The sequence below is a fragment of the Neolamprologus brichardi genome, chromosome 7, assembly GCF_056152115.1.
Source record: "Neolamprologus brichardi isolate AB-2024 chromosome 7, ASM5615211v1, whole genome shotgun sequence".
Lineage (NCBI taxonomy): Eukaryota > Metazoa > Chordata > Actinopteri > Cichliformes > Cichlidae > Neolamprologus > Neolamprologus brichardi.
Genome location: NC_142110.1, coordinates 64,710,657 through 64,850,549, shown reverse-complemented (window position 1 = coordinate 64,850,549; position 139,893 = coordinate 64,710,657). Strand labels below are relative to the sequence as shown.

The window sequence follows — 139,893 nt, the reverse complement described above, 5'->3', positions numbered from 1 at the left end:
ACTTGCAAGACATCATTTTGTTTCTTCATGTTGTGAAGTTTGCATTCCATGTCTTTGTCCTTTATGTCCTGCTGTTTCTTCTGTTGAAGAAGCTCTTGGTTTTCCTCCAGGGCTTCATCAAGCTGTACTTGCAGCTGCTGTTTCAAGTTGACAGCGTGTTGGAGATTCCCATAGATTTCCAGATTAACAGTTTGTGCTTGTTGAAGCTGGCAGGACATTGTTCTTAACTCATGCTTGTTCTGCTTCTTTTCTGTCATCAGACTTGCAATGCGCTGCTTTGCTTGATTAAACATTATTCCCCAGCCCTCATTTATGTTATCCACATTGGGCTGCTTCTGTTGGTTCACCAGCATTTCCTTGTGCCTTTCTTCCAAGTCTTTATTTCGGCCTTCCAGTTCTCTGTACTTAGTGTCCAGTTGTTTCTTCTCATGAAGCACTTGTGCATTTCTGTGCAGTGCTTCATTAATCTTTACTTGCAAGACATCATTTTGTTTCTTCATGTTGTGAAGTTTGCATTCCATGTCTTTGTCCTTTATGTCCTGCTGTTTCTTCTCTTGAAGAAGCTCTTGGTTTTCCTCCAGGGCTTCATCAAGCTGTACTTGCAGCTGCTGTTTCAAGTTGACAGCATCTTGGAGTTTCCCATAGATCTCCAGATTAACAGCTTGTGCTTGTTGAAGCTGGCAGGACATTGTTCTTAACTCATGCCTGTTCTGCTTCTTTTCTGTCATCAGACTTGCAATGCGCTGCTTTGCTTGATTAAACATTATTCCCCAGCCCTCATTTATGTTATCCACGTTGGGCTGCTTCTGTTGGTTCATGAGAATTTCCTTGTGCCTTTCTTCCAAGTCTTTATTTCGGGCCTCCAGTTCTCTGTACTTAGTGTCCAGTTGTTTGTTCTCATGAACCATTTCTACATTTCTGTGCAGTGCTTCATTAATCTTTACTTGCAAGACTTGTTGGTTCTTGACAAACCCATTGTGCCTTTCTTCCAAGTCTTTATTTCGGCCCTCCAGTTCTCTGTATTTAGTGTCCAGTTGTTTCTTCTCATGAACCATTTCTACATTTCTATGCAGTGCTTCATTAAGCTTTACTTGCAAGACTTGTTGGTTCTTGACAAACCCATTGTGCCTTTCTTCCAGCTGTTTATTATGGGTCTCCATTTGTCTGCACTGCTCTTCAAGTTGAATCTTCTCTGCTTGGATTTGTTTAATCCTGTCCTCTAGATTTTGGTTTACCTGCCTACTTTCAGCTGATGGGGAATTTGGCTGTGCACTCTCGAGAGGACAGCCAGCGTAAGCTTGTTGTTTTTTGCTGTGTTTTCTTTCAGACATGTTGTAGTCTTGATAAAATGACTGTGTAAAACTGTTTCAAAATGTTTCTAAGGCGTATGTTTGAATGCTGCAAACACGAGTGCTGCGAATAAACTGACTGAATGTTTAGGATTGCACCCCTATTTAAGGCTTTCAGATCAAAGGCATAGAACCATCGTAGTATGATGTCATAGGAGTTAGGCTGTCACATGACATAATTGAATGAGGATTCTTTTTTTTTTAGGTGAATCAAGTTTTATTCTGTTATTTTTAGCTTTTAGCTTCTATTTTTCTCATTTTTAACATTTATATTTTTAAAATTATTCAACTTTATTCAACAAAAATTTCCCATGTATTTCAGTGGAAAGACCCTTCAAATTCTCATTCAACTTACTCCTCTTTAAACTCTTACCACTTCCACATACGTTGACATAGAGCCACCATTCAAACTTTAAAACGAAGCCAAAACATTCAACTATTCAACTTGCATTTATATTTTCAATATCTATTATACTTTTTCTTCAGTTCCAGTTTAAGTTTCATCCTTTTTTTTCAGCCGTTTCAGAGTTTATAATGGGTGTGTATGGGACGGAATGTTGGCGCTAGAGTGAGACAGCTCAACTGCCAGAGTGAGAGGAGGGGGGGAATTAATCTTAAAATCTTTTCTTAAAACTGCTGCTGTGTCCACAATGTTCGCTCTACAGCCATCATTTTACCCTCAAACCGTAGCCATCGCTGTCCTCTTTCATCCAATGGGTGTATTATTGTAATAGGTGTTATGGTTCTTTCATAAATGTCACCAATGCACAGCCTCCTCCCTCCAACTCTTCCATAGACTCCAATGTTAAAATGGCTCAGAAAGTTTGTTTGAAAATCAGAAGTACAGGCTGTCTTTACACTGTCACCATGTCCATATAATAAACTCCACAGGCATGAAAACTGAGAAATCAGTAGACTAGACATTGCTGGTGCTCACGGTGAAAGAATTTTGTCAATACGACTTGTACTTTTCATTTGGGAACGATTTGTTTTGGGCTGACTTTTCTGTTCATTTTAAGCAGCAGAAGTGAGGCGCATGTCTGTGTGCGTGCCATTAGGTGCAGTCACTATAGCAACCAGGCTCACACCTGCCTGCTTAACCAGCTCTCTCTCACTCTGCCAAGGTTAAACCTAAAAATGTCTGCTGCATCTAACCAGTTGTAGTAAGATTAACTTTTTCAATAGGTACAATAAGACAGATTTGACAGGGTTTTGCCACAGATTAATAGTTTGTCAGTAGTTAGTATATGCCAACTAAGTAGAGCATTGTGATTGGCACACAGGTTTTTCTGTTCTGGGCAGTTGGAGTCAGTTGATGACTTTAAAATCATCCTTTCTGACTGGATAATTAAAGCTCACAGCATCTACCTGTCTGTAGTTGATTTTCCCACATTTTAATTAACGTTTAACTAATCTAATCTCATTTAATGTCTCTGTTTATAGTCTGTATAGTTTATCTCCCCACTAACACACTTAAAGTAGTCTTAAAATGAAACCCACAAAACAGTTCAAGATGAAATACTTTTTATTTGCTCATGTAATGCCAGTTGCCGTGTTTTTCTGTATGTCACTCATTCGCTTATACTCGGGCAAAAAGTACCAATTTGTACACTAGTCTATTGTATTTTTCCCTCTATCTCTCTATGGTCGTGTCCAAATTCATGGGCTGCATCCTCCTGAGGCTGCATTTGTAGACCGATTACGTCACAGCGACGCGCCGAAGGCTGTCCAAATTGGTAGACTCCTCCGAATGCAGCCGACAAATGCGTCCCCCTTTTCGTCCCCCGAATTTGAAGGATGGGTCGGGTGTGTCCTTCGTGGCCTACCATATCCCAGAATTCACAGCCAAACTCCAGTTTCCAATAATGGCGGCCGCTACTAAGTTTTAAAATTACTCTTACTAATCTTTCTGGGTCACAAAATAAACTTTTAACATATTTTCAAGCGAGAAAGTAGCTGTGTAAACATCAAATATCTGCTCGGTTTATCAAGATATCGCATATTTGCAAAAGTGCTTCGACGTTTTCGGAGCATCTGCTACCCACCAGCTCGATAACAAGCTGGGAGCTCGAGGGTCACTGAAGCTGCTGAGAACGGCACAACTCCCGGCACATCATTTTCAGATCACCGCGGAGTTTCGCTACTCAGGTTAAACGTAATATATAAGTCACTTAGACAACCTAAAAATGATATTGTTGGGCTTTTTTCAGTGTTTTATTTGTTCGTGAGTAAATCAGTTTGGCCGAGATTAAAGTTATTAGATTAGATAAAATAAAACTTTATTAATCCCCCGGGTGGGTTCCTCTGGGATTTTCACACAGCTGAATAAACGTCAAACAGAAAACTGATTAAACAGAAGTGTGAGACAGTCGAGAATTTACGCCAGTGTCCTGTTATATTTTAGATAGCAAGGAGCAGACGGCCGAGTTTATTAAACTCCACCGAGACAGCGGTGACGCTAATCAGAAGGCTAGACCGTCCAATTTCCCCAGCCGTTTACTTCCGGCCTACCCGACCTTCTGAGGACCCGGCCCACGTAGGCTGCGAAGGCCTGCGTTCTTCGTACCTCGCTTACTACATCCAAGATCAAATCATCGCGCCAACTTTGAGCTCGCTATTCCGGTTCTCCGAACACACCTGTTGTTGACGATTAGTACAGCTGGATGAAGTAATGTGATATCACTGGGTGGCTTAAAAGGGGCTACGCATCGATAGTAGAAACATTGATCGGCAACCCTTTGATTGGTCAGCGAAAATGTTGAAGGAGCGCGCTCAGTATTTTTCAGCAGCAGAGCAAGAACTCTTGATTGAGGGATTTCAGGAGTTTCAGAGTTTCATTAAAACGCAAGGGAACACTGCAAAGGCTGCAAAAGCAAGGAGAGAGGGCTGGCAGAAAGTTGCTGACAAATTAAACTCGTAAGTAATTTATTATATTATATTACATTATATCCTCTTTTACATTAGAGCCACAACAGGACCCACTAGAACATGGGAACAAGTAAAAGTGAAATATAAGAATATTCTACAGAATGGTAATATTTATCACTTATATTGCTTTTAGTCTCTTGAAAAGAGACCCTGAAATAATCTGTTTGTTTGTTTATAACAGCAACCAAGAAAAGGGCAGAGCAAAAAAAGACAGGTGGTGGTCCTGCATCCCCTCGTCACACCCCGGCAGAGGAGCTGGCCCTAGGGTTGACTGCCACCAGACCGATTGTTGAGGGCATCCCTGGGGGCCAGCAGCCGGGGTTCAGTAGCAGCAGCACCTTCATAACTGGTAAATGAGCTCATAATTCTATTTGTACAATGTAAAATATTTGGTTGTTGCCTTAATTAAAATGCTTTTTGTACTTTGACATTTATTGACATTGTGGGTTTTTTTGTGTGTAGTTTTACATAACACTCCATCACTTTTACCTGTTCCCATGCAAGGGGTGACTGAAGCATGCACAGTAAGTTGGGAGATATATATATATATATATATATATATGTGTATATATATATATATATATATATATATAATCTTTTTTTTTATTATTATTTAGACCAATAGGCTGTACCACATCCCTTTGTAACACCATTTTGTTTCCATTGCACAGGACAGTGAAGCAACCCTGTCAGATGACTTTGGTTTGGAGGAAGTCCCTGTAAGTGCATGCATAATTTGGCCTGAATTTGTATCTACTTGTGTACTTCTATGTGTTTCTGACTGCAGTATGATTTGCAGGCAGAGAGGCCTGATACAGAGGTGGGCAGTCTTGTAATTAATTTTACTTCCTATATGACATGTATTAACCGTTAAATGTTGTCTCTACAATTGAAACAGGGTGACATTCGTTTGCTCTATAAGAGAAGTCTCCAGCAAAAAATGGAGTATACTGAGCTAAAGAAACAAAAGCTTCTAGGTGAAATCGAACTTCAAGCTCTAATGAGGCAAAAAGTTCAACTAGAAATCGAGTTGCTTCAAAAGGAACTTCAGAGTAAGTAAAAATACACTTTCATACAGAGCACTATTGATGACCTTGCGTGATACAGTATATATGATTTTTTTCCTGGCAAATGATGACTGGCTTTTTTTTGATGAGACAGAAAAAGATGCTCAAATAAATTTCAATGAAAAATATCTTTTGTCATGTTTTTAATATTCGAAATTGTGTTGCACAATTCTGTCCCGTGCAGCTCTGCCACTAGGTTGGTCCAAGTGCACTGGCTGGAGGTCATCATCAGGCTGCACCTCCACCACAGGAGTCCTCTCCTTTCTGATGGTGGCAATGTTGTGCAGTACGGCACATGCAACAATAATGTCACATGCCCTGTCAGGTGCAACCCTCAGACTTTTCAGACACTGAAATCTTCCCTTTATTTGCCCAAAGGTCATTTCAATGCGTGCCCTTGTCCTGGCTAGAGCTGCATTGTAGCGGGTTTGTGGCCCAGGGTTGGGGTCAGGGAACGGTGTCATGAAGTACTGCCTGCATGCATAACCCCTGTCTCCAAGGAGAATCCCATCGTAGGCCCCTGTGTAATGGAGAAATGCTGTTATGTTAGGCCCAAAATAAGTATGAAATATCAAAATAAGTCTCTTTTTCTTACCACGCTCAAATAATGTGCATAACCCTGACTCTCTGAAAATTCTTGAGTCATGCACTGATCCGGGCCATTTAGCTTCCACATTTGTGATATGGCGCATAGAGTCACACACCATCTAAGAGATTTCATTATATGTGAACACACTCCTTTTCTTTATATTTACCATCTAAAATATTAGTATTACTCACCTGCACATTTATAATGTGAACCCCCTTTCGATTGACAAAATCCCCTTCATTGGGGCCTGGGGGGGCCTTGATCGCAATGTGTGTGCAGTCTATGGTACCAATCACATTAGGGAAGCCTGCGGACAATCGAGCTATAGTTACAGACATAGGTCATGATTGCATCACATTCATTATCGAATTTAATGTACCTGCAATAGAAAAAAAGCCCTGTTTGACAACCTGTGGTCTTAAGTGGCTTGGAAAAACCACAAACACACCCAGGAAATGCTTGAGTGCCAGGTATACTTTGCGAATGGAACGGCAGACAGCACTTTTGCCAATGTTCTCTGCGTCTCCAACAGCGTACAGAAACGTGCCACTCGCAAAGAAACGCAAGGCAATGCACACAGTTTGTGCAGTTGTTAATGCCCGACTACGGTGAGTGGAACTCTTAACATAGGGATCCAACAAGTTGGTTAAGTAAATAATACCCTCACCGGAAAATTGATCTCTCTCTATGAGCACACTGTCGCGCTGAGCTAAAGGATCCTGTCTATCCCGCAATATACGCTGAATTCTGAAAACTCTCCTTATCAATCTTGCACCTTCCGCAATGGGATGCTCGCGTACAAACGGACAGGACATGGCTGCGACAGACTTCCCAAATCCACCTTCGCTTTTATAGCCATGGTCTCTCATCTTGATTACACGAAGTAATTTACTATTACTACTCTAAAATATGAATTACATCTGAAATAATCAAATACATGAAATAGAATGATTAATAGTACATTTCCCTTTTTTTAAGGAAATGACCTGTATGTATCTGTATGAAATCAATAAAAGAATCAAATACTGCATTATCTTTAGTTACATTGATAATATTTATTTATGGAAAAACAGTGGAAAAATATCGCTGTTGCTTTCGTATAAATGAAGCGGACATACCTGAGTGGCCGCAATCTAATCTACGAAGCCCCGCAGGGGACATGGGAGAAAAAAAAATTAAGACGGACTTTTGCGAGATCTCGCAAAACTAACTCGGGATCTCGCAAAACTTTTGCGAGATCTCGCAAAACAAACTCGGGATCTCGCAAAACTTTTGCGAGATCTCGCAAAACAAACTCGGGATCTCGCAAAACAAACTCGGGATCTCGCAAAACTTTTGCGAGATCTCGCAAAACTTTTGCGAGATCTCGCAAAAGTTTTAGCCGCATTCTTCCCATTAGCTCGAAGCTAACGGGAGGTCTTGACCTCCCGTTAGCTTCGAGCTAATGGGAGGTCGAGACCTACTACAGCCGGAAGGAACACCGCTTTCCCGGCACATCGTGCCTCGACCGCCCGGTTGGCTTCGAGCCAGCGTCCGAAGAATGCGGCTAAAACGTTTGCGAGATCTCGCAAAAGTTTTGCGAGATCCCGAGTTTGTTTTGCGAGATCTCGCAAAACTTTTGCGAGATCTCGCAAAAGTCCGTCTTAATTTTTTTTTTCTCCCATGTCCCCTGCGGGGCTCCGTACTAATCCTGTTTACATAAAGTAAGCCTGCTCCCAAGCAGGTTTACGCTTACGGATCTGTTGCTATGACAGCAAGTCCCGGATGAGCTTCGGAGAACCGAACGATCCAAGATCACGCGAAATCGTCAACAATCAAATCCAGCTAACTTACTTAGCGAGGTACGAAGAACGGACCCCTGTTCTGTAATTTCATAATTTTCCTCAATATTCCTTAATCATCACTTTCTGCGCAACTTTCCTTTATTCAGGCTGCAGAAGAATCACAGACATTTGCTTATGTCTGATGTGCATCAGTTCACGTTACACAAATCATTTTCTGCAGACAAAATGTTAAAAATGCATTTGTGTATTGATACTCACTTTTCCACACAAAAACATGTATTATGGATGTTTTATGTTTACATGTTGCATATTTGTCTGAATGCTTGCTGCACCATATTTCAAGCTGCATTGGAGGCACAGTTATAACTGATCCCACCTCATAGTTTTAAGCAACTACAAGTACTGTAGTTAAAGTTAGAGAAAGACTGTGGCTTTGATTAAATGTAAACACATTCATCATTGTTCATGCTGACCTTTAACCAGGGAACTGCAATAGAAGATTTCAAATGCTGAGATTGTGACCCGCTCAGTGTGATTCTTCTTGTTAAAAATGTCATGTGTCCTTTGTTTTGAATTTCTCTTTCTCTCCTCCAAGTCTATTATTGTGCAGAGTTTTGGAATATTTTTCTTTTTTGTATGTTAATTTAAACATATCCAAATTCAAAAGTGAAGGCCCCACAGCCACGTGATCTGAGGTTTCCTAAGACATTTCAAGGCTGCACCAGAACGCCACAAAACTTGGTTGGGATGTCCCCAGAGCAGAGACTCTTGTTACTGTGTATTTACTTCAGCTGTGGGGTATCGTCATTGGAAGAAAGCAATGTTTAAAGTCAGTGGGTTCTGTGAAAACTCCTCCACTTGGGCTAGTGCCCACTCCAGGTCAGGGTCGAGTTCCTGCCCCAAGTAGAGGAGTTTAAGTATCTCGGGGTCTTGTTCACGAGTGATGGGAGAAGGGAGCAGGAGATAGACAGACGGATTGGTGCAGCGGCTGCAGTGATGCGGACCCTGTACCGGCCTGTTGTGGTGAAGAGAGAGCTGAATGTAAAAGCGAAGCTGTCAATTTACCGGTCAATCCACGCCCCTACCCTCACCTATGGTCACGAGCTGTGGGTAGGGACCAAAATACATTGCAAATACAAGCAGCGGAAATGAGCTTCCTCCGAAGGGTGGCTGGCCTCTCCCTTAGAGATAGGATAGGGTGAGAGGTTCGGCCATTCGGGAGGGGCTCAGAGTAGAGCCACTGCTGCTAGAGTAGAGCCAGTTGAGGTGGTTCGGGCATCTGACAAGGGAGATGTTTTCCAGGCTTGTCCCACGGGGAGGAGGCCCCGGGGCAGACCCGGAACAGGCTGGAGAGATGATATCTCTTGGCTGGTCTGGGAACGCCTTGGTGTTCCCCCGGATAAGCTGGAGGAGGTGGCTGGGGAGAGGGAGGTCTGGGCTTCTCTGCTTGGGCTGCTGCCCCCACGACCCGGCCCCGGATAAGAGAAAGAAAATGGATGGAAATGGATGGGTTCTGTAAAACTCAGATGACTGTAATGTATGACAATGTATCGCCAGAAACAGGTGCTTAAAAACTAGACATACATTAAGACAAAAACAGAAATTCTAATATTCTCTGCTACTAAAAACATACCAAGAGTATGACGGAGCATCTGTGAAGAGTGGGTCATATTCTGGTGTACCAGGATGGATAAAGGACAGTTCCCAATGCAGGAAATGTATTTTCTTTACTAGAACGATTATACACATTCATACCTGCATCTTTCATCCACAGGACTGACAGTGCAGCAGGAAGTGTTTCATGGGGCACCAAGAGAACTGCAGTGCTTTTGTAATATGTACGGATCTTCTTGACATATAGTGTGCTGCAATATCATGGACAGATTGCTGGTTATTTTGTGCGTACTAAAAGAGATCTCATCAGAGACCAATGCACAGAGAGCTGTTGAAGCAGATGGGGACTCTGGTTCAGATGGATGTGATATTTTGTTGGAAGCCTTACACTCTTAGGGAATCTAACGTGTTATCAGAAATGCTTCAGTCCAAAACTGTTGACCTGTCTAAGGCTATAAATCTAGTTGAATCGCATAAGGAGACAGTGGTTCATTACTCTACTGAATCCTTCTTTGATGACCTGTCGACTGATATTGTGGGAAAAAGAAAGCAAGAAAACTTAATGATTCTCTTGTTACTTCTTGCCTTGGACCGCATGTAGACCCACACAGCAAACAAATGTTCAGAATCAAAATATTCTACCCAGTTATAGATTGTATGATGGAAGAAATTGAAAAACGCTTTCCTATCCTGAGCTGTAATATTAAGGTGTTCAAGCTTGCTGCATTTTTTTTAAAGACGGGTGAAAGAAAGAGGACTCCCTTACTACCATTTATATGATAATTTGTATAGCAGTTTAGGGGCACACTTTTCACTTTATTAAAAGCACCTTATGTTGCACTTTACGCATAGATTTGCACACAAGTTTAATTATTTATTGAATATTTATTGTGCATTTTAAAATTAGTTGGTAGCCTTTGTTCCAGGTCCTGCACAGCTGCTCCTCCTCAAGAAATGTGGTGGTTGTCTGTGAAAAGGAAAGGTTGTGATTGAGAGCAAATAAGGTTTACCAGTAAGGAGAACTAACGCAAATGTGTGGCTGTATCCCAATTCAGGGTCTGCAGCCTTAAAGGCCGCATTTTAAGGCCGATTACGTCACAGCGACGTGACGAAGGCTGTCCCAATTCGAAGGCTGCTCGAAATGCGGCCCTCAAATGTGTCCTTCATTTCCCTGAATTTTAAGGACGTGGCGGTGTAGACTTCGTGGCCCAACATATCCCAGAATGCATAGCGCGGCGGTGGGTGTGGATAATTTTGCCGAAAAAAAACGGCGGATGAGGGGCGCCTGAAGAGTAAACTTAAAGTAAGTACTGAATATTATGTCACTTATTTATGTGCAAATGTTTAATAACGAAGAACATTAAAACATTCCTGTTGGCCACATGTCGGCAAAGTTATGTGACATTAGTGACGTTTGTACTAACTTGGTTTTAAAGCCTTTACTTTAAAATATACGCCGTTCAATAGCTGAGCTTAATCTTACAGAGAATGATCAAAGCTCATGTAGAAACAAACAAACAAATGAACAAAAGATTTTCTCCTTCATTTCTGTCAAACAAAGCTGTATGAAACGTTTCCAGCTGTTAGTATCATGGTTGCTAGGCAACCTGGGCAGCGCAACGGAGGCTAGACCGCCCCATTTCACAAGCCTCGCACTTCCGGCCTTTGAGTACGCGGCCCTTGAGGACCGTTAAGGCTGCGTACTTTAAGGCTGCAGACCCTGAATTGGGATACAGCCTGTGTGTGACAAGTCTAGAAATAAAGGTGGTGCAAAGAAGTGACCGAGACGTGATTACCAGTGTTGGGGAGTAACGGAATACATGTACCGCGGTTACGTATTTAAAATACAAAATATGAGTAACTGTATTCCGTTACAGTTACCGTTTAAAAAGGTGGTATTTAGAATACAGTTACTTTGTTGAAATAAATGGATTACATGGCGGTACTTCCCTGTTTCATATTGTGGCGGGTCAGGACTGTTTGGGTTTTGTTTGACAGCTACGTCCTGTTGTTCCAGGCGGCAGCGTTATGGTTGCCATGGTTACAGGTTGACGGTCTCTCTCTGCGTGTTTCCTGGCTGAGAGAGGCCTTTTTGTTGTTGTTGTGCTAAGCTAATAGGCAGAATGCTACAGGTATAGCTCTAAAGAATGTAGCATCATGGGCAGTGTAGTCCGTGCTGCAGGGAGAATGGACTGCCATACCCGTTATGTGTCTGTGAGCGAGGGAGGGAGAAAAAGGAAAAGTACGAGCTGTCATCGAGCAAAAACGGGAGCTGGAAGCATGTAAATATAATAATAACCACTGCAGCCAAGAAGAGTGCCTGACGAGCCCAGTTGTAAGTAAGCTATTAAGACTCGACTGTACACCGTGTTCGTGTTTTCCTCCAAAAACAATAAGTTCTGTTGGAGCAGCCTTTCATCGCCTCTCTCTGTCTCTGCTAGCAAAGTTGACCCAGACAACAAAGTAAAGCTAGTTTTCGGCTACGAGCCGACACAGAACCCACCGTATTAGCCAGAGGTCCCTTTACTACGGTTCGGAGCCGCGGACCTTCAGTAACAGTAATAAATCACAGCAATAGTACATTCATGTAGTTGTAAACAGCATGATAATATATTAAGTAATCCAAAGTATTCAGAATACATTACTCTCATTGAGTAACGTAACGGAATACGTTACAGAATACATTTTGGGGCATGTATTCTGTATTCTGTAATGGAATACATTTTAAAAGTAACCTTCCCAACACTGGTGATTACTCACCTTTCTTTCCTGTATCTTCTTCAGGGTTTAGGGGCAAACGTTTCTGGGACTTCAGACACCATTAATTGGTTCTGGGAGAGGCCATGAGTTAATAGAGTGTGGAGAATCGTTTGTCTTGGGGGTTTTGGTGTTTTTATAATAATGGATATGGTGTCAGAAGTGTAAAATATTTATTAATATGAAAATATAAAATGTATGTATATATTTATTCATTGAAATGTATGTATTGTATAACGTGGTGGAGGGGTGGGATTTTAGAACTCACCTGTTAGTGGAATAATGGTTTAGCCTGACAGCTGAGAGTATTTAAGGATGCCAGCTTCAATTAGTCAGGGTGATGGTTGTTGCTTTGTGAAGAGAGAAGGCTTGAAAAATCACTCATTGTCATGTCCTGAGCTATATGGTGAATAAATGCCTCTTGTTCCACTATACTTGTCATGGTTTGCCTCACTGTTAAAAAGAAGCACGATCTGATATCCTCGTGTCGGTGTTGTTCCCGCATCATCATAATAAATGTTGTTCCAGGTTCAGTCGCTCAGTTTTGTGAAATGAAACTTTAATGCAGAATGAAGCAAAAACAATGCAGCGTTTAAATGGCATAGTGAAAGCAAATGATTCAATACATGTTTTTTATATATTGTTGCATTATAAACTTTCCTCATTAGATGAAGCTCTTTGAGATATTGTCACATCAAGCTGGGTCAACATAACACAACTCAGTCGTTCACAAGTGTTTGTACAGACTAAATGGCATTTTGGTGGATTTTATACACCTGCGGCAATAAAACAGAAAAGACCTGAATTCAAAGATTCAGATGTGCTCCAATAGCTTTGTTCATTAACTAAATACTGAAATTTATTTGCCAGAGGTTTGACATAATCCACTAATTATTAGGCTGATATTGTGATAATGCAAAAAATAAAAAGTTTCTGAAGCAACTTCATGGAGTGACTGATGCATTTCGGCTTGTAGCATTCATCGGAGTCATGAAAGATGTTTGAGCTGTTGACTATGGCGTTGGTTTAGTTGTTCCTCTCTCTTGTTTGACAAATTGTTCCATTGCCCAAGTCTCATTGTGTCTCACGCAGAAATCTCTTCTGGGTGTCTTGATCCTGTAGAAAAGTCAGTATCATTATTTTGCTCTCATATTCACATATTTTGCAGTTAATAGCAGAGTTACGGCTTCAATGTGGACGATCATACATTGCTTATACGCGACTTCTTGGCAAACATTAGTGATCGAATCAAAGAGACAGTGAAAGACAAACTTACACAAATGCTGGTGTGAGGCATTTTCTGTGAGTTTTCACGATGGAGACGATGTTCGCCTTTGGGATCCGTTTGTCAAAGAAGTGAAAACAACAAAAGTCGGGTCCATTCATTGCCTTAGCTGTAACAGAAAAACAGGGATTACTCAGTGCTGTGGCTGCTTCTCCAACATACCAGATATAATGAAGTTTAATGCTTCATTAAGTAACAAAATACAATTTGTTTTATCTTAATGAAAGGTACCATTTGAAGGCTCTTATTTTATGTCTTGGAGCAAGATTATTAAGCAAAGACATAAAAGACAGAGATACATAGAAAATAGAAAAAATAATTTAAGTTTTCAAAAAATCTGTCTCAGTGAAGGACATGTGACCACACTTGTTTACTCAGAGGATTCAATCTGACTTTAAAGAGTGAGAGTGAAAATCTTAAGATCAACACTGGTCTTCATGACCATGAACTCGCTCAGTCTCACTCTCGTCTGATCTAACACAAGTACAAGAAGCAGACTTACAGGCATCGCTGTGGTAAACGGTGAGCAGCACGAGCAGCAGTCCCACTGTCAGGCTGAGCGTCTTCATGCTGACTTCACTGTAGACCTGATGATCCTGATGTTTCAGAAGATGTCTGAATGATCGGTCCGATCACCCTGCTTTAAGTCTCGTTCTCATCTGCATATTCAAACCATTTCTTAGAAACTGGGAAAATGATCAACAACGAGGTGGTTAATAGATTGGGGTTTTTTTCTGTACCATGAGACAACAGGAAGTTTCAGGGACTCAATATATCTGATAAAACGCTCAAACAAACCACTCAGTGCTCTACCAATAAATACATGCACTGATAATGCATGCATCACTTTCTGCACAACTTTCCTTTACTCAGGCTGCAGTGAAGATCAGCAGTAGAATCGCGAGACAATGTATGAGATATTTGCTGATATCTGATGCATTTGTATATTGATACTCAGTTTTTCCACACTATATTATGTAGTATGCATGTATTATGTTTACATGTTGTATATTTGCTGAATGCTAGGTGCACCATATTTCCAGGCTATAGCCATTCGCCAATATCCATTGACAGCAATCAGCGAGGCAGCACTTCTATTTGATGTATTCGCCACCAGTTCAAAGTCATTACAGTGCATGCATTATCTTTATGGATGGACTGGATGGCGAACAACACTAGAGGCCAACTTAAAGCCAGTAGCACAACCTATCATAAAGTGTGGGATGTACCAATGAGAGACCCTGTCATCACTACTGTCCTGCATAGGCCTGAACCCCCCTGAGTGCGAGCATTAACAAGACTGGCTATGGAGACTGGCCAGTTCGTCAGCTACCTAACTGTGGTAAGCAGAACCTTACGCTTCTAACCTGCAAAGTAAGCTTCAAATTCAGAAACCATCTTCTCGCTGCCACATTTCCACGCTGTGTCATTGCTTATCTCTCTGTTTATAATAAAGCTTGCGAAAAACCCTCCGCCTGTCTCTTGATTCGGGTCCCCACCCACATACTGGCCTCCGGGCCCCATCGACAATAATGAGTGTTGGTTTGTTTTCAGTTTCTCTCTCTCTCCCCCAGCTTGATCATTGAGTGGAGACTGGATTTCTCGTTCTTCAGCCGAACACATCTTTTTATCATCTACTTCATCAACGGCAGTGTGGTAAGACCTGCCGTGCACGTCTCTGCATAATTAGCTGCAACAAAAAAAACAGGGATTACTCAATATTGTGTCTGTTTCTAATGACTTACAGCATATCAGAAATGATTTAGGCTAATGCTCATCAGGCAACAAACATCAACAAAAACACAATTTGTTATTAAAGGATACAGATTAAAGGCTCCTGTTTTATGTCTTCATTCTGTCTCACTCTCCATTTGAATGAAGAGAAAGACAGATTTACAGGCATCGTTGTGGTAAACAATAAATCTCCCCAACTTTACTTTCTTTTTTAGATACATTCAGTTCTCAGACTTCAAAACCCCCCAAAAAACTACTTTCAATATTAAAAGCAGGATATCAGCAGTTACTTCTCCCAGCCAAGAAAGCCATATCTCATCTTTACAGTGCGTTGAATCAAACGGGTGTGTTGGATGTAATGAGCATCCATGCTGTAGCACAGGTGTGGAAAAATAAACTTGCTGTAGACATCACTGAAGAAGAGTAGGATGTGATTTGGGATCCTACAAAAAAATATCAGTGTGTAACTGTACTGCGTAACCCTGCTGAAATGTAAAATTCTGCACCGTGTGAAACTCTCACCACATAAAACACAAATGAATCATCAGCTTCCACCTCTGTTTGAACTGCAAGGCCTCAGCAGGAACTTCTACGCACCGTGTTTGGTCATGTCTGAAAAATTCAGTCCTGCTGGACATTTTGCAGGATAAAGATACTGAGACTGTATTTGAAAACTGAGCCTTTATTGCTGCTTTTTTGACTTCCAAGTTGGCACAATGTTCCTGACACCAACCTAAATACACTTTATGAGCGTTTTAAAAATGCTGCACAAACACAACACGTCTTAGATAAATAACAAACCTCCCAGTAAAACAACCTGGCAGCAAATTCTTATGGAATGTTTTCCTCTGGCATGTTTCGGCTGCTTTCTTCGCTCCTCAAGGGAACAGTTTGTGAGAATTTGGCCTCCGTCTGTTTGTTTCACTACCTCTTCAGTCACTTCGGCGACTGGGTTTCAGGTCTCATTGATGAGTGAAAATATTTGGTGTCTGTTTACAACATCTGTCACCGCTTGATTGTTTCATCTTTGTCTTGCCTCTGTTGCAGGCCTGATAGCCTGATGATGGAATTGAACTCAAGATTTTCTTGCTGAGCAGCAACAGTGCTAACCACCATGCCACCGTGCTGCCACTTAAAAAACCCAAGTGAGAAAAAAGCTGTTTTTCTTTCACCGCTGTTCCGCACTGACTATGGGAATATTAATATCAATAAATATTGAGAAAGAAATGTGAGTTTTTATCACTTAAATTGGAATCTGCAAGAAAGGTTTTGCATTGATTCAGATCAACCTTTAGGAGGAGAGTAGAGCTCATGTTAACAATCCATTAAAATTTGGCTTATTTCCACTGAGCTCTTCAAGGTCAACTTAACGCTTGATTTTGTCAGAAAATTGACAACAAGCTTCATAACTTAAAAACTACAATCATTACAAATGTGCTGTGTATTGTGAACATTTAGAAAGTACCATATTAAGATTTAGAATATCACGTCACATTTCACATCTGCCTTTCTTTCAAGTTGACCCCAAAATGTGATATAGCTTTAAAGTAGTAGAACAACATTATTTATTGATCTCAAACTATTCATGTCCGGTTATTTATAAAGCAATACCCATTATCATTACGTACTCCTACGTAATGCTTGTGTAAACAAAGTAAACATCTTACTGCACTATAAACTTATAGTCAGTGTTGGGGAGTAACGGAATACATGTACCGCCGTTACGTATTTAAAATACAAAATATGAGTAACTGTATTCCGTTACAGTTACCGTTTAAAAAGGTGGTATTTAGAATACAGTTACTTTGTTGAAATAAATGGATTACACGGTGGTACTTCCCTGTTTCATATTGTGGCGGGTCAGGACTGTTTGGGTTTTGTTTGACAGCTACGTTCTGTTGTTCCAGGTGGCAGCGTTACGGTTGCCATGGTTACAGGGTGACGCTCTCTCTCTGTGTGTTTCCTGGGTGAGAGAGGCCTTTTTGTTGTTGTTGTGCTAAGCTAATAGGCAGAATGCTACAGGTATAGCTCTAAAGAATGTAGCATCATAGGCAGTGTAGTCTGTGCTGCAGGGAGAATGGACTGCCATACCCGTTATGTGTCTGTGAGCGAGGGAGGGAGAAAAAGGAAAAGTACGAGCTGTCATCGAGCAAAAACGGGAGCTGGAAGCATGTAAATATAATAATAACCACTGCAGCCAAGAAGAGTGCCTGACGAGCCCAGTTGTAAGTAAGCTATTAAGACTCGACTGTACACTGTGTTCGTGTTTTCCTCCAAAAACAATAAGTTCCTTTGGAGCAGCCTTTCAACACCTCTCTCTGTCTCTAGCAAGCAAAGTTGACCCAGACAACAAAGTAAAGCTAGTTTTCAGCTACGAGCCCGACACGAACCCGACATATTAGCCAGAGGTCCCTTTACTACGGTTCGGAGCCGCGGACCTTCAGTAACAGTAATAAATCACAGCAATAGTACATTCATGTAGTTGTAAACAGCATGATAATATATTAAGTAATCCAAAGTATTCAGAATACGTTACTCTCATTGAGTAACGTATTCTGAATACGTTACAAAATACATTTTGGGACATGTATTCTGTATTCTGTAATGGAATACATTTTAAAAGTAACCTTCCCAACACTGTTTATAGTACGTTTCTAAAGAACAGCTGCCTCAGTGAAGGTTTGTGCTCCAGAGTGCTTCACACTGTAGTTCATTTAAGAAAAATAAGCACAGTGACAAAATAAAACTGCTCTGACTGTCTTCAACAAGATTATATCAACAACTGTGGCAGACAAAACCTTTCCTGTACAAAGTGTGAAGAGCATTTTGAGGTCGTTCACACTGAAAAAATACAGCTTAACACAAATCAAGAAGACAGAAATGACTCATCGGAAGCAGTGAATTCATCTGAAGGCATCTGAGGATGCTGGGTTCTTTCAGTTAAACTAGTGAAGATCAAAGCTTAGAAAGGTGATAAGGCTATTTCGGTGTATGCCACACATGTTAAACCCAAGGCCCACAGGCTGGATGTAATGCTATAGCTTCATGTGTTAATCAGTCGTGGCCCATTATTATGTGGCAGTCCCACCACTCGTACTACAAATCATGTAATTCAGTGCAAACCAGCTTATGAAATGCAATGACCCTGCTGTGCAGCATCGTTACACGTTGGCAAACAGGAGTTGTGTTGTAATGAAACAGTGTGCCATGGTAAATGACATAAAACTACTTCTCTAAATGAATAATTTCTATGTTGCACTATAGTTACAAGTAGAACATGTAAGGATATATTACAGTGCAATATTAAAGACCAAGTTAAACACTATGCTTTATCAGGCTGTATGCAGTGTTATCAGCTGTAAAAATATCATCTGAAATGGAAACTTTAAAAAGACTAAATTTAGAGTTTAGTGATGAGCATTACATAATCATCTTTTCTCAGTAAACTATCTGACAACAGTATTATGACAAATAAAATAAATACCTTTTTTCTCACAGTCGTTATGACTGTATCAGTCAGGGTTCAGAACCAATTAAGCACAGAAACAACTCTTTGTAATGTCATCACTGACCTAAAGATCAACAGTGACTCACTAAGAGTTTAGATTTGAATCCTGCTTGATCTCACTGCTGTTTTCAGCACTGACATTCTGATTCAAGGGCTTCATGACACAGCTGGTTTGACAGGTCCGGTTTTTGATGATGCCTCTCTTTGTATCTAAGGGGTTTTTAAGTTTTTATGTCTCAACTTGCAGTTTCTGATCTGCACAAATGAAAATTCAACGAGGGGTTCCTCAGGGGTCTGTCCTGGGTCCATTACTATTTAACCTTTACATGTTTCCACTCAGTATGGCCATAAAGAATCGTAATATAGCCTACCATTCTTATGCAGATGATACACAGTTGTACTTATCACATTCCTCTGATGATCTAACCTCTGTTCACAAACTTATCAACTTATAAACACAACCTACAAAATTCTTCTGTTCATCTGGACGTAATGTTTTCAGTGGGAGAAACGTTTCGTCACTCATCCGAGTGACTTCTTCAGTCTCAGCTGACTGCAGGTTTCCCCAACCTTATAAACAGTGCATTTGCATAATGATTGAAACTACCACCACTGTAGGAACAATGGGCTGGGAGGTCAGTTCCTTGAACATTAATGTGCTAACTGATTACATGCTGGATGTATCAAAACTTATTAGAACTGATCAGAGAAAAGAAAATACTAGTTGCTGTTACAGGAAGTCAGAGGCAATTTTTTTCATATTTATCACCTCTGTCTCTAAGATACAGTCGGCAAGTCAGGAATTGGTATCATTCTTAGTTTTGATAATCACAGCAATAAGATTATGAGAATTGCTTTCTATCATTAAGAACTATTTCATAAGGAAAGATCACTTGGAAGAATTTAAACATGATTTATTGAGATAAATGACCCATCACGACAGAACAGTTTTATTGTATTTTGCCGTTTTCACTGCCTTTGGCGTTGTAAACCAACATGGGTTTTTATGTTTTTCTGCGTTAAGCACATTGAGTTGGCTTGTAATGAAATGTACTGGCTAAATAAAATTGCCATTGTCATAAAATAAACTATATACAAAGTGTCACTAAATACCAAGAGGTGCAGAAATCTCTGTATGTAGCACAGAGCCATGGCTCAGTGTCTGAGTGTCTCAATGATTCCCACGGGCCCGAATGTGCAGCGCTCACCACTAACAAGCACCTACATAAATACAACAAGCATACCTGAACTTGGGTGCACCCTTGTGATTGTTGCTATAAAGTTTTCCTAAAATGACGAACAATTTTTACTCAAATGTTTTCACCAGCATTTTTATAGTTTAAAATTTGTTGTATTTTAAAGGAAAGTGAGCATATTTTAAAGTTTATGTAGGATATTTTATTGATTTTATTCACTATTCTGATGAATTCAAAGAGAAGGCCACGGCATAAAATCACAGTCGAACATTCACTGTCAGACAGAGTCGATGAGTTTTGTGAAACGCAACTTTAATGAAGAATAAAGAAAAACAATATACAGGGATATATAAATGCTTTGGACACACTGTATCTGCATAACAATGGCACGGTGAAAGTAAATGGTTAAATCACTGGAGACATTAGATTTTGTGTGCACTATTTTTATCTGAATGTGGAAATCATGTAAATGTCTAAGGCATCAAAATAATTTTAAATAGTTTTTAATGATAATTACAGTTAGATATTAGCGGCAGGAAAATAAGGGCATATGTAAGGAGAGAAACAGGCGAGGGATGGATACCACAGTGGATCGAAGCTACAGTGAAACACGGTGGTGAGAAGACAGACTGATCTAAATCAGCTACACCCTGACTGAGGAGAAGCAGCCCTCCATTCTTCAGCGATGTCCTCCAGCAGTGATTTATATCTTTGTGGAGAACGATTCATAATGCAGCAGGATAACTGTTTGTGTTATTATGAAAGAACTTTCCTTCATTGTTCGTCGTCACATGAAGCTCTTGCAGGGATAATCTGGTTTAACAAGACTTGACATAGTCTCTGTTCTCAGGTCGGCAGGAATCAAAGTGACATAAATTAGCACATTTCTGTGCCTGCTACTTTTTTGTCCTGATTAGGACTCGTATCAGAAACACTGCACTACAAAAAAAAACAAGTATTCAAGGAGAATTCATTAACTAAACAGGTGTGTGATGTTTGCAGCTGTCTTTGTCCTCACCTGAGGGAAATCCCTTTAAATTTCATTCTTTAGATCTTTAAAGTCCTGCTGCCAAAGTGAGTGAGAGACAAACAAATACCAAATACTCAAATTCCCTTTTCAGAGATGCAACTTTTTACTAAACTTATGCTGATAATTAAGCTGATAAATGCAAAATAAAAGTATCCGCATTTTAATAATAGTAAGACTACTTAAGCAGGCAAAGTACAAAGAGCTAAAACGCCAGCGCTGGTTGCCGGTCATTGGGGTCATGGTAGATTCTTCATGTCTTAATTGCGGCGTTTGATGAACTCTTCCATTGCCCAGTCATCACTCTGTCTCACGCAGTAATCGCCTCTGGGCGTCTTGATCCTGCAAAAAAATCAGTGTCATTATTTTGTTCTCAGATCACAGATTTTATTCTTCATAGAAAAGAAGGATAATGCATTGCTTTGCAAATATTAGTGAGGGCAGCAAAGAGATGTTGAAGTACAAACTTACACAAAGGCTTCTGTTAAACATTTGCTGTGAGTTTTTCTGATGGAGAGGATGTGCACCTTTGGGATCCTTTTATCAAAGAATTTAAAACAGCAAAGATCAGGTGGCACTAAACCCATTCCAGAAGCTGTAAGAGAAAAACACAGGGTAGGTTTTAGTGCTACGACTCTATGTCGCAACTTGTTTTCAATTTATATCTAAACAAAACTTACAGTTGTAAGATATGTATGTGTAAGATTTTTTATTTTTTAAACTGGGTAAGGCTTTTTCTGTTGTGCAGATACTAGTGTGTAAGCATGTAAAGTAAAATTATATATATTTAATTTAAAATATTAAATGATAGTAGATGCTTAGAATGCAGAAGAGCAGAAAGTGCAAATGTTTGTCTGATGAATTTTTATTTCTCATGCTGTTAATCGCCTGGATTGATATGCGATAACACATTTTTCAGGTGCTACAGGGAAACTTGAGATCATTATTGGTCTTTATGAATATAAATGAGTTTGATGGCCCATATATAATAATAATAATTATTATTATTATTATTATTTTATATATATTTTTAAATTAGTCGTTGGCTAAAGATGTACAGCTACCCCAGGCAAGCTAAAGTTTTAGAAACAGTTTTCTGGGATTTTTTTACAATATAAAATATTATATTATTTGTTATATTATTATATTATATAATTTTTTTAATATAATTTAAAATGTAAATATTTTTTGTATTATTTTTATGTGAAAGCAGATTTTAAAAGAAAATGGTTAAATTTATTTTAGCTTATGCTAATGATACCTTTTTACACTTGGACAGTAAGGGCAAAGTTAGGTGCTGGATATTTAAATAATCTTTTGAAACTTCAACATCCAACAAAAAATGTAAAAATTGTATATATGATTATACATAGCTTCATATTTATAAATGTAATTGTATACACATGCACACACAAATATATGTAACACAGTCCTGGTAGAGGATCCGAGCTTAGACCGCCACGGCCGCAAGAGGGGAATTTTTAAAATATAAAAATCTTTCAATCATTTGTCATTTGACAAATAAGAGATAATAATTAGTTTCATTTTTGTTTTAATCACTTAAAATACAGAAAAATGAAGAATTTCATATTCACAGTTGAAATTCCCTCCAGTGTGATGCAGGAAGTAGACCAACAGACTTACGTGAGGCGTCGCAGTAGTAAATAGTGAACAGCACGAGCAGCAGTCCCACGGTCAGGCTGAGAGTCTTCATGTTCGCTGTAGACCTGATGATGCTGGTGATGATGTTATCTGAAGTGATTTGTCCTGCTTCCCTCGGCTTAAGTCTGACATGCTCACGTCCTCATCTGCATATTCAAAGCCGTTCTGAGAAAAGTGGAAAAAAAATCATAAAACAAATATAAGCCAACAGGAAGTTCGAGGGGCTCACCACCACTCTGATCGTGTGATAAAACAAGGTCAGCCAAACCACTCTTTCTGCAAAGCCTTTGCATTGTCTTTACATCATACATAGTCATAATGTTTCCACCATTAAACCTCTAATGTTGTTTCATAACTGTCACCAATAGTCCTTAATCTTTTTGAGCCTTGCAGTGTGCAGGTTCAGTAATGGTCTGGGCGAGAATCATCAGGCAACGCATACAAGCAAATGTATTTTAAAAATGTGTTTTTTATTACTAAGCATTTTTTTGTACAGTGACATAAGAACATTTCTGAGATGCATGGAGTTCCAGCAACAAAGGCATTCTAGGTCAAATTTGACGCAGACAGGTCTGAGTGTTTCAGAAACTGCTGATCTGCGTTTCCCCACACAACCATCTCTGTGGTTTACAGAGAATTCTCAGAAAAAATTAAATATTCAGTGAGCAGCAGTTTTGTGGGAGAATATGCTTTAATAGATCCCAAAGGTCAGAACAAAATGGTCAAACTGCTTCAACTAATAGCAAAGCAACAGTAACTCAAAGGACCACTTGTTACATTGTAGCCAATGTATGTAGAAGAGCATCTCTCAATGCACCATATGTCAAAATAGATGAGTGAAAATTTGTTACCTGGTCTGATGAGTCTCAGTCTCTGCTGTGACAATCAGATGGTAGGGTCAGAATTTAGTGTAAGCAGCATGTAAGCATGGCTCCATCCTGCCTGATATCGATGGTTCAGGCTGCTGCTGGTGTAACAGTGTGGGGCAGCGGTCCCCAACCCCCGGGCCTCGAACCAGTACCAGTCCGTGAGTCGTTTGGTACCGGGCTGCGAGAGTTGAGGCTCAGGTGTGAAATGTATAGTTTTCAGGGGTTTTATCGGTTTTCAGCGTTATTTTGTTATCGTTTTTATTGTTTACTCGGTTTTCCTGGGTCTTTTCACGTGTGTTATGAAGAATATTTTTTTCGATACCGATACTAGTTTTATTTTGTTGTATTTATCCGTGACACCTTAAAGGCGGTGGTCCCCATCTTTAAGAAGGGGGACCGGAGGGTGTGTTCCAACTACAGGGGGATCACACTCCTCAGCCTCCCTGGGAAAGTCTATGCCAGGGTGCTGGAAAGGAGAGTTCGTCCGCTAGTCGAACCTCGGATACAGGAGGAACAATGCGGTTTTCGTCCTGGTTGCGGAACACTGGACCAGCTCTTTATCCTCTCGAGGATACTTGAGGGTGCATGGGAGTTTGCCCAACCAGTCTACATGTGTTTTGTGGACTTGGAGAAGGCATTGGACCGTGTCCCTCGGGGTGTCCTGTGGGAGGTGTTGCGGGAGTATGGGGTGTCTGGCCCATTGCTACGGGCCATTCGATCCCTATACAACCGTTGCAAGAGCTTGGTTTGCATTGCCGGCAATAAGTCGGACTCGTTCCCGGTGGGTGATGGGCTCCGCCAGGGCTGCCCTTTGTCACCGGTTCTGTTCATAATTTTTATGGACAGGATTTCTAGGCGCAGCCAAGTGGCGGAGGGCTTTCGCTTTGGTGGCCTCAGAATTTCATCTCTGATTTTTGCGGATGATGTGGTTCTGTTGGCTTCATCAGGTGGGGGCCTCCAGCTCACACTGGAGCGGTTCGCAGCCGAGTGTGAAGCAGCGGGAATGAGGATCAGCACCTCCAAATCTGAGGCCATGGTTCTCAGCCGGAAAAGGGTGGAGTGCCCACTCCGGGTCGGGGATGAGTTCCTGCCCCAAGCGGAGGAGTTCAAGTATCTCGGGGTCTTGTTCGCGAGTGATGGGAGAAGGGAGCCGGAGATCGACAGACGGATTGGGGCTGCGGCTGCAGTAATGCGGACGCTGCACCGGTCCGTCGTGGTGAAGAGGGAGCTGAGTGTAAAAGCGAAGCTCTCAATTTACCGGTCGATCTACGTCCCTACCCTCACCTATGGCCACGAGCTGTGGGTAGTGACCGAAAGAACGAGATCGCGGATACAAGCGGCAGAAATGAGCTTCCTCTGAAGGGTGGCTGGCCTCTCCCTTAGAGATAGGGTGAGAAGTTCGGCCATCCAGGAGGGGCTCAGAGTAGAGCCGCTGCTGCTTCACATCGAAAGGAGCCAGCTGAGGTGGTTCGGGCATTTGACAAGGATGCCCCCTGGGCGCCTCCTGGGTGAGATGTTCCAGGCATGTCCCACCGGGAGGAGGCCCCGCGGCAGACCCAGGACACGCTGGAGAGATTATATCTCTCGGCTGGCCTGGGAACGCCTTGGTGTTCCCCCGGATAAGCTGGAGGAGGTGGCTGGGGAGAGGGAGGTCTGGGCCTCTTTGCTTAGGCTGCTGCCCCCGCGACCCAGCCTCGGATAAAGCGGATGAAGATGGATGGATGGATGGATGGATGGATGGATGGATGGATGGATGGACCTTAAAGGCCGGTCCATGAAAATATTGTCGGGCATAAACCGGTCCGTGGCGCAAAAAAGGTTGGGGACCGCTGGTGTGGGGGATATCTTCTTGGCACACTTTGGGCCCCACTTTGGCTACTAACTGACCATCTTTTAAACACCACAGAATATGGGATGTGGTGGAACAAATGAGTCACATCATGGATGTGCAGCTGATCGACTGTGTGATGCTCTGATGTCAACACGGACCAAATTGTCTGAGAATTGAGAAATCATAGAAACTGCTGGTTCACACTGAAAAAATACATCAAGAAGACAGAAATGACTCATCAGAAGCAGTGAATTCATCTGAAGGCATCTGAGGATGCTGGGTTCTTTCAGTTAAACTAGTGAACATCAAAGCTTAGAAAGGTGATAAGGCTATTTCGGTGTATGCCACACATGTTAAACCCAAGGCCCACAGGCTGGATGTAATGCTATAGCTTCATGTGTTAATCAGTCGTGGCCCATTATTATGTGGCAGTCCCACCACTTATACTACAAATCATGTAATTCAGTGCAAACCAGCTTATGAAATGGAATGACCCTGCTGTGCAGCATCGTTACACGTTGGCAAACAGGAGTTGTGTTATAATGAAACAATGTGCCATGGTAAATGACATAAAACTACTTCTCTAAATGAATAATTTCTATGTTGCACTATAGTTACAAGTAGAACATGTAAGGATATATTACAGTACAATATTAAAGACCAAGTTAAACACTATGCTTTATCAGGTTGTATGCAGTGTTATCAGCTGTAAAAATATCATCTGAAATGGAAACTTTAAAAAGACTAAATTTAGAGTTTAGTGATGAGCATTACATAATCATCTTTTCTCAGTAAACTATCTGACAACAGTATTATGACAAATAAAATAAATACCTTTTTTCTCACGGTCGTTATGACTGTAGCAGTCAGGGTTCAGAACCAATTAAGCACAGAAACAACTCTTTGTAATGTCATCACTGACCTAAAGATCAACAGTGACTCACTAAGAGTTTAGATTTGAATCCTGCTTGATCTCACTGCTGTTTTCAGCACTGACATTCTGATTCAAGGGCTTCATGACACAGCTGGTTTGACAGGTCTGACAGGTTTTGATGATGCCTCTCTTTGTATCTAGAATAGGTGTAAGGTTTGTATAGGTTTTAGTCCTCATCTGCATATTCAAAGCCGTTCTAAGAAAAGTGGAAAAAAAATCATAAAACAAATATAAGCCAACAGGAAGTTCGAGGGGCTCACTGCCACTCTGATTGTGTGATAAAACAAGGTCAGCCAAACCACTCTTTCTGCAAAGCCTTTGCATTGTCTTTACATCATGTTTCATAACTGTCACCAATAGTCCTTAATCTTTTTGAGCCTTGTAGTGTGCATGTTACAGTAATGGTCTGGGCGAATGTATTTTAAAAATGTGTTTTTTTATTACTAAGCAGTTTTTTGTACAGTGACATAAGAACATTTCTGAGATGCATGGAGTTCAGGCAACAAAGGCATTCTAGGTCAAATTTGACGCAGACAGGTCTGAGTGTTTCAGAAACTGCTGATCTGCTTTTCCCCACACAACCATCTCTGTGGTTTACAGAGAATTCTCAGAAAAAATTAAATATTCAGTGAGCAGCAGTTTTGTGGGAGAATATTCTTTAATTGATCCCGAAGGTCAGAACAAAATGGTCAAACTGCTTCAACTAATAGGAAAGCAACAGTTACTCAAAGGACCATTTGTTACACTGTAGCCAATGTATGTAGAAGAGCATCTCTCAGTGCACCATATGTCAAAATAGATGAGTGAAAATTTGTTACCTGGTCTGATGAGTCTCAGTCTCTGCTGTGACAATCAGATGGTAGGGTCAGAATTTAGTGTAAGCAGCATGTAAGCGTGGCTACATCCTGCCTGATATCAATGGTTCAGGCTGCTGCTGGTGTAATTGTGTGGGGCAGTGGTCTCCAACCCCCGGGCCTCGGACCAGTACCAGTCCGTGAGTCGTTTGGTACCGGGCTGCGAGAGTTGAGGCTCAGGTGTGAAATGTATAGTTTTCAGGGGTTTTATCGGTTTTCAGCGTTATTTTGTTATCGTTTTTATTGTTTACTCGGTTTTCCTGGGTCTTTTCACGTGTGTTATGAATAAATGTTATTTTTTTCGGTACCGGTACTAGTTTTATTTTGTTGTATTTATCCGCGACACCTTAAAGGCGGTGGTCCCCATCTTTAAGAAGGGGGACCGGAGGGTGTGTTCCAACTACAGGGGGATCACACTCCTCAGCCTCCCTGGGAAAGTCTATGCCAGGGTGCTGGAAAGGAGAGTTTGTCCGCTAGTTGAACCTCGGATACAGGAGGAACAATGCGGTTTTCGTCCTGGTCGCGGAACACTGGACCAGCTCTTCATCCTCTCGAGGATACTTGAGGGTGCATGGGAGTTTGCCCAACCAGTCTACATGTGTTTTGTGGACTTGGAGAAGGCATTGGACCGTGTCCCTCGGGGTGTCCTGTGGGAGGTGTTGCAGGAGTATGGGGTGTCTGGCCCATTGCTACGGGCCATTCGATCCCTATACAACCGTTGCAAGAGCTTGGTTCGCATTGCCGGCAATAAGTCGGACTCGTTCCCGGTGGGTGATGGGCTCCGCCAGGGCTGCCCTTTGTCACCAGTTCATAATTTTTATGGATAGGATTTCTAGGCGCAGCCAAGTGGCGGAGGGCTTTCGCTTTGGTGGCCTCAGAATCTCATCTCTGATTTTTGCAGATGATGTGGTTCTGTTGGCTTCATACATTTTTTTGTTTATTTTTAAGCCAGTTTTATAAGAATACAAATACAAAGCGAAGCCATAAGGCCTTAACAAGGCAGTCAATTATTAACTGAAGCCGATAGCTGACGATCTTGGTGGTGGCTAGCTGCTGCCTTCAGTGTTGTGGAGCCGATACATGTCCTGAGCCCACTGGAAGCTCTGAGTGTAGCAGATCTTTTTTCCTTTGACAGTGTGGACTCTGCAAAACATGCACACAAAAATCGTTTTATTCACACTGCTTTGATTGAGTTCTTGCAGACGGCCTGTCTAAACTTCACATATCAATTTTTATACTTTATTCATGACCAGTCCTGTTTGAAAATATCAAACTTACATGTATGCCTTCTTGGGACAGGAGCTGTGCGTCTGGGTGATGAAGGACACCAACTTCACCGGTATTGCATTTATTTTAAAGTTTAAGCAGCAGGTTCCAGGAGCTGTGCTAAACTTTACGCCTTTCGCTGAGAGCAAGGTAAAAGACTAAAGTCAGTATCAGCATGTCAGCTGTAAATTTTCAAACACATGCAAGGAGTCATAAAGGAATAAACACTCACGGATGGCATCACAGCAGCAGGCTGCAAGCAGCAGCAGTCCCAGAGAGAAGCAGAGAGTCTTCATGATGCTGAGAGAGGAGGGATGAGGAGGATAATAATAATAACCTTATGCTCCTGTACAGTTTAAAGGGGGCCATGCTCACATGTCCTCATCTGCATATTCAAAGTTGTTCTAAGAAAAAGTGGGAAAAATAATTTTAAAACAAATATAAGGCAACAGGAAGTTTGAGGGGCTCACCGCCACTCTGATCGTGTGATAAAACAAGGTCAGCCAAACCACTCATTCTTTGCAGAATGAGTGGTTTGGCTCAGCCAACTCAAAACTCAAAACCACCGCCTCTGTTCAACGACGAGCGACCATCTTTGAACAGAGGCGGTGGTTTACGACACCAACTGTCTGCCATCTATAATCCAGTTTTGAGTTCCCTCCCCAGACGCCTTAACGCCCACTCACATCCTGGGCCATCTGACCTCGGGAATTCGCATGATAAGGTGGGGCCAGGTTTCACAGTGAGCTCACCCGAAACTCTGGCTGATTGTGACCCACACCCAGTTTCACACCTTGGCTCAGGCGATTAGAGGATCATCAGGGGGTCCTTTTGTCCCTCTGTGGGGGGAAACTCCCACTAGGTTTAAATCTGGGACTCCCCACCATTTGACCTTAGAACTGAAGAAGCTTCTCGGATGAAGGTGAAACGTCTTCAAGCAACTTAAAGAAGTCCAGACGCTTTTCTTTGCAAGCTCCTTTGACTGCCCTTTGGATGGCTTCACTGTGTTGTGCATGGTGAACCAATACAGGAATTGAACCATATATTGGGTGTGGGGGAGATTACCATTTTATGACTAAGGATGTTGTTAGAAACAGTTGGAAGTCACGCACACAGAGACACACACATTCTCACACACTCACTCAAACACACACGTTCTTGCACATGCATACACGTGCACACACACATACACACACATAGTGCCTTGTCTTTGTCACAAGGGAGGTGCTTTTGCTGTGATGTGTGCTGTAACAGTTTGTCAATAAAAAGGCTACGAGGACAGCTGCTCTTTGAAGGATTTGGGTTTGGAGTCAGGTGAGGAGCGTGAGCTCCAAGAGCTGGTTCTGACCCAAACTTCCCTCGTTAGCGAGTTAAAAAGCCAGTTGAAGATGTTCTGTCTTGTTTTCCGCTCTTCATGAGGAATAAGTCTCTAAACTAGCGGGGCATGTGGAAACACAGACCCAACAATCATACATAGTCATAATGTTTCCACCATTAAACCTCTAATGTTGTTTCATAACTGTCACCAATAGTCCTTAATCATCATTTTCTGAGCCTTGCAGTGTGCAGGTTACAGTGATGGTCTGGGCGAGAATCATCAGGCAACGCATACAAGCATCTGCACACGAAATGTATTTTAAAAATATGTTTTTGTACAGTGACATAACACATTTCTGAGATGCATGGAGTTTCAGCAACAAAGGCATTCTAGGTCAAATTTGACACATACCGTCTTTTTAAAGACATGAAGTGTAAAGATTTTATTCTTTTCCTTTTTTTGAGACCACAGTGATCTCGACCCCTAACCAAGAAACCACATCAAAGGAGGGCCAGCCAGATGCCCACCCTGTGTGTGGTTGTCGGGGTTTATTCATGTTCACATAGCAGTATCACAATAAAATCCAACTGAAAATAATTTTTTTTCATCTTTAATTTATCTCTCTATTTGTTTAGAAGCAATTTATTTGCAATATGTAAAAATGTCTATTTTACGGAGCCCCGCAGGGGACATGGGAGAAAAAAAAATTAAGACGGACTTTTGCGAGATCTCGCAAAACAAACTCGGGATCTCGCAAAACTTTCGCGAGATCTCGCAAACGTTTTAGCCGCATTCTTCAGACGCTGGCTCGAAGCCGACCGGGAGGTCGAGGCACGATGTGCCGGGAAAGCGGTGTTCCTCCCAGCTGTAGTAGGTCTCGACCTCCCGTTAGCTCGAAGCTAACAGGAGGTCTCGACCTCCCGTTAGCTTCAAGCTAATGGGAAGAATGCAGCTAAAACTTTTGCGAGATCTCGCAAAAGTTTTGCGAGATCCCGAGTTTGTTTTGCGAGATCTCGCAAAAGTTTTGCGAGATCCCGAGTTTGTTTTGCGAGATCTCGCATTTTGCGAGATCCCGAGTTAGTTTTGCGAGATCTCGCAAAAGTCCGTCTTAATTTTTTTTTTCTCCCATGTCCCCTGCGGGGCTCCGTACTATTTAACTTATGTCTTCTTTCCTGCCCTTTTTGTGCAGCACCTTTTTCCCATTACTCATTAATCTCTTTAGTCTGTCTTGTTATAGTTGCACTCCAGCATGCCTGTGATTCTCATGTTTGCAGTTATTATTCTGTGTATGGACATTTTACCTGATTTTTTACCTTACTTTTTGTCAGGTCTTTGCTCTAACATTATCACCTGCTAATATCTTGACCTGTGTCTTGGGTTAAAGATTTGGATTTTACTCTTTCTTGGTGTTTTTTGTCCTGCATTTGGATTCTTTCTCTGTGGTTCATTATGCAAAGATGGTGGTTTTGATTCAAATAAACCCTTTGACAGTATTAACGTGTTAGAGGCTTCTTCTCCATTATCGGGGTCACTGGGGTGATGTGACCTGCTCCCCTGCTCTATATAATTTGATTTCCTGAAAGGAAGCAGCAGAAGAGCATAAAAGCCAGCTTCACCTGCTGGTTTAGGAAAATTTCAAGTCAATGCATTTAAGTAAGATGGCTTGCTGAAGTTCAAACTGAGCATTGGAAAGCTAAGTTTAACAACTTTGAAAGTAGCCTGGTTGTTGGTGTCAGACAGGTCTGAGTGTTTCAGAAACTGCTGATCTGCTTTTCCCCACACAACCATCTCTGTGGTTTACAGAGAATTCTCAGAAAACATAAAATATTCAGTAAGCAGCAGTTTTGTGGGAGAATATGCTTTAATTGATCCCGAAGGTCAGAACAAAATGGTCAAACTGCTTCAACTAATAGCAAAGCAACAGTTACTCAAAGGACCACTTGTTACATTGTAGCCAATGTATGTAGAAGAGCATCTCTCAGTGCACCATATGTCAAAATAGATGAGTGAACATTTGTTACCTGGTCTGATGAGTCTCTGCTGTGACAATCAGATGGTAGGGTCAGAATTTAGTGTAAGCAGCATGTAAGCATGGCTCCATCCTGCCTGATATCAATGGTTCAGGCTGCTGCTGGTGCAACAGTGTGGGGGATATCTTCTTGGCACACTTTGGCTACTAACTGCCCATCTTTTAAACACCACAGAATATGGGATGTGGTGGAACAAATGAGTCACATCATGGATGTACAGCTGATCAACTGTGTGATGCTCTGATGTCAACACGGACCAAATTGTCTGAGAAACGTTTATTGCAGTTTCCTAAATATATGACAGGAAAAATCACAGAAACTCTGAGAGCAAAAGTTGGTCCGAGTAGCATATAACTAATGAACCGTCTAGGGAGTGTATGTTGATTAAAAGGATTCACGCTAAACACTAAAAACCAATGTAACATCAGTGAGAATCCAGTTTAGTTGCATGAAAATATGGTTATGAAGAGACTTTTTCCTGTGTTTCTACTGCTGCAGAGAATATTCATATTCTGCTTTTGTCCATTTGTGCAATATCTAAAATTATCTTTAATATTAGAAATATCCTGTCTCAGAGTGACGCTGAAAAACTACTTAATGCATTTATTACTTCTAGGCTGGACGACTGCAATTCTTTATTATCAGGATGTCCTAAAAACTCCCTGAAAAGCCTTCAGCTAATCCAAAATGCTGCAGCAAGAGTCAGATTTCTCCTGTATTGGCTTCCCTTCACTCCCTGAGCCTGGTTCTGCTGTAGGTTTCTTCCTGTTAAAAGGGAATTTTTCCTTCCCACTGTTACACCTTGAGGAAACTCTGGTTGTGATTTGGTATTCTAAATAAAATGTAACTGATTTTTATCCATATTTTGTCTATAGAACACCTTCTATTCATTTCCAGATTGATATTCCTGAAATCTGCTAGAGGACTGTGATTGAATCACGGTACAAAATGTTGTTTAGGAAGCATCAGCTTTTAATTCACAGAGATTACTTTTACACACACCTCGTTATCTGAAACCCTCTTCTTAAAAAACGGTAAACACGGTCCCTTTATGTAGACTTTCAATATATATATATAACAAATAAACCTTGTCTCCCGTTACAAGTGTTATAAGCCGTTAACCGATTGAACTTTTTTAATTACGTAAGTGTAAAGTTTTCTTCATCTTATACGCGACCTAGATTGGGGTGGTGGGTGTTATTGTTGCCCAGCTGCTTGCAGTAAATTGTCTTTGAAGATTGAACCGATAACGCTGTGTGTTGCACTGCAGGTCTGCAGCCTGTGTTGATGCTATCAGTGAAGATTGAACTGTAGCCATCGCCGAGGGGTGGTCACACACACACACAGACAACGGATGACTTAAGATAGGTACACGTTTACACAGAAACAAGCGTAAGAGCTAAAACCTCACAGATGTTATCACAACGACAGATCGGCTTGTGGTTTAACTACGTTCCGATAAATGCAGACTGGCGCAGGTCGTCTTTGTTCGTTTCACATTAAATCCCCCTACATGCTTTCTAATGTGCTTACGAATGTCAGCGTACCCCAGAATTACACATGAGTCATGGCATACATGCCAGTAAAATGAGCTATTATAAATTTCCTAAAGGAGACTGCGAGGCCTGTGGCACACACCAGCAGTCACTGTTGGGTTCATGATCTTTGTATCTTTCTTCAGCCGTTTTTAGTCAACGTAAAGATTTTACTTGGTGTCAAAACAAAAAAAATCCTCACAGGTGTAAAAATTACAGTTTCACAAGCTGAAATGTACCAAAATAACTTTGAATGCAATGTTTACAGTTGTGCCTAAAACAATGGAGTGAACCTGATGAGGTTAGTAGATTTATACACTGTATATACATTATTAGACTAATGCAGAAGCATTAATTGATTGATTCAACTGAATTTTGCTCCTTCAGGTGGAGCACGTTTTGATCATTCCGTATACAATTAGGGAATTCAGTCGGTTTGTGGCCAAAAATTTGGTCCCCGGTTGAATCAGCACATGCAACCATCTTTTCGTAGAAGTTGCTCTCGCGTCTGCTGGTGAAACTACTCAAACCTGCTGAAACGTGGGCTTGTTTTAAAAATACACCAAGGCAGAAGCGGTGCTGCACCAACCTGTTTTAAAAGGTAATTCAGTTCTAGTTTTTGCTGTTTCTCTGGTTATTATCTCTGAATACCTTTTATCATTTTTACAGATTCAAAGAGTTGTTCAAATGAAAACAAGAGACTGAGAAACACTGGGTGACAGTTTTTTTAAGATCTGTATTTAATGAGTTTATAAAGATCTTTTTACAGCTTTGAGCTCGAGGCAGCAGAGTAAAAAGCACTATTGTGTTATTATTTCTTTACAGTTCTTGCCCTGCACAAAACATACCTAACGCACATCTGATCACTCACTTAACCTTCTAACAGTCTTTTCAGAGAACTTGCATACATTTTTTTATTTATTTTTAAGCCAGTTTTATAAAAATACAAATACAAAGCGAAGCCATAAGGCCTTAAAAAAGCAGTCAATTATTAACTGAAGCCGATAGCTGATAGCTGACGATCTTGGTGGTGGCTAGCTGCTGCCTTCAGTGTTGTGGAGCCGATACATGTCCTGAGCCCACTGGAAGCTCTGAGTGTAGCAGATCTTTTTTCCTTTGACAGTGTGGACTCTGCAAAACATGCACACAAAAATCGTTTTATTCACGCTGCTTTGATTGAGTTCTTGCAGACGGCCTGTCTAAACTTCACATATTTTATACTTTATTCATGACCAGTCCTGTTTGAAAATATCAAACTTACATGTATGCCTTCTTGGGACAGGAGCTGTGCGTCTGGGTGATGAAGGACACCAACTTCACCGGTATTGCATTTATTTTAAAGTTGAAGCAGCAGGTTCCAGGAGCTGTGCTGAACTTGACGCCTTTCGCTGAGAGCAAGGTAAAAGACTAAAGTCAGTATCAACATGTCAGCTGTAAATTTACAAACAAATGCAAGGAGTCATAAAGGAATAAACACTCACGGATGGCATCACAGCAGCAGGCTGCAAGCAGCAGCAGTCCCAGAGAGAAGCAGAGAGTCTTCATGATGCTGAGAGAGGAGGGATGAGGAGGATCTTCTTCGTCGTGTTTTTATCTGATGTTGACCAGACGTGCATCCAATATAAATCCTATGCCTTTTCTACCTCTGTGATGTCAACCTTTCCGCCCCAAACTCAGAAATCCCCGACACGAAAGCACACTCAAACCACCGCTCGTGCAACTGCGGAAGAAAGTTAGAGTAAGGGGACATTTGACAGATTAGAATCAGCGGAAGTGGGGGAGAGTGTAATCAGTGTTTATATCTGTACAGGTTACCTCTAGTTTTCAGGTTCTTTTACGGGGTTTTAGTAGACAAAGGAAACTGATTGCAATCATGCCTGACATTTTGTGTGTGGTTTTCACAAAATTAGTTGTGTTTCCCCAAGCAGATGGGGAATAGACTGACTCACAACCCAAATGCAGAATTGTAAGTCCTTGAGTACCCATCACTAGGCCCGGCTGGAGGTCAAAAAACTCCTGCTGCTTCTACCACAAAGCTTAAAGTTTGAGATGTATTATGCTTATCACAATTAGTCAGCATGTACTGATCTTACTCAACCTGATAAAAACTTACTTAACTGTAGTTGTACCAAATTTAGAGCTACACAAGTGCAAGTGGGGCAACTGATTGTTCCACTGAAATTCTGAGGAAAAAGAAAGAAAGAAAATGATTTGATTGCCGGCTAAATTTGTAGGTTTGCTCACTTGAAATGAAAAGTCTTTGATTTTTATGATAGTTTCAGACAATTAACTGAAAATAAAAAACACACACACATCACAAAAAAGTTCTGAACTGGTTTGCATGACACTGAGAGAAATTTGAGTATTTGATCCTTTACAGCTCAGCCACAATTCTGACTCCCACAGACTGGCTCTGTGCACACGTGGGAGAGGTCATGAGGTCAAGAGGTCTATATTAATGAATTTACTGGCTAATAGTGAGTGGCTATTATTCACCTCTGTACAGTTCAAAGGGGATAGTAATGTAAAAAATCCCTTCATGGACAGATTTTGTGAATTTTGCTACCAAGCTTTAAACTTTATAATTTCTGCTGTAAAGGTGGTTATTTCCATTTGCAAGTCTTTGGGGACTGAATCATAGAAACAAGCTCATGTAATTACTCAAGGCAGTGCAGTCTGATTGAAGCATTGGCTTCATTTCCAGCTCCGGTGATTGTGCTGCTAGATACTGTTAACATTGCTGACATAGGGAGGGAAATATACAGTGTTGGGGAGTAACGGAATACATGTACCGCCGTTACGTATTTAAAATACAAAATATGAGTAACTGTATTCCGTTACAGTTACCGTTTAAAAAGGTGGTATTTAGAATACAGTTACTTTGTTGAAATAAATGGATTACACGGCGGTACTTCCCTGTTTCATATTGTGGCGGGTCAGGACTGTTTGGGTTTTGTTTGACAGCTACGTTCTGTTGTTCCAGGCGGCAGCGTTATGGTTGCCATGGTTACAGGGTGACGCTCTCTCTGTGTGTGTTTCCTGGGTGAGAGAGCGCCTGTTGTTGTTGTTGTGCTAAGCTAATAGGCAGAATGCTACAGGTATAGCTCTAAAGAATGTAGCATCATAGGCAGTGTAGTCCGTGCTGCAGGGAGAATGGACTGCCATACCCGTTATGTGTCTGTGAGCGAGGGAGGGAGAAAAAGGAAAAGTACGAGCTGTCATCGAGCAGAAACGGGAGCTGGAAGCATGTAAATATAATAATAACCACTGCAGCCAAGAAGAGTGCCTGACGAGCCCAGTTGTAAGTAAGCTATTAAGACTCGACTGTACACCGTGTTCGTGTTTTCCTCCAAAAACAATAAGTTCCTTTGGAGCAGCCTTTCAACGCCTCTCTCTGTCTCTCGCTAGCAAAGTTGACCCAGACAACAAAGTAAAGCTATTTTTCGGCTACGAGCCCGACACAGAACCCACCGTATTAGCCAGAGGTCCCTTTACTACGGTTCGGAGCCGCGGACCTTCAGTAACAGTAATAAATCACAGCAATAGTACATTCATGTAGTTGTAAACTGCATGATAATATATTAAGTAATCCAAAGTATTCAGAATACGTTACTCTCATTGAGTAACGTAACGGAATACGTTACAGAATACATTTTGGGGCATGTAATCTGTATTCTGTAATGGAATACATTTTAAAAGTAACCTTCCCAACACTGGAAATATACGTTAAGGTCACAATATCGGCTAAAAAATAACTGCAGAACAAGAAACAGTAAATGAGGCTTCAGAGGTCAAATCTCTGTGTCCTGGGAGCTGAATTTATTGTAATTGTGGAAGGCAGGCGGAAATATTTGGTTTGTATTTCTACTTCAGTGATGTTGCCACAGAGAACTGGAAAAAACAACACTCGAGAGTTTTCTAAGAAACTGGGCTGTTTTTACTGTGCAGTTCCACCACATTTTCACTTTGTAGTCTGTAGGCAGAGAGCTTTGAAGGTTTCATAACATGACTATTTTCAGATATAGAACCTCTTTTCTGTTGGGTAAACTAGCCCTCAAACCGTTCTATCTCCTTGTGTAAAAAGTCAAACTTCAGGGTTTCTTAGCTAAAAAATTTCATCCAAGGGCTTACAAACAAAGAATAGCAGCTAAAGTTTCTGCCTCCTCCAGGGTAAACCACGCTACAAGCACAACGTGACTCAGTTCTCATCTCTATGCAAATGTTTCGTGGTGCAGACTGAAGTGATGGAGATTTCATGATGTTCCCAAGATCTTATCAGTGCTGCTTTTAGATGTGTACAAAACCCAGGTTACAGATGCACCCGTAACCTATTTAGATGCATTTCATGCACCTACTTTCAACCGTGCCAGTTTGCAGACCTCAATTTAAGAAACACGTGTTGCCATTAAACGCATGCATGTGACACAAAAAACGTACTGTGAAAAAGAAAATGTATAGTGTTTTAATGACGTGTAGGCAAAATACATACGCATCAACAGTTTGAAACCACTGTTTTCTATTTTCTTGTCCAGATATACAGCTAGCTGAAGAATTTTGTTTGTTTTTTGAGATGAAAGAGTGACTTAAATGTCATTGCTTTCTGATGCATCACTTGTACTTATTATAGAAAGGGCAAAGGATTCTCAGAGGGAACCCCACAACAGAAAAGCAGAGGATGGATGAGTAAAATTCATCCAGTGCAGTGACAGTAGAGACTTACAGAAATGGGTGTTCCCTGTTATGAAAGGTGTTTTTTGTATGTATGTATTGTATGTATGATTCCCTTATCAAATCTCATTGGCTCCACTTTGATAGTCGCCACCATCTCTTAGCAGCATATGAACCACATTACATTCATGCAGCCTTTTGTGCAGATCAAAGAAGTTTACCACATTCAGATAATGCCTTTGTAAACGTCCTAATATGTCACATTGTGCACATTCACCTTCAACTGCTTCTATTGACACATTTTCATAACCAGCATACTGATGAATTCCAAAACAAAGGCCACAGCATGAAAACACTTTTACATTCACTGTCTGCTGGAGTCGTTCAGCTTTGTGAAATGAAACTTTAATGAAGAATAAAGCAAAATAATACAAGGTGATACAAATGCTTATATAAATGGCATAGTGAAAGTAACTGATAAACCTGGATACATGTTTTCCAATAATCAAAACTATTTGAAATTGTTTTTAACAATCACTCTCAGAGATTAGAGCCAGGAAAACAAGGGCCTTTGTAAGGAGAGGGAGAGATACCACAGTGGATCAGACGGTGAGAGTTTAAGTCTGGTGGTGTTTCCAGACCCAGAGCTGAACACCTGATGTGAGTCAACTGCACCCTGACTGAGGGCAAGCAGTGATCCATTCTTCAGAGATGTGCTCCAACAGTGATGTAGATCTTTGTTGAGAAGAATTCACACTGCAGCAGGATATTGAAGCCAAACACACCTCAAAGCTTTGGAGATCTGAAAGAAAGACCAAGAGTGCTGACTAACATCAACTTTGCTCATCAGATGAGGCTCTTTGAGACACTGTCACATCAACCTGGGTCAACATGGCTTAAGGGGAGGTAGGCGGTGTAGAATACTATATGGACAAAAGTACGGGGTCACCTACACATTACACCTACAGGCCATGAAAACCCACACCACAGTTTTAGTTCCAGAAGAGGAACTCTGGAGTTTCTTAGTCACCAAAACATTGGAGACTTTTTCCTGCCATCTAACTTTATGTCATCTGGCACTTCATGTGGTTCTTCAATGCTCCCATCTTACAGTAAGACCACCTTCACATGATTATGGGATATTAATGAGGGAAGACACTTTATCAACTGAGTTTTACATACTGGATTAACATAATTCCCAAATTATGAAGTTGATATTGTGATAATGTAAAAAAAAATTGAAATCAGCATAAAATAAATGTTCTCTATATTCTGCAGCTGTAATTAAGCAGGTAAAGAATAAAGGGCTTAAAATTCCAGCAACAGTTTACAAAGTAACTTTAAATTGACACATTCCACAAAGTCACATTCCAATCTGCATATTGAAACCGGAACTTCACGGTCTCGATATATCTGATAGAACAAGCCCAAACAATCAACTGTCTGTGTCTGTATGTCATTCATATTCCAATGTGTGATATGGCTCCTGCACTGGGTCATGATAGAAAAAGCTACATTTCCTTTTCCCTCCCTCCAGGACGTCTACTGCACCCACCTCACCCAAAAAGCCCTCTGCATTACAGCTGACTCCACTCATACGTCCAACAACTTTTTCAGTTTGCTGCCATCAGGAAGGAGACTGAAGAGCCTGCAGGCTAGAACCAGCAGACTGAGAGACAGCTTCATACATATAGATTCATATTAATGTACAGAATTCACCTGCTTGTTGCTACTACTGCACATTCACCCAATGTATATACTATATATATAATGTTCTTCCTCTACTACCCCCCCCCATTTTTGCACATGTCGAGGAGCGTGTCAGGCTACATTTCACTGTGTGTTATACTTGTTATAATTGAACCTTGAACCTTGAACCTTGAACAAATGCTGCGTTTCCTCCCTTCAGGTGCTCAGCTAGGCCATTACTGCAGCCACCTCCAGTTTCTACCTTAACCTCTCCTGGGTGTCCTTGTTAGACTTTCTATCGCAAAGATTTAAATTGAAAAATAAAACCTTTGATAGAATGAAAATGAAAAATAAAATACCTCAGTAGAGCTTCAAATTCATGATATTTTGCTTCTGAGCCCATTTCTGCTCCCCCTGACCTCACTGACTTCACACTCAAATTCAGTTCCCTGGGTTTATGCTGCAGACATCGGGGACAAGGAAGTGATATTTATAACACTGCAGTGCATTCATCATGCAGCAAAAGACACAGAAATTCAATTTAAATAAATGTAAGTAGCTTAAAAGGGTTATTTATTTTTTAAAACAAAGTCTGTGTACAGTCATATAAATTACTGTTTATAACCACGTTCTGTATCAGATTCGTTTTTACAATAAAAAATAGCGAATTCCTTCATTATAATATGCTCGTGTATATTTCTCACTGTGTTTGAGATGGTCTGACTGGACCTACATGGAAAGGTCAACATTTGTCCGTCTGTGGTTTGGTTTTTCATTCCACAATCAGTTTCGAGGTGGGAGGAAATGAATGTAACTCACTGTTTGCGGTTGGAAACGTGCGCTGTGAGTGCGCAGGAACTGTCTACAAAGTGTAAGTGTGGAAAAACATACATTTGAAGCAGTGTCAGCAGAATCATTTCACACGTCACTGGTTTGCTATCGGCTCTTGGAGCAAGTTACGTTACAAGGAAAAAAAGAGCTTTTCACTATAGAGAAAAGCTTGAACTGACTATCGCCAAAATAACTTCACCCAAGTACAACAATTCCCTTTTAAATCCAGTCGTACTGAACTGCTGAGGAGAAATAATTTAGCAACTTCAACTAATTTACATTATTATCAACTTTATAAGATACATCTTCACCATTTGCTGATTCAACATATGGGTTAAAGTGGAAATTGGTAGTTAGAGTAGCAGAAATCCCAAGTTCTGGTGTAGCGGGGCAGGGTGGACCCGTTAGAAACAGGTCCCATGATTTCTATGGTCTGCTGCTCTGAGGTGTGCCGCGTTTTATGGATTTGAATCATCAAGGGTGGAGTTTAGCAAACAGCATCTGACTTTGAAGCTCGCTGACTTTGCACACAAATATGATTCTACGCGATTTCATCTTTGCAAGTTATACTTTTCAATTCAGAGTTCTTTGTCTTTGCCCATTTTAAATTTCACTACTGTCGCACTGAGGTGAGATGTAACGAAGTACAAATACTCTGTTACTGTGCTTGAGTTGAATTTTCAGGTATCAGTACTTTACTAGAGCATTTATTTTTCTGCCAACTTGTACTTTTTCTCCCTACATATATAAACAAAAATCTGCACTTTCTCCTCCTTACATTTTTAAAACAGGCTTCTTGCTTTTGGTTTAACACATTTAAGGGGAGTTATTGTTTCATGTTGCTGCAGGCCTTCAAATATCAGCAGATTTGGGCCTAAACAGTTTTATGTCAAAGGCAATCATGTTCCTGTATTAATCACCATGGTCTGGAGTTAACATGGACTGGTGTTTTTCAGATTTCTGGCACATCACCAGAACCAGTGCAGTTGCCCAAAAGTGGTGGATGCGGTACTAACTTTACGCAGAGATGGAAAAAGATACAAAAGACAGAACAGGAAAGGAGGAGGCGCTGGCGCCCACCTCTCAATTTTAAATCCATGCAGACGTTGAATGAACCGAGCCGCAGGCCCAGAGGCTGGAGGCTCGGTTCACTCTGGCACAGCTGGCTGCTGGCAGAGCCGGCGGGCACGCCAGTGCAGCCTCCTCTGGCTTCTGCTCCGTGGCTACTGGTTGACCCCTCATCTGGGGCTCTGCTCAGCTCTTCCCAGGAGGGTGGCACGGATGCCCCTCCAGTGGTCCTCCTTGGGCTCTCGCACTCTGGGGCCTCTGGATGTCTGGAGCCTGGATCTCCTCCATGCCTGCTTCATGCCCTGGGGGACAGGGCTATGGCTCTCTACACCCTCTAGCACCCTCCACATGGGGAAACCTTTTGAATACAAGCTCGCTGATCCACACGTGCACACGGGTGTTCACTGTTCATAGACATAAACTACACCTTTTTTGGCTGTTACCTCAAAGCACATTGTGCGCTGTCGGTCCTGCGTGCTGCACAACAACATTCAATATTTAGTATTCACTGCTGTTTACACTTAGCTAGATTAATGCGATGGTGTTGTGTTTAGTATGTTGCTCTGTTTCTTTGCGTGTTTTCTCTTCTTTTTCTCTCAACAGGTGATCCAGGAGATTTTTTCTTCTTCTTTCTCTTTTTAAGTGCCCTTTCTCTCTGTCCCTCTTCCCTTCTGTTTTTCTTTTCCTTCATCTTTCTTTCTCCCTTTCCTATCCCCCAGTCATGTCTGTCTCATCTGTAACAACTGAAAATAAAATAAAATGAATAATAACAACAAAGGTCAATCAAATGGACCAATACGGCAAGGCCGTGATGATCCATTTGGCAAAATAAATCCATTGGGTATCCTTGTTGGTCTTCAGACAACAATTCTGACGGCTAAAGAACCAAATGGGACAGGCAAAAAAAAAAAAAAGGAGGAGAGGCTACACTTAAAGGTAAGGACTGCTCAGTTGTATCTGATCAACTGAAATTTTACATATATGTCCTCATGTTTTTATATTTTCATGTTTTATTTGGTCTTTACATGTGACATTTTTGTATGTTGTGAATCATGCTGAAAAACAAAGTGGGCTATGCTAACTTTGTGTTATTTAAAGGTTGCACAAATATACTTTAGTGCAGGATAAACAGGTTGGTTTGCTGTGCTGTCATGGGTCAGGTTACATCAAGTGTAGCACAGATTCATTAGCTGATGATGCTGAGATTCATTCACTGAATTCCACCTTCATACCAGCTTTATACTGTCTAGTATGAAGATTGCTCACCAAGCCTTACCTTTGAAAGCAATCTGTCCTACACCTGCGACACCTACTGGTCATTTTTGTAACTACTCGTTGCATGTATGTCATAGAGCTTTATAATATTTAACAACAGACTTGGCTGTCTGCAGGACATCAAACAGAGAAATCACATAATAATTAAAGGCTGTTCATATATATATAGGTGTAGCTTAGATATTTTTAATGGAACCTCAACAATATCAATCAGACAACATACTAGAGACGAGCTCTGAGATAATTATTAAGCTAAACTTATACGACAGTTGTGTAACAGCAAAGATGTGGTACACTTCATAACTTCCAGGAAGGGAAAGCTTATTACAACCTTATTTACCAAAGTCAGCAACCGTCCGCGCGTTTACTCTGTTTTTACCGTAATATAAACACCTAATTTCCACAAAAGCCGCTTTTACATCAACTAGTAGGGAAACAAATATGTAAATAATCATCGGTGGGTATTTAACTAAAAGAGGTCATCTACTATTTCTGGAGAATGGACGCAGTATCCGATTTTAACATCCCACAGAAGCCGCACGGCAAATATCAGATCGGGGCTCTTTATGAATATTTACGGTACTGCAATCGCTCGTTCCTCTGACGTCAGAAGACCCGCTGAAATTCAAAGTTAGAAGAAGAGAGCAAACAACGAGAGGATTGTTTCGTGGTTTCTGTTAGTTAAGGTTGACCCGTGTACCACCTGTAGTTTCTTACGGATATCTTCTCAGGTAAAAAAGAAAAAAAGGGGGGGAGCAATTTAGAAACAAAACATATAGAGACAAACTCGAGCTATCAGTCTAGGTTTCTGTTGCTTAAGTTAGCTAATTCGAAGCTAAACTAGCATTAACTTTAGATAGGTTAGCTTGAAAAGAGCTAGCCAAGCTGACCCAGGGTGTGGATGCGTTCAGCGTGCTAATCTAGTAAGTTTTAGCGTGACAGGTTGTTCGGAGACGAGAAGAAAAACTTGGCGTAGATAACTAAATTGTCGCTGTGTTAAGTAAATGCTCCAGTTTTCGCTGAAGAGCTAGCCCAATCAGCCAGCAGTGTTTTTGTTTTTAAAAACGAGCCAAGCCAAAACCAAGCTGAAATGGGGCGTTTTCACGTTTAGTTTTAGCTGCGATAATCCGTGTCATTTTTAATTTTGCAAATTTATTTTACTTTGTTGTAGGCAGATAAATGTCACTGAGTTTACCGACCTGATTTTCGAAGTAGGCCTGGTCGGGAGTGAAGCTTTATGGCCATAGACAGGATAAAACTTCGTTATATGGCGGCTATTTGGAAAATCGGTAAAGGCATTAGTCACTGTTGAAATTACAAAGCTAAATTCAATCTGGCATGCAGTTATTTCTTTGGATTTTGATCAGGTTTTTTTCTGGTGTGGCTTGTTTCTATTGGGAAAGTAACTATTGCTAGCTGATACCGCTTTACTCTTTAGTAAATCTGTTCATGGACTTCGAGTTTTATCTTCAAATCAGTGAAACTGACCTCTTAAAAATACTTATTCAGTGCTTAATGTTTTTGAAGCTCGATATGGAAGCAGGCGAGGAAAATGGCAACAATATGGGCTTGAAGAGACAGAGAGCACCGCTGTCGGATTCAGAGGACAATAACTGCTCAGCACCAGGTTTGTTTGTGGCTTAAACCAATGTCAAGGTTCCTTCTTTTTTATATTTACAAAATATACATATATTTACAAGAAGGAGTCCCTTATGCCTGTTGCCTATGTCTTGCTGTCTCAGAGACCAGTGACAGTCAGAAGAGGCGCCGTCTGGAAGCGGCTGGTCAGGAGAACCACTGCCCTGAAGCATCTTCCTCTGGACGCCGAGCAGAGCTTGAAACCAAACCCGACACACCGATAGTTCCCTCAGTCCGGTCACGAGTTCAACAGCTCACCCAGAGAAGAGATGGTAAATGACTGTTTTCTGCATACAAGTTCATGCATGCTGAACATGTGACAAAATACTTGACTGATCTGTACAGTACAGTTGTGACAAAACCTTCACGAAGGTGGAATTTATTGCACCACTGGCTTTGTTTGGGTAGCTAACAAACTCAGGTAATGCTTAAGATAGCAGATCAAAAGTCAACTAGATTATTTACCAAGCAAGATAAGACCTGCTGTCAAGATGTTGAGTAATTTCTGTTGAGCCCGAGTGACTGTGTGGGAGTTGGATCATTCCTGTAGTTTGTAACAAAGTGTGTTGTATTTTAGGAGGAGCTCCTCCTGCACAGCGGTGCCTCTCGGATCCAGGCGGGGACAGCAAGGGCTACAAAGAGCCTTTCCTTGGTGAGATTACATATGAGCACACCTTCAAAAACCTCTCTATCAACATCACCTGTTATTAACTAACTACAAACAATTTCAGTCTTAAAGACTGAAGCCTAAATAGATTGCTTACTGTAATGACTCCATTAATTAGAGTGTATTACAGAGGGACACAGACTGAAGTTCAGTCCTGACATTGGCCTTACTGCCCGTCCCTGAGTTTGCAACACCCAGCTGCTAAGTTCTAATCTAAAATAACACAACATGTGTAGTGAATGTATGTCAGTAGTAAACATGACAGGTGTTTCTTTTTATGATACATCTGGCTAACTTGAGTAATGGAGCTAAACAATTTGTTTTTGAGCAGTAGCTGATTTCCATTCATAAATATTTTCTTTTGTTCTTTTGTTACTTTATATTGGAAGCATTACTGTTATTTGCATTATATCTATGCAGTGTTATGGGAGGGTGTGCATGAGAAGCTGAGTCTGGACCCAGAAAAATCCCTTAATATGAAGGTCTTGAGTCTTTCACCTGATGACTGTTTTTTTTTTTTTTTCTATTAATTTAGCTCATTGGTTCAATTTGATAACCAACAAAAGCTTAAGGCCATCATTCCACCTTGTTAGAGTTATTTAAGGTAATTGGTCTTTAGTATCCCACCTTTGACTTAAACACTGTCTGAAAATTTTTCCAGGTGAGGCAGAGTTCAATCAGCGGATGGAGCGATTCAAAATGGCCTCTTTCCAGAGTAGCCCCACCAACACCCCAAGCACCTCCAACCAGTGCCCCCGGACACGCTCCAGCTTTGTATCAGTCATCCAACAAAAACTCCAGGGCTCAACTACACCCAGCTCAAAGCAGGTTTCTCGCATCCGCCAGGTTGGTTTAACAGCTTTAATCGCTGAAATGCAGATTCAATACTCCCATGTGCTGCTTCTTAAGGGGGGAAATTTGTTATTTAAATCTAATACTAAAAAACCATTGAAAGAAATAATTTCTTTTGTAATATTCAAATACTGGATAATTGATTATGCTTGTGATAAATGTCTAAAATCTGATATGTTTTCACTGGTCAGGAGCGGGAGCATGAACTGAGTCAGGTGCCGTTTCAGCCCATCGCTGAGAACGCCTGGCTGAAACGGAGCAGCTCAGATTCCGCTTTAGCAGAGGTGAGTTTTCAGACCCTGACGTTCCACCTACAGAGCTCCGATAATAAACTGTCATAGTTTATTATCTGTTATTTTAAAATCGATGGGATAAATTAAAGCTTCATGCTTGAATTGCCATCAAGTATAGCAGTGTGGATTAGTATCACAGCTGTGAAACAGTAAATAGTAATTGATGCACACAGTCAGTGTCAACAAGAATTCGGCACGTCCTGATTTGACTAAAACTTTGTTCAGGTTTTAACTCGTTTTTGTGGATTATAGCTTTGGTAAACTGTACTTTTCATTTTTCCCTGTTAGTTTTCATAGATTTTTTTAACATGACAGTTTATATAAACAGGAGAGGACTCCTTGTGGCCCTTCAGGTCCCTCCTCCAGTGTTCCTAGATCAAAAAGGAGAGTGCAGTGGCCTCCCACATGCCCCTGGGATGTGAGTCAGTAGTGTAAAACCCTGCGTTGTCTAGTCACCTGGTATTATGGGCCACATAGACTTGGGCAGAGATCAGTTGATTAAATATGTCTTGAAGCACTGCTGGAGACAGAGTTTCTTTATAAACCTGAGGTTCATTCCTTACTCTGCACCTTCTTCTCTCTTCTGTGGTTTTCGGGATGTTGGCTTGTCACTGCGGTAACAAAGGTCATGTTTGGTGTGCAGTGGTGGATTCATGCACTTGTACATTTGAAGATTGTACAGACTTACACTGTTCAGCATTATTGCACCCTGTCAATATTAATTGGTTCACTTCGTTTAGGGGCTGTTTTTTCTTCCTGTGACTTTTATATTTCATGATTTTTCTTCATGATTTCATGATTCTTTTACAATTTTCCGTCCCTATCATTATAGTCAATAAAACTCCTACTGCTTATTCTTTAATCCTGTTGTTCTTGATCTTCTGGCAGGATCAAGGTGTCGCTGATGTGAAAGACGGTAGTTTCACTGAACCTCCGACGACAAATGCAGAGAGCGCATCTCTTAATATGACAGGTAAGGCTTTGGGTGTCATTTAGATTTGAAATTGAAGCATATATTTTTCTATAATGTGAAACAAAAACAATTCTAATTAGTATTGGAATTCATATGCAACATGCGTATTGGGGCAAACACATTCGAACAGCACTTATGTACCAGGGATGTAATCTCAGGCTACTTGTCATTTGTTCGATTTGTTTTCGTCTGACCTCATTTTTAAGGAGAAAAGTTTTACGTTTCAGAATATTTTGTGAACTCTCGAGTCTGTTATGTAACCAATAATTAGGAATAATGTGACTAATAGAGCACATTTCATTACATCTTGCAAATTTCATTAATTAATAAAAAAATGTAATTGCAAGTTCATTTCGCATCTAAAATAGTAGTTCGTTTCAGTATCAGTGCAGATTTTGTGCTCTTTATATAAATGACTCGGTATGTTCAGTAACTGCTCTGAAGGTTTAACAAGTATAAAGCTATAAAAGGTGTGTAGTGATGAGATGCGAGACTCCTGTTTCTCAACAGGTGAGATGACATCCGGTCACTCTGAAGCTCCTGCAGCTTATTCAGAGACTGGAATGCAGAAACAGTGCGTTCTCAGTGAAGAACCCAGACAGACGCAAGAGGCTCTGTCTGCTAATGAAGAAGAGCAGCCAGGTCCCCAACAACCAGAGGGCCGAACTGTGTTAAAGCTTTCTTTTAGCGAGGATCACAGTTTCTGCAAAGCCCCCTCTGGTGAGGATCAGAACATGTCTGACTTACCTGCATCTAATGAGCAAAGCTTCTCTGAATTAACTCTTCCACACGAGTCAAATGTTAGGGAAACATCCCAGGAGTCCACAATAAGTGAACAGGGTAGCTCTGACATGCTGGCCTTTGAAGACGATGAAAAGATGGATAGTTCGTGCTGTAGTGACGGGGAGATTGAACCGTCAACAGATGAGGAGTTAAGGATGTGGCGATATCCTCAAAGCACAGCGTGCATGGAGGAAGAATCCGCCATAGATGAAGTGCACGAAGCATGTGTGAAGGATGTGCAAGGGGAATCATCCCAAATGAACAAAGAGAAAACAGATGAAAATGAACCCACTGACATCCAGGATGATGGTCCACGTTCTGATGTCTCTACTAAGACCGCTGGCTGTTCTGAAATACAAAAAGATGACGAATCCAAACCAGAAAGCTGTTTAGAAAACTCAATGAGAGGGAAGTGTACTTTAGACCGAGACGAAGAGAGCACGGAGTCATGTAAGGAAGGTAGTCAGGGTCTACTTACAGCAGATAGTGATGTTCTTACAATAAAACGAGAGCAGAAAGACATGGAACTATGCAGTCATGATGATGATGCAGCTGAACAGTCAAAGGAAACCCAGACAGTCTGTATCAAAGAAGAGTCAGACAGCGGAGGCTCAGATGGAGACAAACGAGCATTGCCTACTTCTTTTGAAAATGAACAAAATGAGCATGCGGGACTAGAGAGAAATCTAGAAGATGAGGCTCAACCTGTGGTAAAGCCCAAGGGCACATTAACAGAGGCTGATGGAGCTCAGACCTCAGCAGAGATCCAGCCATCTGATCACCTGGAGGTGGGGCAGGAATCTGTAGATGAAAGGGTGAATCTTGACGTTAGTCTGACAGAAGACACCCGCAAGCGAGGAGAGAGCTCAAAGAAGGTTTCCTTTATTCTGGAGCCTGAGTTCATCAACAGCTCAGGGGTGTCTGACAACAATACCTCTACAGAAACCGCCCTGTCAGGTGAGGGCAGTGTGAGCACCTGGGCCACCTGAGGACACTTTAGGAGAGGTGGAAACACACGGGTGAAAGAGTCTGTTGGACATGAGGTGCATGTTTTGAAAGTCCATGGTGCACAAATACACGGGTGTTTTTTGTCTAGATTGAACAATTACAATTATTTCATCAGAGCTGTGCTGAGAAGAACGTACGAAATTATTTGTTTGATGTCTAAAACACAGATTTGCTATTTGCACAGAAGCATTTGAAGTGTCGGAAAATGATTCAAAGTGATTTCATACATTTGTGATATTTTTCAGATACTGAAGTGAGCTTTCGCGACGAGACCAACACTGGTGAAATGATCGATCAGATGTTCGAGGAGGTGCTCGAATATGCTGAAAGGATGGAAGGCCCTGAGGATCACGACAGTGGTATTGGGGCTTGCTCCGTCGAAATCGATAAGATGGAGACGGAGAAGGAAAAAAGTGAAGAAGAGGGAGAGGCCAAAGAGGAGAAGAGTGATGAGAGTGATAAGGTTGATGGCATCAGGGATGAGCTGCTCAACTTTCCTCCCACTGGCATCCTCTCTCCTCTCAGCAAGTCTGTAGAGGCTGTGGTCACCCCACTGGTAAGATTTATTCCAGTCTAGAGAAGCTACACTCAGAAGCTGAAAGAGTTGGTGTCCTCCACTAGCAGACAGCATTAACGAGCGTCCTGTAAACAACACAACTTATGACATGTGTGCTAATGTTCCTACAACAGCGACTGGCCGCAAGCCAGGAGCCCATCCCTCCTTTGCTCCTGACGCCAGAGGAAACTAGCGCCCATCCTGCTGAATCTGCTCCCCTGTACAGGTAATCACAGCAGTTAGATGGTCATACACAACTACAGATTATAATAAATCCCAGCTGTTATCTTTTCACAGTCAAACTGTTGCCAGACATAAAGAGTAATAGTAATACATTTGTGTTCAAATTGTTTAAAAACCCAAATGTTCAGAGCTTTGAGATACTCCAAAAGATGCTTAAGTTAGGTCATAAAATATAAAGTGAGCTCTGAAGCTGTAAAGCAGGGGTGTCGAACTCCAGGCCTCGAGGGCCGGTGTCCTGCAGGTTTTAGATATCATCCTGGGTCAACACACCTGAATCACATGATTAACCCTTTAAGACCTACCATAGAACCAAGTCCGCCAGAGCTTATATTATATTTTTACATGCTGTGGAGCCATTTTTGGGGCATTTCAAGATGATATACATCAATACAACCATTATAGGCCAAATTTTAATAATATGTCTGCATTAAGTGCATAGTAATTACATAAATTGCAAAAAAGTGCAATAAACTACAAAAAAATTGAAAATCGTTTGTTTTTTTTAACATATATTTCTAGTTAGAGAAATTTAAGAGGCTTATCCCTCAAAACTGTAAATACAAAAAAGTTGCACAAAATAGTTTCCCACCACAGGAAATTTATTTTGAGTGTCTTCATAGTTTTATTTTTGAAATACACCAATTTTTATATAATGCAGGAAAAACAAAAATAAATATATTAAATATATAAATATTATAATGCAAATTTGCAAAAAAACAGCATATGCATCAAAATAAACTATTTCCAGCAGTGCAATATGAGTCCTAAGCATCCCAGAAACGACACAGAAAGTCATAAAGTCAAAGATAACTTTTAAAAACACCAGTATAGGCTCATGAGGCCCTGATGGTAAAAAATAAAATAAAATACATTTCCGCAGAATGACGTCCCTTCCGGTTTCGGCAGGTCTTGGGGGTCATGGTGGACATGCGATAGTTCGCGCTGATGGACGTAGGAAATGTTACGAACAGTTGATCGGATCGGTAAAGCGTGTTTCTGGAATATTATGTTTTTGTTGCTGCAAGTGCTTTTTATGCAGTTTTTGCAAAGCTATATGTGGAAGGAAACTGTGACCGAGGACAAGCTGATGGCATAAGATGTAAGTACAACTCCTCCGGTTTCATATGCAAAAAACATTATTGCTCTAGCTCACGTGGTTGCAGAGCTACCGGGATTTAAAAATAGTTAGGCAAAACGGAGCGTGCCCGCTCCGACCGGCTTTAAACGGTTAAGGAAGTAACTTAGTCATTTAGATCAGCTGTGTTGGATCAAGGACACATCTAAAACCTGCAGGACACCGGCCCTCGAGGCCTGGAGTTCGACACCTGTGCTTGGGTTGTACAAACAGGGTTGTTTGTTTGTTTGTTTGTTTGTTTTTGGTACAGCCTTGGCAGTAGTCACTAATCTCCATACATTTACACCACTCTCTAGTTCCTCATAAAAATGGGATAATTCCTCCAAGTTATTAAAACAGAAAAAAAATTATCTGATCCAAATTCAGGATCATGAACGTTTTATCAGTTTACAGCAGTTACGCTGCAATAATATCATTATCAGATCTCACAGTGGGCTCATTTGCAAACTCTGAGGTCTGTTAGTAAAAACGACTGAATCAGTCTGCACCAACACATGAGATTGTGCTCTTCAGCAGTCTGGTGGGGCTGTTGGTGCCTAATGTTTCATATGTTTTTAAATTTACTGTGTAACGAATCAAATCTACATGTTGTGCATGTTCAGAAAGCTCCAGGATGCTTTACCCACACTGTTCTGTGAACTCTTGAACTGTGCCAGCACTCGCACATCGTTTCTCAAACATTGTTATCCTTATGTTAATGTTTGTTTGTTCTCTGGTTGTCAGCATCGATGCCTACCGCACACAAAGGCAGAGTAAGCTTCCCATCGTCCAGAGCGTCACTCCGGGGGTTCAGAGACGGGCTGAAGAGACGCCCAAGCCTCAACCGCCTGTCAACATCAAGGAGAAAATAACGGTGTGTAGTTTGCTTTGACTAGTTTAGAAAAACACTGATATTACTGAAGGCTAAGCTCAATATTGTCCAACAACTTACCTGTCCTGAAGTTTACACAGGGAGTAACAGAAATTTGAAGTCTTTCTCCATTTCAACAAATGGAGCAGGACTAAATCAGTCGAGCAATGAATTTAAAAAGCGGTTTAATTATGGAAACTCGACATTCATCTGGTCTAAATTTCAAGCATGTAGAATGTTTTAATGGAGACTTTTATGCAGAGGAGCTTAATACCTTCGAACATGATCGCGCCTCATAACACTCTTATGTTATTTGTATCTGGAACTGTAGCGCAACAAAATGTTTGTTAAAGATTGAGAATGCCAAAAACTGTGGAACCTTTTGAATATATTACATGTATCAGTGATGCTCTGGGTTTGGTCGATTGTGTCCAGGCTCTTAATGAAGAAGCTGGGAAACTGCAGACTGTGATTAACCAGACGCTGCAGGCCCTGAACTGCTGTACGGATGAGGAGCACGGGCGAGGCTCACTGGAGGAGGCCGAAGCCGAGAAACTGCTGCTGGTCTCGTGTATGTAGACTGCAAGATTTTTAACCACCGCATCTTTGTGCAGTATAGAGTCAGGAATGCTTCTTCACATAAGCCACTTTCATTCCTGTCATTCTCCTTCATCTAAGCTTCTTCTCCGCAGCCGTTATTGGTCATTCATTGGTCTTTAAGATTAGGAACCAGTAGAGCTGGGCGATATAACGATATGTATTGCGAAATAACTTTTTCTCGATAGAAAAGTTAAACTATTGCGATAGGCCTCGCCGCTCTTGTCCTCTTAAAAAAAAGAAAAAAGAACAGCCAATCCAAATTAAGTAGCGCAGAGCCGAACCAATCACAGCCGCAGCGTCACGTCACGTGACTTGTTACGTACAGCACAAGTGCCAAGCTGCACATGTGTATTTGTTTGGGAAGCAGTCAGCCGCCGTGCCGCCCGGGTAATGGAGGAAATGAGTGTGCCGACTAGAGAAAAATCAACCGAGAGCGTGACCGAAGGTTACCGAAGAGAAAACAGCTGATGGTTCCAATGCCGGAGAGATTGTCGAACGGAAGAGCCACAGAAGTTCCGTAGTGTGAAGGTGTTTCGGCTATTTCAAGTCAAAAAACAGAGTAGCGCACTGTAAATTTTGCCGAAAGCAAGTCTGGAAATACAATAAAGCGGTGCATGCTCAATCTCTGACTGGAAGCGCTAATTCGTCATTCGGCTTTTGTCAGACTAAAGTAACTGTTAAACTGTTTGAAAAGCTAAGCTATACAACAAGGAGAGATCGTGAATTTCCTTTTAGTTCTCAGTTTATTTGATATTGACAAAAGTTAGTCAATTTTGTCTGTTCTTCTGTAAAACAAACTAAGATTTATTTTTAGAATTAATATTTTGTTTCTAAGTGGAATTGACAATTTAATCTGTTTTGTTTGTTCTATTTTGAAACTTAAACGCTTTAGCGGCTGCCTTTTGTGTAGTTTGCAATATTTGCCTTTATTTATCTGAAAAAGTCTCATGTTAAGTACATCTACCCTGTTGAAGTTCTTATGGGAAATAAATATTTAAATCAAAACAAGCTGCTGATTATTTCACATTTTACTTGTGAGCAACGGCACATTTAAATCTTACAAATATAGTTATTTGGCTTATATTGTGATATATATCGTTATCGTCTGAAATGAAAAAAAACATATCGTGATATGAAAAAATCTTATATCGCCCAGCTCTAGGAACCAGTCAAAACTGACAGTGTGATATCCACAACTGTCAATTCTTTGCTGATATGTTATAATATTTATCTATTTTGTGTTCCTTGCATTTATGATATATTTTCTGTTTCAGGTGAGAAGCGCTCTGCCCTGCTGGCTGAGGTGTCCAGACTGAAGGAGGAGAGGAGCTCAGAGTCTGGAGAGGCAGCAGTGGAGGACAGTGAATCCATTTCCCAGCAGCCCTGCAGAGGCACTGTCAGCATCACAAACATCCAGCTGCCGCTCAAGGTGGAATATGTCTGCTCCTCACACAGCCGTGCAGGTACCGCAGCTGAGAAGATTTCTGCCTTTGTTTGGTTTTTAATGGCTTCACTCTTAACATTCATGATGTTGTTTTTGTTTGTCGTTTAGGTCGACCAAGTCACTACTTTTTTGTTCTTATCCGCTACGGACCCTGCAACATCGTCGCCACCCCTCTGGCCACAGCTGCAGATGCTCAGAACGGAGACACCATCTCCTTCCCCACATCTGTCGCTATGTAAGCTGCATTTCATCAGCTACTCTTAAACTGGAACAAATGTTTGTGGCCTTTGACCTTATGTGACGTTTCATGTTGCGGCTCTGAAACAGCATTTTGATTTCTCATTTTGTGACTCTACTAAGTGGTAATTGATAGGCAAAGTATCCTAATGCATTGCTTCGTCTTAATGTTTCAGGAAGGATATTCGCTCATCCTTTGAAATTGATGTGGAAGTCTACAGTCTGGTCAGTCACAATTTAGAGCTTCATTTTCTATGACTATTTACATTATACACGTTTTAAATCATTATAAACTTTCATGTGCGTTAACTGTGAACTGGTGATGTTGCAGCCAGATGTGCTAATGTAATACACACATCTGTAGTGTATCTAATGGATTAGCTGATGAGACTTGGTTGGATTGTTTGCTGGATTGTATAAGGCTCTGGTTAGGCTGCCCTTTGCTTGGGTGTGTGCTGGTTTTAAAGGCAGTTTAAGGTGTGCTGCATTAGGCCTAGTGATTTGTTTTTAATGACCTTCTTACTGCTCAATATACCAAATAGAGGTGGGAATCACCATACATCCCACGATACGATATTATCACAATACTTAACGCACGATACGATATTATTGCAATTTTTTAAAATATTTTGCGATATTCAGATTCTGTACATAAAGGTAAACTTTATCAATATTCATTTTATCTAATATCAAAGTCTCACACTCAGTCTTTCTCTCATTTCAGTTTTATTGTTGACAAACTGAACGGTTTGTATTACAGTCTAGTCCAACTTAACTGAACGCAACCATCTGGTACAATTACAGCTATTCTGAACTATGCAGTTTATGAAAACTATGCAGCCCCTTCAGCAACTGAAGAATTTGAAAGTAAATTAAAACAAAATATAATTTTACATTAAATAAAAAAGTTTTAAACTTAATTAAAAGAAAACATGTCTTAAATTAAAATAAGTAAACTGTCATGTTTATTGCTGCCATAAAAAAAGTTAAACACATTTGGACAGTGAAGGAATGTCAGGATTCTCGCTCAGAAAAAGGATCAACATGCTCTGAAGTCAGAGCACAAAAACCTTTTTGTAACAAAATATCGATTTCTGCTGTCCCTGTATCCATACATTATTAGCAAACAAAATATCACCATACTACACAGTATCGATTTTTTCCCCCACCCCTAATACCAAATGTGTAAAATATGTATTATTATTATTGTGTTTGTGTTGATTTTAAATGTGGAGTGTTGTTGTCTAAAACTGAAATTATTTTATATTTTTATTATGTTGTTTTTTGCCATCTAGTCCCAAACCTCAGCCAGTAACTGCACCATGGAGCGGGCCTCCACCAAGCCACGGGTAAGCTGGTCATTTTTAAGCTCACTGCATGTTTATATATACAATGTTTGAATTCATTAATGTTGCCTTCTCATGTGCAGGTCACTCCAAGAAAGCTTCTGAACACTCTCACGGTGAGGTTTCAGTTTTATTTTTCATCAAATCGTGGTTATACTTTGAGTTTTACTCTTATTTATTCATCTGTCTTATTTTCCAGCAGAGATCCAGCGTCAGTTCAACGTGTAAGTTGTTTTATTTTGGTCACTAATTTATTTTATTTTGTCAGTGCATAAAGAGCAGCATGGTTACAGGTCTTCAAATGTCTTAAAAGCATATTTATAACCAAAGGCCTTAAATTGTTTTATATTGGCTTCAGTTGGAGTATAGTTTCCATTTTCTTTAGTATTTCTTTAGCTGGATCCTAAATTTTATTTTCATGAAGTTCACTGTTAAGTCTTACATTGAACTTGATTTTTAGCTGTAAGTGCATGCTTATTGGGGTGTATTATTATCTATGTTATTGTAGGGTCTTTATCTTACAATATAAATTGCCTTATGTTTTGTTGTGATTTGGCGCAATATCAAAAAACTTGACTTGAGGCATAAACATCCAGATGAGGCTTCAGTTCGTCCTGTTTCACTCTTTGAACAAACTGGCACAAAGATGGTTATAATGGTGGTTGGTGATATACTTCCAGCTCTAAGTGTTGCACATTAGTCATGTTTTTGTTTTTGCTGCTTCAGCTGCTGCTCCTCCTCTCATCACCCGGCGCTCCAGTAACTTTTGTCTGGTCGGCTCTCATAAGATCGCGTTGGCCTCACTGGGACACAGCAAATTCCCCCTGGATAAGGTAAGATTGTGTCTGTTGCTGGGGGTGAACACTGAGGAGGACTTTTGGTGAAAGCCTGTTCAACATTTTTACAAATATTTTAATATTCAGCAACTCTGGAACCTAGTGGAAATGTGAGTTTTGGTAAAGAGAAATAGGAGTTGGCGATGGAAACTTGTCTTTGAAAGTTTGATAAGTAAAAAATAAGATGGACAAATGGAGGCTTCTTTTGTCTGTGTAGTTGTGTAAATGTGAATTTGCTGATTGAGTGATGCAGCTGAATAAAAGCACTGTCTTTGGGATTTGCAGCCTGAGAGGAAGAAGCACAGTGTTGCAAACACCACCCCGCATGCTTTCCCCCTTTTCATTTGTCATTACTTCACACATGCACGGGCTCACTGGTGATGTAACGTGTCTGTGTCCCTCCCCCTCTTTTCTTGCTTCTTCCACTCAGATGAAACTGGATGGCAAAGTCAGGAGGCTGCTGGGAGATGAATTTCAGGAAAAGGTTTCACTTTTTCACAATTCTGTCACCCCTCCACCTCTCTGAAAACTCACCTATTTCATAATTCATAAAAACCTTCGAGGGTTCTTTGTAAATAACTTTGCTGTCACTTTAGATAAGAAAGAGAAACTAACTAACTAAGAAACTAATCTCAGAAATTAAAGACTATCCATTATGTTGCCATTTTAAATGTGAAACTTGTTCTTAAGGACATAAAGTGATCTCAACTTGCTTATACATATTACTGCATGTGTAGTCAGTGTACATGTTCTTACATTTCTCTATATATTCTTGATTCCTGCAGATTGAAATTATCTTTACTCCGTGGAAAACGGCAGCATTCGCTGTCGAAGTGACCACTGCCGGTCATCTGTTAGATTATGTGTAGAAAAGCATGTTGGGATGTATTTGAAATGCTGTTTTCTGTTACCACCATTTAAAATCCTGCCAGTCTGACACTGTGTGCCCCTCCCTGTCCTTTTCTGGCGTTAGGTGCCCTTTCTTTCCCCTCTAGAGGGCAACATCTACCTGCAGCTGGAGAGCAAGAGCCACTCTGACGTGCAGCACCAAGGCTTCCTGGTCAGGAATTTTATATATTTGATTATATATTTTTATATTAAAGAAAAACCTGAGAGTCACAGAGAGATTTATCTTAGCAGGATATTTTCTTGGGTGTTTTACTTTATTCTTCCATTCCCACTCACACTCCGTCTGCCGCTCTGTAGCAGATGCAGCTGGTTCGGTGTCACGATGCTGAGCTCACAGAGGCTGCAGACCAGAACGAAAACTCCTGTTTCCAGCTGGCAGCTATGATTCATGTTAGCATAGGTGGAGACTTCCTGAAACTGTGCTTAAGCACTTTGTCTGAAAATGAAAAAATTCTCTCATGCCATTTAACAAGTAGTTTCTAAGCCAGCCACGCAGATGAATCACGAGTGTGATCTGGAGGCTTGAAGCCTTCGTTGCGTGAGCATCAGATCATTTGGACCAGTGAGTCAAATCAAAGATAAAATGCCAGGCACACATTAATGTTCCAGATATAAAAAAAAATTGAAATTGAAGTCATGTCTCAGTTTCTTAAAGTGACATTGCAGGGAGTGCAGATCCTGCCTCAGCTAAATTTTACACACATCAAATCATTTTCCTCTAAATTTAAACAGCTGTTTTCACTGCATTGTTGCTGTGTTTGTGTTCCCAGACGATGTTCGAGTTGATCAGTGGGTATGGGGTCTGGCATCGTCGCTTTTTTGTCCTGGAGGAATGCAACCTGTACTACTGGAACTATCCAAATGACAGAGAAACAAAGGTATGAACGAGCAGGTGTCACATAGATGTGAAATATGGAAGTTCCAGCCCATAAAAATCTAAAAGCATATCTGATTTAAATTTTGCCATCTCTTCAGTGTCATCTTCTTGTGCATGTCTGAGTAGCTTCTGGGGCTATTTTTAGGTTTCGCAGTGGAAGTTCATGACTGTGCTACAGTGATGCCTGCTTGCTGCAGTGTCAAAACATTTAAACGGACTTATTTTCAGCTCCAGCTCCAATCAGCAGTGGTTAGCACCCTGACATTTTAAATCTAAGAAACTGTTACATTAATAAAACATGAATAATTAGTTTTGTGGCTCTAACTAGCAAGGTAAGCAACTTAAATGTAAATGTGTAGTTGACCACCTGCACAGGCACTCATGAGAAGGCGACTCTGAACTGGCCAAGTTTAATTGTTGCCATCAGTGAACTTAAATCGGTCTTTTGTGTTCAACTTCTAAGGAGGCAGAAGGCAGCATCTCTCTCTCCAGCTCACAGAGTCAGTGCGTCAGGCCTGTCAAGAGGGAGTTGTGTGCTCGACCTTTCACCTTTGAGCTGGTGAGCAGCGTATCGCAGCAGGAGCAAGACCTCAGCCAGGATGCCGAAGCCAAGTAAGTAGGAATTTAACAACCCCGACTCCCTGAAAACGAGGTCTTTGCTTGCACAAACAGACAAAAACATTAGAGCGAAGTGTTTAATGTGTTGTAGTCAGCCTACTTTCAGTGTGAATCACAGCTGCAAACTGACTTTTTCACTTTTATCCAGCAGGAAAAGCTCAGGTTTAACTGTCAGGACCTCTGTTCTGTGCATGATGGCTCATTTTGCTCACAAAATTGAGCTCATCTACTTTTCTCGCTGATTCATTTTGTTTGACTGATTTACACATTTAAGCCAGTTTATTCCACATTTGTTTACAGTGAGCATGACGCATGACGTTGCTCTTCTGGCTGCATCCAGCTAGTGATGTCACAGTGGGTGTTGCGTTTTTGACAGCTGATGGGAAACACCTTTCGGTGACACCACTCACTGGGTGGAGGCTGGACACTAATAGCCGCACACAAACTGACGAAGGCCGTTCCTGTTTCAGGTGTTGGTTTTCGGCAGACACCAAGCAGGAGAGGTTGGACTGGATGGAGAAGCTCAACCAGGCTCTTTTGGACTTTCAGACGTGGAATCGAACCCAAACAGAGAGTCAGCAGGCAAACACGTCCAGCAGTGGGAACCTGAGGGAGAGTATACTGTAACACATCACTAAGACACCTGCTGGGATGTGCTTCAGGGTTTACTCTTCATCTCAGAGTGTTTGCCTCTCTCATTTATCTTTGGGAGATTTTTTTTTTTCCTTGTATGTGTTTCTTTTTAACCTGAATCCAAACACTTTTGTTTGGTTCCCCTTTTGGTTCCCAAGTCACAGCTGTCTGAGTATTTACGTTTTATATATATATATCTATGTTTTTGTGGCAATCAGCTGCTTCAGCCTCTGCTGGCAATAATATAGGGCACTTTCAGTATCTGAGATGACTCTTGCCTTATACCCTCATATATGTTTCTGCTATAATTTACATTTATTTGGATTCAGATTGTGTTTTTTTGTATCATTTAAATGGGAAGGCTAAAATTTATATAGAGACACTAATAAATATATACAGGTATAAATCTTTAACTGTAGTAATCTGGGATTTCGTGTTTGAAATGGACAGAAACACTAATAATTAAAACTGTAGAATGAATTTTGGCTGGTGTTGAATGGGAGTAAGTAATGTAAAATCTATTCTCGGCAGGCGTTCAGACCTCTCTACTGACAGATAATCATCTTGGGATTTTTCCAAAGAATTTGTGGAATTCTATGGAAAATCTACAGGAGGTGAAGTCTGTATATAATTAGTTTTAATATGATGTCATGCTGAAAACCAGGGATGCACCAACATATATCATAATCAATCAAATACTGGTAAATCTGTAAGCATCTGTATTGGTCTTTTTCAAATATATCAGCCAATCTGCCTTTTAGTAATAGCAGTAGCTGTTGTTTACCCTCCATATATCCATATGTGTGGATACAACATGCATGCATTTCTCCTCCTGACACACAAGAAGGAATAAATTAAATGAATCTAAAGTATAAAATGTGTATAAATACCCTGAATGTCTTGCAGAATTAATATTGTTATCAGCCATGAAACTGCTAGTCAGTGCATCTCTGTTTTATTTCTAAAAGCGTGAGTCTTCTGCATTACAAGTGGAGATAAATAAAATCATATTTTACGTGTATTTCAGCTGGGGAGGCCCCTGACACGCTGCTGCAATGAATGCTGTCTGCCTGATGTTCTGCTATTGTCCATCTCTGTCACTTTATTCTAAATGTTGATGATGTGAACTCTCATTCTATGCACTTAATGGAAGCCAAACGGTAAAATAAATGAAGTATAACTGCTACAAAAGTGTTCTGACTGATGGGTTTAAATGATACAGAAACAAATGACCAATTATTAACAATAAACACCATTTTTCCTACTAATGCAAAAAAATATTTGAAAGCCTGTGCACAGATCCCCAAATGTTTTACTACAATTACTCGCCTGCTCATGTATTCATGTAAAAGTAGCCGTTTCAGCCGTAAACCTGCTATACATGGGACGCTTAAGAGAATCTGGCAGGAAGGCTGCTCAGGTCAGGAATGCCATACAGGAAGTAGTCTAGAATTAGACTTCCTGTTCGTCCCACTGCTCCTCTGGGTGGAGGGTGTTACGGTGCTCAAGGTGATGACAACAACAGGGAGCAGAGGGTCACGTGATTGAGCTTTCAGGACGGCCGTACGGCTGTGTCAGCAGCCTCATCCTCTGGGTGCAGGGCGGCGATGCATTATGCCTGCCAGAGCTTTGCTATGTTGTGGGGCAGGAATGTAGAACTGGTCTATTAGATCAGTACAAATGGAAGCCAGTTCATTATTCATTACAGCTATGTAAACATGCTCGAACGAAACAATTTCTGCTCGTTGATTTTGAAGTCTTACTAGAAAAATATGAGTGCGTCAGAGGTTTGTTTTGCTTTTGTAGCTACAGTTTACACTTTGACCTTAAACACATCATAAAATATGCTCTTGAAGAAAGAACACCTATAAGGATAAACTCCCAGAATGTGTGTGATTGTGCCTGTTTAGCAGAGCCGGGTTTTAAACAATGTATGTTGCAACTTTCTTGAGAACCACTCATCCAAACATGAACAAATTGAAGTAATTTCAGGCAGGAAGGTGTGATGGAAGTTTTCTGTTCTGTAATTTCACACCTCAAAGTGCTCCACTGCAACAAGCCTACTAAGTTTAAAGTTGATTGGACAAATTCAATTCAATTTTATTTATATAGCGCCAAATCACAACAAAAGTTGCCTCAAGGCGATGAAACAAAGTGCAATATAATCTTTTTATCTGTCCCCTCACTACATTTTTGAGCTTTTTTTTTTTTTTAAAAATATTTTTATTGAAAAAAGAAAACAACAGTACTTGCAGTTACCGAAATACAATCAACCTTTCTCCATTTTCCTAAGTAAATAAACATATATATATATATATATATATATGGGGAAAAAAAACAACGCATTCTAAAACAAAGACCCCCCGCTCTCCCACACAGATCAACACAACCATCAAACATATTACAGGAATATAACAGTAACAGAAGTACATTTAAACAGGCAATACCTCTAGACTAGCAAAATAAGAGATAAAGGGTTGCCACTTATGAAAAAATTTGGCTGTGCAACCTCTCAACGTATATTTAATTTTTTCAAGTTTTAAAAAAAACATGACATCTTTAAGCCACCGGGTAATGGTAGGATACTTAACAGACTTCCAATGCAACAATATTAGACCTCTCGCTAATAGGAATGTGAAGGCTATAATATCCTTTTGTGTGGAATCAAGTGTAAGTGAGCGAACAGGAATCCCAAATACAGCAATCAGAGGACAAGGACGAAGAGTTACCCCAAGAATACCCTGTCCAGAAACTTTGTAGCTCAGGACACAGGAAAAACATGTGGCTAAGGTGACAAGGAGAACCATGGCATTTATCACATTTGTTTTCCACTTCTGGATACAATTCAGAAAGTCTAGACTTAGAGAAATGCACCCTGTGTATGACCTTAAATTGAATAAGTCCAAGACGAGCACAGGAGGTGGAAGATCGTACCCTCGCTATAGCCTGTTCCCAAGACTCTATTCGAATTCCTAGTTCTCCTTCCCATGTACACTTAAGCTTAACATTAGAATGGTTACTAAAAGACAGAATAGCATCAACATTTTTGAGCTTTTACCCATCTTTTAAACTCCCACACCGTCTCAGCTGGTTTTACTGGCTGTGGACCTGAGGTGATGTGAGGCAGCACACATCAGCAAATGCTGTTAGACTCATTATGCTGCTGAAAATTTAATGACGCTTAAACCAGATGGTGTGCTGTATCCATGCTGGTTGCGCATCATATACACTGTTGACTATAACTATAACTGAAGCATGTTCAAGGCAGCATTGTATTGCTTTGCAACCAGGAGATGGTGACATATTTTCCTCCAGCAGACCGGAAAGCCTGAGGTGTAAAGGTCTCAGTAGTAATATCTGATTTCATCCTGCAGGGCCGCTGTGAGTTCATATAAGACTCTGCAGCAGAAGGAGTGATCAAGCATACAGCGACACAGACGGAGGAAGAAACACTTGACTGCACTGAGCCCTGCTGTCAGTGTGACAGGAGCAGGGAACGTCAGGTCAGCGGCCCTGTTGTCCTTATCAGTGTCGTCCCACCCTGACAGGAATACATTCTGCACAACATCCTGGTGCGTCATCCTCAGCTCTGTTCCTTACATGGCTCTGGAGGAAACGGTGCCTGTGTGGTAAAGATACAAGAGCTGATGGTGCCCAGAGTGGTCTGGGAAGTGTGCTTAAAGTAAGAGACAAAATGAAGCTTATAATCATACCTGTAATTTATCACATAAACTTCAGTTATTTTTTTAAAGCATCTTCCAGCTTATTGATATGGTTCATCCTAATTTCTCACCAACACAATAATATAAGCTGCCCATGGGTCCACAAACAAACTGCAACCCAAAATGAACTTCCTTTAGTAGTTACTTGAGGCTGGTTCCAAAAGTGAATCAGTCTCATGTTAAAATCCTAAACTTGCCCAACATAGGTAGGTCTATGGTCTGTGAATAACTTAATACTGGGTGAATTGGTTTAATAATGGTATTAAAGGTATGTGGATGTACACAAGGAGCTGTGAGCTGCATGTTGTCCTTTCTTGAGAACAACATGCAAGCACTTAGCTAAGTGCTAACATTAGCTAAGTGCTAACATTAGCTAAGTGCTAACATTAGCTAAGTGCTAATGTTAGCACTTAGCTAATGTTAGCACTATTAGCAAGTGGCTATGTGTTGCACTTTTCTTTGGTGCAGCGTGCTAAATGATAAACAGGCTGGTTCTTATATAGTGCTAACCTACAATTTTGCACTTTTATATGACATATCTTATTCACATAAGCATTGTTTTATCTATGCCTAATAAGATTCACACTCCAGTGAACGCATCGGAGAACAACCTGGAGTCCAGAATCTTCCTCAAAGATGCTTTGACATGCAGACTGGCAGCCAGGGTTTAAACCACCACCTTGCCACTTAGTAGGTGACCTGCTCTACCTTCTCAGCTACTAGTACCCCGAACTAGCTAGCATTAGCCAATATTTACTACTCCACCTTTTCATGCAACTATGGTCTGTTCTGGCTCCAAAGAAGTCAATATGGTGGCAGCCAAAACACTAATGTTAAAGCTTCAAAGCTCCAAAGAGGTGGACAATATTGCAGGGACTACTGCTATCTTTTATATACAGTCTAGTAGCTAATGCAAAGATCTATGCTAACAAAACTTGTGAAAAATAATATGAAACATATGCAGGTAGTGTTTCTAGAGATCATGCAACAGTGGGATGGTGTTTTTAAAGACAAACTCTCTTTTAAAGATCTGGAAGAGTTATTAGTTTGTGAAAGTTCATTTTGCATTTTTCTGATCTCAGTCTGTCGACACCAGATATCACAAGTGAGCTGATTCTGACTGAAGCATTTATTTAAAAAAAATTGGTCTTTTTGGCTTGAAATGAAGCTGATGTTTAATAATAATAATATTATAATAATAAGTAAGTAAAGTGGGCTTTTGTTTTCCTCATTGAGCTCCTTTTGCGATCAGAGTTTTGCCTTCTGCTGGGCATCAGAAGTAATCCATTTAAATTTCTTCCTCACTGACTTCAAGTTTCAGGCCTGGAAGCCTTTTCCATCTTCTATATACAGCTATATTCACAATACAGCTGATTTACATATATATATATCCCCTTTTTTGTCAGCCAGCTGCATAAGGAAGCATTAAAAAGTGATTTTAGTTGTAGCTCATAAACACTGCACACCAGCTATTACTCATCTCACACCTCACCAGAGATTCAAAAGAAATCCAGTCAGTTTTCTGGGTATGTGCGATTTCAGCGAACCATCAAAGAGAAAGTTACACCCACACAGCTCCGGACCCTCGATGGGCTGAGGTGGGTCAATGGAATATTTTCAAAAGCTCGGCGAACACTGAAATACCGACCCGGCGGTGACAGATTTGCACACTCTGGAGGCCATTTGTGGAAAACTTTTATTTTGAGTAAGGAAAAAGATGCTCTAAAAGGGAAGCTACTGCTTTTTTGTCTTATTGTCTTTTCTTCATCCGTGTGAACCAAAAGCTCAGCCTTCAGCTTGTTCTACTTTTGACTCTGTGTGATGTCATAGAGAATAGATATCTCTAATGCGATCGTTAGACCTCATTAAACTTCAGGAAAGCTACTCTAGTAGATTCAAAACATTTCTCAAGTCCACAAAGAAATGTGGCTAAAAAAAACCAGCTCTCACACATTAAACAGGCCACATCAGTCATTCTCAGCCTTTCTCAAAGTCCGTTTCAGTTTGGTTTGTTATTCGATCCGCAGAGCACCCGTGCCGAAATGCTAAACTCGCTTGAGGAAATCAGTAATGCAGCACCGAAAGATGATGGGAGACTGTGTTTGTGCTGGCTCCGGCCACGGGGCCACTTGGCACGCTCCTCGCTGTGTTGTGAAGAGGTCCGGGAAGCTTGGAGGCGTAAACAGGGCGGCGGGGTCAGAGGACTCAACTGGTCCGCAAATAAACAAACTGTCCTCGGGGGCAGTAGCCGGTACTGGTGAGACAGCTGCAGAGGATCAGAGAGGGTCAATGACACGTGCTGTTTTTGTTGAGTGGAAACTTTCAACACATTTTGTTCCACAACAGTTTATCCAGAACTTGACTAAATCATCTGGGACACCTACAAAGTGCCTTCCAGTACAACACTACTCATCAAGGACTCCATTACTTGTTGGCTCTGTTCTTTTCCACTGGGTTGTAAGATAATGACTTATGCATTATACATTGTTTCTTCTGTTAATGGTTTCCCTTTGAGTCGAGGAGACTCTCAGACTCCTGAGGGGTCCTCTGGAACACCGGGTCCATTCGCTGTGCCCCCCCCCCCACCCCCACCCCATGTGCCACCATCTGGATTGTTTTCCTGCTCTCCTCCCCTCGTCATCTTTCCCTTGTGATGCTTTCGCGTCACATGGGACATTTTTAAGATGCCATAACAAACAATCGTTTCAGTGTTGTGACTGAAGTGTACCATGGGATACAGTGTTTGATAAAACATGGGTTAGGTTTTGTATTGTTGATTGTCATTTATGCTTAGAAATATTTAACCATATATGCTTAGAGGTGTATAATTAATTGTGTAGTGATAGGATGTGTGATCTTTAGCAGGCTGCAAAGGCTTGGTGTGCATTCCAGAGTGTTCTGGAATCAACACCAACATCCTGGGAGCATGGGAAGAGGTCGTACCTTGTTTTATTGTTTTATGGTAGGATAAACGTGGCTATATCTGTTTTAGGCTAAGTGCCTTTTGTTTAGATGAACTGCTGGACTTTCCAGACCAGTAGGTTTAGGGAAGTCATTTATGGGGTCACACTCTGACCACACACACACACACACAGCCAAGGTACTCTTTGTTTGTATGTAGACGTCGTATGTTAATGAACCTATGCATATTCATGTAACCTCAATAAAAGAGCAGTGTTACGGGGGAGCGGACGAGAGTCTGACGGAGGTTAAGTGGTGGAACGACACTTGGCTCCAGGCAGGTCTCCCTCATGCATGAGTAACATGAAGAACTTTGCCTACGTCTTGCTTTTCTGTGTAATTATATTGTCTTCAACGTTCCAGCGAATAGGTTTAAGCTACAAACCTATCAACATGGGTTAAGCAGTGAAGTGTTTATAGGTGCGTCATACCACCAACAGCTGGGTGAAGCAAAAACTCTAAGTACTGAAGTTTCAGTTAAATTTGTGCATTTATTCTTGATCTTGTTGTCTTGTTTTGTAGCTCTTATCCATTTCACGCGGTACCTCTTAGCGCCTGTTAAATCCAGAATTTAAAATCCTTAACACATACAAACTCTTGAATGATTAAGCCCCATCATATCCTAAAGACCTCATAGTTTGATAGTTTCAGACTGTCCACTTCTTTAAGGTTCCTAGAGTTTCAAAAAGTAGAATGGGAGGCAGAGACTTTGGGTATCAGTTGCTCCCAGTTGGGTTGAGGAAACAGACAGCCTCTGTAGTTTTAAGATGACATATCAAACTTTTCTTTCTGCCAAAGTTTTTGGTTATCGCTGGTACTTGTGCTGTGATCCACTTGTTAACTGATGATCTAATGATATGTTTCCAGGTCCAAATGATGGATGTGGCCATGGTTGAGTATATCCTCCTCTTAATTTAGTTCAATTCATTTCGCCTCAAGGTGTGACTAGATGTTTCATGCTTTGCTCTCTTTTTATTAGGATAGTTCATGTGATTTGGCAGTGATGGCAGCAGCATGGTGGTGCAGTGGTTAGTGCTTTTGCCGCCCAGAAAGAAGGTCCTTGATTCAAATCCGTTATCTACCTGGGTTCTCTCCAGGTAATCCAGCTTTCTCCAACACTCCAAAGACATGCATGTTTGGCTAATTAATGATTCAGAATAACAGAGAGGAAATATCTGAAGCCCTCTCCTTTGTTCTTTGTTATGTAACGACATGATCAACAGTCCAGCTGATGTTTTGTTGTGAGCCACCGTGTTTCACCAAATGTTTTGAAATATTTTAAATTGTGCAAACATGGATTTGCCTCTATCATACTGCTCGCCATGAACTGCAGTCAGTTTAACTCATTAGATAAACTTCATAAGTCCTCCCAGCATGCTTTGTGGGATCGTACCACTCGACATAAGTCCTCCACCTTCCTTTCACTCCACGTGTGTTTATATGTCGTTATTGCTACCACTTTATTATCTCTCCTGTATTATCTCCTCACCCTGAACTCCCCGAGTCGAGTTCTGTTCGACGTCACTTCCTTTTAAAGGGGAGTTTTTCCTCCCCACTATTGGCAAGTGCTGCTCACGGGGAATCTCCTAATTACTGGGGTTCTCTCTAACATCATGGGGTCTTTACCTTTAAAAAAGTAAAAAAGGTATGACAGACTGTTGTAAAAATGAAATTCAATTCCTCTAGTTGAAAGAAAACGCTAATAATCAACTATTTATTTGCAATTGTTTTGTTGGCTATAAAACTAGAAACAATCACCTCGAACAGCATTTACCATCTTCTGCACAGGCTCCTGAAAGCAGCACATCACCCTATACCCTCCCTTTCTCCCCCTCCCTCCCCTCTCTTTCCACCCTCAGGCATTATTCTCTTCCTTTAACTCCCCCTCCTTTCCTGCCGGCCTCTCAGCAGAGGATGTGTCTGGAGAGAGAGTGTATGTGTGTGAGAGAGAGGAAAAGAGGAAAGCCTTCAGTAGAATGGATATGTGCCTTCTCTCCTCCACCCTTTCTTCTCCTTCTCCTTCTCCTTCTGCTTCCTCCTCTCCTCTTCCTCATCAGTGTCTTCATTCACTGTCTTCCATCAGATCTGCGCCCTGGGCACCTTCAGCACCGGCCCTCAGGGGAAAAGGAGACTCGTCGGGTGGATGGGCGGCTAAAAACTGAACTCCAATGTCAGCTGGGGATCAGAAGAATGGTGGTGACAAACCAGAAGGTAATGGGACACACACACACACACACACTGCTTGCCTGTGGCCAACACCCACTTCTTCTAAAGCCTCTTAACAGCTAGAACCAAAACAAAGCTGTGCGTGAGGCTGCACTCTTACTTCTCTGTTAGAGAAATGAATGAACACACCAGAACTCATGACTGAGGAGTTCGCCTCACACTGATGGGTGGATTGTAGTGACTGATGAAATATTGAAGAAGCCAGTGCTTGTGAGATACAAGATTCTCCCTGTGTCCAGTGTTTCTGCTGGGGGCGAGAAAACTACAGACACTACAAGTGTGTTTGGGTATAAAAGTTTAATTTTCTCATGATGCAATTTTAAACCTGTGAATGTTCAAATATGCATTTCATGAGGGCTTTAAAGATCGTGTATAACTGAAAGCTCCACTGCAGCTGCTGAAGTGACCGTGTACTGTTGTGTTTAATGTCAGAAATCTCAGATAAATAGATATAAAAGATGTATGCAGCCCCCCACTACATGAAGTCTACATGTTGGAGCTCTAAGTTAGCTCGGTTAGCAAGTTCCTGGCATAAACTGAATGAGTGCACAAGCACAGATACCTGCTATTTAGTTATGTTATGCTACGTAATATAAAAAACTGCAAAAAACACAAAATGCTAGATTGAACTGAAGCACAAGCTTCTTGGACACACTGTGGGTCATATTCCTTGTCACATATTTCCATTAAAATAATCCAAACAGCACAAACCTGGTTGAGAGGTCCAGCTCAGGAAATTAGGAGAGGTGAGGCCAACCTAACAGTATCCAGTCTGGTGAGTGATTTAAAAAGAAATCACCCACCATACGGTTGTTATTAAGGGGAAAGAGCCTCTTCAGATAGAGGATTGGAGTCGATGTGGATTGAAAACACTGTAGGTTCTGCATCAGCATGTTTTTGTTGTTTGTACCTTCTTGATTTTCTTATCACACTTATATGATAAGAAACAGCATCTTTAAATGCAGCCATCTGAAAATGTCAGCTAAATTGATCTCACTCCTTTCCACTTATCTTTGACTTTTAGACCAACTACTGAACATTGAGTAGCAGCTTTAAACTCATCAGGATCTTCTCATATAAAATCAGCAGTAAATAATTTTCAAATTGCAAAAATCGTTTGAATCAGGTCTGTCTAATCGCCGTCGGCAGCTAACGATCACATTGTCCATTGTGCTGCAGATCTGTAACCTTTCAACCTCCAGAGTGCCAGAAAGCCAGGCGGCCCAGCGCAGCACATTGCTGTCTGCTGAGTCACTAACCAGTACATTATTCCATTAAGACCAATTATGTTGTGTAATTCCAATTGAGGCAGTCATGTGACTAACTGTGTTCTAGCTGACTCACAGATGAGATGAGATATCCTGCTTACCTGACAGGCACAACACAAAGAGTCTGGGCTAGAACAGTCCCTCCATTGGGACAGGGAGAATTGTTTGACTGCGCAGCACTTCCCATTCCCGAATTGTTGGGTAACTTGGGATGTGCTGGAAGCTATGTACATTTTTAGGCATTGTCTCTTTTTACTATATACAAAGAAGACAAGAATCCTGATTCTTGTCACTTCACTGAAGTCTTGGAATCACCTGATCTTTCACCCAAGAGACGGGGTCATGTGTATGATGCCATTTTTAGACTCGATGTATTTCACAGAGGATGTTAAACGTGGAGTTTCCAGGCAGGAGGAAAAGAGGAAGACCTCAGACAAGCTTTGTGGAATTAGTGAAGGAGGACATGTAGAGGAGGATGCCAGGGACAGTGTGAGATGCAGGCAGATGATCTGCTGCGACCCGTTCAGTGTTGTACAATCATCCAGTAAGGAAATCCGCCCCCCAAAAAAGTTGATTCTGTTTATCTGGACGTAGCGTTTTCACCGGGAGAAAAGTTTTGTCACTCATCGAAGTGACTTCTTCAGTCTCAGCTGACTGCAGATCAGCTGAGGTAACAGTACATTTGCATAATGACTGAAACTAGCACTACTAACGAACAGTGGGCTGGGAGGTCAGTTCCTTGATCATTAATATGCAAATTGTCATGACCAGTGATCAAAGCTCATTGATCAATGGCCATGAGTACCATTCACAGAGAGCTGGGGAACGCCTGCAATCACAGCATTGAAAGATGGACCCTTAGGCCCCCTCCTCGATTCAGAGATGGTCTTTCCCTTTTCACATAAATGGCTCAAACCAGCGTTCCTCCCTGTCCAGGATGTTACATCCTCATCATTGAAAGAGTGTCCACTGGCCTGTAGGTGTAAATAGACTGCAGAGTCCTGGCCAGACGAGGTAGCTCTTCTGTGTTGTGCTATCCGCTTCGCCAGAGATTGTTTGGTTTCCCCGATGTATAAATCCTGGCACTTAACAGTGTACACTATGTTACTCTGTTTGTGCCGAGGGATCCGATCCTTGGGGTGGACCAATGATCTTTGATCAGTGGTCATGGCAATTTGCCTATTAATGAAGAAACTGACCTCACAGCCCATTGTTCCTTCAGTGGTGCTGGTTTCAGTCATTGTGCAAATGTACTCGTTATAAAGTCATCTTTCTTTCAAGTCAAGTCATCTTTATTTATATAGCACATTTAAAAGACATCAAGTGTTGGCCAAAGTGCTGAACAGAGGGATAATATAATAAAAGAATTAAAATAGAAAGAAAACTTTAAAAAAAAAAAAAGAATTGTAAGACATGTAATATCAAAGAGATCCGAAAGCCTTGGAAAATAAGTAGGTCTTGAGATTCGATTTAAAGACTTCCAAGGATGAAGAGAATTTTATGAAGGGGGGGAGTATTCCAGAGTCTCGGGGCGGCAATGGAGAAAGCCCTGTCACCTCTAGATTTGAGCTGGGAGCGTGGAACTGATAAGACCATCTGACTGGAGGAGCGCAGAGATCGAGTGGGTAAGTGCAGGCTAAGAAGATCTGAAATGTAACCTGGAGCCAAACCATGGAGGGCTTTAAAAACAAATAATAAAATCTTAAAATCAATTCTATGTTTAACTGGTAGCCAATGTAGAGATGCGAGTACCGGGGTAATATTCTCTCTCTTTCTAGTACCCGTCAGGAGCCTTGCAGCTGCATTTTGAAGAAGTTGCAGGCGTGACAGGCTTGAGTGACAAATGCCTAAATAGAGAGAGTTACAATAGTCAAGACGTGACGATATGAAAGCATGGATAACAGTTTCCAGGTCTTTAGATGACAGGATATTTTTGAGTTTAGAAATGTTCCTGAGTTGGAAAAAACTGCCACGAACAACTGAATTTATTTGCTTGTCCAGCTTGAGAGTGGAATCAAAAATGAAACCAAGATTTTCTACATGGGGATGTACATTAGCTGATAATGGGCCCAGATTGTCTAATAGAGTCCTGCTTACCGAAGATTATAATGTCGGTTTTGTCATGATTTAGTTTGAGAAGGTTCAGAGACATCCAGCAATGTATGTCGCTAAGACACTCTGAGACTTTCTGCAGCGTACTATCAGCACCTGGTTTTAGAGAAACTCTACAAGTTTGGGAAACCTGCAGAGAGCTGAGACTGAAGAAGTCATTTGGATGAGTGACGAAACGTTTCTCCTACTGAAAACGCTGCGTCCAGATGAACAGAATCAACCTTTTGGGGGATGTTTTATCTATAATTTCTGAGGGTTGATATGAAGGTTTATCTGCAAAGTGTATTGACGATAACTATATTCTAGGAAAGTGTAAATAGGGGTTAGGTTGGTGTTGGTACTCAGTTTGTTAAATTGTATCTATTATTTATATTATTTCCTCTTCATTACATTTTGAATAATAAGGCTTTAAAGTCAAAGCTGTGTTAATGGTATAATAAGCGAAAGTTCACCGGCTCTCCAAAATAAAAATCTCATAAGAAGTCTGTATTTTTCCTCACTGAATGTAATGTTCTGTGGTGGGTAGCTCAATACTGAACATTCAGAGAAAATTATGGGAGAATATTTGGGGGCAGCTTTGGGAGCCGTAACTAAATCAGAGTGTACTTTTCTTGTGCTGGTAAATGAGAGCGATTAAAAAAGACATTAAGTGAGGCAATCCATAATCGCTCTTGACAGGCTGCTTCCCAGCTGGGAACAAATCTCATCACTGCACATTTCTGCACGAGCATTTCTCTGAAGCAGAGCTGCTGTGACAGAAGTAATGACGCCGCCGAGGGAGTGAAACTTCTCTTCTAGCACATAATCGAGCCAATTCAAGCTCCTCTGTCATGGGAAAGGTTGTGACCAGCTTTCAAAACTTCCTTCAAATGATTTTAAACTCTGACATTTAGAATCACTCGTTCACTTGGAGCCCAGTTTGTCTAAATATGATCAAATACTGTTCCCTGTAGTAACGCAGCTAATCTCATGATGGTAATAGCTCTGAACTAAAGTCACACCCAGTGAGTATAAGGCGTTTAACATGTTGTCTCTGCATTTCTGCTTGCACTTTCAAGTTTTATTGCATGTTTTGTGTGTTTGTTCCTCTGTAAGAAACACACAAACAAACACACAGTTCTTTTGCTGTAAAGAGTGTTGTAGGGGAAAGTGTTTTTAAGTCAAACAGAAAAAATAAATTTAAAAAAATTAAAAAAAAAATAAATAAATAAAATAAATTAAAAAATTAAAAAAATAAAATAAAATTAAAAACATTAAAAAAAATTAAAATAAATAAATAAATAAAATAAATTTTAAAATATGTCAGATTCCTTTTCCCTCAATCGATGAAGTTAAATGTTTATACAAGTTGAATATTTTAACTTTATGCTGTATTATTTGATTCTCAGCTGTTATATGAAATCAAGCATTTTAGTTTTGTTACTGAGTTTATTAGACTCTTTAGATGATGGGTCCACTGGATTGCTTTGCCAAGTGTGAAAACTGCAGTGAAGTCACTGAGTAAGTCGTTACTCACATGAATGAAATGTCTCACTCTCCCTTTTGTTGTGGTGCTACTACATAGGAGTGAAGTTGCCTTAAATGTTAAATATTGTTTTAATCACACATTTTGTTTGAATCAAGAAGAAATAAAGTACATATTTTTTGCCTTTCCACTGTGATCTCTATATTGTAGATGATTCAATATGTTTTTCACTTGAGTTTACGGTTGTACGGCTTGTGGCTCATGGACAGTTTCAGAATATGTTTTTTTACACTTAAAGGAAGGGAAGTATTTATGTACAAACAAGAGCACCAGCTAGCATTATGTTTTCATCGAGGTACTGTCCTTGTGCTAATTAATAAACTGTGTTAAAATATTACTATCAAACGGACTTATTACAGTTTTTAAGGAAGGTGTAAAGAAAGGGAGGACAAGAGAAGTCCTTTTCGATCAGATGGAGAGCAGCTTTCACTTGGTCCCCCTTGTTGCTTCCCCCCTTGCTGTGCGTCCACTCCCCTCGACTGTGCTGACCTCCCGTCTTTAATACCATGTGACCAAGCAGACTTTTATCATTTCCTTGGTTTGGAAGGTGTGGGTAGGAAGCGGTGGCATGCGGTGAGTTTTGCAGTAAGGCGAACAGAGACTTGAGTAGGGATGGGTATCGTTTAGGTTTTATCCAATACCGGTGCCAAACCGGTACTTTTGAAACGGTGCCGGTGCTTAAACGGTGCTCAAACCGGTGCTTAAAGAATGGAGAACACAAAATTGGTCCAAAAACCTCTCATGTTCAGCTGTTTTTTTGTGAAAAGATAACAATGTTAGCCTTTTCTGCAGCTATAGGGCATATATGGCATCACTCTTGGCTGGAAGCAGTGCTTAAACAATGGAAAAAACACAAACTTTGTCCAAAAACCTCTCATGTTTAACTGTTTTCCACTTTTTCTTTGGTCATTTTAGCCTTTTTGGCCAGGGTGAAGGGAGTATCTGCCATCAAACAAGAAGACAGCCGCATGTAGCTATGATGATGTTTGCTAGTTCACCTTACATGCATTAATGTAATAACGTGGTTAGCCTACTCAACGTAAATTACACACGAACAACATGAAGCTACTCACGCAGAGAAGAACGGCTGCTGCTGCCATCATCATCCTCATCATTTCTGCTACACTAGCAGGGCTCCGGGTCCGATAACAGGCACCACACCCGCAGTAGATGTGCTCGGTGTGAGGTCTCGCAGCAAGCTATCAAATACGGCGCATTTCTCGGCTTTAAAGAAAACGCTATGCGTCGCCAGGTGTTTCGTCGGATTTGAGGTGTTACCTCCTTTGACAGTATCACAGTATCAGCTTAAAGCACTTGTTGCAGGCTGCTGAGTTTGCATATTTTGCTGTGAAGTACAGCCAGACTTTTGACTGGACCCGCCTACTATCCTCGGAAACGTAAAATGATTGGCTAGAATCTAAAGTGTATACATCTCAGGGAAAATAAAGCACCGAAATGTGCACTGCTTTTCGGTCTGGTTACTACCGTTTATGTCAGAACCGGTGCCATCATGGCACTGGACACCGGTACCCATCCCTAGACTTGAGTAGTATCTGTCATGGTTAACTCTCAATATTAAAATATGAATGTTGTGTCATGATCCTGGTTTTTTGACCCTGCCCGTTGGCTTTTGGAATTTTTTTAGTTGCGGACTTTATTTAATGCCCCTCTTTGTATCCCTCTTTGTATACTCTTGACCTTTGACTTTAGTGTGGTGTATGGGTAGCAGTTAGTATTTTGCTTAGAGGTCAGATTATATAGGGTTTTCTTTTGTTTTTTCTTAGCGTTCCCATTAGTGACTAGTTTGTATATTGGTGTCATTGTTTGGATGTTTGTTACTTCCTGTTTTATTTTGCTAGTCTCTTATCTCATGTGCATTTTGTTTAGTTTTGTTTCCCCTTGTCTCATTAGATTCTGTTTTCCAACTCCATCATGTCATGTGGAGTGTTGGAAAACCAAATACTGTCAGACATTCTCATAGATACTCATTTAAAAGCACTGTTGACACTGCACCTAGTCAACTCGCCTATTTTATGGTCAGAGCTGCCTTCAACTCTCTACCGTTGTCACAGCTTTTCTTGCTAATGTAAGAAATTATTAGCAACTTTTTCTACTCTACATGACACATGCTGGCCAAGGTGGTTAGCAAGACCAAGCTCATCACTTATGATGCTAAATCACTAAAGCTCATTTAGTTGCTATTGCTAGCTGTGTTTCCATATGTAGTGCATGTCATAGCTGATCTCAGAGCAGTGAAGGCTGAGCCAGATTGTTTCACACACTCCTGTCCCGTCAGCGAAAAACCAGAGTTTATCCACCAGAAAAAAAGCTGCTGTCTTCCATTTGCCCAGCTCCTTTACTGTTAATGGGAGATGAGCACAAAATTAGCACAAATAGACGAGAAGCTTTAAGATCGAAGTGAAAGGAAAAATCACTGTTTTTCAATTTGCATCTATTTTTAGATTTAATGAGGAAAGCACTGCTTGCTTTGCTTGCCCTGACAGGATAACAGTGGTAGGAAGTGATATTTATTCAAAAATAAAAGTTTGCAAAAGAAAAACAATAATTGTAAATACTTAAAAAACACATAATTAAATGTTAAAATTACTTGCATTGTATGCATAGATTTATTGCAGTTGTATCAATCAAGCATTACCGAGTGATAGTCATGTCAATGCAGTAACACACCCAACGTGTGTTACTGCATGTCGGGTGTGACTCATGCTGACCAAGGTGGTTAGCAAGACCAAACTCATCACTTATGATGCTAAATCACTGAAGCTCATTTAGTTGCTATTGCTAGCTGTGTTTCCATGTGTAGTGCATGTCATAGCTGATCTCAGAGCAGTGAAGGCTGAGCCAGATTGTTTCACACACTCCCATTCCGTCAGCGAAAAATCAGAGTTTATCCACCAGAAAAAAAGCTGCTGTCTTCCACTTGCCCAGCTCCTTTATTGTTAATGGGAGATGAGCACAAAAGTGAAAGGAAAAATCACTGTTTTTCAATTTGCATCTATTTTTAAATTTGATGAGGAAAGCACTGCTTGCCTTGCTTGCCCTGACAGGAAGTAATATTTATTCAAAAATAAAAGTTTGCAAAAGAAAAACAATAATTGTAAATACTTAAAAAACACAGAATTAAATGTTAAAATTACTTGCACTATATGCATAGATTTATTGCAGTTGTATCAGTCAAGCATTACCAAGTGATAGTCATGTCAATGCAGCAACACACCCGACGTGTTGCTTCTTAGCTTTGTTATTCCAACATAGAGGTAAAAAATAAAACAGAATGTCAGTGGCTGAACTGAGATGGAAATAAAATGGAACAAATGTAGAACATCTTATTATAATAAAACACGCATAATAGTTTAAGTAACATCCGTAATTTACTACTGCGAAGCTAGAACTTCTCTGACATGTCTAATGCAGTATAAGTTGGCGCGTGCAGATTAAAACAGATCAACATAATATAATAAACCTTTGTTTGTGTTTTCTTGTCCTCTTACAGAAATGTGCAACGACACCTCAGAACAAAATTATTCTGAGTGTTCAGTTTCACCCTGTGATGAAACATTTCTGATAGTGGTCATTTCCAGGATTATAATGCCCCCCACTGATAGGACATAAGGGCTCAATGCTTTGATGAGGATGAAAATGATATGAGAAAATGAAAATGAGATTCACTAAACACCTAAGGGAGATTTTGGAACATCAAAATACCAAATGAGGGGATATGTTTTGGAAGAGTGGCGTTCCTTCCCTGCTGTGGAGTCCTGAGACTTTGAGCTTTGAAGCTGCTCTGACACAGGATGGCTCAGCAGCTTACTAACACGGCTCAGAGTCTTTTATAGTCGTTCTGCTGGACAGCTCTTTCAAATTTAATAAACAAGTGTCTTCAGTAATCAAATCTAGCTTTTACCAGCTGCGCCTTATTGCTAAGGCTAAGCACTATGTCCCTCACAAAGATCTTGAAAAGCTCATTCATGCTTTTGTGACTTCTAGATTGGATTACTGCAACTCCCTCTACTTTGGTCTTCACTCCGCTCTCCTTCATAGACTTCAGCTTGTCCAGAATGCTGCGGCTCGCCTTCTGACTGGCACTAGAAAGCATGCCTCTATCACCCCAGTTCTTACTGATTTGCATTGGTTACCCATAAAGCATCGCATCGAATTTAAAATATTGTTGCTCACCTTTAAAATTATAAATAATTTAGCCCCTCGTTATCTTGCAGATCTTCTTAGTCTATATGTCCCTGAGCGAGCCCTCAGGTCTTCAGCCCAATTACTCCTGGCTCAGCCTAGATCTAGACTTAAATCTAGGGGTGACCGTGCTTTTGCCCTGGTTGCACCAAATCTGTGGAACAACCTTCCTATCGCTATCCGTGTGTCAGACTCCGTTTTATCTTTTAAATCCCGTTTAAAAACTCATTTATTCAACATAGCTTTTCCATCTAGTTAGCGTCACTGTTTTATATTTGGTTCAATTTCTTATTTATGTACTTTATCTTTTAGCTATATCTGTTCTTAGTAACTTTGTTCTTATATTCCCTTTTATTGTTGTATAATTAGTGCCCTTAACCTGATGACATATGTGGTACTTTGTTAATAGTCTTTTATTTATTGTCTTAATTTTCCTGTTTTTATTGTAAAGCACTTTGGTGTACCACTGGTCTTTTAAATGTGCTGTACAAATAAAGTTGTATTGTATTGTATTGTATTTATATATAAAAATAAAATGTAATTTAATTTTTATTTTTTACATTTTACCCAAACATGAACTTGTGAACTTAGTAGTTTTAATATATCTTGTGGATAAAACACGCCTCTTTGCGGTGTGTGTGACACTGACTGTATATAAAAGATGTTTGTAGCTTTGAGGGCTGAAGTTAATTAAACCTGCATTCTATCTAATGGCCAACAGGGGGCGTTTCAAACACAACAGACTGGAACAGAACAGAAAGGCCAGGGGGAATCAACCTGCTGCTCACTTCCTCTATGACTTCAGTAAAAGAGTTTATCGTCTCAGTCACAAGTTTCAACACTGCGATGTTCATGGTGTAAATTACAGTTTGAAAAGACAATAAAACAGAGAATGCTTAAGGGCAGGCCTGCCTCTTTATGGGCGAGTTGCTTCACTATATCTCCCTGCCTGATATTTTCTTCTCTTTGTCTCTCAGACATGGTGCCACAGCCTGAGGTGTGGCCTGAGGTGGAGAGGGCAGAGTGTTTGGCCCGCGGCGCTGCCCTGAAATGGGCCTCGGGTGTTTTCTGTCGGCCTGAACATCTGGAGCGACTCAGTCAATACAGGAAGAGAGAAAGTCAGAGGACAGCATCCGTTCACACCAGACTGAAGGTGACAACACAGTCCACAAATACGCATGAATGCACAATAATGGAGCCGTAGTTTAAAGCAGTTTAAATGATCCCAATAAGGCACATAAAAGAAACCTAATCTGCTCTTCCTTATTTTCTGTTGCATACAGTGCTGCAAAAAATAAGTTGTAATTATAGTTCTAACCCAGTTCAACAGAAAATGTGTTTTTAAAGTAATGATTTTATTTACTGAGGCGAAAAAAGCTATCCAAAGCTACCTGCCCCTTTGTGAAAAAGTAATTGCCACACCCTGGACTGATTACCACCAGACCTGCCGACTCAAGAAATCACTTGAGATTTCAATGAACAGCACATCATTCTGCACTCTAAAGAGACAAGTGAGAAATAAAGTCACTGATAGGGATGGGTATCGTTTAGGTTTTATCCGATAGTGGTGCCAAACCGGTACTTTTGAAACGGTGCCGGTGCTTAAACGGTGCTCAAACCGGTGCTTAAAGAATGGAGAACACAAAATTGGTCCAAAAAGCTCTCATGTTCAGCTGTTTTTTTGTAAAAAGATAACAATGTTAGCCTTTTCTGCAGCTATAGGGCATATATGGTATCACTCTTGGCTGGAAGCAGTGCTTAAACAATGGAAAAAACACAAACTTTGTCCAAAAACCTCTCATGTTTAACTGTTTTCCACTTTTTCTTTGGTCATTTTAGCCTTTTTGGCCAGGGTGAAGGGAGTATCTGCCATCAAACAAGAAGACAGCCGCATGTATGATGATGTTTGCTAGTTCACCTTACATGCATTAATGTAATAACGTGGTTAGCCTACTCAACGTAAATTACACATGAACAACATTAAGCTACTCACGCAGAGAAGAACGGCTGCTGCTGCATCATCATCCTCATCATTTCTGCTACACTGGCAGGGCTACGGCTACACCCGCAGTAGATGTGCTCGGTGTGAGGTCTCACAGCAAGCTATCAAATACAGTGCATTTCTCGGCTTTAAAAAAACCCGCTATGCGTCGCCAGGTGTTTCATCAGATTTGAGGTGTTACCTCCTTTGACAGTATCACAGTATCAGCTTAAAGCACTTGTTGCAGCTGCTGAGTTTGCATCTTTTGCTGTGAAGTACAGCCAGACTTTTGACCGCTTCGCCTTGGGCATTTTTAATCTGTAGCTCTGCTCTAAAAGAACGTACGTACCTGGACCCGCCTACTATCCTCGGAAACGTAAAATGATTGGCTAGAATCTAAAGTGTATCACAGCTCAGGAAATAAAGCACCGAAATGTGCGCTGCTTTTCGGTCTGGTTACTACCGTTTATGTCAGAACCGGTGCCGATACCGGTACCCATCCCTAGTCACTGATGTCTATTAGTCTGGAAAGGAAAGATATTTCTAAGACTTTGGGACTCCACTGAATCATTATCAACACCACTTGGAACAGTGGTGTTGATAATTACCCTAAAAGCTCGTCGACGACTCATCCACGAGGTCACAAAAGAACCCAGAACAACATCAAAGACCTGCAGGCCTCACTTGTCCCAGTAGAGGTCAGAGGTCATGATTCTTCAGTAAGAGACGAGGAAAAAAATGGCATCCGTAGAAAAGTTCCAAGGAGAAAACCACTGCTGACCAAAAATCACGAAAACCTTCAGGAGGGTTTTTAGTTCCATTCAGAAGAAAGATGGCATATAGGGAGGTGGAAGGACAAAGGAAAAGTTTTGCTGTTTTTTCCGTTTTTTGTAAATAGACCTAACATTAACACTGCAATCCCTTTCTTTTTAGTCCATGGTCCAGTCGTACCTGGAGGGAGTGGGCTGGGGTCTGGAGCAGCTCCGCGAGGCCCGGACTGAGCTGAGGGAAGTGTCGCGTGATTTGAAGAAAGCTGGACTGGAGTCTGATCAAAACACAGAGGGGGGAAGATCTCTGGAGAGACTGAGAGAGGTGTCTGCAAACCACAGTCAGCTCCTCGCTGCCGTTAGCAACCTGCCACGACTTTACTCCGGTGAGAAGCGGCTGTGTGGATGAAAGTAGGATCCCACGACGAAAGTGACTAACGTAGATGTCCCGGTCATCACGCTTTGCATGCATACATGCATACATTTGCCTTAATCCTGTTATATGATGAGCAGATTATTATAACTGGTTTTAATTTGACATGAAAGGACTTTAAATCTAAAGATGACATCATTTTACACAGTAAAATAGGAATAGGAAAACTATTTGAAAGCTGACACTAACACCATAAAACATTTACATTGATGCATTTTGGAAAATTTAACTGTGACTTTGTTTGTTTCTGTGTGTTTATGATTTGAAAACACATAAAAAAGGTGTCCCACTGCTCTAATGTGTATTTTAAGGATACTGAGTTTTCCATGCTGAGGCCTTAAAAGCTTTAAAAGTGTGCACATGCTGTGATAATTAGGGCTGGGTATCGTCACTGATTTCTAGAATCGATTCAATTCCGATTCACAAGGTCCCGAATCGATTCGATCCACGATTCAATTTAATTCGATTCGATTCGATTCACTTCGATTTGAATCTGGGAAATTTTGACAGTCAGAAATATTATAATTCAGATCAGTACATTTACATATTTTTGTATCTATAAAAAGGAAGCTGACACACGCAAGACTGCCTTTGTGTCAAAGTAGCTGAGGATAAAACACAGAAAAACATGAAGGCGATTTTCCTGGCCTGGGATTTTATAAAAATATTCTGCAGTACATCAAAAACGAAAGAAAACCATTAATCAACACATGAACATTACCTCTGAAGTTACAGCGGTTTTATTAGAGACACAGCTGAGCGTTTTGCATTTTGCATAATTTTAAAAAAGTTTAAATTTGTTCAGTATTGAACAGCAGAAATTAGGTTTTCTTTTCGGAAGTATATAAAACGGGAAAAAAAACGTCGGCCGACAGCGCTGTGAACAACGGTAGTCTTGTGCGTAACAAGCAACCGAATAATGCAGAAAACAGTACAGAGAGAGAGGTAGAGAGCTGTGGTCGAAGCAAAACAGGAAAAGTCAGAGTGAATACATGACGATGTTTATGTGAAGCGTAGTTTGGATCTTCTTTTGCTGCTGGTTCGGTCAATATTGTTTGGAGAGACATCAAACTAACAGCTTCAGAATCAGCGCATAAAGGGCGTGAACACAAAGCGCTGAACCGCCGACAGATCAGAATCAGCGAGCTGTCGGCTTTCAGCCCGACCGTGAGAAAGGCGACATCTAACTGATTCTGATCCGCGGGTCGCGCTGTGTGTTTAAGTCTTTGTGCAGAATCCGTGTTCCTGCTCTCATTTACTGTCTTAGCTGTTTGGTGGTTGTTGAAATTTTGTGAGATTTCACCAGAGATTCTGGCATTTCGGGCAAAATAAATTTATATTAAAAAATCGATTCAGGATTTTAATGAATCGATTTTACGTTATCCAAGCCAGAATCGATTTTAATCGATAAATCGATTATAAAAACCCACCCCTAGTGATAATGCAATCTAATACATGCGCCCCGTAATGAACGGCATAATGTTCGGAAAGCATTTATTTAGATCTGCTAAGTAACAAGGTTCTTGTCTGTGAATGTGCTGCATTGAGTTCTAGTGTTTAATTTTAACTACCACATGTATCTGAATATGACATTTACGCTATTGCTGGTTGGAAAATCCCCTTATTTTTCTGCCTGATATTCAGAGGTGTGTCTGCATGCCTAAAAGAGAATGTTCTGATTGGCTGCCCTTTGCAGCCATGTTTAAATGGCAGGTGGGTGGGGCTTCTGATGTCACCGTCATCTATGATGACCGCATTACGGGATATCCACTCATAATGACTTCAAACAGAAACTATAAAAAACTGTGTATAGCGCAGTGTAAACTTTTTCATGTTTAATAATTCTTTTGGTAATTCTTATAGTTCCATGTAAACCACCACTAGGGCTGCCACAAACAATTATTTTGATAGTCGACTAGTCACCGATTATTTTTGCGATTAGTCGATTAATCAGATCATCAACATACAGCTTATTGCACCAGCAGCATCTGCTCTTATATAACTATCATTAGCTTACAGCTTTAAGTGTTTAAGGTATGTGCTAACTAAAAATAAAGACAAGATGATAGTTTATTAAATTTTAATGAAATTTGCAGATTGTTTTGGTGAAGTTTAATAAACTCCTTGCTATCTAAAATATAACAGGACACCGGAGTATATTCTCGAGCATCTCACACTTCTGATAATCAGCTGTCTGCTTGACGTTTATTCAGCTGTGTAAAAACTATAACTTTAATCTCAGCCAAACCGATTTACTCAGGAACAAATAAAATACTAAAAAAAGTCAAACAATAACATTTTTAAGTTATCTAAGTGACTTATATATCATGTTTAACCTGAGTAGTGAAGGACAGCGGTGGGTTTGAAAACGATTTGCCGGAGTCCGGTGTTCTCACGGCTCTAGTTAGCCTAGCCCCCGGCTAGCTATCGAGCTAGTGGGTAACAGACGTCTCCGAAAACGTCGGAGCGCTTTTGAAAATATGTGGTGTCTTGATAAACTGAGCAGATATTTGAGGTTTACACAGCTACATTCTCGCCTGAAAATATGTTAAACGTTTATTTTGTGACCCAGAAAGAATAATAAGAGTAATATTAAAACTAACTAGCTGCCGCCATTGTTGGAAACTGAGCTGGGCTGCGCTATGAATTCTGGGACACAGCTTCTTCTTCTTCGGGGTTTAACGGCAGCTGGCGTCCTTGTACATACAGTGCTGCCATCTTCTGTTTCCGTCCGTTGTGACACCCTTAAATCCTACTACTTATTCCTGCGTCTTTTGGGATCTAAACAAAGCCTCAAACGACGCGTCGACTATTAAATTAGTCAAGGATTTTAAGGATATTTTAAGGATATTGAGTTTTCCATGCTGAGGCCTTAAAAGCTTTGAAAGTGTGCACATGCTGTGATAATGCAATCTAATACATGCGGGGTGGCTGTAGCTCAGGTGGCAGAGCAGGTCAGCCACTAACCAGACGGTCGGTGGTTTGATCCTAGGCTGCTCCAGTCTGCATGCCAAATATCCTTGGGCAAGATACTAACCCCATGTTGCTCTCCGATGCGTCCATCGGAGTGTGAATGTGTATGAATGGTAGACTACTTAGCACTTAGGTCAGAAAAAAGTGCTTGTGTGATTGGGTGAATGAATTAGTTGTATAAAGCGCTTTGAGCGCTCAGACAGAGTAGAAAAGCGCTATATAAGAACAAGTCCATTTACCATTACCCTCTATTGCCCAGTGCGTAGCATGGTGATGGAGACAGAGCGCCTGGTGGAGTCCCGGCGGCTGTTGGAGGCCCATGCCAAGCTGATGGATCTGGAGTACTTGCAGGATGATATTCTGTGGCAGCTCAACAAGGCCGCAGGAGGTGCACTCAGCACTGAAGACCAGGAAGTGGTGGCCAAATATTTCTCTGGAGTCCGGCACCTGGTCGATGCACTGGGTGAGGAACTCATTAAGATACAGGAAAATCTGTTCAAGCTTAACCATCATTTTTTGTTAAAGTTCCTCTCCTAGCAGCCTAACAACACATCACTGTTAATCAGATTTACATGTTTCTGTAAAAAAAAAAAAATTCATTCATATAAGTTGCTTAAAGTTGTTGAGACATGGTTTTAAATAACTGATCTTGATACATTTGCAGCTGTAGCAACCAGTTTTGTTCTGGAGAGAAACCTTTATTTGTAAAAGAAAACGAATGATAACATTCAGCGATATTTAATATGCACCCAGGATATGCGATAAGCTTAACAGTTGACTTTTCTAAAGCAAGAATACATCAAAGAAGCGTGTAGAAAAAGCAGTGTCATGGAAAGAGTGCCATTGGGCATTAGCAGCTTTAATAAAATGTTTAATCCCAGCTTCTGTGGTCCTGATGATGAAAGCACAAAGTCTGCCGGTTGAAACCTGATATCTTCATACTCCACATTCATCCTGGCGCTGCAGGGAAGGAGCTGTGGGCGGTGGTGAGCAGTGCTCTGGCGCTGGCCCGACAAAACCCCACGCCGTTCGTATCCGCTGTCAGGATTGTGGAGCGGGAGGAGGCGCTGGACCAAACTCTGCTGGAGGAGAGGGGAGGCGGCGGAGGCAACGGCAGGCCCCTACCCCCTGGACGACCTCGCTGCTGGAGAGCGTGCTTCTTCAAGGTCAGCGGCACCTGATACAAACACCGTTACCAAGTTTCTGCTTTTGAATATACAAACGTATGTCTCAGTTCGCTCATACTCCCAGGTACTAGAGGAGGCAGTGGCGGCGCGGTTTCGCAGTGTTTCCTATCTGCACACACGTGGTCCGGGTCTGGCGGGTCACCTCTCTGCACTGCAGCACGGCATCATGGCCGACCTGGCCACCGTACGCCACCTGCTGGAGCACTGCGTCCCGCAACACTACAAGCTGACTGGAACCTACTTGAGGGCCAGCCACCGCTGTTTACACGCCCACCTGACACAGGTCGGTGAAATGAACAACGCCACCTCATCATGAATACTACACATCTATCTTCTTCTGTTGTTTTAAACACCGACCACCATCACTGTCCACATGTAAGTGATATTTGTGGCCTAGGTTAGCAGCTGGGACCTGGAGAGCGGTGAAATCTTCGCTGTGCTCAACTGGGTGCTGCACATCTACAACAGGTGAGGCTCGTGATCAGAATCTGTATTCTATCCTTTCTCTGTTACCATAAAGTGAGTTTTTCAGGATATTTCTAAGCAGCAGTTTGGAAGATTTTAATCTTGAGCTAATCACAAGATTGGACGAGAGAAGAATCAAGAGACACACAACTATGTTTTGTTATTACTGTGAAGTTATGGACTTTGATTAGCATGAAACGCCACCCTTTGGCTGAACTCTTCAAACCCACGTTCAGCCATTAACGTCACAAGAAGCCGCGAGTTCATTAATACTTCATTACAATGACTATTAAAGCCACTAAAATCTGAACGTGGCAGTCTTGTTTTGGCAGCCCGGACATGATGGGTCATCCTGAGCTGGTGACGGAGATGGAGAGAGAAGAGCTGAGGCCTCTAATCTCCACAGAGGGACTCGAGCAGCTGCAGAGCAAATACGTGCAGAGTGTTCGGGTGAGCACTGGATACAGTCTGCATATACAGAAGACAGATGTTTTATATAATGAAACTGTCCGTGTTGCATTAAGTACACATAGAGTGTGTGTGTGTGTGTCATTGCTGCTGTAGAAGAGTGTATCTGAATGGATGCACAAAGCTCTGCAGGTGGAGCTGCAGGACTGGCAGAGGGACCAGGAGCCAGATACAGACCATGAGGGCTTCTACCAAACAAGCCTGCCCACAATCATCACACAGGTAACCAGTGCTATAAAAACATCAGGTAAATACAATCACAGATCCATGACGTGGAGCAAATTTTACACATTTGAAAGTTTCTTTAATAAACCCTTAAATGAGTATCTTACAATCCTCGCATGCAGCATGACTGTGGATCCTGGTTTTGGAGCTGGATAATGTAATCACGTGATAATGTAATCACAATGATGATCTTCATCCCTGTCCACACCCTGCAGATTCTATATGTAATGAAATTATGTGCTTCTTGGAAATGCACTGGCAGAAACGAAGATCTCACATTCTCTGCTATTAAACTTAGTTCAAGTTCCCCACTGAAGGTAGAGTTGGTGTGGACTTCTCGGAGTGTTTTATATAACTATGCTGTGTGGATTTGTGTGTCACGGTGGTAGATGCTGGAGGAGAACGCCCGGGTGGCTCTGATGATCGGCGAGTCCCTGCGAGATCAGACTATACAGATGGGACTGTATGAGATGGAGAACCTCCTGAACAGGTGTGTGCGCATGGACGTTGTGTGTCTGTGCTCCTGAACATACTTTTGCTTAGTAAAATGGCCTGTATTAGTATAGCGCTTTACTACGGAGCCCCGCAGGGGACATGGGAGAAAAAAAAATTAAGACGGACTTTTGCGAGATCTCGCAAAACTTTTGCGAGATCTCGCAAAACTAACTCGGGATCTCGCAAAAGTTTTGCGAGAGCTCGCGAAACAAACTCGGGATCTCGCAAAACTTTTGCGAGAGCTCGCAAAACAAACTCGGGATCTCGCAAAACTTTTGCGAGATTTCGCAAAACAAACTCGGGATCTCGCAAAACTTTTGCGAGATTTCGCAAAACAAACTCGGGATCTCTTAAAACAAACTCGGGATCTCGCAAAAGTTTTGCGAGATCTCGCAGAAGTTTTAGCCGCATTCTTCCCATTAGCTTGAAGCTAACGGGAGGTCGAGACGTCCCGTTAGCTTCGAGCTATCGGGAGGTCGAGACCTACTACAGCCGGGAGGAACACCGCTTTCCCGGCACATCGTGCCTCGACCTCCCGGTCGGCTTCGAGCCAGCGTCCGAAGAATGCGGCTAAAACGTTTGCGAGATCTCGCAAAAGTTTTGCGAGATCCCGAGTTTGTTTTGCGAGATCTCGCAAAAGTTTTGCGAGATCCCGAGTTAGTTTTGCGAGATCTCGCAAAAGTCCGTCTTAATTTTTTTTTCTCCCATGTCCCCTGCGGGGCTCCGTACTTTACACAACCAGTCATCCACCCATTCACACACACATTCACACACTGGTGATGGCAAGCTACGTCGTAGCCACAGCCACCCTGGGGCGCACTGACAGAGGCGAGGCTGCCGGACACTGGCGCCACCGGGCCCTCTGACCACCAACAGTAGGCAACGGGTGAAGTGTCTTGCCCAAGGACACAACGACCGAGACTGTCCAAACCGGGGCTCGAACCGGCAACCTCCCAATTACAAGGCGAACGTCCAACTCTTGAGCCACGATCGCCCTAGTATTTGCTCTTTAGCCCAGGTTACACTGTTTGTAGACTTCAAGTCAGATCAAGTTTTATCATTTCCTTATTGCTGCTATGTACACTCACCAGTCATTTCAGTAGATGCTCCTGTTTAACTGCTTATTACCGTGAACAATCACGAAAACAACTCAGTGGATTTAGACATACAGACATGGTCAAGGCAACCTGCTGAAGTTCAAACTGCTCTGAGACTTTCAGTCACATCAAACATCAAACATCCATCTCTAGGGTTTAAAGAAAATGGTCCAAAAAGAGAAAATGTCCCAGTTTCTCTGGAAGAGAATGCCTCAAAGTCAAAGCAGAATAGCCAGTGTGGTAGAAGGTTCAGTTTAATGACTCCACTTAACAGAGGTGAGGCCTAGCAAGCATGGATCAGCTCATGCCACCTCTGTCAGGATACCTGTCAGTCAGCATGGCTATGCCCCTAAATCCAGTATCCAGCTGGATTCATTAGTCTGTTGGGGTTGACTCTTTTTTTTGGAGCATGCCTCTAGTGGGAAGTTAGAAGAACTACAGTTTGTGCTCCCCCTGCTGCATTTTTTCCTTTTGCAATAATTTTATGAGTATTACATCTACTTTGACCTCCAGGTTTCGTGAAGCTCTGGTGGAATTCGGAAAGGATCATCGCAGGGATCTGAGCAACAGCAAAAATAAGTTCTACCTCCACTATCTGCTGGCCTCCATCAGCAACTGCATCATCCTCAAGTAAGTTTGTAGTGGAACATCAGTGCAGGTGTGGAAGTAAGTAGTCACCACCAGAGATGGGCAGTAACGCGTTACAAGTAACACGTTACTGTAATCCGATTACTTTTTTCAAGTAATGAGTAAAGTAAGGGATTACTATTGCAAAAATGGTAATTAGATTACCGTTACTTTCCCGTAGGAACGCTGCGTTACTGCGTTACTAAAACCGTGATTTTTTGCGAGAATGTCTCATGACAGTGACGTCAGCGAGTGCGACGTTCGTGACAACAGCTGTGTGCAGATCAACAATGGATCATATATCGAGTGCAGAGAGAGTATGAGCGTGCAGCGTTTAAAGCGTGGAAGTACTGACCTTACTTTGAGTTTGAAAAACATTAGTGTCCGTTGTGCGTGGGAAGAAAACTTCTTTTTACAGCAAAAAACCCCTAAACTTCCGAGCAAGCACCGAGTAGCTACGACGTAATGAGAAACTCACAGAGAAACTCGCGGATTCTTCCACTGACCGCTGCACACCTGCACCAGGGTAAACCTCCGCCTACCCCACTCCTGCTTTACAGGTGAAAATAGAGCAACAGGACCGCTAGTCTTTGACTTTATTTATTTTCTGCTGTGTTTTACTTGCATCTATTTGAAAGACTGAGTGTAAACACACAAAAACTATTTTATTTTATGTGCTGGAATGTGCAGAAAATAGGTTTAAATATTAAACTAATTTCTTCCAGTCAGAGAATGTTGCATATAATTAAATTTTTGCTTGATGCATAAAGTTAAAAGATTAAAACTAATAAAACAAGTTTTAAAAAGAGACTTTTCCATTTGATTACATTTTGTATGATGAATTATGCAGAAAAAGTAGAATTGGGCTGAAAGATCTATCACTTTATCACCTATTCAGGTTGTAAATCGTGTTTTTAAAAAGTAACTAAGTAACTAAGTAATTAATTACTTTTGAAAATAAGTAACCAGTAAAGTAACGGGATTACTTTTTGGGGGAAGTAATCAGAAATTAGTTACTGATTACTTTTTTCAAGTAATTTGACCAACACTGGTCACCACACACAGGAGCTTCTGATTGATAAATGCTCCAGGACGTGCACACTCTCAGTGCTCTCATGTTGAATCGATCCATCATTTGATGGTTTGGGGTCACTTATTAATCCCACTGGGAAGTTCTGAAGCAAAGACATCCCAGTGCCACTACATGCAGTCCCATTTGAGGGTTCCTAGACTTTGGACATAATCCCGATGCACAGGTTGAGTCCTGATCTTTATTATGAGTTTAGCTATAAGTCACACAACAGTTAGCCATTAATAATTAACTGTCTTAATGTAATTTTCTGCACTCTGGTTTGGCTCTAAAGCCATGACAAAAGAGGAAGATACAGGGTGAAGGCCACTAAATACTAATTTATCTTGGTATCAAATTAAAAAAAGACAAAGAAAAACCCAACTGTGAGGTGAGAATCATCAGTAATGATGACCTGTGTGTATCTGGACATGTTGAGTGGCACAAAGCACAAAAGAAAAGCCGCTGAAGGTCTGAGGAAGGGTGGAGTTTAATTGAGGAAACACTCCAGTTGAGCTGATGTTCTGCTCCACCCATCGGCATGGAAACGTTATAAGCAAGCAAGCAGACCATCACAATACGAGGGTGTATGTCATGTGAGACAGTGAATAGCTGCGCCTGTGAAACGGTATTTGCTCTAAATGCGATTAGTTTCAGGAGCCTCGAAGCGCCGCGTTTCAGTTTTCCAGAGATGAAGATCATGGCTCGGAATCTGAGTGTCCCAAAAACAGCTTGTTTAGTGCCGTATAAGACAAAGAAAGCACATGTTTGTTCATATCGTAGTGACCTGCCAGATCGGTGCAGTGAACAGTTAGATCGATTTGAGGAGCAAAGATGTGTGTGGTCTCAGAGAGGATTAATTGTTGTTCACTGTCGGTGCAGGAAGTCCACGGAGAGCCTGCAGCAGCAGCAGTCGTCCCAGTCGGCAGGCCAGTTCACTCGCACTCCTCCTAACCCTCTGGCAGCTCTGGACCGGGCGGTGCGGCGGGCGTGCCGGCTTGTCATGGATCAGCTCTTGCTGGATTTGAAGCCTTTCCTCCCAGGCCTGCTCACCCGACCCTGGCTGGCTCAGGGAGACCCGACCCCCAAACTTTGCCGCGTCCTGGAGCGTCACCTGGAGCTGTACTTGCGCGTTCGGCCTCCCTGCCGGCAGGTATCAGATTCAGAGAGCGGTTTAAAAATGTACTGTGTGTGTCGAGGGTAAAGGTGGTTTAGAGGTACAGAACCTAATAACCGAAGAAAGTGTAAATAACCTCCGAAGAGAGGAATAAGTCTCATAGTGCATATTTGTTTTATACATTCTGTGTGTGCAGCGTCTGCAGGAAGAGGCCCAGTGGCTGATGGTGGTGGAGTACGTCAGGGCTCTGATGCAGAAGAGGCTGGTGTGTCGTAGTGGCGAGGAGAGGAGGCAGCTCGCTCAGCAGATGCTTCAGGACGACCAGCTGTTCAGAGAAATCTTCCACAGCCTGGTGGGTATAAAGTACTATTACACAATATTATTACACATGATGCAGAAAAATGTACCAGGGTATGTAACACTGAACAATATCAGTATGTTAAGGTCGAGACTTTATAGAAATATGAGTACTACATTAGCTGCAGTTTGAAAATGTATTTTATTTAGGCCCGTGCTGGTCAATATTCAATTAATTTAACAGATTAACAAAATACACATGACATTATAAAATGAACAAGGACATAAAAATGAAATGAAATGGAACAAAATCAAGTGATATTTTGAAATAAAAATGAAATAATTAAAATAAGATTAACATAAAAAAAGAGACCAAATCAAAGGATGTAAAAGTAGAAAAGCATTCATGTGAATCATGAAATTACAAATGCATAATTAGATAAACATTGACGTACAATTTAATTAATTTTTAAACATTTAAACAATATATGATGATTTTTTTTTTTAAATTGAATAATCTAAAGTATAATAAAACTAAAATATGACATAACATAAAGAAATTGAGGAAAAATGGAAAAATGTAGAAATAAAAATATATAAATGTCAGGGCTCTGTGTGCGTGCAGGCGGAGAGGAGGATCCAAACGCAGGACTCGAACACTGAATTGTAACTCAAAAAAAACCTCAGCTTTATTTGCTGGCAGAAAACAAAAGATGAAACTGAGCAATGGTACTGAACATGAAAAACTGCCACGAAAACACACAGGCATGATCTGATGGTACGACGCGACACCGAGCACAGGAAAACACAGGGCTTAAATACACAGGGTAGTAATGAGGGAATGGGCAACAGAAGGGAGACACAGCTGGGAGAGATCAGGGCTAACGAGACGGGGGGAGCCAAGCTGCACACGCTAACATAAGACAAATGTCGTGTCCAAATTCATGGGCTGCTTCCTCCTGAGGCCGCATTTGTAGACCGATTACGTCACAGCGACGCGCCGAAGGCTGTCCAAATTCGTAGACTCCTCCGAATGCAGCCGACAAATGCGTCCCCCTTTTCCCCGAATTTGAAGGATGGGTCGGGTGTGTCCTTCGTGGCCTACCATATCCCAGAATTCATAGCGCGGCCCAGCCAAACTCCAGTTTCCAACAATGGCGGCCGCTACTAAGTTTTAAAATTACTCATACTAATCTTTCTGGGTCACAAAATAAACTTTTAACATATTTTCAGGCGAGAAAGTAGCTGTGTAAACATCAAATATCTGCTCGGTTTATCAAGATATTGCATATTTGCAAAAGTGCTTCGACGTTTTCGGAGCATCTGCTACCCACCAGCTCGATAGCAAGCCGGGAGCTCGAGGGTCACTTAAGCTGCCGAGAACAGCACAACTCCCGGCACATCATTTTCAGATCACCGCGGACTTTCGCTGCTCGGGTTAAACGTAATATATAAGTCACTTAGACAACCTAAAAATGTTATTGTTGGGCTTTTTTCAGTGTTTTGTTTGTTCGTGAGTAAATCGGTTTGGCTGAGATTAAAGTTATTAGATTAGATAAAATAAAACTTTATTAATCCCCCGGGTGGGTTCCTCCTTGGTTTTTACACAGCTGACTAAACGTCAAACAGAAAACTGATTAAACAGAAGTATGAGACGGTCGAGAATTTACGCCAGTGTCCTGTTATATTTTAGATAGCAAGGAGCAGACGGCCGAGTTTATTAAACTCCACCGAGACAGCGGTGACGCTAATCAGAAGGCTAGACCGTCCAATTTCACAGCCGTTTACTTCCGGCCTACCCGACCTTCTGAGGACCCGACCCACGTAGACCGCGAAGGCCGGGTCCTCAGGAGGATGCAGCCCATGAATTTGGACATGACCAAAGACTTTCACAATAAAACAGGAAACATGAATTACTAAACAAGAACGCAGACTCGATACTGAGAGACAAAATAACATGGAACTCAAACAATACATGAAACCACAAATCCTTAAGCACGGATAAACAGAAACAAGAAACGAATAATAATCATCATTATTACTACAAGAGAATAAGAAAACAATCCATGAAGCAGAATTAAACCAAAATATAATAAACTCAAAATACTGGGACCATACTGGGTCCCAGAACCGTGACAATAAATGAAACGAACAAAGTTTAAAAAAAAAGATGAAACGTGGGATTATAGCTTAATGAAATAAACACATTTTAAAGCTATATTGTGAAATAGAAACGTAATATGAATTACTGCATGACAAAATGAAATACTTCTAATGATCTACTTTTATTGTTAACTACAAATTAATGAATAAATTCATTGGTAGAACAATTATTTTTAAAGAAGTGGTCAAATAAGTTTCTTTGATAATAACACGCTGAGTAGAAACAATCATACATAAGTATTTTATTTATTTATTTATTTAACATTGAGCACTTTGGGGTATTCGTATACACATAGTTTGCCGTTGTACTGCATGAGAATCGTGTTTTCATCTGCTGCGATGTCTTAACTGAATAATTTCCACAGAATATTCATACCTGTCTGTGCTCGATCACTCAAAGCCACACGTGCATCGATCTGTCTCAGCAGGAAGGTGAAGGGTCAGCACCTGAAGTGAACCCTTTGGCCTTACTCCCTGTCCTGGCCGAATTCATCCGCCTCAAAGACCCCAACATGCTCACACTGGAGGTGTCTGGACTTGCAGCCAAATATCCTGACATCAGGTAATCAGCACCTCCTCCGCCCTAACTGCTGCTCATTCTGTAAGCTTGATGTGTGAAACAAATACTGCCAGTGTCGTTCAGAAGAAAGTTGTACTGTAGACGTCATACGTCAGCTTTCGGAAACAAGCTTTAATAAAGCTGCCACAGCCCTGATTGTCTTTGGTTGTTCAGTGAGTGAAGAAACAACAAACAACAGAACAAATTCTTCCAAAGTGAGCAGACAAAACGGGACGTTTCAAGAAGTCTTTGGGTTGTTTCTGAGGTTTAATTCATCTCATAATCAGTCAGAGCGTTTCAAAGGAGAAAAGCCTTTTTTATGATGGCACGCACCACAGGAGTAGGAAAATAACTTACCTGAACAAAGCTGCAAAAACGAAAAACCCAAACTGAACATAGACATAACACAAACTCACTGCCCGCTGACCAATCAGGTCTCTAGAAATTAGCATCACCGTTGATGGAAGATCTCTCAGACCTCTGTGAGATGACAGCAGGAGGGTTTAAAGTTCTTTAAGCACATCTAAAGTCTTTAATCTTTTTTTATTGTTTCTTACCCTGCTTACAACAGTATTATTTACACCCGAGTATATGATCCCAAAACAGGCAACCGCTTTGCACACAGGTTTGCACACGGACAAAGCCTGACATTTAGTTTTTATACTTAGTCTATACCAAGGTTATTATCGTTAACAAAAACTAACGAAATAACGAAAACTAGAAGTGAAAAAACATTTTCGTTAACGGAAATAAAAATAAAAACAAAAAAAGGAAAACTAACTAAAACTATAATGAGTGTTCACAAAACTAACTAAAATTAACTGAATTTATAGTAAAAATGTGTTTAGTTTTCATTGATGTGTGCGTGTCATACAAGAGTCAAGGGTGAAAATGAAGTTTAGTTTCCAGATTTTTGGATTTTGGTCTCATTATGCCAGCAGGTGGCAGCACGTTAGTCGAGTTTCTGTGTCGCTGCTCCGTCCATGCGCAGAATCATGTCAGGAAAAGTTGGGAGAAAGCGCCAGAGTCCAATTTGGGATTACTTTGAATATGACTGTGTTTTGGATAAAGCAAGTGTCTTGTAGTGGAAACAGACAAATTATGAGGGACATTTCTAAAGGGAAAAAAATCCCACAAACCTTAAAGTGCACTTGAAAAGCTCACACAAGAAGGCTAACCTAGCTTACCTTGAGAAGGTAAGGGAGCACACTCAACCCTCATCCCCAGAAAACAGAAGCTAACCCCAGGCAAGGCAGCGTGATGCATCCCGAGACAACAGGACGGGGATATCTACACAACTGTGTGAGTCAATTACCTTCAAAAAGTTTATCAATTCACTTGAACCAAAATTACGAACACCCGGTGCTGCAAGAGTTAATAGTCTCATGTTAGCCCTGCGACAGACAGGCGACCTGTCCAGGGTGCAGTATGGTAGCTGGAATAGCAACATACCCAAGGATGAGCAGAATGACTGATATGATGAAACTGGGATTTTGTTACACTTAATTATTGCAAACACAACTAAAACTATAACTGAAACTAATCAAAACTAAACTGAAACTAAGGATTTTCAAAAAAAATAAAAACTAAACTAGCAAACAATTGGTAAAAACTAATTAAAACTGATATAAAATTGAAAATCTGAAGTCAAAACTAAATAAAAATAAAAACTAATGAAAATTGCAAAACTATTAAAACCCTGGTCTATACTCACTTTCAGGCTGTGAGACATGAGGCATGATATTAAACAAGGCATAAAGTGTGACATTTATGGAAAAAAGAGTATAATAAGGTGATGTGAACTAAATAAAAATTAGATTTTAGAAAAAATGAAATGGTCTGAATTAAAGTAACGCCGTCAGGTGAAAAGGTGAGAAAAATCAATACGAAATAAATAAACTCATATATAAAACAGAATGATCAAAAGTGTAAACATTGTAGAAGGAAAAGCTAAAATCAAGTGACATTATGAAAGAAAAATCACCAAAGCGATGCTATACGATTTAAAATGATCTTAAAGACACATTGTGAAATTAAATGAGTCTTCCTGGGGTGGCTGTAGCTCAGGAAGTAGAGCAGGTCATCTGCGGGTCGATCCCTGCCCAAGCCAAAGATCCTTGAGCAGGATACTTACCCCAAGCATCCATCAGAGCATGAATGTTACATAGAAAGCACTTACATAGACGTAAGAGCTTGTGTGAATGAGGTGAGTTATGTAAGGTGCTTTGAGTGCTGGATAAGAACCGGTCCATTTCCTTTGGTGAATAATGTAGTAAAAGATTTTGTGTTCGTTCTCTCAGTGAGGAGCACGTGTCCGTGCTGCTGGAAATCCGAGGCGACGTCTCCCGGGACATCAAAGGGGCTGTACTGGATTTGCTGGAGCAGAGCGCTCCCCCTCTTCCCGTCGGATACCGACCCATCTTCACTGACATCCTGGTGCCTCCCTCCACCATGGCCTTCTGCCTGCCAACTGCCAAGTGTGCATAGCTGCAGGGGTTTCGTGTAAAAAGCAGGGAGCTCCTAAATAAACACTTAGAAACAGTGCTGAGCAGAGTCTCCAGCTCTCCTTATTTATTCAAGATCTCGGTGATGCACATGAATTTATTTCTCCTCCAGCTTACCAGGGGTTTGAGGTGGCGACTTGCTGGTCCAGGTCTGATGTTGTTTTGTTTGCCTTAAGTCTTCTATACTTCCAGAAGTCGCTGTCAGAGTTTTCTTCAGTTTATACGACAGATTTAACAGGATGTGGATGATTTTTAAAGTCCAGTAACAGGACTATTGTGCACTTCATACACTCTCTGTAGCCCCATTTGGATGGAATTTATTTCTCTTTGGCAGGCTGGGTGATTTTATTATCAGTCCACACCATATGTGACTTATTTTTCTCTGGGGATTATATTGTGATCAAAGTGAAAAAGTATTCATGCGCTCTCGTGATGTCAGCTTCAGGTAAGTAACCTGTTCTCTTTCTCAAACTGTCACATTAACAGCGGCCAGACGTCCTGTAGTTCTGTTATTTCTAAGCAAATGACAGAAGATAAATAAATGTGTTTTATTTAGTCACATTTATTTGTTTTTTAAATCTTTTTCCTACCTGAATATTCGTGTCCATTACAATGAGAGCGAATTACTAAAGGTAAAGAAATGCAAACAGAGAAACTGAGCGACTGGGTAAAGCAGGAAGAAATCCTGAGATTAAAGTCATACAATTCTGAGAAACACACATGTATGATTTGTGGAGAAAAAACAATATCAAGACAAGAAAGAAAAGGAAAACAGAATTTTTATGATGGGAAAAACATCTAATTTAACAATTTCCAAGTAAAATGTGCGCTAAGAGGAAATGTTAGAACACAAACAACAGCTTTCCAGTCATTAAGAGAAACAACAAACTACATTTCAAAAGGAGTTTCGATAATGAGGTTTTCCTTTAACCTTCAATAGTCTCGATACGCTGTCATATTTTCACTTTAAAAAGCTGTTGATGTTATTCGTGTCCAAATGGGACTTTTGGTTCAGGTTTAAAGTGACAAACAGCACAAACAGGCTCGCACGCTGCCTTCATTCTTCTTCATTACCCACCATGTTACTGGTTAAACGTTATTTCTGCTTTCTGTCACTTTAAAGAGCGCTGAGCATTGCTTTGACCTGCATGAGTAAAATCTCACATCAACATAAACGTTTCTATGTGAAACAAACAATCTGCCTGGATAAACTGCACCAAAGTTTTTCGATCGTTTCTTTGTGAGAAAACATTTTTAAGACTCAAAATGCTGCATATTAGATTTCTTTATGTAAACTAAAAACTTCCTACTGAAAAAAAGGACACTTTTAAACTTTTTTGTGGAGATTTTCATCTGATTTGAGGGGAGACAGAGGTTATGGGACAGATTTATGATATTGGTGGGCTTCAAAAATAAAAATGCTTTGAGTTGAGTTTGAATTAAATTGGCTGTGCAGCATGCGTATACACATTAATGCAGCGTGGGTGTTTGGCAGGGTTTGCTTCCCGCTGAGTCAAAGTTACTATGGTAAAATAGATAAAAAAGTATAGTAGAAATTCAGATAAAGCATAACTCTTATGTAATGTATGTTGAAAATCAAAGCTTTCAAAATGAAAGAAAAAGACATGAAATAAAGAAATCATCATATAGAAAGTGACATTATGAAAGAAAAGTGACAAAAATAAAATAAAAGATGAGAATGAAATTAAACTGAAAATAAGAAATATTAAATACGTGGTTGGATTATTAATTAAAATGAGACACTGATGAATCATTAAATATATAAGTGGCATAAAATATAAAAATATGACATGAAACAATGGCATTATGCATTGAAATGTTAAAATTAAGGTGACATAAAAATGGATGATAATTTAGGAAAGTGCATACATTAAAAAAAAGAACAAATGAAAGTGTGTATAAGTTATAGTTTATTATTTATTTTATTATTACTTTGAGATTTCCCAGCTGTGAACATCCCACCAGAGCAGCTGCTCTGTAATCACTCTGAAACTGTGTTTTCATTTCAAGCTTGCTGTTTGTACCAAATGTTGTTTATCTCGTTTTTTAGAAAGTATTTATTGTATTTATGTAACAAAGTCAACTGTTGTCTTTTGTTTGGTGTTTTGTTATTGGTTTTACATTTCTGGTTCAAAGCCTCTAAAGTGCATAAAGTCTGTTCCATAAGTGTTTTAATAAAGTCTTTATCAAGTAAACTTTGTATTTCTATTATTAAAAGCATAAGGCACTGAAATCACTATCAATCAGCAGATGCAGTATTATTTATTTATTATGTTCTTTACTTGGCATAAAGTATTTATTTATATCTTGAACTACTGCACTGTAAATGTGTTTGACTTTTATCTATTTTGCTAGAGTGTCCTTTATCTTTATTGCCTCTTAATTCTTCTTTACAGGGTGTGAGAGAAACAGCATTTCATTTTTTCCTGGATGTCCTGTACACGCAGCAAACTGACAGTAAAAATCTTTGAATCTCGTGAGAATGATGAAACGTTATTTTGATAATGAAAGCAAGATTTAGGAGTGAATTTTAATTTTATTCATTCAGGTTTTTTTATTTGCAAAGGCTGTTTCTAGTAACTAATATAGTCACTTTTGAAATCATTTATATTTTTATTTTATGAATTATTATACTGTTTCTTCTTAAAAAAAATGTAGCTGTTTAAATTCCTGCTGTCTACTATTTACAGTCTGTTTGGAGCACCCACACTTTCGTTGTACACGTACAATGACAATAAAGGGCTATTCTTTTCTATTCTTTTCTATTCTTTTCTATTCTATTTTTTTCTTGTCATGTTTTTCTAATATTTAATTTTTATTTTCGTAATTTAGCTTTTCACAAGGCCGATTATCTTTTATAAATGTATTTAATAACCATCGCCTAAATTACAACTTCAATAACGACACAAATACCAAAAAAGAAAATATCAACGACGCAAAGCGTCACGTGACTCCGCCTACGTGACGTCACGTGGCAAGATGGCGGCTTCCTTTGGAGAAACGCTGCTGCTGTGATCGTGTTTACTTACCTACTTGTAGAGAATATTCAGGTGAAACCAGCCGTCATTCAACCGCAGAGGGGTCCGAGTGTCGTGGCGGAGATGAAGACCTTCTGCGGGAGAGCCAACCCGACCACCGGGGCTTTAGACTGGGTGGAGGAGAGCGAGGAGTACGACTACCACCAGGAGATAGCCAGGTATGCTCAGGGCGTCCAGCGACCACATCCACAGATGTGGTTTACAGATGTCTTGCGTACCCTGAAAACAAAGATCCTTAGAAACACTGAAGATATTCGCCCCTGTGATCCTGTATGGAAGTTCAGTGATGCCGGCAAAGGAAATTGTAACGTTTGTCATGAAAATTCTCAACAAACGTGTAAAAATGCACAATAAAGATAAGAATATGAGATATAAAAGCACAAATAATGATATGGAAACAAACTACAGCTACAGTCTCACTCTACACTGCTGCTGATCAATAAAAGGTTTTGAAAAATCAACGTTATTAACTGAAGTGAAAAATATCACGGAAAAAATGGCCTAAAAATGAGAATTGTAAAATAAAATTTTAAAAAATTATATGTTTGTCTTTCTAAATCCAAATGTAAACAGAACATGAATATATTTTTTAAATTGTACATTCATTTTTTTATTTATCTTTTTCTTAACTTTCCTCCGTTTTAATTAAGCTCCTTTGACTTGACACATGTTCTTTGTTGGTTATGTTTTCAAAAATGTTGATTTTATACGTTTAAACTGCATTAGTGACCAATTTTTATCTTTTTCTTCTTTAATCAGTTTTTTAAAATTGACAATGATCCTTCATCGGTTTATCTTTCAGGTCCTGCTATGCAGACATGCTGCACGATCACGACAGGGTAAGACCTGGAGAAAAAGTCCCTCAGAACTCTCAGAAGTGCTTTTATTATTACTAATAATAAACCCAAATAGATGGATAACACATATAACAAGTGTCGTGTTTGACAGCAGAAACAAAACAACACCGCTAACATGTCTTCCACTATAGAATAAGAAATACTATGAGGGCATCCGGGCTGCTGTAGCCAGAGTGAAGGCTCGCGGCGAGAGGGTCATCGTGCTGGACATCGGCACCGGAACTGGCCTCCTGTCGATGATGGCCATCACGGCCGGGGCTGACTTCTGTTACGCCGTGGAGGTGAACATCACTGATCGCTCTCTTTCGGCATGGATTCATTTCCCCCTTGTTGTGTTTTAATATCAGTTAATAACTTTGTGATGCTTTCCTGCAGGTTTTTAAGCCGATGGCCGAGGCGGCGCAGTGCATCGTGGAGAAGAACGGCTTCTCCGACAAAATCAAGATTATTAACAAACACTCCACAGACGTCACTGTGGGACCAGGTCAGACACGGCAGTACTGCATCAGGCTGTGTTAATGAATCTCACCCTAAATCAATTAAATCTTCTGTCCGTATATTAACTTACTAACATCACTCTTTTCTCCCAAACTGTAACGATTCACTCCAAGCACAAAACCAAACAAGCAGAGGACATTTAAACAAACAGCATTCATTACTTACACAGCAGTACATCTGTTTTCATAACCAGAACCCTGTTTTCCAGATGGAGACATGCAGGTGAAGGCCAACGTCCTGATCACAGAGCTGTTCGATACTGAGCTGATCGGTGAAGGAGCTCTGCCCAGCTACGAGCACGCCCACCAAAACCTGATGCAGGTGTGTGCTGTCACACTTTTCCTGCATTCGTCAGCAGCCTCCTCACAGCTGAAGGTTTGGATGTTTCCAGTAGTTTTACTTTCCTTTTGCTGCCCTGCAGGAGCGCTGCGAGGCCGTCCCTCACCGGGCCACCGTCTACGCCCGGCTGGTAGAGTCGGAGCTTCTGTGGAGCTGGGCTCAGCTGCAGCCAGTTGAGGTGGAGGGGGCCAGGCTGGTCCCTCCGCCCGCAGTGGGCCGGTGTGCCGGAGCTCACGCGGTGTGTGACATCCAGCTGAGCCAGGTGTCTCCTGCCAGCTTCACCCCGCTGGGTCCCGTCTGCACCATGTTCACGTAAGAAAGGAGACACTTGCTCGTATGCATCTGCAGTTATTCACATCCCTCTCTGACTGTCATCCTTCCCTTTCAGCGTGGATTTTAGCAAACCTGTAAGCAGCGCCTTCCAGGCCCACTCCTCCCAGTTTGTGGCTCAGTCAAGCGGCCGGGCTCAGGCGGTTTTGTCCTGGTGGGACCTGGACATGGACCCCAGTGGGTCCATAGTGTGCACCATGGCGCCCAGCTGGACTTACCAAGAGCCAAAGATGGCCCCGGTGAGTCACTCACCTCTGCTTGTGTTTAAGCAGCCAGTAGCATCAGACTACAGCAAGCTCTTTAACAGCTCAGGCAGCAGTGCCACAAATATTCTTAAATATCAGAGGGAACAACACTTCAGTGCACTCACATTATATTCAGTGAACATGTCTCTATCTGTATGCCAGCAAAAATCTGTGATATGATTCTTTGTGGTGTGTGCAGCATGGAGAAACAGTAGGAAATGTGCCTGGCAGTCTTCATCTTTGCATGGATTTTGTACATAATAATGAAACTGCAGTAAAATCCACAACTGACAGGATAAAGAAGCCAGAACTGATATTTTTTAAAGCTAAAATATATGAAGGTGTTTTCTAGGGATGCAACGATACCAATTTTTTCAAATCGATATGATACGGATACTTGGATCTGAGTACTTGCCGATACAGAGTACAAAAACCGATACTTCTACCACACACACACACACAAATACAATTAATTGGAAGACAGGTTTTATTTTATTCTCTGCCGATAAAAAATAAAATCTTATCAAAAATGACCACAAAAAAATTTCAAGTGAAAAATAAGCACTTCTGTTAAATTATTGCAGAGTCTCCACATTGTAATTTAACAAAATATCACTGAACTATTGGCACTGTCTCGAGCTTTCAGAATAATAAATAAACACTTCTGTTTGGAATAAAATAAATACAAATTAGGTTTGAGAATAAAAGAAACTTTTAAATTATTGCAGAGTGTCCATATTATAAACCACGAACAAACTCCTCATCTGCCCGTGGATCATCAGTCGACTGTGCCAATAAACCAAGGACTGACATTGCGCACACACTGCTTGTCTTTACCTCTTCAGAAAGTTTTGGCACCATTATCTCCCTGATGTGTGGGCGGTTGGGAATTTCATATCGCAGCTCGAGTATGCCGAGAAGACGGTTCAATCCTATGTTTTCCACGACTGGCATTGGCTGGTCACCCAGAGCGATAAAATGAGTCAGAGCCTCTGTTATTTTAACTGCCCGTGGATTTTCTCTTGACATTTTTCATCGCTTTTCCAAAACCTGAGTTAAAGTTGGCTGTTCCGGTCCACACTGCTGACATTTTGTTTAGCCTAGCTACAGCAGCCTCCAGTTTCTCTTTTTTTATCTGGAGCTGCCAGTCTGACTCGTCTAACCCTGTGCCCGTTTAGCGCGGGATGTCCCCCTAGTGGCCAATCTAAAAAACTACAACAGAAATGACAAGCCACCCTCTGATTAATGAAATAAGTTAGTATCGGTTCATGGTATCGGTTAACTTTTACGAGTATGAGTACGCAGACATTTTACAGTATCGGCCCCGATACCCGATACCAGTATCGGTATCGGTGCATCCCTAGTATTTTCTTAGCTTTGCATAAACAGCTGAGGTTTGACTCACTTTACAGTTTTTTTGGTCAAAAAGTAAATCGATAAATCGTCGGTCACTGTCGTGTCTTTCAGTGGCGCGACCACTGGATGCAGAGCGTGTACTTTCTGCCTGTGGAGAGCCAGGTGACAGAAGGAGAGGAGCTGAGCCTGATGGTCTGCCACGATGACTACAGTCTGTGGTACAGCCTGCAGCCTCGCAGGTACAGCTTGCTCATGTATACGCTTTGAACAATTTATTTAAGAGACTTCTTGAATCTGCCTGCAGCTCAACAAGAAGACATCAGTGCGATTGTTCTCACTGAATGAGTGAAAAACTGCATCCTGTGGATGGTAGAACCACGTTTAACAGCAATAACTTGAATTATCAGACATTACTCACAAACGGGTCTGAATGTCGATCGTTTCAGCCAGCGGGGCTCACAGACTGAGGCTCCTCCCTCTCGGCCATGTTGCACCTGCCAGGCTCACCTGGTTTGGACCCGGCCGCGTTTCGGCGAACTTAACGACAGACGGCGTACGGAGAGCTACGTCAGCGCTCTGCGCAGCGTAAGTGGAGGCATCGAGGCCGCCTGTGTAAATTCATATATTCTCGAATACGACTGCGGTTTAACGAGCTGGGTGAACTTCAGGTGCTGAGAGAGGACGGCGTGTGTCTCAGCGTCAGCGACGGGAGTCTGCTTCCTGTTTTCGCTCACATGCTCGGAGCCAAGAAGGTACGCCGCTTTCACCTCACAGATACTGTGGCTTCGTGACATCATCAGCGTCACGCCTGTTTTCACTTCCCTGCGTTTCCTTTTCTACTCAGGTGTTCGGTTTGGAGAACTCCCAAATGTCTAAACAGGTTATTGATGAGGTAATCATTCAGATCATTCTCGGCGGTGATGCTTTGAAATGTTTCAGGCACTGTATGATTTTTATTCATGTTTCGTTTTGGTAAAAAGATGATAAAATGGTTTCATATAACTTATCCTGCTTCTTACGTCCTGTATATCAACATGAAAGCATCTTTCTCTGCAGGTTTTGGAAGCCAACTCCATGAAAGGACGTGTTGAGCTGCTGGAGATCAGGCCGGAGCAGCTGACCAGTAATGATGTAGGAGGAGAACAGGTACCGTCGTCTTACCGATGCAACCAGGAAGCATCTGAATGCAACACATTTAGACTCCTTTAGAAGGATGTACCACAAAGCAGGATTAAAGGGTTAACAAGTTTAAAGTCTTGAGTAGGGATGGGTATTGTTTAGGTTTTATCCGATACCGGTGCCAAACCGGTACTTTTGAAACGGTGCCGGTGCTTAAACGGTGCTCAAACCGGTGCTTAAAGAATGGAGAACACACAATTTGTCCAAAAACCTCTCATGTTCAGCTGTTTTTTTGTAAAAAGATAACAATGTTAGCCTTTTCTGCAGCTATGGGGCATATATGGTATCACTCTTGGCTGGAAGCAGTGCTTAAACAATGGAAAAAACACAAACTTTGTCCAAAAACCTCTCATGTTTAACTGTTTTCCACTTTTTCTTTGGTCATTTTAGCCTTTTTGGCCAGGGTGAAGGGAGTATCTGCCATCAAACAAGAAGACAGCCGCATGTAACTACAACGGTGTTTGCTAGTTCACCTTAGGTGAGGTCTCGCAGCAAGCTATCAAATACGGCGCATTTCTCGGCTTTTAAAAAAACCGCTATGCGTCGCCAGGTGTTTCATTGGATTTGAGGTGTTGCCTCCTTTGACAGTATCACAGTATCAGCTTAAAGCACTTGTTGCAGCTGCTGAGTTTGCATATTTTGCTGTGAAGTACAGCCAGACTTTGACCGCTTCGCCTTGGGCATTTTTAATCTGTAGCTCTGCTCTAAAAGAACGTACGTACCTGGACCCGCCTACTATCCTCGGAAACGTAAAATGATTGGCTAGAATCTAAAGTGTATCACAGCTCAGGAAAAAAAAGCACCGAAATGTGCGCTGCTTTTCGGTCTGGTTACTACCGTTTATGTCAGAACCGATACCCATCCCTAGTCTTGAGTTTTCTCTTTTGACCTGGCTAAATCACCATGGTAACACATAACCTGGTCCAGTCCAGTCAAACTGGGAGCATCTATTAATCTGTTATCACAGAGAGCAGGAGTCCCACCCACATGAGTGCTAAGGAAACTGAAATGTGTGAGGTGACGTTGGCCTCTCCTGTGCAGATCTCCGTCCTGATGGGTGAACCGTACTTCAGCACCAGCCTCCTGCCGTGGCACTCCCTGTTCTTCTGGTATTGTCGCACCGCCCTGGCAGGTCTTCTGCGACCCGACGCCAGCATCCTGCCCCGCTCTGCCTCCCTTCACATGGTGGCTGTGGAGTTCCAGGTGAGGCTGTTACGATTGTTGTTATCATCTGTTTACAGGGCGATCAAACGTTCCCAGAATGGGACCCATAAATATTAAAACCAAAAAATCTTCTCTTTGTGGAAATCAGCTTACACTTGTTTCTGCGATGATCCTTCAGACTTTAACCAATCAAATAAATATTTAATCTATCAGGTGTCGGCTGCTTATGTGAATTCAGGTCATATTCAGTGGTTAATACTTATTAGTGGCAACAAACAAGTTGCTATTTTGTTTGTTTGTTTTTGTTTTGTTCATACCAGTGAGTGAAGGTGTTAAATACTCTGATCATTTTCTGCATCTCCATCTTTCAGTTCTACATGCTGTGAGATTCCTCTCACGTGGAGGGGAATGACTGTCATTTGAGATTCAGTTATTTTAGACATATATCCAATTATTTAACCAAAAAAAATAAACGCGTTGTTTCTGTCTTTGTCCGTCTGGTAGGATTTGTGGAGGATAAGAGCGCCGTGTGGAACCTGCGAGGGCTTCGATGTCACGCCCATGGATGAAATGGTCCAGGTAAAATGAGATGATTTCACTGGATGTTAAATGAGGTTTTGAATGAGTTATTTCTATTTTAATGGTAACACTAGCTCGCACTGGAACGGTTCGCAGCCGAGTGTGAAGCAGCAGGAATGAGGATCAGCACCTCCAAATCTGAGGCCATGGTTCTCAGCCGGAAAAGGGTGGAGTGCCCACTCCGGGTCGGGGATGAGTTCCTGCCACAAGTGGAGGAGTTCAAGTATCTCGGGGTCTTGTTCGCGAGTGATGGGAGAAGGGAGCCGGAGATCGACAGACGGATTGGGGCTGCAGCTGCAGTAATGCAGACGCTGCACCGGTCCGTCGTGGTGAAGAGGGAGCTGAGTGTAAAAGCGAAGCTCTCAATTTACTGGTCGATCTACGTCCCTACCCTCACCTATGGCCACGAGCTGTGGGTAGTGACCGAAAGAACGAGATCGCGGATACAAGCGGCAGAAATGAGCTTCCTCCGAAGGGTGGCTGGCCTCTCCCTTAGACATAGGGGGAGAAGTTCGGCCATCCGGGAGGGGCTCAGAGTAGAGCCGCTGCTGCTCCACATCGAAAGGAGCCAGCTGAGGTGGTTCGGGCATCTGACAAGGATGCCCGAACAAGGATGCGCCTCCTGGGTGAGGTGTTCCGGGCATGTCCCACCAGGAGGAGGCCCCGGGGCAGACCCAGGACACGCTGGAGAGATTATATCTCTCGGCTGGCCTGGGAACGCCTCGGTGTTCCCCCGGATAAGCTGGAGGAGGTGGCTGGGGAGAGGGAGGTCTGGGCCTCTTTGCTTAGGCTGCTGCCCCCGCGACCCGGCCTCGGATAAAGCGAATGAAGATGGATGGATGGATGGATGGTAACACTGTAACATTTGGATCAGGAAAAAGCATTATCTTAAAAACTCATCAGAGATTAGGTCATCTACAGTCGTTTTTATTGAACTTTACCATCAGGGTGCTCTGTGCTACTTCTATTTTGTGAGTTCTATCAGCTTTTGGGATTGAAGGTGTCAGGAATAAGACAAATACTCAAACAGAGACACCTCTAAATACTAGTTTGACCCTGAAAGAGGACTTTTCATGTGCACAAGCTTGCTGAATCATTTCAAACTGCTGAACTTCAGCCTTCAAGAACTGAACAGAACAATTAGAAAACATAATGAAAGCAAAGCAGTTAGTGACTAATGAGTGATTTGGGAGATTTCAATGCAGAATCAACAGTACGGTAAAACATTGTGTCATCTGCATATAAATGTACATGCCAATTTGTGAAGATGAAATAATGTAATAAAAATATATCACAAAAAGAAGTGGATCTACAATTGAGCCGTGTGAAACACCTTTAATTAATTTTTGGTATAAATCCGAAGCTCGTTGACTCCTGCTGATCACAACTGTAACTCTCTGTGTCCAAATAAATCCTTGTGTCCCCTCAGCGCTCTCTGGATTTCCGCGAGTCCCGTGAGGCAGAGCCACACCCCCTGTGGGAGTATCCTTGTCGGGCTCTCACCCAGTCCACCGCCACCATGACCTTTGACTTCACACAGTGCCTCCCTCAGCAGCCAATCAGCAGCCAGGGCTTGCTGTCTTTCATTAGGTACAGTTACTTTAATCAGTGCCAGAACTAATTTGACACATACATGTCAGTCTAATATGTCAGTTTTCCATCATTGTGGCCGTTGTGTTATTAGTCTTTTCTTTTCTGTAGTTTGTTTTGTCTCTTCTCTTTCTCCTAACTCCCGATTGGTTGAAGCAGCTACTCCCTGAGCCTGGTACTTCCTGTCAAAAGGGAGTTTTTCCTTCCCACCATCCAAATACTTGCTCATGGGGGACGTCTGATTTTCGGGGTTTTCTCTCACCCCGTAGAGCTCCTTTTATTGTTGTGTTTTGATGCTGTTAAAATACTACTGTGAGGTTTGAAGTTCATCTTCTGCTTCATAGAGTTGAGTCAGTAACATATTTTCTATGTTAAACGTGCTTTTCAGGGAAGGTCGTTGCCATGGTGTTGCGTTGTGGATGGAGTACCACCTGACAGATGACATCACTGTCAGCGCAGGTCTCAACGGACCAATCAATGAGCAGGTATCTGCCTCCGATTAGAGCTTAATGTCTTTACTAAATGACTCTTTCTTTAACTTAATTGCTAACACAGTGTTGAAAGAGCCGCCACCACAGGGTGAGAGGAGAGGTTCACCCTGGACAGGCTGCAGGACTAACACAGAGACACAAACAACCATTTACACTCACGTTCATACTTATGGGTAATTTAGAATCACCACTAACTGCATGTCTTTGGGCTGTGGGAGGAACCACAGGGAGAACCTCTTACCCAGGCATTCACCAGCACCAACAGATGTGTAGTTGTTATACAATTTTAGTCTTCTTTTGTAGTTGCAGCAGTTTAGAAGGAAGCCGGGTGTCTGCACCCTCTTAACCCTCATCGGATGCTTGTCAGTACTCCTGGTTGTTTCTAATGTCGACAGATTTTGCCTGCTATTATTTGGTTTTGTTTCAATGAGAAAAACAGTGATTATGAGTGCATTAATACTGTAAATGGAAAAACAATTAAAGCAAAATAAGTTTAAAGATTACTAAAAGTGGTCCTCGGTGGAGCGTTTCTCTGGGAGAGTGAAGTTTGGGGACACAGTGGAGTTGTTGGGTTTTACAGCAGATGTTTCTCCTGCAGGGCGACTGCGAGTGGAGTCGACACAGGAAGCAGGGAGTGTACTTCTTCGGGTCGCCGTGGGAGATCTCAGGTGACGGCAGGGCCTCGGTGTCTTACAGTTTCACATTTGAACCCAGTTTAGGAGACATTAGGATGGACTTCAGTGTCACGTCTCAGTGACGTCCAGCAATCACCGACTGAACAGCTCGCTTTTTACCAAACCTGACATTTAACATGTTCCGTTCTGACTGAATCTCCATAATTAACCATAATTCAGAGTGTGGAACATGAGAAGCTTAGTGAGGATTTTTATTTTCTGAGATGATACCGCTGCGGGATATTTTGTATCAGCTGGACATTAAAAGTCTGTTTGAAGTAGTTTTTTTTTTTCATTCTTATTACAATAAAGGTTTGTACACAAAAACTTCTTAGAAGAGAGGTAGCAGCTGTCAATCAGCAGGTTACAGTCTAGTAAAGCCAAATGTTGTTTTGAGAGACTATTTATTAGGAAATTGTTTTATAAAGTTTTTTTTAAAATTGGTGTCAGAGTTTTTGTGAAAGAAGTCCTATATTCTAAAACGAGTGTTTAAAGCTGCTGTTTGACATGAATGTTTTGCTAACGAGGTGTCAAATTAACCCAAATAAGTTTTGTGACTTCATATTTTGTATTTTTTTGGTCTTCTGTAGGGAAACAATATTTGATAGTTTTCTCTAGAAAATGCTATAAAAAGTTTAATTTCCTAAAGCACACGGGAACGACTTTAAATGTTTTTAAAAATTTGAGAGTCGGCTAAATTATTTTCTTTCAGAGCAAAGGATTACATTTAATCCTACAGTCACATTACCAACAACCATTTCTTAAGTATTAAGCCACATGCAGTGAAATAAATGGGATGTTTAAACATTGTAAGGCTGGTTTTAGTTTATTGCAATAAAACAAAGAGAGGCAACAACACTTGTTTGCCTTCCACATACATACAGACGCTTCATTTGAACGGTTTAAATGCTGTTTGGTTTCAATGTCAGTGTTCGTAAATCTTAAACAGCCACTCGGTTCTTCAGCTGTTAGCGATCAGCTGTAAATGGAAGCTAAATTCAAGGAATAAAGAAAGCATGTCAGCTTTTCAGTATGACCTAGAAACCCTTCAGGTGAAGGCGCTCTCAACAATGAATCATTTCTATTGAAGCTTCGATGATGGAAACTGCAATCCAGCTGACAGATGGAAAAAAAAATCTGTATGGTGTAATTGCGCTGATCATCTTGAGAGTTTACTTTGTTTTAAATCTCATCACAGCAGGACTCAAACATTCTCAGTGCATATTTACTCCCGTGTGGAGAGGGAATCGTGTCTACAGGGTCGGAAAAGAGAGGAATGTCATGTCTTGAAGTTTGAGCAGTGCACGTTGCTGAAGTTGTGTTTCAAGCATCCGTCAGCGTTTTCTTGTCCAGAACGATTTTCTCTCCCGGCTTGAACGCCGGCATCCCCGCATACGGGCAGCTGGCACATCGGAAAGCATCGCCAAGGTAACACTGCCACAAACAGAACAAAGATAATTATTATTTCTTTATTAGAACCAGAGGTGGGATGAGGAACCAATACAGGCTTCTGAAAGTATACACTCACACTTCCACAGGCTGATTTTGGCTGCTCAGTCTTCTGTTTTCCTTTACTCTCCTGCTCCAGGTCTTCAGCGAGCCCACACGTGCTACATAAACATACAGTACAGCATCACGTCACATGATGTCCTTCATGCTCATGCAAAAGTTTCAGATCGCTGCAAACTTCAGATTGCTCATAACACTGGATCTGTATGCTGTCAGTGAGAGCAGACGTCCCTAAGGCGGACATCTCAAACATAAATTTTATAAGTCATAAAGCTGAAAATGAGCATCAGCCCAAAAGTTGTGCATGGGTAAATCATGTAATATCTGGTTAAAAGTGCACTGACATTTCTGAAAGCTCGGATCTTGGTCTTAAATCTCTCTAAAAGATGTGAGATTTAAACAAAACCTCACCAGTTCTTGCAGGCTTTCTTCTTCTTGTTGGCTCCTTCTCCACAGCCCGGAGCTTTAAGAGAAGCTGGATCAGGTTTTTTCAAATCATCTTCATCCAGCAGAGCATCCGAGTCCATCAGATCCTACACGGAACATAAACACGAGGGACAAGAAAAACATCAGAAAGCATCAGTGTTGCATTACACCAGGTTTGAGCAAACTGCAGAAAAATCTACAACAAACTACATCGTGCTGAAATATATACATTTTTCTTTAAAAGAGGATTTCAGCCTGCCTAATAAACTGTCACGTGTGCGTGGTTCAGCGCTTCAGTCGGTGTACAAACTCACCACATCGTCATCGTTCATGTCGTTGGCTGACAGCATCCACATTTTCACCGTGTTGGGATCCAGAGCAGGTTTCTCTGCTGAAATCACACATTTTAACCAACATTAGCTTCACAGCACAGACAGTCTGAGCAGCTCACAGACTCACTCGTCACTTATAATGATGCAAATGCAGCATTGTTAAAAAAAATATAATTGGATTATTGTGTCTGTATAAAGAGTCGAGAAAGTCACTCGTCTTCTGTTGATAGTCTTTAAAATGTGAAATCTTTTTTTTTTAATGGGTCAGCAGATTCCTAACTTGACTGTTCTTGACTTCATAGTGGTACTTCATGTTTCTGCAGTTGGATTTTCTTTCATTTTAAACTGAGCAGAACTCAGAGCCATAATCATAGAGCTCACTCTTAACCGCCTAAGACCCGAACTCTTCCACGGCATGCATTTTTAATTTCTCTTTGATATTTAGGCATATTGGAGCCCGATAAATGTAAAAACAAAGAATTACCAGATTTTTTTTTTTTACCTTATTTTTGTTTTTAGGAAAAATCAGACCCACATATGAGGATATTCGTTTAAAATTTTGATAGAAGAGTAGCAGTATAATGTCCTCGTGAATGGATATCAGGCCCTTGAAGAGCAAAATTTAGTATTTTGGTCTAAATAACCCAAAATGTGATGTCCACATATGTGGACGCCAGGTCCTAGGAGGTTAAAGCACATTAAGAAAAACAAAAAAACCTACATACTGAGGTTATTTTGTTTATTAACATAAAGTATTCCTAATGCCCAGACAGTAACTTCTCCTTTATTAGAGTCATAAATCTGTCTAATCCTGCACCACAGGGCTCATCCCTATCATCATCAACTCAAACCTCTCTACAAACTAAAGGGAATCTGGCATCTGTAGCCTATTATATTAGATCACAGTTGACAGAGACGGTGAGCTGTGGATTCAGAGACAACAGGAGAAAGAACAAAGCGTACTTATGAAGCCTACCTGGCTTGGCTGGCTTTTTCCCAAACGACAGTTTGATCTGACTTGATGACCCCACCTCAAAGTCGGGTTTGGAGGCAGATACACGGACTCGAGACAGGGAGTCTCCTTGGTAACCAGAGGCTGCCCTGAGGGAGCTCAGCGCTTCGGGACTGAGCTCTGCTTTGCTGACCTGAATGACGAGACAGCAAACTGATATAAGCATCAGGGGCTGGATCCAGCCTTGTGAATACACCCACCTGGGAGCATTTTTATTTCCACCCGTGACGTGAAGACCCACAGAAATAACGTGTAGCAGCTAAATTCGCTGCTTAACTGGTGGACCCACAGTGAACTGAGGATTCCTCCATGTTCATACTAACACTCTGGGATGTGCAGGCACGGTGTCGGTGTAGCACTTTCCCTGTCCCTATTACACCGTTATTGGGCTGGGAAGAAAGTGGCAGTGTAGCGTTTTGCCCAAAGTTCATGTTTTTTTAATCTCAGCAAATTTAAAAAATAAATAAATTTTTAAAAAAAAGGTATGGTAAATGGCCTGTATTTGTATAGCGCTTTACTAGTCCCCAAGGACCACAAAGCGCTTTACACAACCAGTCATCCACCCATTCTCACACACATCTGTAGCCACAGCCACCCTGGGGCGCACTGACAGAGGCGAGGCTGCCGGACACTGGCGCCACCGGGCCCTCTGACCACCACCAGTAGGCAACAGGTGAAGTGTCTTGCCCAAGGACACAACGACCGAGACTGTCCAAGCCGGGGCTCGAACCGGCAACCTTCCGATTACAAGACGAACTCCCAACTCTTGAGCCACGATTCCCCCAGGTTTTAGGGAAAACCCTTGTGACATGTGCAGAGGAGGGATGGTGGATATATTGGACAAAGGATGTTGAATATGGACATGACAGAGGAGGATGGCAGGGATAGGATGCGATGGAGGCAGATGATGCTCCGTGTGAATGAGGAAGCAAAAATGACCATCAGGTCAAACTATTAACAATAATTAGACCTCCACAGTAAGGGGATTCTCAGAAGCCAGCAACTGAAAGACCCATACAAACTTCTTTCTTCCAATCATGTTCCTCACTGTTCAAGCAGCTGGAGACTCAAAATCTGTTTACAGAGACAAGCTTCCAGGAATTTACACCCAAAACTAACTTCACAACATGTCAAACCGGTGCCTCAAGTGCTCCGATCAGCTGGTCTAAGTGAAATAATGTCCTGAATATGCATGTTGCTGGAGTACACAGTTACAGATGTTGGGGAAAACATCCCTCTACTCCACAGTGTGAACTAGGGCTGTGCGATATGACCAAAATCTCATATCCCGATATAAGACATCTATCATCCCGATAACGATATAAATCACAAACATTTTAAATTTTCTGTAAATTCCGTGAATCTCAGGCAGCTCGACTTGCGTGAAGTGTTTTCAGCTGGGCGTCGTGTACCTGGAGTTATGACTTTTAGCCAATGCATGAAACGATACATTTTTAGATATAAGTTGTAACAGCCGCCGTTTTCTTTGTGAGTATTTATTACACGGCGTGCTGCGGGGAAAAGCCTGTCCTAACGTTCGAGTCTAAGGTTTATTTTTTAGCACCTGACGCCTCTTTTTTGCTTCTCATCCGTAAACTCTGCATACTCTTTCACGGGATTTCGTTTATTTTGAAAAGTCTCAACAGGATCTTGAGCTTTATTGTGAAAGGTTAACATGCAAAACAAACAAGCGGATGGCGAAGCCACGCCATTGTTTTGCCGCCGTGGTTGCTAACGGCAACGGGTAAAAACAGTCGCTTGTGCATCTGTAGTGTGGTCATATTAAATATAAGAGAAAGAGAGAACTTTAACAAATTAATGTAACCACTACAATCACCATCAAACGATGAAAAAATATTGCCGTAAACATTATATTTTGCCACACTACGAAACAAACGATTTTTATATCGTCACCCGATATATATCGTTATATCGAACAGCCCTAGTGTGAACTACTCACCTCTGTTACTGACATAAAGCCGGACAGCTTCAGAGCCGACACCAGCTTCTCAGCTGTCCTCACACTTTGTCCTTCTGATCCTGTAACACAGATATACTCAGCACATTAAAACACATCGACAGGATAAATACACCTAAACTGCTGTCGTTAATGCGTTTCCACTGTAACAGTGCACACTTAAGCCACTCTTGTATCACGTGTCAAACAACAGTGTCCTTCACTCTCATTCAAAGTCACGTCAGTCATGCTGCTGAAGTGAGATTAACTTGATACCTGAACACTTTGCATTGCCAGTGGTTACTATTTCACCTGTCATCCTTACAAGTCACCTGCCGGGACAGAGTAGCAGGCTCCAGAGAGCGGTCAGAGTAATAGTTTGTTGTTTGTTGTTAATGTTGATCAATGGTCACGAGAATTTGCATAATTATGATTAAGGAACTGCCCTCCCAGCCCATTGTTCCTTCAGTGGGCTGGTTTCAGTCATTATGCAAATGTTCTGTTTATAAGATTGGGAAAACCTGCAGTCAGCTGAGACTGAAGAAGTCACTTGGATGAGTGATGAAACATTTCTCCCACAAAACGCTACGTCCAGATGAACAGAATCAACTTTTGGAGAGGTTAGAGTAATGCTGGAGCTCCTTAAAATGACCCAGTTCCAGGGACACAGGAACCTTTTCACAGCTCTTATGACTGCAGGAATTAGGTACTAGGAGATTTCTTGGAACCCTGTTTTTGGGGTCTCTTAGGCAAAAATCTAGAAGCTCAAACAGGTTTACACACCAGATCACAGGGTCAAGAACACTCTGATCCAGACTCTCATGAGACTCCGTAACATCTCAGCATCCCTCAGGAGGAGCTGCTAAGTGGGACATCTGGAGTATCCTTTTTATCTTCCAGCAGCAAATGGATGAATGGACTACTGTCTCTTACCTGTAACTGGTTCATCAAGGACCAGCTGCCCTCCAGGTTTGAGCACTCTGGCTATCTCTGCTAGAGTCTCTGAAGTGTGGATGGAGGAGCTGTCAGCCAGAAGGCAAGAGAGCACCCAGTTGAAGGTGGAGGCCGCATGAGAGGCTGAGGAGAGCAGGAGACAATTAATGTGAAATACGCTATGTTCTGAACTGCAAACTAAAGTATTCCACAATGGAGCAGGGGTTCAAAGTGAGACGTAGGAGGTGGGTTAACCATAAGACCCAGTGTGCAGGTGCACTGGAAGAAAATGGATATTCTTTGTGGATTCAAGTTTCCTTTGTCTTAAAGTTCTGTCGACTCAGAAATATTCATTTGCAAGTTTCATTAATAAGCTCTTACAGGCAGATCTGTGTGCACCAGGTACATGAAGTGCATTTTAAATTCCCGCCACCTCAGAAAGCACCTCTCTTTAACAGCTGTTCTCCCGAGTAGTTAAGTAGCAGTTACGATAAGTACTGTAATTGTGACTATTTTTAGACATTTGCACACATGAACTCATGACAGAGATGCAGGGGAATTTAACGCGTGTTGATGATGACAGTCTACAGCTGCTGTTTCAGCAGTTTTCCTTGAGAGGTTAAGTCAGAGCATGTGTTAAAAAGAAATGATCAGGTGAACTCACACAGCAGCAGCCTCTCTATGTTCTCCACTGCCACTCTGCCATCCGGACCGACGACCGCTCCCAGCTCCTCTGCGTACTGCTTCAGGGCTGTAGGTGTTGAAGGCTGAGCCCACACCAGCACCACTTTGTCTCCTGCTCTGATGCCAAGGTCTGCCATGATTTCCTGGAGGAAGTGAACTCAAGTTTTTATACCTGAAAGTGGAGCATCAAAGTTTGTGTGTTTGAAGGTGTAGGTAATGACTACTTGATGAACCAGCCAGGCTGCAAGAAAGGCCAAATTGGCATGTCTGTAACATTAAGACACAACAGATTCATCCAGTGCTCAACTCGACTCTCACTTACACAGAGGTAAGGAAGCTTTAGGGGATCTGTCCTAGGCCGCATACCTCAAACCTGCACTGTGAAACATGTCGGAAATTTTTTGTATTGACTGTAACGTTTATTTTATTCATATCCTACAGAACATTTGAAGAACAGAAGCTGACCCAAAGTGCTTCAAAGATGGGCACAATATCATTCGAGATTTCCTAAAAACACAGTATCACTATACATGAAAGGCATGTTTTCTTACATTAACTAATTAGTTAAAGTAAAAATCACAGTAAAAATCAAACCTTCTGTTTGCAAAGGAGAGCCAATCAGGGGAAGGTTTAAGGAAATCTTAAATAAAGATAGATAAGGGGTATTTATATAAGTGTGAATCTTAATGTAAAGCTATTCTAATATAAACGTGGAAGTGCAAATGGGTGTAATAAAAAGCCTTTAACCCTCTGGGGTCCAGGTTATAATTGGCCATTTTTGGCTACTTTTGAATTTACCACTATATTTCACCTTTAAAATATGTTTTTCTTGCCTTGTTTGGTATCATTATTTTCAGCACAACCTCAAATATCTGATATCTGATCTATTTTGGTATACTATATTAGCACAGTTGATTTAAATTCAGACAAAAAATTCAAAATCCGAGTAGAAAAAATTTATATTTTTTACTGTAAAACCCACAAACGTGTTTAACAAATCATTTTCATAACTTGAATTGCAAATAGAAATTGTACATTTCTTAAAAAATTATGCACAAGTTTTGCAAACAACAAAGTTCTATGGTACTATTTATCTAAAAATGCAGCCAAGGCCTCAGGCGGTTTTTATATAACAATTTAAATCTATTTACAGAACAATCAGGTGTGCTGCATCAAATAAGAAGGCACACAAATTATTTGTGCCAGTCCAAAAAATGTAGTTTGTGTTCAGTATAAGACAGAGGAGAACACCACAGGCCTAAACCCAGCAGGTCTGACAACAGGTGGTGTATCAGTCCAGTTTTCCATGCGGGAACAGCGTTTACACTGGAATCTGCCTTTGACGGCTTTTTTTTGGAGAAAATATGAAATTCAGCAGTATAACTGACACATAATACAAAACAATAACTACACAACAAACTAACTATAGCCTCCAAACACGCTAAACGTCACTAATGTCTGACATATGAAAACTCGCGCTCTCTCTGTCTTTCGCTCGCCCGCTTTCCGTCGCGGGTGTCCGTGTCACTCCTGAAAACTGCCCCTTCTCCCTAAACAACCAAATATCACATGTTGCTATATAATTTTTTTGATTGGCTAACATGGTAAAATCTAAGACCAATTGGGAAGGGGTGTTTTTTCTGGGTTTTTTTTTTTTCAGAAAAAACATCACGGGTATTTTTTTTAATACACGGCGACCCCAGACGGTTAAGATCCAATCAGAGCCAAATTACAAAATGTTATTCTAATGTTATCGTATAAAGGTCTAGAAGGTTCCCTGTCGCTCTGTAAGTGACAGTGAAGAGATGTGTTTAAAGTCTGCAAAACAGAAAACCGCTTACGTGATATACCAATAATTAGAGGTTTGTTCTTGACTCCGGTGTTTCAGGAGCTCCGAGGAGCAAACAGCGTGACGCAGCACCGGCAGGTGCCCGTAATCAGCTCCTAATGACGGCGTGAACACCAAGCAGCTCCCGGTACACGGCTACCCGCAGTATCAAAGGCTTAACGTTTGTCTACTGCTCTCCTTAAAGGCCTCTGGTGGCAGAATTAACTAAAGAAACAAAACGTAAACCGAGCCTACACGATGACTTGCCTGCTGTCCTGATGGCAGTTAAACTCAGCTACAATTACGTCAGAGCGTGTTTCCGGTTCCTATTTTCAAAGTAAAGAATTTGAGCCTGGCCCACAGGCGGTGTGAAGGTTCTTCATATATTTTGATTACTTGACTTTATATGAATTAATTTAGGCGCAATAGGTTTATGCTTACCTAATACAGGATAATCCAAAATATATTTTTCAAATCTTTTCATGGAAAAGTTTTTAACTATTACATTTATTAAAATTACTTCTTTTTTTTTTTTTGCATAATTCGATGGTCTTAGTTTTATTGTAATTTACAGGCGTGATTGAGTTTAAATGTATAAACACTGAAAAAGAGTGTTCGTGTTTGGGAAATTAAATGCTCTATATGTAAATTTTAGCTACAATAATGGCCAAGTTTATGATTACTGGGACACAGACATGAAAAACACACACACACAAACATACACACCTAATTCAGGCGTTTTATTTTGAAATGCTCTGACTAGATTTCCGCTGTGGGAGCCAGTCGCGCTGTGGTGACGCCGCTGTGAGCAGCTGATATGGCAGCGTTGCTAAGAGGTCTGCGGGCTGGAAGGGCACTCCGTGGCCTGAGCAGCGGTAAGAAGGGGTCACCGCTGGTTTTGTGACTATACCGGAGAGCCGGGACACGTTTTCCAGAACGCGTGTCTGTGTCTGCGTTATCAGCGCCTTTAGAACGAGCGTTTTATTAGCGTTAGCTGATCGCGCCAAAGGTGACCATGAAGGACGATATCAGCTACAGGGAACTGAGTGTAGCTCCAAAAACGGGGCTATTAGGAGGTTTGTAGTGTCCGGGTTGGCTCTGCAGGGCAGACTTCACAGGTGACTGCAGGGTAAACAGGTTCCTACACCGGGAGGGGGCGTGCTGTCTGCAGTTATACAAGCTGTCTGAGCGTTTCTAATGAAACCCCTAATTATAGCTCCCTTTTCCTCTATCATTGCAAGTTCTGTGAAACACACACGTGCAGTCTCCTATCGGAGTGTATTTACGGTAAAGCTTCAGTATTTGTTGATTAGAGTTTGCAAAAAATGTACCAAACCGCACATTTTCCACTGAAATACACACTTAAACTATGAAAGCTATCAATCGTTTGATACCTAAACAGCCTAATTTATACTGAGTTAGTATAACAAATCAATTTTAAAATGCTCCCGTTGGAATACTTTGGGGTATTTTTTATAATTTGCCCACATTTTATTGGAATGATTTGATAGAAAATATATAGAATATATATAATAGTTAATGAATAAACAAATAAAGCTAAGTCAATATGTCCTATACTGACAGGTCACTTTATTAGGTACTAGCACTGTGCTAGACCCCCTTTCTCCTTCAGAGGTGCTTTAATTCTTCATGGCTCAGATTCAGCAAGGTGCTGGAAACTTTCCTCTGAGATTTTGGTCCATGTTGACATGAATGCATCACACCGAGACTATAGATTTATCAGCTACACATTTATGAATGTGTTCTACAACATCCCAAAGGACTGGTGACTGGAGGCCATTTGAGTACAGTGAACTCAAGAAACCAGTTTGAGATGATGTGACGTGTTTATCCTGCTGGAAGCAGCCATCGGAAGATGGTCATAAGGAGATGGAGATGGTCAGCAACAATACTCAGATAGGCTGTGGTGTTTGAATGGTGTTCAGCTGGTTTCAAGAAGCGTGCCAGGGAAATTCCCCCACCTTATTAAACCACCACCAGCCTGAACTGTTGAGACGAGGATCGACAGTCATCAGACCAGGCAACATTTTTCCAGTGTTGTGCATTCAGAGATGTTCTTCTGCTTTTCACTGGATATTTTCTCTTTTCAGACCGTTCTCTGTAAACTAGAGATGGTTGTGTGGGGAAATTCCCAGCAGGTCATCAGTTTCTGAAATATTCTCTCACAACAACCATGGCGCTTTCAAAGTCATTTTTCCTCCCATTCTGATGCTCAGTTTAAACTTCAGCAGGTCATCTTGACCATGTCTATATGCCAGCATGCACTGAATAGCTGACACATGATTGGCTGATTAGATATTTGCCTTAACAAGCAGCTGATGTAGTGACCAATGAGTGTAGCATAACAAGTATTTAGTGCAGCATTCTCACCAATATTTCTCTTAAGTGTAACAGATGGGGAAATAAAGTCATACCATGTGATAAACTGTACAGGTTTCACTGAGCTTGAGTTTAATGTAAATGTGAGACTTTGTACTGTGGTTTGTCACATTTAATCCTTTTTCTAAAAGTTTGGTAAAAGTGTGAACAACAACAGCACACACTGGGAGGAAAGTGACAGGCGATAGAGATTCGATACAGCACGATTATTACGAGAAATAAACAAGTACACCGTATTAAAAATGAATCTGTGGAAGTAAATCCATATATTTGTATGCTCCAGTGGTGGCTGCACCAACAGCAACAAACCCTCAGTGCGGCAGTCTGAGACGAGGCTTCCACTGTGCAGGGCTGAGGCTTCAGGATGAGTCCAAATTTGACAAGCCTCCCTCCTCAACCACCTACCATGAGCACTACCAGGCTCGCTCAGCTGAACAGGACACGGCGGCTTCTGCTTCCGATCCGGCAGCCGACCAGTCTACCGATCCAAACACCAGGTCAGTAATCATTACATTAGTCACTCCTGTCATTCAACAGGGATTTTACAAGATGCTTTCTGATGTGGGAGAGCTACACTTGGTCTCACATTGCCGTTTGTCTTCGTGAAGTTACCAGGATCAGAGCGGGGAGCAAGATGAGGAGTATGAAACAGAGGAGCAGCTTCAGGCTCGAATCCTGACTGCCGCTCTGGAGTTTGTTCCTCTGCACGGCTGGTCGATGGAAGCTATCGCAGCTGGTGCTGAGGTGAGAGAGTAGTTCAAAGACTTTATCGTGTAGCCCTGTGTTCGTATGTAAGCTGCACCGTTAACGCTGTGGTTGTTGTGTCTGTACCAGAGTCTGGGTTTGTCGTCTGCTTCCACCGGTATGTTCGAGAAAGGATCCGGAGACCTGGTCCTACATTTCATCGCTCAGTGCAATGCGCAGCTGACGGAGATCCTGGCTGAACAGCACACTCAGGTCCAGCTGGGCCAGGCTGAGTATGTATACACAGCAGCTCACTTTGCAGTTCAGCTAGACTATATTGTCACAAGTATTTGCTCTCTGCCTTCACAAACATATGCACTTGATCATGACATTATCTAAAACCTTTTGGTGTGTTGAAGCATTAAGAGTTCCTTTCACTGGAACTAAGAGGCCGAGCCCAATTCCTGAAAAACATTCCCACACTATAATCCCTCCTACACCAAACTTTACACTTTGCCGGTTGCCAGGACAGCGGTACTTGTCAGTCTGCACTGTGCTAACCCAGACTCATCCATCCGATTGCTAGACATGTAATTCATCCCTCCAGAGAACACGTTTGAACTGCTCGAGAGTCCAGTGCCGTTGTGCTTTACATCTGAATGCTTTGCATTGTGCTTGGTGATCTAACGCTTGGATGCAGCTGCTCGGCCATGGAAACATATTCAATAATGCTCTCTGTGCACTGTTCTTGAGCTAATCTAAAGGCCACATGAAGTTTGGAGGTTTGCAGTGACTGACAGCAGCCTACAGGCCTCTAGGGACTTGATTTTATTTATCTGTGGCCATGGAGGTGACTGGAACACCTGAATTCAATGATTTGGATGGATGAGTGAGTACTTTAGGGAAAACTGTGCAGGTTCAGCTTGAGCTCAGGTTTAATTCAGGTCAATTACTCACCTACGCTTTAGGCTGGAAAATAAAGCACTCAGCGGGACAGGTAATATGAAAAAATGTGAAAGATGTAAAGACAGATTTCTCTTGCAGACCAAAGAAGACTGCAGATTTTATAAGAGACGCTGTGGAGACCAGACTGCGCATGTACATCCCCTACATCGAAACATGGCCACAGGTACAGCATGGAACACTGAGAATACGAGCTTCTGAGTGTGTTCACAGGTCAGGAAGCTTTACTCGATATTGTCTTCTCAGGCGATGAGCCTACTGCTGCTTCCCCACAACATCCCCGACAGCCTGAAGCACCTCTCCACGCTGATGGACGACATCTGGTACTACGCCGGAGACCGATCCACAGACGTGAGTGGATCCTGTCACCCTTCTTCTTCTTCTTCTCCTCCTCATAGCTTCCTGTCCCCCTTTCATCACCACCCTCAAAATATCCGACCTGCCACCTCCCAGGTTACTGCCCCTATCGACACCTCACTTTGTCCTAGCTGGTACACTGAAAATACTTGTTTCTTATTGGCTGGCAGGTGCCACTTCAGCATTTATATAAAAACAGTGAATGATCGCTCCAGCCAGCAGATTATATCACAGATACTGTTTAACTAACAAAGAGAAAAAGAGGGCTAACGACTTTCTCATGAGTGATCGTTTTACATTTTTTTTATTGATACATTTGTAGTAATTGGTAATATTTGATTTGTTTCAGTAAAGGTGTAACCTCGGAAAACTATTGACACCTGCAGCCGTAACACAAACTCCAGTCGTGCTTAAATTTGCAGACAATGCATGCTCTCACACTGTGTGCAAGGACAAAATCACCACTATCACATACGTGTTGTCTAAGCTCTAGCTAACTAACCAGCCCCATGTTGGCTCTTGTTGTATTTACATTTAAGTTTGCATGTTGCGATAAAGCGGTGCAATCATTTTCCTGGCAAAATCTAAAGAAATGAGTGGCAGTTCAAGGCTTTTGCACAGCACTGTTTTCTGGTGCAGCTCTTCTTTAAAGCTGACCTTTTATGTGCCACTGCATCCGTTTCACTTACCTTACTTTTGAGTTTACCTTGAACTAAATGTGGACTAGGAGTAAAACTGCAGGACTCATTTCTGTTGTAGATGAATTGGTACACAAAGCGGGCGGCGCTGACGGGCATCTACAACACCACAGAGCTGGTGATGATTCAGGATTCCTCTCCAGACTTCCAGGACACCTGGGCCTTCCTCGATAACCGCATCCAAGATGTAGTCAACATGGCCACCACAGCCAAACAGGTAGAGAGTGAAACATTGTTAAAGACTCACTCCTGACTTCTTTTGAATGTTTTTGCAGAAGCACATCTTTAATCGCTTTGCAGCATCACCCAGCAACGATAATAACAAATAAATGACCTGAGATTTAGCGTTTTAAGAGAAATCATGTAAAAATGAGTCTTTATGTGACACCTGAACCTGTTCTTCAGCCATGTGTAAGCTGTATGTTCCACTTTGATGTGTAGGTGCAGTCAACAGGTGAAGCAGTGGTGCAGGGACTCATGGGAGCTGCTGTTACGGTGAGTCTTTTGTCTTATATTCACCATTTAAATTCACTCTTCTCATAACTTCTGCCACAGGATTAGCAGAGATACTTAAGTCTTCACGCTCTTCTTAGATCTGTGCTCTTAACTCTCACGTTCTTACCTCAGAAGCACATCACACTCTGTGTAATGCACTCATTTTGCACTGAGAAAGATTCATTCAGTTAGAATAAATGTCATAAATTTGAAGTACCATCTTACTAACATCCTGAGGTTTGACAGAATCTGCATTTTGAGGGAAACTGTGTTCATTAATGTCTGCACGCCTCTTTTTCACAGCTGAAGAACCTCACAGGATTGAACCAGAGAAGATGAAGCACTGATCCCGACCATCCACATGATGAGCAGAACTCTGAAATATTGGATTATGGCTGTTAATAAACAATAGAAGGAGCAAATTTGTTTCTGATCACCTGCAGAAACTCTCACCCACTGATCCTTTCACTCTCCTGCTCAGATCATTTTTTCCTTTGTACACAAGGACACAGATCTGTAATTTAGTTGTTGAATCAAGTGAAAGTTCAATAAAATAGTAATTGTATATTTAACTTTTTTTTTTTTTTTTTTGGTTTGTCTTCAGTTGTGAAATCAGTTTCCCACTAAAGAACTACGTTTCAGGTCAAAGTCACTATATTTTACTAGAGCGAAAACCCTGTGCCACCAGAATGATTTGAAATGTTCTGCAGTCAAAGTTTTGTATATAGAGACTTTAAAGTGTCTGATATGGGACGTTTGCATTAATTGTAATTGGTCTAACTGTATTACAATGACAAAGCAATTTTGAAACGTCATTACATTTCCTGTTAATGTCTTAGTTTGCCCACCAATCTAAACGCTTGAAATATTTGTTTTAGATTAATGTGAGACAATAAAGTTCTTGCCTGAAAACGAATATGCAGATAATGTTTGCGAGCAAGTCAAACTTGAGAGTTTGTGCTTTTGTTTTGAAAAGGGAGCTACCGTCGTCTGTAACCCGGTGGTTCAAAGAAGACCCGCCTTCGAGCCTCTTTTGACCCAATCACTGTACGCGTTTGCATCTCGAGGCCAATCAGCGTTTCGTAAATATTTCCGTGGAGGTCTTCAAGCAGAAGCAGCGGTAGTGTGAACTGTGTTGTTAGTGAAACGTCTAGTTTAGCTTCATTTAGCTTCAGTAATGCCGTATGCTAACCAGCCTACGGTAAAGATCACAGAGCTGACAGACGAAAATGTCAAGTTTGTCATCGAAAACACGGATTTGGCGTAAGTACGAGTATATTTTCCCTTGTGCAGTGTGTGAGGAGGACGAGGGCGGCCATTATTCTCAGCACCAAAACACACGCCGAGTAACAGTGTAAAGCTGCTTTCGTTTAACTCGTATAACTAATATTTAATGTACAATATAATTATTATTTAAGTGTATGTTAAGCTAGCTGAATGTGGAAGTAAACGCAGGTGCTTCACATTAGTTAGGTCATGTTTTTAAATGGGTCTTTAGTCTACTGTGAATGAATTACCATTTAGGACAAAGTTTCATATACAAATAACCAATAAGTAAATACATAGGCTGTAAAAATAAAGAAATATAAGTAGAATTCAAATGGGCTGGTTATTCCATTCGTTTTTTATATTTTCCAGCGTTGATTAAAATGTACATTTTTCTCTATTTAGCTTTTTTTTTTTTTAAATAAGGAAATGAAAATTTCTAAAGATTAAAGTATTTTCCTGCCTTTCCTTTGTTAGATTATCAGGTTTAACTGGCAGTCTAACAACACGCCAATTAAAGCTGAGGAAACTTCATTGGACACCATCTTAAAATTTAGTTTTCTTTGTCTTGCAATTCTGTAAAATGTGTTTTGTCTGATAATTAAAAGAAACATTTCATTGATTAGGCAATCAATCATTAAAAAAAATCAGCTGTTTCTCGCTAGAAGAATATTTCCTTTCTTTAATTAGTCTCCTGATTATTTTCTCACTTCAGTGACTGTTTGGCCACAGCAGATCAGCTTTCACTCTCTAACTTTGTCTCCATATTACTCAGTCTTCAATGTCCCTCATAATTCAAATCTAGCTATCCATCAATTCTAAGCCTGTCCATTACAGTCATTCCAGATAAAAATCTTAACGCCTCTGTGACATCACAACATGAAACATGTGGAGTGCAACTGTTTTTAATGTCTGAACAGTCCAAAATCTGAAAATACAGAGTTTGCTGATGTTATGACTAAGGAATGCCTCTTGATTTAAAAACAAAAAAAAAAAAAAACTTTGATCAGTAATCAGCATCAGTAATAGTTTGGTATTTTGCTAGTTGATTTATTAATCATCGTTCGTCACTGGAACCCCTTTTAAATGTTTGTATAATTCAGCCCTCTGTCGCAGATTTCAGGTGATCTTGGACTATTAGAACTCGTTCTGTGAAGCACACACCTGATAAAAACCTGAAAGCACAGTCTGGAGTTTAAGGGAGACTTTAACGGTGTGTTATTCATCTGAAACCATTTTTTTCTTCTTCTTTTTCAGGGTCGCAAACTCCCTCCGCCGTGTTTTTATGTCGGAGGTTCCTACAATAGGTACAGTAGCTTTTTGTGTGTGTGTGTGTCGTTGCTTAACATTGCTAAGTTTTGGTGAGGTCCTCTGTACAGTTATATAAGTAAGCAGTCAAGTCTCAGCTGCTGTTACGACATGGAGAGCAAAACAAAACGGATATTGTGTTGGATAAAGTTGTCTAGTAGAACTCTGGGGAAAGCGCTCAGTATCAAACCCACCTCAGCGAGCCTAAATGACTGACTTGCACTGCTTCATTTCCAGCCATCGACTGGATCCAGATCGACGCCAATTCGTCAGTACTGCACGATGAGTTTATCGCCCACAGAGTGGGTATGTATGAGAGCGTGTGTAATACCTCCGAGAGATCAAAGAAGGCTGCTGTAGTAACCTGAGTGTTTCCTGTATCTTCAGGGCTCATACCGCTCACCAGCGACGACATCGTGGACAAAATGCAGTATTCCAGGGTAAGCAGACATTTGTAGCACCGCCAACCACAGTTTCATTTTATCCTTGTTTCTCCAAGGTATTTTTAAAAGCTTATGTGTTGCCACGCTTGCTGTTCAGTGGACACCTCTCTCTTGTTTCCTGCAAAAACTCCTCCTGCCAGATTAGAGTGCCGTTCCTGCTCGTGAGACTCAGAGATGCTGTTCATAATTTTCAGACATTTATGGTTTCTACACATGATTTGTCAGCTGCCTGTGACAACATAAACAGACTCAGACTGGTCATTAACCTGATGGTTCCCTGGTGTGAACGATACATGATATCAGATTGTGAACAAAGCCAAGAACTTCCTAACTTTTGAATGCGGGCGCCGGCTTTAACACCACAACGTCAAATTCTCCTGCAGGACTGCACCTGTGAGGATTTCTGTCAGGAGTGCTCTGTGGAGCTCACCCTGGATGTTCGATGTAACGAGGACCAGACGCGTCACGTGACCTCGCGTGACCTGTTGTCTAACAACCCCAGAGTCATCCCGGTGAGGCTTTTCTCCTTTTTCTAGGATCGTTAGTTGACTGGAAGCAGAGGTGAAGTTGACCGTGGTGCATTGTGGTTTTCTAGGTGACTTCCAGAAGTCGAGACAACGATCCCAACGACTACGTCGAGCAAGATGGTAAAGCTGTATTCACGAGTACACACTGACTGCTGAGGTCTCTGTCTGGTGTCTGTTTTCACATCACTTCATAAATGTTTCTTGTGCTCTGATACCACGCAGACATTTTGCTGGTGAAGCTCCGTAAAGGTCAGGAACTTCGGCTCAGAGCTTACGCTAAGAAAGGTTTTGGGAAGGAACACGCCAAGTGGAACCCAACAGCGGGGGTCTCCTTCGAGTATGACCCCGACAATGCACTGAGACACACGGTTTATCCACGACCTGAGGAGTGGTAGGTTTTCCTCCCAGTTTGGCTCATCTAAAAACTACATAGTCAAAGAATAATTATCATAAAAATACTGACACCCAATGCACTGATTCCCAGGCCGAAGAGCGAGTACTCGGAGATTGAAGAGGACGAGTTTCAGGCCCCTTACGACCCCAACGGGAAACCGGAACGGTTAGCAAAGAGCTTCATGATGTTTTCTCATCTTTATTATTCTGCCCACTGGGAATTGCATTACCTGACGTTAGCCAGAAGGATCTAGGTCTGTTTTGATCCCTGAAACCAAACAAAAGTCTCCTGAATTATTTGAATCGAACATTCACACTAGTGTTTCCCACTGCATGAAAATGTCCTGCATGAAAATACAGAGCAGGAGTTGTTTTTAATGCTCATGCTGAGTTTGTGTTGTAGTCTGTGTCATGCTGGGAGTCATTTTGTTCATGTTAGTAATTGGTGTCCTGAGGCAAGCCTATGAGGAGTGCTGCATATTTCCACCCTAAATATGTCTGTGAAGGTTCTCAGTCATCCAGGTCATTGTAGTCAAAGGAGTTCGCAAAGAAAAGCGTCTGGACTTCTTTAAGTTACTTGAAGACATTTCACCTCTCATCCGAGAAGCTTCTTCATCTTTGAACAGAGGCGGTGGTTTACGACACCAACTCTCTGCCATCTATAATCCAGTTTTGAGTTCCCTCTCCAGACGCCTTAACGCCCACTCACATCCTGGGCCATCTGACCTCAGGAATTCACATGATAAGGTGGGGCCAGGTTTCACAATGAGCTCACCCGAAACTCTGGCTGATTGTGACCCACACCCAGTTTCACACCGTGGCTCAGGCGATTAGAGGATCATCAGGGGGTCCTTTTGTCCCTCTGTGGGGGGAAACTCCCACTAGGTTTAAATCTGGGACTCTCCACCATTTGACCTTAGAACTGAAGAAGCTTCTCGGATGAGAGGTGAAACGTCTTCAAGTAACTTAAAGAAGTCCAGACGCTTTTCTTTGCAAGCTCCTTTCACCCTAAATATTCACAAAGATATCAATACACAGGCTTTTGGAGATGGCCAGAATCTACTGTCAATAAAGAAGCATGAGATGGCTGTGATTGCTTACCTTTGGTCTACCAAAACGAGCTTGAAATGAACTCCAGACACAAGCAAAGATGAGCACGTTCAGTACTGTGCATGTGTTTTAGGCTCTGAATGCAATCCAGGAAGTTTCAGACTAAATTCTAAAGTTGAATGACTTTGACTTTTATAAGGAAACTTTGCACGCAGCTCGGCTCACGTTTCTCCCTGCACAGGTTCTATTACAACGTGGAGTCATGCGGCTCCCTGCGGCCAGAGACCATTGTCATGTCAGCGCTGGCTGTCCTGAAGAAGAAGCTGAGTGACCTCCAAACCCAGCTGAGCCACGAGATCCAGAACGACGTACTGATCATCAACTAAAGGACCTTCCTCCACACCAGCTTGAATGGCTTTGCTGTGTCCTCCCTGCAGGCTGGCAGGATCACTGAGATCTGATCCATTAAAATGTGGGTCGTGTTTTCTGGTCATAATAAATTAATTGAGTCTCAGTCACTAGAAATGTAAAATTCAATGAGTTTGCGAGATCATTGTTTAATTTGGAGTTTGACCCAAATGCATATTGATCTTTTTTGCTGTCAGTGTAACACTTTAAACTGTTATTTTTTCCTTAAATGTTCCTTTTTTAAATAAATATTTTCTAAAGGAAATTATCTTTTTTCATGAAGTGTCCTTATTTCAGTTTTTCTGGGCTCGTGATAACTAACCTGCATCTGCAGCCTGTGAATAAATATGTGGTTTTAATACCAGATTTAGCTGTTTTAAAAACTATATATTTTAATCAAGGTTAAATGTAATTAATTAGGTCTAAAGAGTCTTTGGGTGCTGAGTGGATGAAGGGAAAAACAACTTTTTTTCATATAAATTGCATCAATTATTTCCTCATCAGTAATGATCGAAATGAGCAGTTTCAGTATTAACAGTTACACATTCAGTTATCTGACTTAAAACAGTAATGTTTGGTTGGCAGGAGTTTTCTTCAAGTCATTTGGGAGAAAACTCATTTGGGAACCCTGATTTCTATTTCCCTGCTTTTTATTTTACACCTTTAAACTTAGATCAGTTCAAGGCTTTATTCCCAGACAAATCTTTGATTTTTATGCACAAAGTTAATCGTTTGTTTACAATCCCTTTATGGTACAAAAGAAATGAATGTTTTAAAGCGTAACAATTTCTGTAAACATTGTTTTATGTAAAATGTTTATCTTATGAATCTATTAATACTTTAAATCTGCTGTTGTGACATTTACTGTGTGCAAAATATGAATTGGATACTGGAGGAACAATACATGACATATGTATATAAACCACGGGCTTCCGTATAAGGCATCAAAATGACAATTAATCAATCAGACTACAGGCCTTTATTTTGGCATCTCAGAAATTAAAGTCTTTTTTTTACTTTAAGTGGGCTTTTATTTTGAATGTTTCACAATAAAAGGATCTCGTGGCTTCACGCCGAATAGCACCTCCTCAGTCCTCAGAAGGCTCAGAGGTCAGAGAAGCTCTGTGTCGGGCAGTCAGCTGACAGGCGGCGGATGCTCTGAGATGTGGACCTGGTAGAAGGATGCTGCACGCGGAGGATGACGCGGTAGGACGTTTTTCTTTCGCTTCAGAAGGTCACACCGAGCTTCTTTAGGATTTGCAGAAATTAAAAGTTTCACTTGTTAGCACCCGGTGTTGCAGTGGTTGTAAAACGAGTTGGTTAGACTGACTAATGTATTTCGGGCAGCTATTTCATTCGGCGTACATTTTATCGACCTAGCAGCAACACAAAAATGTAACGTCTTGGCTTTTAAGCATAAGATGCCTACGACAACGGGTCGTTTGAGGGAGAAAGGACATCTAAAGTCTAATCTCTCATGAACTGAATGGCTTAATAATAATTTATATGCTTGCCGAATTTTCACAAATCGAACTTAAAGCTCGGGTAAAGGCTAAAACTTCATCTTACTTAATGTTCACCCGCGTATACAAGCGATAAAACACAAAAGTGGTAATCCATTACAGGGATTTGGTTGGAATTATTTTCTAAGATGCAGTTTGCATTTAAATGATCTGATGATGCGCTCGTATTTTCTGCACAATCTACAGCCTCATTGTCTCAACATGGCAAAGATTAGAAAGACAATAAATCATTGCAGAAATTTTTAACAAGTACAGTAGACAACTGTGCAAAATTCTGGAGTCAATCATGTGTCAGAATTCAAAAACTTTGAGGAAACTGCACAGGATGGTGTTAAGGGACACCCTGTCTCAATGATGGGAAACAGGAAATCTGAAATTTTTGTATATGGAAGAGTTCAAAATAGAAGCCCGACAGTGAGTGTGTGCAGGCATCTGTAAAGCACGGTGGAGGCTCTGTCATGGTTAGAGCTCCATTTCAGCCAGTCGTGTTGGAGAAAACTGATGGAAATTTGAAGGCAGAAAATTACAATTACATTAAAATCCACCATGGAATACCATCTGGAAAACATCTGATTGGGAAATCTTTTATTTTTTAGCATGACAGTGATCCCAAACACACTGCAAATGCAGGAAAGCATAACTGGATAGAAAAAGCACCCATTGGAACAATATCAACTGACCTCCTCAGAGCCCAGTTTTAGGATAGAATAGAAACTTTGATGTTATTTAAGCAGTGTACGTAAATAGGAATTTGCAGAGTTTGGTCTACACTTTATTTCTTGCATGAAATTCAGATAAAAATATGACACTATGTAATATTTATGTTTATTCTTTGATCATCTTAATATTTCAAATCAAATATCTAATAAGAGAATGTGATTTGTGAGAGTTAAATAAATCTGTTTTCTGACTCTTAAAGTGGACTCAAACATCTGTAACCTCCACCTCGGTGGACTGATCCTTGGAGTTAAAGATGGCTTCGATGAGGAAGAGGTTCTCCTCCTCCTCAGTCGAAGAAGACGGTATAAGCCTCTGTGATAGCACTTCCTTTTCTACATTTGAGCTAACCAGTGAAGAAGAACACCCCTACGCATCTTCGCTCTGGTAAGCTCTTTGCTGCCTTCCTCGTGTCTCCATGGGGCAGATGTATGACCTCACCAGCAGATGAAATGTTCACATATTTTACTCAAATAATAAAAAGCACAAATAAAAAATTATAAATGCATTGATTTATATACGTGTAAGGCATCATATAAACTCCAATAAAAACTCACAGAACCCATCAGACCTGGCTGTCATTGTGCAGAAATAACTGTTCAGGAGGATAGCGTGAAACGTAGATGAGGAATAATACTTGACATCTTGGTGAACAAGTAACGACACATGTTAGAGCAGGCGTGGCCATCTAATTCTGAAGCTCTAATCTCACACACAGCTTCAAAAACCCTCTCCTACATCTGAAGCTTCAAAAGAAGGTGATTGGTTGAACCATCTGTCTTCTTGGTCCAAAATGTGAACACTGGCATCCTTGAATCCTTGAACTTTGGTGGTGGATAACAACTATCAGACACCTATGATGAGGTCTTCAGATCCCTTCCTTCAACACCCACTCACATCTTGTGTCAGGTGACCTCAATAGGTCACATGATAGGGCAGGCGAGGTCTCACAGTGGTTTCACCCAAAACTTCTGGTGGTAAAGATCTACGCCTTTTTTGACACCTTGGCTCGTGTTGTGGTGCATCTGATTAATATTGGGTCAACGTTGAGACTACCATGAGCTGGATGTCTGAGAACCTACACTGACCTCTCTGACATTGTGTTTTCGTACCGTGTGGTCTTTGTGGCCCATCGTAGAGCCAAAACACCCTGTTTCATAACTACACAGAGATCATCCCGTTAAATACTTATTCAGCACCATCATTACAAAATTAACAGTTAATGAATCGTAAACCATCTTCAGACTCTTGAGTGTCACTTTTAATTTAAAATCCTCTGAATTTGGGCTAAAATATATTAAACACACAATCAGATGTAGACATGTTTAGTTTCTTTATATCCCAGGTCTTCGTATAACCAACAAAAAACCATCAGCTGAGTGGTTTTCCATTTGTTTACCACTGGAGGAGACCTGGAATGTTTTTGCGATGCAGTCATATTAGAGCTATTAGGATAATATTTACAGGAAAAAACAAAAAAAATAAGCCTGATGAAGATGAAAATGTGTTTTTGTGCAGCTGCCACAGCATCCAAGACTCTCTGCTGAGCTCTAACAGCAGCTTTACCGGATACAGAGGCATCCTCAACTGGATCATCATCCTGCTGGTTAGTTTCTCAGCCCTGCCTTATCGTTTGTGGAAATACATTTAAGATTTTGTTGAGTTATAAAAACGCTGTCATTCTGATTTTTAAGGTCCTGACTCATGCTCACCTGTTCTTGGAGAATTTCATACAGTGAGTATAAATGGCTTCTGTCCTTTTTTGTGGTTTGAATTTTCAGATTTGGTGGACTTCACATCCATCTATAAAACAGACCCTTCACCTACGAACACACTTGCTTTTTTGTAAACCATTAAAGTTTCATGTTTAGTAAACCTCCCATGCTTTACTCCAGTGTAAAGTCTACATGCTGGGAATCTGCGGGCACATTTAGTGGAAGAAACGCTAAAGCACGAGCACTGCGCTTCACAGCAGCACAACACACTCTGAATCTAGAAGACTTTCGGATGATAATTTGTGAGGAGAAGCGCCACGCTGAATGTGTCACATGAACATATTAAAACCTCTTGGTCTAAAGACCAAGAATTTCTATTCATTACAGTATTTTTTCCAGTTTAAACACATCCCTGCTCTCTGTTTACTGTTTACTAAAGCTAACTTTGTTTTCCTCTTCATAACAGACATGGATTTTTGATAGATGTCAAAAAGGTTTTGGGACATCTGATTGAGGACAACTGCAACTGGCCGTCAGTCATCCTCATTCTGGGTGAGAACCACTGGTATCCGTAGGACTGTGGCAGAGAAACAAACACATCATGAATGATACAGGATTACTTTAGAGTAGAGAGAATAGGTGTCTCCAGCAGCACATTTGTTGTTGTGAATGAACAAATTTCTTATTTTCCCAGCTGCCAACACGTTTGCTCTGATAGCTTTGCTTCTGGAGAGGTCCCAGGAAAAGGTGAGAGCTTATTATTTTCTCCTTTAGATGTGAAAGGATGTATCTTTCCAGAGAGGGACTTTTTGACGCAGAAAAAATAACAAATCTTTGTTTGTTAGGCAATGCTGTCTCTCTCCAACGCGCATCGTTTACACCTTACTAATCTGGGGCTGCTGGTTCTATTTCCTGCTGCTGTCATCGTACATGAGCCTGCAATGTCAACAGGTAACTTCAAACCTGCGTCATATTTACTGTAATCCGGACCGATAGATTTGAGTTCCCTTATAAAATACAGCCATTGGCCACTTCATTAAGTATACCAGGAAGCAGATTCAGATCAGATTTTGATCCATGTTGACATTCAGTTTAATCCAATTCAGTTTTATTTTTATACCACAAAATCAAAACAGTTGCCTCAAAGCGCTTTATAAGCCACACAAAAATACAAATAAAACAGAGAAAACCCCAACAATCATTTGACCACTCTATGACCAAGTGCTTTGGCAACAGTGGGAAGGAAAACCTCCCTTTATTAAGAAGGAGACCTGTGGCAGAACCAAGCCGCCTGCCGTGACCGGTTTGGGTGAGGGGAGGGGATGACGTGACAGCATCGCACTGGTACTGCAGATTTGTTGGACTCCAGGGCTGTGTCCCAATTTAGGGTCTGCACGCTTGAAGTACGCGCACTACGCGTACTACGTACGGTGCGTACTATAAGTACGAGAAGTGAGGAAGTGAGAGGCTTGTGAAATGGGACAGTCTAGCCTTCGTCGCGCTGTTCAGGGTGCCTAGCAACCATGATACTAACCGCGAGAAACACGAGATTGTGTGGCATAAATGAAGGAGAAAAAATGTTTTGTTGGTCATTCATTTTTGTCATGACATCACTTTGATTAGTTGAGTATCTGAGGCTGAGACCACAGGACTGTAAAACACGATTGTTGGGCTTCATTTCTGTACTGAACAGTCATTTAAGAGTAGTGAGTAAATAACAATTAGCTCTTGTTGTTCATGAGACTAAAGTCATCTCACTGTGGTAATATAAATATAATATGGCGTTATTAAACATTCTCACATAAATAAGTGACGTCATATTCAGTACTTGCTTTTGACAGTTCACTCTTCGGCAGCTCCCTTCTGCCGTATTTTGCGGCAAAATTATCCACACCCACCGCCGCGCTATGAATTGTGGGATATATGGGACCACGAAGCGTGCACCGGACCACGCTTGATATTTGGGGAAATCGACGGCACATTTGGAGTATGCATTTGAAGTACACTTCGAATTGGGACAGCCGTCGTCGCGTGGCGATGACGTAATCGCACTTAAAATGCGTACTTCAAGCGTGCAGACCCTGAATTGGGACACAACACAGGACTTCCATGTGTATGGCTGTATCCCAATTCAGGGTCTGCAGCCTTAAAGGCCGCATTTTAAGGCCGATTACGTCACAGCGACGCGACGAAGGCTGTCCCAATTCGAAGGCTGCTCGAAATGCGGCCCTCAAATGCGTCCTTCATTTCCCTGAATTTTAAGGACGTGGCGGTGTAGACTTCGTGGCCCAACATATCCCAGAATGCATAGCGCGGCGGTGGGTGTGGATAATTTTGCCGAAAAAAAACAGGATGAGGGGCGCCTGAAGAGTAAACTTTAAGTAAGTACTGAATATCATGTCACTTAGTTATGTGCAAATGTTTAATAACGAAGAACATTAAAACATTACTGTTGGCCACATGTCGGCAAAGTTATGTGACATTAGTGACGTTTGTACTAACTTGGTTTTAAAGCCTTTACTTTAAAATATACGCCGTTCAATAGCTGAGCTTAATCTTACAGAGAATGATCAAAGCTCATGTAGAAACAAACAAACAAATGAACAAAAGATTTTCTCCTTCATTTCTGTCAAACAAAGCTGTATGAAACGTTTCCAGCTGTTAGTATCATGGTTGCTAGGCAACCTGGGCAGCGCGACGGAGGCTAGACCGTCTCATTTCACAAGCCTCGCACTTCCGGCCTTAGCGGTCTTTAAGCACGCGGCCCTTGAGGATCGTTAAGGCTGCAGACCCTGAATTGGAATATGTGTCTCATTGTCTGAAAAGCACGTTTATGCTTTGTCCACCAGGTGGAGCATTTTTCTCTCTCTTGTTCTACACTATTCTGGGGATGAAGCTTTATTCCTACCAGGAAACAAATCGTTGGTATCGTCTGGCTCATTTAGGTATCTGTGCAACTCTAAACTTTTTATTGACCCCATCTCAGAAGAACAGCAGCTACTGCAGCTTTTTGCTTGTTTTTTTTTTGTTTTTTTTAGAGAAAGATCAGAATGGACCTGCATCACAGAAACACCACAATGAGCATCTGACATTCAGAGGTAACAGCTGCTTCATTTCTTTATAGTGACTCAAAGTGATGTTTCAGCATTTTTAACTGTCTTTATTTTCTCAGAGCTCTATTATTTCCTCCTCGCCCCCACTCTCTGCTTCCAGAGGGGCTTCCCCTGCTGTCCCAACGTCAGCATTAATAAGCTGCTTCACAGACTGATAGAAATGGTGAGCTGAACACTGGTGTCGTTACTTTTACACAGTATTGTTCTATGAGAGAGGAGAATAGAAAAAGTAAAAAGGATTAATAGCGCTGATATGAATGACTCAGTTTTCTCTTTACAAGTCTAGACTTGAGCGTTCTACATCCTCTGTTGACATGGTAACAAAACGAGCGCTAACAAACCTTTTTCTTGGATAGCTTCAGGCCCTTCAATCAGATTATCTTTGAACCTTTAACCAAAAGTATTGCATTTGTAATACTTTGACACTGCACAGGGGATTTTCTGTCCCCGCTAACGTCAGTGTGACTGCTCCTGATTTAAATCCTCGTTGTTTCGTTATTTCTTTTTCGTTTGATTGTATTGTAGTCTCTGAATTTGAAACGTAAGGACTTAGCTACTACATTTTAAAGTCCCGACATCTAAGATTTGTTTTGTATGCCACATTAAATCACATGTGTTGAATATTTGTCTTTTTCTTTTTAAACAAAATGTAAAATGATTGTGCACACACTACATGGGATAATTAAACATAATTTTCTGTTTTTAGGTGGTAGTTGTCCAGATCATGGTTGGCATTGTGCAGCAGGTACAGCAGATCGCTGAAGTCCTTTCTTTGTTATACAGTAGCTTAGTATCACTGCATTTATGTGCAGAGCTTTCAGGGAGTCTGGCACTGCACGGCTGTGAGAGCATGTTTCACTCTGGAGGTTGATTTGGGGGATATGTGTGAATTAGGAGCAGCACTGATGATGACATATGCTACTGAATGTACTCTGCTGATACATGTTTTGTTATGTGTCCTTAAAATGTGTCCTCATACTTTAGTATAACACCAAGAAGTTATTTCCTGGCTATAACCTCTCATCACGTACATAAAAATGCACACACGAAGAGCATTGATCACTGTAGCATTTACAGTCCACTCGCCACAGGGCGTCAAGCAGGCACTGGGCTATGACCTCGGGAGTTTAAAAAACTGGGTCATGACTCTTTATCGTGTTCCTCATTGGTGCGGTTGGACATGCTGTGCCATTATTGCAGCATTATTTGAATCAAAGTGACATCAGTGCATTTGATTCACCTCTCAGTGATTTTAATGTCCTGTCTATAAATGGGTGAAATTTTCAGCTGGTATTTCATGGAGTAGGGAGTCATGGAAATCGATGACTATTATCTTCAAGAACCAAGTTGAATTTCATGATTCTTGAATCCTTTGTTTCCTTCTAGTGGATTGAACCCATCTTCCAGAGATCAGAAATCTCATTCTCTGTAAGTGAAACACGATCTTCTGAAGTGTGCTCATTAAAACACCCTTGCTGAATCCACCCTTCTTTCTATTTGTATACTTTTATCCAGAGCATGGCCATCACTACGAGGGTGGAGCACCTCGTGGGGCTGGTGGTTAGTGATTTCTTTTGTCCTTGGTCCATGATACTTAGAGATAAGAGTTTGTATGTGTGGCATATTGGCATTGCTAACACATACTTTCTTGTCAGGCACCGACCCACTTCCTGTGGCTCCTCTTCTTCTTTTTGACTCATTCATACCTGAACTTCTGTGCAGAACTGCTGCGCTTTGGTGATCGCCATTTTTATGGAGACTGGTGGTCAGTTGTGCAGAACATTTACTGTGATTTGTGTTAATTTTGCATCTCAGAATTAATGCAGTTTATATTTTATCTACAGGAACGCTACAACTTTGATTGCTTTCTGGAAGAACTGGAATATTCCCTTTCAGATGTGGTGTCACAGGTATTATCAACATGTTTTGGTCTGTGTGCTTGAATGTTTTACATGGGTTGTTTTTTTGGGGTTTTTTGCTTACATGTTTTTCTTTTTATGCATAAAAAGACACATTTACACTCGTCTGGTGGAGAGGAATGTTTCCCCATCACATGCTGAGTTGCTGGTTTTCCTGATGTCTGCTGCGCTTTGTGAGGTACGGTCTGCTTTTCTGGCATCTTTGGAAAGGGGCTATCAATGCTTCCTTACCTCCTTTGGCACAGGATACATCGCACCCTTGCTTATGGCAGTATCTGATTCTTACCTTACTGGTCTACAGTATCATATTTAAGGTGCTAGAGGACCATCATTGCAACTATAGAGTGTAGGGCTTGAATGTCAGGGCCTTGGCTTTATTGAATTTAGTCCCACAAATCTAGCATTTAATAAACGGGGAATCCAGCATAAGTTACAGCAATCTAATAACGTTCAGACTAAGTTTGTGCAGAACTGGCCAGAGACACTGTAAAGGTGAATCAACATCCAAGGGCCACCCCTGCTGGTCATTAACCAGAATGCAGGTTCAAGGAACTTCTGCATTTCAGACCCAAAGTTGCCTCTGAACGATCTCATATACTCCAAGATTGCAGGTGACCTTTCAAGGACCAAACATTGATCTTAAGCCCCAGAAACTTTGGTTTGTGTCCCATGTGAAGCTAAAAGTAAATGTGGAACTATTTTAGACTCTCTGAACTCGTGTTTTCAGATTTAAAAATATCTGTTTTCACACTTTGGTTAAGTTTTCGCTGTAAAACTATTTCTGGCCTTTAGGATTCTTATGAACTGACTTTACATCAGTGACAGACGCTGAAAGACTTTTTTAAACAGGTGGCATTTCTTAAGATGAATATCGATGTTATTTTGTTCTCATTCAGATTGTGCAATATTACTTAACAGTATGTTATTGAATGTTTGTTTCATTCCCCCAGCATACGCTGCTACTCTCTTTTTATTCATTGCACAATACTATGTCACTTTTTTATAAGCACCTGCACTGATTGTTATGTTATTTATTTTACTGGAATAATTATATCGTCACTTTGTTTGAGTTGTTTGACATTATATTTGCTTTATGCTATTGTATACTACTGTAAATTACTGTATCCTACCATTCTTATTGTATATTATTATATGTCTTTATTCCTCTGTTCCTATGTCTGGTAATTAAGAGAGATTTATGACCTTGTTTATAACCTAAAAGCTGCATGAAACACAGAGCAGTCAGTGTGAGATGAGTGTTTGTAGTCCATCAGTGGGACATTGTAGTTTCACCACAGCTGACCCACGTCAGTGACATCCACCGTCGCTTTATTAGGTAGTTTGGTGTCTGGAGTGGAGTCAGACTTCACATTTTTTCTTGACTTCGTGATTTTTTTCTCCCACTGGGGAAAAGGAAAAGAGATTAGAGATTAGGATTGAATTGCAGCCCACTTCTATACAATAAAATTAAGCTGGTACCTCTGGATAAACTTCCAGTACTAATGAGCTGATCGTTCTCTTCTCTCTCCTACACAGTATATGATTGCTCTGCCACTGCATAGCTGCCGTCTGTGGATCTTTCTCATGATGGTGTTTGAGGTGAGATTATTGCACTGGTGGCAGCTGCTGCTGTATGGGGATCCAACTTAATCATTCATGGATGCATTTTATGCCCTTTTATTTAACAGTATTAACAAATGCAAAAAGGCTTTAAATGGAGACATAGATTACACACTGAAATCTTAGTCCTAATAATTAAACCTGATTCACTTTATTGTTTTTGTCCTTCCACACCTAACACAATCCACTGTGTTATTATAATCGGGGCGTGTCTCGAGCTGACACCATGTCTTCTTCTTGCAGCTCTTGGTCGCAGTATTCCTCCGAAACTGTTTCCAGGGAAACTATGGCAACGGTTTAGTGTGGCTGTTCCTGCTGCTGGGCCCTCCTCTAGCTGTGACCACTTACTTTCACGACCACTACGTCAGCCTCCACGTTAACCGTCAGCATCGCCCGTCACAGTCGCCACCAACATCAGGGCGGAGAGTTTTCCTGCAGCTTCACTGACTGAGTGAAGGCAGTCCAGCAGATATTCCTACACTTTTGCATTTATGACTGGGCTGAGAATTCATCTGTGAGGCAAAGCTGCACATGCCTGATGTTTCACTTCAGCAATACATATTATTCTGTGTACACCAAACCTGATTTATGCTACTATGCATTTACATCATGCTGATATTATTGGAATAAATGACTGTTTAAGGTTTCTTTATTTAAATGTGTACATTCGTGCTTTCTGAATGTGGACAGCAAAGTGAGGTGGTGTAATCAAAGTTGCTGCTAGGACGCCGCCACGTCAACGTGTGATTAAGAGGCCTTCATTTATATAAGTTTACCGAATCACAAGAACCACCTCTTCTTATGTGAGTGTGCACAGAATCTGAAGCAGAAAGCGAAGTTCAACAGAAAGTTTATAACTTCCATCATGATACTTGTTATCTCCGACTGAGGTTTTAGGTTTCGTCGAGGCAGCTAACACAAAGAAAGACTGGCGCTGTTGAATTTTGTTTGTAGTATACCCCTCTGATCGTTACTTGTTCAGGCTATTGTTTTCAAATAAAGCCATCTGAGTTACTTAGCCTCATCTCCTCTCCTTGTCGTAGATCCTAGATGCATATACCAACATTCCCATCAGGTTCCTCTTCTCTGGAGGTTCTTTTGTGGATTAACATTTGCCATCTGATAGGAATACAGCCTGTTCAACACTAAAATCACCTGCTCACTTGCTGCCTGCTGCTGAAGGACACAGTTACAAATTCCCACTTGCGCAGATACGTACTGCTCCCGTTAGCTGGTTCCCAAGACCTTTCAAATGCACTTACCATCTGTCATGAATGCAAGTGAAAGCAGGTGGACTCAAAGTGCAAACTTAAACAGTACAGGTTTAAACAGTTTGTTAATCAATCAGGATATTTACAGTCGAAGGAGGAGAGTGGGAGTTGGGGTAATGTACAGAAAATAAAATTTTCAAACTTATAATTTTTTATGCACTTTCAAGATATTATTTTCAATTTTGGGAGACGGTAGATGCCAAAAACAGCTGAAGCTGATTTAATTTTGGTAAAAAATTTGGTCCCACCAAATGTAAAAAGTACTAAAAGCTTTATATTACCCACAATTTGTTAAGGATCGTCTTCAAACTTCATAACAACATACTAGGCCGTGGGGGACATGAGTACAATGGTTGGCTAAGCATTTGACC

The 139,893-nt window shown here is 41.3% G+C and overlaps 12 protein-coding genes and 1 long non-coding RNA gene across 17 annotated transcripts in view; 7 read left to right on the top strand and 6 right to left on the bottom strand.

Annotated features, from left to right (window-relative positions):
* The window catches only part of LOC148102304 (uncharacterized), a 4,043-nt gene extending 2,415 nt beyond the window's left edge, over positions 1-1,628 (bottom strand). Inside the window, exon 1 of the mRNA XM_087844548.1 lies at positions 1-1,628. This exon is cut by the window's left edge and continues 2,415 nt beyond it. Coding sequence (XP_087700674.1) covers positions 1-1,331 — 1,331 coding nt within the window. The 5' untranslated portion in view covers positions 1,332-1,628.
* Positions 1,629-4,104: 2,476 nt separating this feature from the next.
* On the top strand, positions 4,105-6,545 carry LOC148102303 (uncharacterized). Its single transcript, XM_087842730.1, has 9 exons — positions 4,105-4,265; positions 4,314-4,381; positions 4,459-4,626; positions 4,740-4,801; positions 4,949-4,996; positions 5,065-5,097; positions 5,176-5,329; positions 5,529-5,630; positions 6,466-6,545. The coding sequence occupies exons 1-9, from the start codon at positions 4,105-4,107 to the stop codon at positions 6,543-6,545; spliced, it is 876 nt and encodes a 291-aa protein (XP_087698856.1).
* Positions 6,546-13,101: 6,556 nt separating this feature from the next.
* LOC148102302 (uncharacterized) lies at positions 13,102-13,964 on the bottom strand. Its single transcript, XR_015719213.1, has 3 exons — positions 13,876-13,964; positions 13,365-13,482; positions 13,102-13,204 (listed from the first exon to the last, which is right to left on the bottom strand). It is a non-coding gene; the product is annotated as an uncharacterized LOC148102302 (long non-coding RNA).
* A 7,066-nt stretch (positions 13,965-21,030) lies between these two features.
* LOC148102301 (C-C motif chemokine 5-like) lies at positions 21,031-22,580 on the bottom strand. Its single transcript, XM_087844545.1, has 3 exons — positions 22,483-22,580; positions 21,310-21,433; positions 21,031-21,180 (listed from the first exon to the last, which is right to left on the bottom strand). The coding sequence occupies exons 1-3, from the start codon at positions 22,550-22,552 to the stop codon at positions 21,099-21,101; spliced, it is 276 nt and encodes a 91-aa protein (XP_087700671.1). The 5' UTR covers positions 22,553-22,580; the 3' UTR covers positions 21,031-21,098.
* A 5,454-nt stretch (positions 22,581-28,034) lies between these two features.
* LOC148102300 (monocyte chemotactic protein 1B-like) lies at positions 28,035-28,550 on the bottom strand. The gene is made up of 3 exons (XM_087844544.1): positions 28,487-28,550; positions 28,267-28,393; positions 28,035-28,131 (listed from the first exon to the last, which is right to left on the bottom strand). The coding sequence occupies exons 1-3, from the start codon at positions 28,548-28,550 to the stop codon at positions 28,035-28,037; spliced, it is 288 nt and encodes a 95-aa protein (XP_087700670.1).
* A 5,594-nt stretch (positions 28,551-34,144) lies between these two features.
* LOC102776365 (monocyte chemotactic protein 1B-like) lies at positions 34,145-34,712 on the bottom strand. The gene is made up of 3 exons (XM_006809099.3): positions 34,619-34,712; positions 34,399-34,525; positions 34,145-34,268 (listed from the first exon to the last, which is right to left on the bottom strand). The coding sequence occupies exons 1-3, from the start codon at positions 34,680-34,682 to the stop codon at positions 34,172-34,174; spliced, it is 288 nt and encodes a 95-aa protein (XP_006809162.1). The 5' UTR covers positions 34,683-34,712; the 3' UTR covers positions 34,145-34,171.
* An 8,555-nt stretch (positions 34,713-43,267) lies between these two features.
* anln2 (anillin, actin binding protein 2) lies at positions 43,268-60,357 on the top strand. Its single transcript, XM_087844139.1, has 25 exons — positions 43,268-43,399; positions 44,196-44,295; positions 44,411-44,578; positions 44,884-44,958; positions 45,635-45,819; positions 46,017-46,109; positions 46,447-46,536; positions 47,007-47,091; positions 47,602-48,831; positions 49,128-49,438; positions 49,573-49,664; positions 51,540-51,669; positions 52,102-52,237; positions 53,541-53,729; positions 53,819-53,945; positions 54,124-54,172; positions 55,243-55,296; positions 55,377-55,409; positions 55,493-55,517; positions 56,020-56,126; positions 56,560-56,613; positions 57,103-57,189; positions 57,809-57,916; positions 58,379-58,527; positions 59,004-60,357. The coding sequence occupies exons 2-25, from the start codon at positions 44,202-44,204 to the stop codon at positions 59,158-59,160; spliced, it is 3,828 nt and encodes a 1,275-aa protein (XP_087700265.1). The 5' UTR covers positions 43,268-43,399; positions 44,196-44,201; the 3' UTR covers positions 59,161-60,357.
* Positions 60,358-66,594: 6,237 nt separating this feature from the next.
* exoc3l1 (exocyst complex component 3-like 1) lies at positions 66,595-97,826 on the top strand. 3 transcript variants are annotated; one of them, XM_087844136.1, is made up of 16 exons: positions 66,595-66,946; positions 67,933-68,060; positions 78,161-78,336; positions 80,098-80,317; positions 83,597-83,800; positions 84,304-84,503; positions 84,589-84,807; positions 84,922-84,992; positions 85,322-85,439; positions 85,554-85,679; positions 86,072-86,172; positions 87,788-87,904; positions 89,853-90,123; positions 90,284-90,439; positions 92,973-93,109; positions 95,407-97,826. In XM_087844136.1, the coding sequence occupies exons 2-16, from the start codon at positions 68,018-68,020 to the stop codon at positions 95,591-95,593; spliced, it is 2,346 nt and encodes a 781-aa protein (XP_087700262.1). In that variant the 5' UTR covers positions 66,595-66,946; positions 67,933-68,017; the 3' UTR covers positions 95,594-97,826. The 3 variants fall into 3 exon arrangements, with proteins under 3 accessions (XP_087700262.1, XP_087700264.1, XP_087700263.1); XM_087844138.1 differs by lacking the exon at positions 66,595-66,946 and having other exon boundaries at positions 67,768-68,060; positions 84,922-84,988; positions 85,321-85,439; XM_087844137.1 differs by lacking the exon at positions 66,595-66,946 and having other exon boundaries at positions 67,768-68,060; positions 92,976-93,109.
* A 776-nt stretch (positions 97,827-98,602) lies between these two features.
* prmt7 (protein arginine methyltransferase 7) lies at positions 98,603-108,252 on the top strand. The gene is made up of 17 exons (XM_087844133.1): positions 98,603-98,827; positions 99,472-99,508; positions 99,658-99,807; positions 99,902-100,010; positions 100,233-100,345; positions 100,446-100,675; positions 100,752-100,932; positions 102,406-102,533; positions 102,741-102,879; positions 102,963-103,046; positions 103,139-103,186; positions 103,351-103,440; positions 104,515-104,676; positions 105,142-105,216; positions 106,646-106,806; positions 107,195-107,291; positions 107,896-108,252. The coding sequence occupies exons 1-17, from the start codon at positions 98,733-98,735 to the stop codon at positions 108,052-108,054; spliced, it is 2,058 nt and encodes a 685-aa protein (XP_087700259.1). The 5' UTR covers positions 98,603-98,732; the 3' UTR covers positions 108,055-108,252.
* A 518-nt stretch (positions 108,253-108,770) lies between these two features.
* ciapin1 (cytokine induced apoptosis inhibitor 1) lies at positions 108,771-116,975 on the bottom strand. Of its 3 annotated transcripts, none has more exons than XM_087844135.1 (9): positions 116,920-116,975; positions 114,805-114,967; positions 114,141-114,284; positions 113,211-113,290; positions 111,215-111,383; positions 110,221-110,297; positions 109,892-110,013; positions 109,500-109,581; positions 108,771-109,405 (listed from the first exon to the last, which is right to left on the bottom strand). In XM_087844135.1, the coding sequence occupies exons 2-9, from the start codon at positions 114,959-114,961 to the stop codon at positions 109,295-109,297; spliced, it is 942 nt and encodes a 313-aa protein (XP_087700261.1). In that variant the 5' UTR covers positions 114,962-114,967; positions 116,920-116,975; the 3' UTR covers positions 108,771-109,294. The 3 variants fall into 3 exon arrangements, with proteins under 3 accessions (XP_087700261.1, XP_006809169.2, XP_087700260.1); XM_006809106.3 differs by having other exon boundaries at positions 116,666-116,958; XM_087844134.1 differs by having other exon boundaries at positions 116,675-116,958.
* A 453-nt stretch (positions 116,976-117,428) lies between these two features.
* On the top strand, positions 117,429-122,821 carry coq9 (coenzyme Q9 homolog (S. cerevisiae)). The gene is made up of 9 exons (XM_006809098.3): positions 117,429-117,527; positions 119,336-119,549; positions 119,661-119,796; positions 119,887-120,029; positions 120,781-120,865; positions 120,946-121,050; positions 121,816-121,971; positions 122,196-122,249; positions 122,553-122,821. Exons 1-9 carry the CDS (start codon positions 117,470-117,472, stop codon positions 122,586-122,588), a joined length of 987 nt encoding a protein of 328 aa, XP_006809161.2. The 5' UTR covers positions 117,429-117,469; the 3' UTR covers positions 122,589-122,821.
* Positions 122,822-123,350: 529 nt separating this feature from the next.
* polr2c (RNA polymerase II subunit C) lies at positions 123,351-127,912 on the top strand. Its single transcript, XM_087844543.1, has 9 exons — positions 123,351-123,512; positions 124,773-124,822; positions 125,061-125,129; positions 125,211-125,263; positions 125,650-125,778; positions 125,862-125,913; positions 126,016-126,184; positions 126,278-126,352; positions 127,478-127,912. Exons 1-9 carry the CDS (start codon positions 123,427-123,429, stop codon positions 127,620-127,622), a joined length of 828 nt encoding a protein of 275 aa, XP_087700669.1. The 5' UTR covers positions 123,351-123,426; the 3' UTR covers positions 127,623-127,912.
* An 850-nt stretch (positions 127,913-128,762) lies between these two features.
* LOC102777808 (diacylglycerol O-acyltransferase 1-like) lies at positions 128,763-139,229 on the top strand. Its single transcript, XM_087844542.1, has 18 exons — positions 128,763-128,850; positions 130,087-130,271; positions 131,403-131,490; positions 131,579-131,619; positions 132,066-132,151; positions 132,294-132,346; positions 132,445-132,550; positions 134,449-134,544; positions 134,638-134,697; positions 134,772-134,875; positions 135,419-135,457; positions 136,099-136,140; positions 136,228-136,272; positions 136,368-136,477; positions 136,557-136,622; positions 136,722-136,809; positions 138,168-138,230; positions 138,495-139,229. Exons 2-18 carry the CDS (start codon positions 130,141-130,143, stop codon positions 138,696-138,698), a joined length of 1,422 nt encoding a protein of 473 aa, XP_087700668.1. The 5' UTR covers positions 128,763-128,850; positions 130,087-130,140; the 3' UTR covers positions 138,699-139,229.
* Positions 139,230-139,893: the final 664 nt, after the last annotated feature.

Bases quoted from the DNA above. Each gene is read 5' to 3' on its own strand.
- LOC148102303 (XM_087842730.1), top strand. From the start codon at position 4,105: ATGTTGAAGGAGCGCGCTCAGTATTTTTCAGCAGCAGAGCAAGAACTC. The intron at 4,266-4,313 runs GTAAGTAATTTA...CTTTTACATTAG, and splicing joins GTTGCTGACAAATTAAACTC to AGCCACAACAGGACCCACTA. The intron at 4,802-4,948 runs GTAAGTTGGGAG...TCCATTGCACAG, and splicing joins GGGTGACTGAAGCATGCACA to GACAGTGAAGCAACCCTGTC.
- LOC148102301 (XM_087844545.1), bottom strand. From the start codon at position 22,552: ATGAAGACTCTCAGCCTGACCGTGGGACTGCTGCTCGTGCTGTTCACT. The intron at 21,434-22,482 runs GTAAGTCTGTTG...TTTCTCTTACAG, and splicing joins TTACTACTGCGACGCCTCAC to CTTCTGGAATGGGTTTAGTG. The intron at 21,181-21,309 runs GTAAGTTTGTAC...ATTTTTTTGCAG, and splicing joins TGTTTAACAGAAGCCTTTGT to GATCAAGACGCCCAGAGGCG.
- LOC148102300 (XM_087844544.1), bottom strand. From the start codon at position 28,550: ATGAAGACTCTCTGCTTCTCTCTGGGACTGCTGCTGCTTGCAGCCTGC. The intron at 28,394-28,486 runs GTGAGTGTTTAT...CCTTGCTCTCAG, and splicing joins CTGCTGCTGTGATGCCATCC to CGAAAGGCGTAAAGTTTAGC. The intron at 28,132-28,266 runs GTAAGTTTGATA...CATGTTTTGCAG, and splicing joins TGTCCCAAGAAGGCATACAT to AGTCCACACTGTCAAAGGAA.
- LOC102776365 (XM_006809099.3), bottom strand. From the start codon at position 34,682: ATGAAGACTCTCTGCTTCTCTCTGGGACTGCTGCTGCTTGCAGCCTGC. The intron at 34,526-34,618 runs GTGAGTGTTTAT...CCTTGCTCTCAG, and splicing joins CTGCTGCTGTGATGCCATCC to CGAAAGGCGTCAAGTTCAGC. The intron at 34,269-34,398 runs GTAAGTTTGATA...CATGTTTTGCAG, and splicing joins TGTCCCAAGAAGGCATACAT to AGTCCACACTGTCAAAGGAA.
- anln2 (XM_087844139.1), top strand. From the start codon at position 44,202: ATGGAAGCAGGCGAGGAAAATGGCAACAATATGGGCTTGAAGAGACAG. The intron at 45,820-46,016 runs GTTGGTTTAACA...TTCACTGGTCAG, and splicing joins AGGTTTCTCGCATCCGCCAG to GAGCGGGAGCATGAACTGAG. The intron at 46,537-47,006 runs GTGAGTCAGTAG...ATCTTCTGGCAG, and splicing joins CTCCCACATGCCCCTGGGAT to GATCAAGGTGTCGCTGATGT.
- exoc3l1 (XM_087844136.1), top strand. From the start codon at position 68,018: ATGTCAGCTGGGGATCAGAAGAATGGTGGTGACAAACCAGAAG. The intron at 68,061-78,160 runs GTAATGGGACAC...TTTGTCTCTCAG, and splicing joins TGGTGGTGACAAACCAGAAG to ACATGGTGCCACAGCCTGAG. The intron at 87,905-89,852 runs GTAAGTTTGTAG...CTGTCGGTGCAG, and splicing joins AGCAACTGCATCATCCTCAA to GAAGTCCACGGAGAGCCTGC.
- prmt7 (XM_087844133.1), top strand. From the start codon at position 98,733: ATGAAGACCTTCTGCGGGAGAGCCAACCCGACCACCGGGGCTTTAGAC. The intron at 100,346-100,445 runs GTGTGTGCTGTC...GCTGCCCTGCAG, and splicing joins CCCACCAAAACCTGATGCAG to GAGCGCTGCGAGGCCGTCCC. The intron at 103,187-103,350 runs GTAATCATTCAG...CTTTCTCTGCAG, and splicing joins CTAAACAGGTTATTGATGAG to GTTTTGGAAGCCAACTCCAT.
- ciapin1 (XM_087844135.1), bottom strand. From the start codon at position 114,961: ATGGCAGACCTTGGCATCAGAGCAGGAGACAAAGTGGTGCTGGTGTGG. The intron at 111,384-113,210 runs GTGAGTAGTTCA...CTCGTCATTCAG, and splicing joins GCTTTATGTCAGTAACAGAG to GTCAGCAAAGCAGAGCTCAG. The intron at 109,582-109,891 runs GTGAGGTTTTGT...ATGTTTATGTAG, and splicing joins AAGAAAGCCTGCAAGAACTG to CACGTGTGGGCTCGCTGAAG.
- coq9 (XM_006809098.3), top strand. From the start codon at position 117,470: ATGGCAGCGTTGCTAAGAGGTCTGCGGGCTGGAAGGGCACTCCGTGGC. The intron at 119,797-119,886 runs GTGAGAGAGTAG...TGTCTGTACCAG, and splicing joins CTATCGCAGCTGGTGCTGAG to AGTCTGGGTTTGTCGTCTGC. The intron at 121,051-121,815 runs GTGAGTGGATCC...TTTCTGTTGTAG, and splicing joins CCGGAGACCGATCCACAGAC to ATGAATTGGTACACAAAGCG.
- polr2c (XM_087844543.1), top strand. From the start codon at position 123,427: ATGCCGTATGCTAACCAGCCTACGGTAAAGATCACAGAGCTGACAGAC. The intron at 125,130-125,210 runs GTATGTATGAGA...CTGTATCTTCAG, and splicing joins GTTTATCGCCCACAGAGTGG to GGCTCATACCGCTCACCAGC. The intron at 126,353-127,477 runs GTTAGCAAAGAG...CTCCCTGCACAG, and splicing joins CCCAACGGGAAACCGGAACG to GTTCTATTACAACGTGGAGT.
- LOC102777808 (XM_087844542.1), top strand. From the start codon at position 130,141: ATGGCTTCGATGAGGAAGAGGTTCTCCTCCTCCTCAGTCGAAGAAGAC. The intron at 136,273-136,367 runs GTTAGTGATTTC...CTTTCTTGTCAG, and splicing joins AGCACCTCGTGGGGCTGGTG to GCACCGACCCACTTCCTGTG. The intron at 136,478-136,556 runs GTCAGTTGTGCA...TTTTATCTACAG, and splicing joins CATTTTTATGGAGACTGGTG to GAACGCTACAACTTTGATTG.